This window comes from Carya illinoinensis, chromosome 16 (assembly GCF_018687715.1).
Source record: "Carya illinoinensis cultivar Pawnee chromosome 16, C.illinoinensisPawnee_v1, whole genome shotgun sequence".
In the NCBI taxonomy this organism is placed as follows: Eukaryota; Viridiplantae; Streptophyta; class Magnoliopsida; order Fagales; family Juglandaceae; genus Carya; species Carya illinoinensis.
In genome coordinates, this window is record NC_056767.1 from 14357864 (window position 1) to 14495000 (window position 137137).

At 38.4% G+C, this 137137-nt stretch overlaps 5 protein-coding genes, 1 long non-coding RNA gene and 1 other non-coding gene across 8 annotated transcripts; 2 read left to right on the plus strand and 5 right to left on the minus strand.

Moving 5' to 3' along the window:
- The first annotated feature begins 48640 nt into the window (after positions 1-48640).
- LOC122299278 (two-component response regulator ORR10-like) lies at positions 48641-51588 on the plus strand. The gene is made up of 5 exons (XM_043109419.1): positions 48641-48996; positions 49277-49389; positions 49539-49616; positions 50961-51028; positions 51157-51588. The coding sequence occupies exons 1-5, from the start codon at positions 48864-48866 to the stop codon at positions 51419-51421; spliced, it is 657 nt and encodes a 218-aa protein (XP_042965353.1). The 5' UTR covers positions 48641-48863; the 3' UTR covers positions 51422-51588.
- A 467-nt stretch (positions 51589-52055) lies between these two features.
- Positions 52056-57355, minus strand: LOC122299277 (protein disulfide-isomerase-like). Its single transcript, XM_043109418.1, has 11 exons — positions 57092-57355; positions 56291-56321; positions 55876-56163; positions 55604-55792; positions 55350-55475; positions 54952-55089; positions 54740-54859; positions 54523-54640; positions 53862-53974; positions 53212-53405; positions 52056-52409 (listed from the first exon to the last, which is right to left on the minus strand). Exons 1-10 carry the CDS (start codon positions 57283-57285, stop codon positions 53217-53219), a joined length of 1506 nt encoding a protein of 501 aa, XP_042965352.1. The 5' UTR covers positions 57286-57355; the 3' UTR covers positions 52056-52409; positions 53212-53216.
- Positions 57356-68309: 10954 nt separating this feature from the next.
- Positions 68310-70877, minus strand: LOC122298685. 2 transcript variants are annotated; one of them, XR_006239509.1, is made up of 4 exons: positions 70739-70877; positions 70514-70610; positions 68808-68877; positions 68310-68628 (listed from the first exon to the last, which is right to left on the minus strand). It is a non-coding gene; the product is annotated as an uncharacterized LOC122298685 (long non-coding RNA). The 2 variants fall into 2 exon arrangements; XR_006239510.1 differs by having other exon boundaries at positions 70712-70828.
- A 7660-nt stretch (positions 70878-78537) lies between these two features.
- On the minus strand, positions 78538-85008 carry LOC122298850. The gene is made up of 3 exons (XM_043108696.1): positions 84700-85008; positions 78677-80839; positions 78538-78633 (listed from the first exon to the last, which is right to left on the minus strand). Exons 1-3 carry the CDS (start codon positions 85006-85008, stop codon positions 78538-78540), a joined length of 2568 nt encoding a protein of 855 aa, XP_042964630.1.
- A 24-nt stretch (positions 85009-85032) lies between these two features.
- On the minus strand, positions 85033-85707 carry LOC122298851. The gene has a single exon (XM_043108697.1). The coding sequence runs from the start codon at positions 85705-85707 to the stop codon at positions 85033-85035; it is 675 nt and encodes a 224-aa protein (XP_042964631.1).
- A 10295-nt stretch (positions 85708-96002) lies between these two features.
- LOC122298852 lies at positions 96003-96863 on the minus strand. The gene has a single exon (XM_043108698.1). The coding sequence runs from the start codon at positions 96861-96863 to the stop codon at positions 96003-96005; it is 861 nt and encodes a 286-aa protein (XP_042964632.1).
- Positions 96864-121354: 24491 nt separating this feature from the next.
- On the plus strand, positions 121355-121461 carry LOC122299953. The gene has a single exon (XR_006239805.1). It is a non-coding gene; the product is annotated as a small nucleolar RNA R71 (small nucleolar RNA).
- The last annotated feature ends 15676 nt before the right edge of the window (positions 121462-137137 follow it).

The following is a 137137-nucleotide window of genomic DNA, read 5'->3' on the forward strand; positions in this document are numbered from 1 at the left end:
GTCCGGGCAAGTCATTCACAAACACATCGGGGAATTCTTCCACAACTGGAATGTTTGCCAACGACTTCTTCTCAGACGGCGTGGACACCATCTGAACCAAGAATGCATCCGCTCCCCATGCAATCTCTCTTCTTGCTTGAATCGCCGATATAATCATCGGCTTTTCTTTTAATTTACTCCCCGCAAATTCCAGACAATCACCATCTGGAAGCTGAAAGCTAATTATCCGACTTCTGCAATTAATACTAGCAGAATATCGGTATAGCCAATCCATTCCGAGGATGATATCAAAACCCAACAGCTTGAACACCACCAAATCAGCATCCAAGAATCTTCCCTCAAAATTTAACGGGCATCCCAAAGCAACCTTGGAACACCACACCATTTCACCATCGGGTAGAGCCACTACCATAGCCTTCGGCAACGGTTCCGTGACCAAATTACACACCCGTGCAAACGTGAAAGATACAAATGACTGCGACGCACCAGAATCAAACAAAGTACAAGCATAAAACTCATACAAACGGACTCTTCCTGAACCAAACACATCAACCCATGAAATCCAAAAAGCAAAGAATAAACCAAATACACCAAAAATTAAATCCAACTTAAAATTAAATTAATCCATACCTGTGATTACTCCAGCATCATGGGTCGCTGGCGCCTCATCATCCACCTCTCCGGGTGTGACAGCATAAACCCGGGCTTGCACTGTTTGTCTCGGGTTTGTTCTTCCACCGCGTCTACCCTCACGGCTTCCTTGAGCTGCTCTTGGACATTCTCGGGCAAAGTGACTCTGCTGGCCACAATTATAACATCGAGTTCCGCTAGGTTGGCACTCACCCACATGGGCTCTATTACAAACTCCGCAAACAGGCACACGTCCTCCCATGCGAACACTTGAGGATGCTTGCGGTCGAGTCCCGGTCTGCTGAACAAATTTCTGAGGTGAACCCGAGCTGCTTCCTTCACCAGAAAAACTCCGCCTCTTATGCCCTGGAGGGGAGCCCATACTCAGATTGTTTTCTCGTTCCACCAGGGTGGCCACATCCACTAATTCCTGAAAAGTGGATATCCGATGACTGACCACCATACGGCGTATATCAGGGCGCAGTCCCTCCTGAAAACGATCAGCTCGCATCTCCTCTGTGGCGATAAGGTGAGGAGCAAATCGCTCAAGTTCTATGAATCTCCGGGTGTACTGTTCCACTAGCGCGCCCCCTTGGACCAAATCTGAGAACTCTCTCGCCTTTAGCTTCCTTACCGACGCGGGAAAGAAGCGGTCATTAAACTCCTTCTTGAAGCGCTGCCAGGTCACCGCAGCGAAAGATCCCAATTCTGATTCCAGCATCACTCTCTTGGTATCCCACCAATCCGAAGTAGTGCCTTGCAAGAGATAGCTGGCGTAGAGTACCTGCTACACCTCGGTGCATCCACACACCTCAAATGTTCTCTCCAGGTCCTTGATCCACTTTCCAGCTCGAAGCGGATCCTCTTCTCCAGTGAAGTGTGGAGTCCTATGCGCCAAGAAGCGCTCATAGGTGCACCCGGCTTGCACCATGCTGCTAGATCCTCCCGGGTAAGGCCAAGGCCCTCCCTGATATGGCCAAGGACCTCCTGGTTGCGGCCAAAATCCTTCTTGTTGCGGACAAGGCCCTCCTTGTGGCGGCCAGGGACCCCCTTGTTGTGGCCAAGGTCCCCCTGGTTGTGGCCAAGGCCTTGTCTGTTGTGGCCTATAATTTTGCTGCATAAACTCCGTCATCTGCCGTATGGCTTGAGCTATGGAGTCATCTCTTGATGTATTGTCCCGTGGCTCCTGAGTAGATTTCTTTGGCCTTCCCATTTTCCTGCCACCACAACCTTTGACCCCCTTTCAGAAAACAAAAACAAATAAAACTAACAACCAACAAAAACAGAACCAAAGACCAACACCACATCACACCAAAACAAAAGAAACAACTTGCAAAAACATAACTAAATAAATAAAAACAAATAAACAAACTCAAACAAATAAAACAAATAAAACAAATAAAATAACTGTACTTAACATAATTTTCAAAACATAACTCTAAAAGCATTCTGGTACTGCCTATGGGACATGTGGTTTTACCCAGAGCCAAACCGCTCTGATACCACCTGTGGCGCCCCCAAATCCCCACGCACGGACATGGGGAAATCGAGACGTCCGGATGATGACATCACGGGTCACCACCCTAACAACGTGTGCCAAGTGTGTGCAAAAGCAACAAAGTGCACGAGAAAAACGCAGCGAAAAGCAAGTCCATAACTAAGTACCAGAATTTTTTTCTTGTTTAATACAAAGCTATTCAAAACATATATAAATAAATATTACAAAACAGGAATATAATATAATATCAAATACAAAGCATAACATCAGCAACCCGGCGGAGCCGCATCCTCGGGCTCAGCCTCCTCCTCCTCATCCTCGAACTCTGCACCAAAAGCTACGGAACCAAAAATGGTACCGCAGGTAAGTAAAACCCAAACACCACCAGATAAGAACACATAGAACTCAAGCAACATGGATGCAAGAAAAGCCAATGCACAAGTCCCGCAAAACCACATTTTTACCACGCACGCCAAAAAAACCCATTTGGCCCATAAAAACATATCCTCAAAACCAAGCCTCGCCATTATCCCAGATAATGGCCCAAACCACCATTTTCCCAGAAAATGGATCAAAAGCCTCGAAACTAACCTCGCCATTTTCCCAGGAAATGGCCCACATCCGAAAACCATAAAAATGATCCAATTATGCATGCACCATGATCTCCCCTAGGGATCATCCGCACACCCTGGCTCTGTGCCACACTGTAAGTAACGACCACGCATGTGACACCTACACGAGTGATGCCCAGACTCGCGCCCAGCGCGTACCTGACCAGGCCATCCTCTAGTCCCCGCCACTCTAAGGACCACGAAGTCGACACGACAGCATTACCGTATCGTGCGATCCGGTCGTCGCCCTGCGACAACCCAGGGGATGTCACTCAGTTTTATCCACTCCCGAGTGACCAGAGGAGCTCCACCGAGATAATAACCCATCCCGACTTGGGCTCGTGAGACACACGCACCCAAAAACCATTCACGCCAGCAAAACAGGATTTCTCAAATAAAATAAAATACACGTGCATGCACCATGCAAATGCAATTATCAATGCACAAAACAAACAACCAACCATAACACAAAAAATCAAGCAACTCCGTCCTCCATCCATCCGAACCCCGAACTCCTCGGACTCAGTCCGGAATCAGCCAACCAACAACAATAAATAAATTGAATGAGCGATATATATTTAAATCTGAAAATAGGGTTTGGAAAATACTTACAGCGCTATACGGTAATTTTAGAAAACACCCGACGTTGCAAACGGCGGAGAAAAAGCAACGTTACAGTGAAAATTCACTGTAGCCGTGGGTTGTGATATACCCACTTTTGAACGGGGACAAACCAGGGCTTGGAATTGATAGGGAATGGTCTAGGGATGATTGTGAAGCTATTGGAAGTGGTGGTTGGCCGTGGGTGGCGGCGAAAACGCCGGAGAGAGGCCGGATTTCCCAAAAAGGAAAGCTAGCTCGTGGGAGCTGTTCCGGTGGTCGTTGGAGGCCGAAAATAGGTGGGTTAGGACGGCAAGGGACCGGTGATGAAGTGGTGAAGAAATTGTGGCCGGAGGTGGAGCGACGGCGGCGGATCGGAGCAAAACCCGTGCGGGCTTTAAAGGGGTTTTCCGGCAAACGGCCGGCTGGATGGGGGTGGGATTTGGTGGGAAGGTGCGCCGGAGGGAGGGGAGTCGAACGGTGGCGGCGGTGAGCAGCACAGTGGCCGGACGGCGGCAGGTCGAGGGGTTGAAGGGCTCCGGCGTGAGAGAGGAGGAGAGAGAGAGGGACGGGGGTCGACGCGGGAAGGGGAAGAAAAAAAAGAAAAGAAAGAAAAAAGAGAAAAAGAAATGAAAAAGAAAGAAGAAAAAAGAGAAAAAGAAATGAAAAAGAAAGAAGAAAAAAGAGAAAAAGGAAAAAAAAAAAAGGAAAAGAGGTGTAGGGAAAGAAGATGAGGTCTAATCCTCATTCCGAGAAAACAGCACTAAACCGCCGCAACGAGATTAAAAACCGTAAACAAATAAAAGAAAAGAAACACAACATCAAATAAAATAAAAACCAATTTTAAAATGCAATAAATTAAAATAAATAAACTAATATATTAATTAAAATAAAAACAACCATTTCAGCGAAAATACAAGCGAAAGCAGGTCATCACAAAAACCATCATTTTTCCCAAAAATAACCATTTTTCAAACGCATGCCTAAATCTCATTTGGCCCAAAACAAGTCCATTAAAAGAAACAACTGTCATTTTTTCAGAAAATATCCACATGCCATTTATCAAGATCTGCCATTTTCTAGAAAATCATCCACATATCCAATTATCCTATATGCACCATGATTTCTCTTAGGGAACATCCGCACACCCTGGCTCCCTTCATCATCCAACGGGTAACGACGTTACGTGTGACTTCGTAATGAGCAATGCCCAGCTCTGCGCCCAGTACGTTGGTGTCCAAGCATCCTCTAGCCTCCACCAACAAAAGGGCCATGGAGTTAACACAAGAGCGTTACCATCTCGTCCAGTCCCAAACGTAGGGGGCATCACTCAATTTTACACACTCCTAAGTGACCAGAAGAGCTCTACCGAGATAATACCCTATCTCGACTTAGGGTCATGATACTCATGCACCCAAAAATCCTTTCTCAATGCATAAACTCAGTTTTCAATCATGTGACATGAAAATGTATGCAACAGTGTAATGAATATCATGACACAATACTCAACAAATAAAGAATACCCAATTACAACCCAACTCCACAAATATACCCATCTTCCAATGTAACCGAAAACCCACATCCAGCAACAACCACAAAATGTCTCCCAAAACTTCTTGGACCCAAAGCCCGTCACAACCAAACAGATAGCAGAAAATATATTAGCATAAAAATATATTTAAATCTCATTAAATTCTTTGAAAACTTACTTACAATGGCATAAAGAAATATTGGAATATCAAAGGTGATGCCAAAATTGGCAAAACAGTGGTGAAGCAGTGTTTTCAAGTGATGGTCATGGGTTTCAAAATTGAAAAGTTTGAATGGGAGCTAAGGGAGACTTAGGCTAGTCATGTGGGGGCTCATGGTGGCTGGAGTTGACAATTGGTGGCTCATGGTGTCAATTGGTGGAGTTGACAGTGGTGGCTGGTGGAGTTGACAGTGGTGGCTGGAGGCCATGGGTGGTGGCACACGAAGGAGATTGGCCGAGAAAAATGGAGAGAGGTCGTGGGAGAGTGCAGTGGCTAAGAGTCACAATGGGGCATGGATTGGCTAGGGGAGGTCACCGGTGGAAGGGGAAGTTGATGGTGGTGGCGCACAGCGGCACTAGGGGTAGCAACCTGTGTGTGAAACCCATTTATGGGTTTTGTGCGTGCATGCGATAGAGAGGGAGGCTGGGTCCCATGGTTGGGGTTCACTGGTGAAGGGGTAGGTTGTCAATGATGGTGCGGTGGCGCAAGGGTGGAGAGACCCACGTGAGACCCATTTGGGGGAGAGAGAGAGAGAGAGGAGCTGCACATCGGGCTTCTCGTGGATGGGGTCGGATTTGGATATTGCTGGGAAGTGGTCGATGTGAGGTGGTGGCCAATGGCAACCGATGGTGGCCTGGGTAAGCTGAGGGAGAGAATAGGGTATGGGGGAGGGCTGTGCACTGGCTGGAGAGAGAGAGAGAGAGAGAGAGAGAGAGAGAGAGAGAGAGAGAGAGAGAGAGAGAGAGAGAGAGAGAGAGAGGAAAGTGGGGGGAAAGGAAAAGAAAAGAGAAGTGAAAAATAAATCTAGGCCTTTCATCTTGGGGTCATCAGTCTGATCCAATGGTGAGAATTTAACATATTGTTTAACTTAAAAACATAGCAAATTCGTTAAATAAAATAGTAAAACCCAACAATATAAATAATCTGAAATTAAGAGCCAAATAATAAACAGTAATTAATAACAAGAAAAAGTACATTAAAATAAATTAAACAACTTAAACAGTAAAAATGATAAAATACTATAATAATAATTCATTTAAAATAAAGGAATCAATAAAATAATTGGTAAAATAACTAATTAAAAATACAAGAAAATGAGGGATGTCACAACAATAAAGAAGCACTTCGACAATGGATAGTGATGATCAGTCAACAGATCATTCATCAATGGATGACGACAACAATGGAGAAAAGCTCAACTCTGACTTACCCACGAGTTCTAGTAGTTCTGACTTCGAGTATGAGACGTATTCGACCATCATGCTTATTCAATCTATGTGTGATGAAATAGGCATTAATCTTAGAATGCCCCAACACAATATTACCTTGCGTGGCCATCAATATATTTACGAAATTCTAAATGATAACCCAAAAAATTGTAAAGCATTATTTCAATTAGAGGTGAACACAATTTGGGCATTATGATCGACCTTGTGTAGACATGGACTTTTGGCAGATTCTAGATGAGAGGTTAGTGTAGAGGAAGCAGTAGCCATGTTTTGTATTTTGATGGGACATGCACAATGGCAACGCATTTTCGAGGACATGTTTTAGCTTAACAATGAAACCATTAATCACCATGTGTGAGTAGTCATAAATGTGCTATGTGAGCTGGGGAGGCATATTATTAGGCCAACAAACACAAGCGAACCCATCCCTATATTGCAGGCAACCCTCAAAATATGCCTTGGTTTGAGGTAAGCAACACATTTTTGCTCTAGGCACTTTCATGTTATTGATTTGTATACGCATGAAACAAATAAAGGGAAAAAAAGACGTGGCATCAGATGGATGGGAGGGTACAGCTCATGATTCCCATATCTTAATTAATGCGTTGACTCAGCCCAACATTCATTTCCCAACATCAGGTAAACTTCCAACTAGAATAATATTTCTTATTTACAAGATTTTTTTAAAAGGTAGAATGGTGTTTATTACATTGACTGCTTACATTGTTGCTCTGTCTACAAATGTGTACAAGTTTCTATTATATTGTTGATTCAGCATTTCTACTTTCACTTGCCATACTCAAGAGAAAGGTATCATAGAAGTGACTGGCATAATTAGTGTACATTCAATGGGTATCGAGATTATTTTAATTATCAGCATTTCTCACTGCGTAACATTATCGAGCGCACGTTTGGTATGATGAGAAAAAGGGTTCAGAAAAGTTTAATGCATGCATACTCAGTTGGGAAGGAAGGACGTATCATCATGGCCAGTTGTACGCTGCATAATTTCATTAGAATGACAATGCCTCAGGATTGCTTGTTCGTAGACGCAGATAGAATGCATATCTACCATAACCTGTGATGACCCGTTTTTGAGTGTATTTTCGCTGAAATAATTGTTTTTATTTTAATTAATATATTAGCTATTTATTTTAATTTATTTGCGTTTTTTAATGTTGGTTTTTAAATTAATTTATTTTATTTGGTGTTGTGTTTTATTTAGTTGTTTTGCGTTTTTTTTAATCTTTTTGGCGGGTTAGTTTTGCTTTCCGGAATGAGGGTTGGACCTCATCTTTTCCCTACATCTTTTCCCTTTTTCCTCTCTTTTTTCTTTTTCTTTTTCCTTTTTCTTTTTCTCTTTCTTCTTCTTTCTTTTTTTTTTTTTTTTTCCCTCCCTTTCTCTCTCCCCGATCGGCTCCCCCCCTGTGCTCTCTCTCTCTTCCCTCCCTCTCCCGCGTCGTCTCTCTCTCTCCTCCGGCCCAGCGCCGTCCGGCCACCTCCCGACCTCCCACCAGTCCCATTTTCTTCCCCTCCCTCCGGTGCACCTCCCCACCGAAAACCACCCCCAACCGGCCGGCCATTTGGCCGGAAAAAGCTTCCAAAGGGCGCACGGATTTCACTCCGATCCGCCGCCGTCGCTCCACCTCCGGCCACCATTTCTTCACCACTTCATCACCGACCTCTTGCCTTCCTAACCCACCCATTTCCGGCCTCCATCGACCACCGGAGCAGCTCCCACGAGCTTGTTTTCCGATTTGCCATTTTCGGCCATTTCCGGCCATTCCGCCGCCACCCACGGCCGTCCGTCGCTTCCTTTAGCTTCACAACCACCTCTAGACCATTCCCTATCAATCTCGTGTCCTAATTTGTCCCCGTTCAAAAGTGGGTTTTTCGGACCCACGGCCACAGTGAATTTTCACTGTGACGTTGCTGTTTTTCCGCCGTTAGCAACGCCGCGAGCTTTCTAAAAATACCGTATGGCGCTGTAAGTATTTTCCAAACCCTATTTTCAGATTTTAATATATATTGCTCATTCAATTGATTTATTTATTTAATTATTTATTTAATTGTTTGTTGTTGGTTGTTGATTCCGGACTGAGTCCGAGGAGTTTCGGGGGTCGGATGGATTGAGGACGGAGTGTTTGTTTGGTTGGTTGTTATTGGTTGTTTCGATTGGGCCGTGTGGTGTGCGTTGCATTTTATTTGTGTGCGTTGCATATCGCGTGCATGTGCATCATGTTTATCGGCGTTTTGGCGTTTGGGTGCGTGTGTCTCACGAGCCCAAGCCGTGATGGGTTATTATCACGGTGGAGTTCCTCTGGTCACTCGGGAGCGGTCAATACTGAGTGACATCCCCTGAGTAGTCGTCTGGGCGCTGACGAGTTCGGTACTAGAGGATGGGTCTGGCCCGGTACGTGCTGAGCACGAGTCCAGGCATCGCTCTATTCACTGACTCCGGGAGCGGAAATTAGAGGATGGGTCTGGCCCGGTACGTGCTGAGCACGAGTCCAGGCATCGCTCTATTCACCGATCCCGTGGCCCTGCGCGGGCGAGGGCTAGAGGATGGCCCGGCCCGGTACGTGCATGGCACGAGTCTGGGCATCGCTCGTTTAGGTGTCGCACGCGTAGCCGTTCTCTACGGTGTGGCACTGAGCCAGGGTGTGCGGATGATCCCTAGGGGAGATCATGGTGCATACGGAGCGGGTTGTGGTATGGTTTTTCAGTTATGATCCATTTTCTGGGAAAAATGGTGGTTTGGGCCATTATCTGGGATAATGGCGAGGTGTGGCTTTATGGAGGTTGGTGGGCCTTTTGGGTTTTGGCGTGCGTGTTAAAATATATGTGTAGCGGGGCGTGTGTTTGTTTGATCTTGTTTTCTTGTTGTTTGGGTTGTATGTATTTTCATCTGGTAGTGTTTGGGTCATACTTACCTGCGGAACCTTTCTTGGTTCCGTAGCTTTTGGTGCAGGGATCGAGGAAGAGGAGGAGGAGGCTGAGCCCGAGGATGCGGCTCCGCCGGGTTGCTGATGCTGTGCTTTTTATCTGTTTTCAAACTTGTATTTGTGTTTCTTGTAATATTTTATTTAAGTATGTTTTAAACAGTTTGTATTTCATTAAGAAAAATTCTGGTACTTATTTATTGACTTGCTTCTCGCTGCGTTTGTCTTGTGCACTTTGTCGCTCTTGCACACACTTGGCACACGTCGTTAGGATGGTGGTCCGGGTTGTCACCATCCGGACGTCTCGATTTCCCCGTGTTCGGGCGTGGGGATTTGGGGGCGTCACAGGTGGTATCAGAGCGGTTTGGCTCTGGGTAAAACCACATGTCCCGTAGGTAGTACCAGAATGTTTTAAAGTTGTGTTTTAAAAATTATGTTAAGTATAGTTGTTTCCTTTGTTTATTTGTTTGAGCTTGTTTGCTTGTTTTTATTTATTTAGTTATGTTTTAACATGCCGGTTTCTTTTGTTTCTTGATGTGTTGTGTTGTTTTTGTTTATGTTGGTTTTGTGATGGTTTTATCTGTTTTCTTAAAGGAGGGTCAAGTGTGGTGTTGTGACAGGAAATGGGAAGACCAGGAAGACCAAGGAAAAATACTCAGGAACCGCAGGACAATACCTCCAGAGATGACTCCATAGCCGAGGCAATAAGGCAGATGACGGAGTTTATGCAACAGAATATTAGGCCACAACAGACAGGGCCTTGGCCACCACAAGGAGGGCCTTGTCCACCACCCGGAGGGCCTTGTCCGCCACAGGGAGTGTATTGGCCACAACCAGGAGGTCCTTGGCCATATCAGGGAGGGCCTTGGATGTATCCGGGCGGGTCAAGTAGCATGGTGCAAGCCGGATGCACCTATGAGCGCTTCCTAGCGCATCGGACTCCACACTTCACTGGAAATGAGGATCCTCTTCAGGCTGGAAGATGGATCAGAGACCTGGAGAAAACCTTTGAGGTGTGTGGATGTACTGAAGCTCAGCAAGTTCTCTACGCCAGCTATCTTTTGCAGGGTATCGCCTCTGATTGGTGGGATACCAGGAGGGTGATGCTGGAAGCTGAGTTGGGATCTTTCGCTGCAGTGACCTGACAGCGTTTCAAGAAGGAGTTCAATGACCGCTTCTTTCCCGCCTCGGTAAGAAAACAAAAGGCAAGAGAATTCTCTAATTTGATCCAAGGGGGCGCAACAGTGGAACAATACGCCCGGAGGTTCATAGAACTTGAGCAATTCGCTCCTCATCTTGTTGCCACTGAGGAGTTGCGAGCAGAGCGTTTCCAGGAGGGACTACGCCCTGATATACGCCGTTTGGTGGTCAGCCACCGGATATCCACTTTTCAGGAGTTAGTGGATGTGGCCACCCTTATAGAGCGGGAAAATAATCTGGGTATGGGCTCCCCTCCAGGACAAAAGAGGCGGAGTTTTTCTGGTGAAGGAAGTAGCTCGGGTTCGCCCCAGAAGTTTGTTCAGCGGTCCGGGACTCGATCGCAAGCATCCTCAAGTGTTCGCATGGGAGGACGTGTACCTGTATGTGGAATTTGCAATAGAGCTCATGCGGGCGAGTGCTCTTCTGGTGGAGCTCGATGTTTTACTTGTGGCCAGCCGGGCCACTTTTCCCGAGAATGTCCAAGAATGGTTCAAGGGAACCGTGGAGGTAGGCGCGGTGGAAGAACCAACCCGAGACAGTCAGTGCAAGCCCGGGTTTATGCTGTCACACCCGGAGAGGTAGATGATGAGGCACCAGCGACCCATGATGCTGGAGTAATCACAGGTATGGATTAAATTAATTTTAAGTTGGATTTAATTTTTGGTGCATTTGGCTCTTTCTTTGTTTTTTGGATTTCATGGGTTGTGTGTTTGGTTCAGGAAGAGTTCGTTTGTATGAGTTTTATGCTTGTACCTTGTTTGATTCCGGTGCTTCACAATCGTTTGTGTCTTCCACGTTTGCTCGGGTGTGTAACTTGGTCACGGAACCGTTGCCGAAGGCTATGGTAGTGGCCCTACCCGATGGTGAGAGGGTGTGGTGTTCCAAAGTTGCTTCGGGATGCCCGTTAAATTTTGAGGGAAGGTTTTTGGATGCTGATCTGGTAGTGTTCAAGCTGTTGGATTTTGATATCATCCTCGGGATGGATTGGCTATACCGATATTCTGCGACTATTAATTGCAGAAGTCGGACAGTTAGCTTTCAGCTTCCGGAAGGTGATTGTCTGGAATTCGCGGGGAGTAAATTGAAAGAAAAACCGATGATTATATCGGCGATACAGGCAAGAAGAGAAATTGCATGGGGAGCGGATGCATTCTTGGTCCAGATGGTATCCACGCCGTCTGAGAAGAAGTCCTTGGCAGACATTCCAGTTGTGGAAGAGTTCCCCGATGTGTTTGTGGATGATTTGCCCGGACTACCCCCCGTGCGAGAGATGGAGTTTGTTATAGATTTGGAACCTGGAGCGGCTCCTGTGCATAAGGCTCCTTACCGCATGGCACCGGCTGAATTGAAAGAGTTGAAGACTCAGTTGCAAGAATTAGTAGAGAAGGGATTTATTCAGCCTAGTACGTCGCCGTGGGGTGCCCCAGTTTTATTTGTTAAAAAGAAAGATGGAACTCTTCGTATGTGCATTGACTATCGGGAGTTGAACAAGGTGACCATCAAAAATAAATATCCTCTCCCGCGGATAGATGATTTATTTGACCAGCTTCAGGGAGCAACCGTGTTCTCTAAAATTGATCTGAGGTCGGGATACTACCAGCTGAGAATCAGAGAGCAGGATGTGCCTAAAACTGCCTTCAGGTCGAGGTATGGACACTATGAATTTAAGGTGATGCCGTTTGGGCTAGCTAATGCTCCTGCTGCTTTCATGGATTTAATGAATCGGGTGTTCCAACCTTATCTGGATTCTTTTGTGGTGGTATTTATTGATGATATACTGATTTATTCTCGAGATGTTGAAGAGCATGTGTATCATCTTAGTCTGGTACTTGAAAGATTGAGAGAACACCGGCTTTATGCCAAGCTTAGCAAGTGTGAGTTCTGGTTGGAAGAAGTTAAATTTCTCGGGCATGTAATTTCCAGGGGCGGGGTGGCAGTTGATCCTAGTAAAATAGAAGCCATTTTGTCATGGCCACGCCCGACTACAGTACGGGAGATCAGGAGTTTCTTGGGGCTCGCCGGTTATTATCGAAGATTTGTAGAAGGTTTTGCTCGCCTATCCGGACCTCTCACAGCCTTGACTCGGAAGAATACAGAATTTGTATGGTCAGATAAATGTGAGAGAAGCTTCCAGGAATTAAAGAACAGGTTGACGACGGCACCAGTGTTAGCACTCCCTGAACCGCATAAGCCTTTCGTAGTCTTCAGCGATGCGTCCAAGTTTGGGTTGGGTTGTGTCCTTATGCAGGAAGGACGGGTTGTAGCCTATGCATCTCGTCAGCTTAAGGACCATGAAAAGAATTACCCGACGCACGATCTAGAATTGGCTGCGATTGTTTTTGCACTCAAGATCTGGCGGCATTTCTTGTATGGGGAAGCTTGTGAGGTATTTACTGATCATAAGAGTTTGAAGCATTTGTTTTCCCAGAAAAATTTGAATATGAGGCAAAGGCGGTGGCTGGAGCTAATCAGTGACTATCAGTGTGAGATCAAGTACCATCCAGGAAAGGCTAATATAGTTGCTGATGCTTTGAGCCGGAAGTCACATTTGGAAGACGAAGCTGAGCCGTCGAAAGTGGATTCGTTACTTTGTGGGATGAGAAGGCTCCTACTAGAGAGTTCGCAGCAAGTGGAGATTTTATCATCAGTTCTTGATATTCGGGTAACCGATTTTGAAGAATTGAAAGCTCTCCAAAGAAAGGATTCGAAGCTGCTGAACATCAGGAAAAGAGTTCGAAAGTCTCGAGGGCCGTTGCACTATAGCTTGGATAGTGATGGGATTTTACGGTTCCGAGATCGCAGAGTGATTCCAAAGGACTCAGATTTCAAAGAGCGGATCATGGCGGAGGCTCATGCGGCCCCTTATTCTGTTCATCCAGGCAGTACAAAAATGTATCGAGACTTGAAGAAGAATTACTGGTGGGATGGAATGAAGAAGGACATCGCCTTACATGTTGAAAAATGCCACACATGCCGACAGGTAAAGGCCGAACATCAGAGACCTGCAGGTGTGCTCCAACCCCTCCCTATTCCTGAGTGGAAATGGGATGACATCACGATGGACTTTGTTGTGGGTTTGCCGAGAACGCCTAGTGGGAAGAATTCTGTTTGGGTGATTGTGGACCGATTAACGAAGAGTGCTCATTTTCTGCCTGTTAATAACACCGACTCTTTGGGTAAGTTAACCCGTTTGTATGTCAAGGAGATAGTGCGGCTACACGGCATACCAAAGAGTATAGTGTCGGATCGGGACCCGAGGTTCACATCGCAGTTCTGGAAGAGTTTACAGGCAGCTTTGGGTACTAAATTGAAGTTCAGTACTGCCTATCACCCGCAGACAGACGGCCAGTCAGAACGCACCATTCAGACTTTGGAAGACATGCTGCGAGCGTGTGTCATGGAATTCCAAGGGAGTTGGGAAAATCATTTGCCACTCATTGAGTTTGCCTACAATAACAGCTTCCATGCGACCATTCAGATGGCTCCCTACGAAGCTCTTTATGGGAGAAAGTGCAGGTCGCCCTTGTGTTGGGATGAAGTTGGGGAGAGTAGGGTGATTGGACCCGAAATAATTCAAGAGATGCAAAGCCAAGTCCGGATCATCAGAGATAAAATGGCGGCAGCTCAGAGTCGCCAGAAAAGCTACGCTGATACCAGGAGGAGAGAATTGTCATTTGAAGTTGGTGATTGGGTTTATCTTAAAGTCTCTCCCATGAGAAGTGTCAAGCGTTTTGGTAAAAAGAGGAAGCTAGATCCAAGGTATGTCGGCCCTTTTCAGATTCTGGAGAGAGTAGGGTCCGTCGCCTACAGAGTTGCTTTGCCAGATTATTTTGGGGATGTTCATGATGTCTTCCACGTATCATCCCTGAAGAAAAGCTTTGGACAGCAAGAGCCACGCTTCGTCGACCCAGCAAGTATTCAGTTGCAACCGGATCTCACTTATGAAGTTGTTCTGTCGCAGATTTTGGATTGGAAGGAGCAACAATTGAGGTCCAAGACGATACCGTTGGTTAAAGTGGCTTGGGGAGATCCGTTAGCACAAGACTTCTCTTGGGAGCGAGTGGCAGACATGAGAGAGCAGTATCCATATTTGTTTGAATGATGAAGGTATGTTTTTTAATCTTGGTCTCAGTTGGTTCATGTGCGTTTGTGTGGCTTGGTTTAAGTTGGTGGTGATCTTGCAATTTCGAGGACGAAATTGTTTTTAAGGAGGGGAGGATGTGATGACCCGTTTTTGAGTGTATTTTCGCTGAAATAATTGTTTTTATTTTAATTAATATATTAGCTATTTATTTTAATTTATTTGCATTTTTTAATGTTGGTTTTTAAATTAATTTATTTTATTTGGTGTTGTGTTTTATTTAGTTGTTTTGTGTTTTTTTTAATCTTTTTGGCGGGTTAGTTTTGCTTTCCGGAATGAGGGTTGGACCTCATCTTTTCCCTACATCTTTTCCCTTTTTCCTCTCTTTTTTCTTTTTCTTTTTCCTTTTTTTTTCCTCTTTCCTCTTCTTTCTTTTTTTTTTTTTTTTTTTTTTTTTCCCTCCCTTTCTCTCTCCCCGATCGGCTCCCCCCCCGTGCTCTCTCTCTCTTCCCTCCCTCTCCCGCGTCGTCTCTCTCTCTCCTCCGGCCCAGCGCCGTCCGGCCACCTCCCGACCTCCCACTGGTCCCATTTTCTTCCCCTCCCTCCGGTGCACCTCCCCACCGAAAACCACCCCCAACCGGCCGGCCATTTGGCCGGAAAAAGCTTCCAAAGGGCGCACGGATTTCACTCCGATCCGCCGCCGTCGCTCCACCTCCGGCCACCATTTCTTCACCACTTCATCACCGACCTCTTGCCGTCCTAACCCACCCATTTCCGGCCTCCATCGACCACCGGAGCAGCTCCCACGAGCTTGTTTTCCGATTTGCCATTTTCGGCCATTTCCGGCCATTCCGCCGCCACCCACGGCCGTCCGTCGCTTCCTTTAGCTTCATAACCACCTCTAGACCATTCCCTATCAATCTCGTGTCCTAGTTTGTCCCCGTTCAAAAGTGGGTTTTTCGGACCCACGGCCACAGTGAATTTTCACTGTGACGTTGCTGTTTTTCCGCCGTTAGCAACGCCGCGAGCTTTCTAAAAATACCGTATGGCGCTGTAAGTATTTTCCAAACCCTATTTTCAGATTTTAATATATATTTCTCATTCAATTGATTTATTTATTTAATTATTTATTTAATTGTTTGTTGTTGGTTGTTGATTCCGGACTGAGTCCGAGGAGTTTCGGGGGTCTGATGGATTGAGGACGGAGTGTTTGTTTGGTTGGTTGTTATTGGTTGTTTCGATTGGGCCGTGTGGTGTGCGTTGCATTTTATTTGTGTGCGTTGCATATCGCGTGCATGTGCATCATGTTTATCGGCGTTTTGGCGTTTGGGTGCGTGTGTCTCACGAGCCCAAGCCGTGATGGGTTATTATCACGGTGGAGTTCCTCTGGTCACTCGGGAGCGGTCAATACTGAGTAACATCCCCTGAGTAGTCGTCTGGGCGCTGACGAGTTCGGTACTAGAGGATGGGTCTGGCCCGGTACGTGCTGAGCACGAGTCCAGGCATCGCTCTATTCACCGATTCTGAGGCCCTGCGCGATGACGGAGTAGTATTAGAGGATGGGTCTGGCCCGGTACGTGCTGAGCACGAGTCCAGGCATCGCTCTACTCACTGACTCCGGGAGCGGAAATTAGAGGATGGGTCTGGCCCGGTACGTGCTGAGCACGAGTCCAGGCATCGCTCTATTCACCGATCCCGTGGCCCTTCGCTGGCGAGGGCTAGAGGATGGCCCGGCCCGGTACGTGCATGGCACGAGTCTGGGCATCGCTCGTTTAGGTGTCGCACGCGTAGCCGTTCTCTACGGTGTGGCACTGAGCCAGGGTGTGCGGATGATCCCTAGGGGAGATCATGGTGCATACGGAGCGGGTTGTGGTATGGTTTTTCAGTTATGATCCATTTTCTGGGAAAAATGGTGGTTTGGGCCATTATCTGGGATAATGGCGAGGTGTGGCTTTATGGAGGTTGGTGGGCCTTTTGGGTTTTGGCGTGCGTGTTAAAATATATGTGTAGCGGGGCGTGTGTTTGTTTGATCTTGTTTTCTTGTTGTTTGGGTTGTATGTATTTTCATCTGGTAGTGTTTGGGTCATACTTACCTGCGGAACCTTTCTTGGTTCCGTAGCTTTTGGTGCAGGGATCGAGGAAGAGGAGGAGGAGGCTGAGCCCGAGGATGAGGCTCCGCCAGGTTGCTGATGCTGTGCTTTTTATCTGTTTTCAAACTTGTATTTGTGTTTCTTGTAATATTTTATTTAAGTATGTTTTAAACAGTTTGTATTTCATTAAGAAAAATTCTGGTACTTATTTATTGACTTGCTTCTCGCTGCGTTTGTCTTGTGCACTTTGTCGCTCTTGCACACACTTGGCACACGTCGTTAGGATGGTGGTCCGGGTTGTCACCATCCGGACGTCTCGATTTCCCCGTGTTCGGGCGTGGGGATTTGGGGGCGTCACATAACCAGTCGACTAAGGCGGGTGCGAAGGCATCATCATCTCACCAACCAGACAGGACAAGTACATCAACCCAAGCCATGGATGCAATTAAGGATAATATTGCATTATCGATGTGGGCAGTTAGGGGTGAAAATTGAACATTAGCTATTAAAAAATTTATGTAATGGTGTAGTTTGTATTGGAGGTAGATAATTTTATTTGTGGAATATGCACTTCGTAAGATTGCACCTAGGACAATGTATTTGGTATTTTTTGTGACTATTGTTCAATTATGCAATTTGGGGTTTTATTAGGAAATTTGAAACTAATTCATCTGGGGAAAAAATCTACAACACTTTAATACTTATAATTATCTATTACAATAATCAAAATTATTCTAATTTATAATTAGAATAAAGAATGCCAAATTCCTATATATAGAAAAAAAAATAGGTCATAATTAGAATAATATTCTAATTTATAATTGAAAAAAATTTGAATTTCCTATATCTTAGAAAAATAAATAGTTCATAATTAGACTAATATATTTTACAAGATTTTTTTGGTGGGGTGGGGGGGGGGGGGGTATATAGTAATTTCGTCCATTTTGGAATTTAAATAGAATATTTATACATTATTTTTTAATTAATCATCAATATTACTTTTTTATTAATATATTCATTATTATATAATCAATAATTATTAAATCATTTCCAATAATTGGTGAGACCCAAATTCTAAAAAATCAAAACTATCTCATTACATCTCTTTATCCAAACATATATTTTTTTACAAACTATTTTATCTCATCTTATTACTATTCAAAACATCTCATATCATCTTACATGAACTGTGTAACTAAACGAGGCCTAAGTCTGGATGAAGGAAGTCCAAGTCGGAAGTAGTTTATGTATTTTCTAAGTTCAAGTTATGCATTTGAGGAAATGAATAATGTGAGGTTATGTACACATGTAGGTTGTCATCTAATACGTAGATGAATGGACTGCATGATATGAAAATAACATGGAATCTAGGTAAGTATTATGTTCATACTTTTATAGAGTTTTCTAATTATATGAAATGAAAATGAAATGTTTTCTTTATGATACTTTATGAAATGAAATGAAACGATATTTTATGAAATTATGCTACGTATGAATGTTTAAAGATATAAATATGAATGGCCTTCGTTGGCAGCTTCTATTTATGCACCCAAATTAATAAGTTGTACGTATGTGAATGGATGCTATATGTAGTAGCTACTATATTTATTTTAAATGATGAAATGAAACATTAAGATTTATGCTTAATGCATTTAAATAATATTTAAAGTGACGTGATGAGAGTGTATTTTTAAATGATGCTATGAAAGAGATTTTAAAATGAGGCTATGAAATGATTTTAAATGATACCTTGAACTGATGTTTACGATAATGTTCATGCTTATGCTTTCCAAGGATGTTTTAAATGATGATGTTTAAGCATATGCTTTTAAATGATGTTTATGAAATGAATGAACTATTGACTGAAATGAATGAAAAATGAAATGACTGAAAGGACTGAATGAATAAAAGAAAATAAATGTTTTAATGTATAAAAATATGTAACGACTATGACTAAATGAATGGGTGCCAAAGGAAAGGGGAAGATTATAATGTTGAGTAAGTAGTATTGGTAATACATCCAGTACTACCCCTGACTGAAAGGAATTTCCAGCATGTGGTCATGGGCGGAATTCGGGTCCGAAAGATCTTTAACCCCAACACACGGAGCATAATAGTGTGCACCGGTCAGAGAAAAAGTGAAAAGAACGAATGAATGCATGTATGTTTAGTATTTTTATGAATGAATGTACGAGGTATGGGAAGTGTTTTATGAAAGGAAAACCTTTTTTAAAGAAAAAACCAACCTTGTAATGTTTTTAAATGAAATGAATGGTTTACGTAAAGTATGTAGATGAATGTGAATGCATGACTGAAAATCTTTATTAGTATATTTTAACTTTATGAAGTAATGTTTACTAAGTATTCGATTCACTTTAATTTTATGTATGTTCCTCCCCCTCCCAGGGACAGAGTGAAGAAGAAGCAGCAGAGCAAACATGGCCCAAGGGAAGAGTGACTACAACCTAGGCAACTTTTTATGTAATGTATGGAGGCTAATTTTGTAAAAGGGATTTTATTTTAATTTAAGGTTTTCCACTACAACTCTCTTTTAATGCAAAGAGTCAGTTTTAAACTTTAAATATAGAACCTTTCATATCCTCGAAAGGAAATACAAGAAAAGTTTTAAAAGGGTCAGTAATTTCCGTCTCTTTTTCTAAAGACTATTTTCTAAAAGCCCCACAGATGGGTCCTTGAGTGGCATACGAACGAGGTTTATTGACGCTTGAATGTGGTGACTTTGCAGTGAAATCACAAGTTTGAACCATGAGCAATCTCAGTAAACCTCACAGCATTGTGAGTTTTGTCATGTGATGAAAATGGTTTGTAGGTCACATTGGAGGCACGATTTCTTGCAATTAGCAGTAGCAGAAAGAAGATGAAGATGAAGAGAAGATGAAAGTGAAACGACTATAAAGATATTGGAACTGATCCACGAAGGAGATATAGATGTATTTATAGGATGAAAGGACAACTAAATGTGCGGTGTTTGACATCCCATGCATTACGTCAGTGTAATTCCCTAACAACTAGGTAAAGGCATCTAAGCTGGTCCCATTAGGGTTCAATGCTGAGGTCACTGTTTGGGATACTCTAGGGATCTAAGTCTTATCCTCAATTTCTAAACTATTCTCTAACCTATATTGTCTCCACCCTATTGTAAATTCCAGAAATTTACCCACTAATTTCTCTAAGTGTTCTAATTCGAATCCTCTTTTTCTAACTAATCATATAAATAATACTAATTCTAATTTATCAATAATACTAATTCTAATAATACACATAATACTATCTTTATCAACCAAGACAACCAATCACACAATATACTATTCTAATTATCATTTGTAAATAACAAAGGGTTACATGTCATCATTATGTGTATATTCCCAATCTGTGGCAACATGCAGTTGCACTTTTGTAAGGGTGGATGTCTGTGACACTCCAGTATTTGAGCTAGGATTTAAAGACTATCAGGTCACCTTTGAGCCTGAGTAAATATAGGAAACATTGGACTAAAGGCCCATTTGTTCAGTTTGTGTGATTAAGACTTGTCACTTCGTGGATCTAAATTGGCCTACGCATAGTAGTTTTATTATTGTTGATATTTTGCAGAAGTGTTTTGTTAATTTGGGTATTGAAAACAAAGTATTTACAGTGACAATTGATAATGCCAAAACTAATCATATTTATGTAAGAATTCTCAATTATGATTTTCGGTTGAGAAAACTCTAATCTGCTAGGGGTAAATTATTTCATGTGCATTGTTGTGCCCATGTAACAAATTCGTTGGTGCAAGATGGGCTTGGCCAAATTGGAAAAATTATTGATTGTGTCAAATAATGAATCAAGTATTTGGTAGCATCTATGAAAGATTGAGATAATTTAGTGAAATTGCAAAACAGCTGCAATTACCTTCTAGAACTTTGATAGTGGATGTTCCAACTCAATATAATAGCACTTACTTGATGTTAGTGATTGCTATGGAATTTAAGGAAGTATTCTCTAGGTTTCAAGATAGGGATCGGAATTTTCAATGGGTGCCTACTATTGAAGATTGGGTGAAAGTTAAAAATGTTTGTGATATTCAGGAGGTTCTCAATGAAGTGATCAATATTGTATCTAGAAGCGTGTATCTAATTTCTAATTTGTTTCTTCTTGGGGCATGGAGGATGAAAGAAGTATTGGCTATGAAAAGTGTCGATTAAAATGAATATATTCAAGCCATGGAAAAAAAGATGAATGGGAAATTTAAGAAATATTGGGGTGAATGTATATTGTTAATGGAAATAGCTACGGTATTGGATCCTAGATACAAAAATGGTGTTGATAAAGTTTTGTTTTCCCGTAGTTTATCCCAAGTTTGAAGCTTCTCAAAAATATTGAGATTGTTTTTAAAGTTTTGCCTGAGTTATATGATGAGTATGTCCAAGTTAATAATTCAATAACTATGGGCCAAATTGCACAAAAAAATATTAATGTAGGTTCTTTGAGCAGCTTCACCAATGTTGTTGCATGAACTATGCCAAGTGGGCCGTCAATATTCCAATCTTTTGTTAGAAATGTTGATAATTTTGAACCTATTAAGACAGACTTAGATCTATATTTAGAAGAGTTTTTACATATGTTGATTGTGATGACCCACTTTTAAATGTATTTTCGCTGAAATAATTGTTTTTATTTTAATTAATATATCAGTTATTTATTTTAATTTATTTGCGTTTTAAAATTGGTTTTTAATTTAATTTAATTTATTTGAGGTTGTGTTTTATTTCTTTTAGTTGTTTTGTGGTTTTAATCTTTTTCGACGGTTTGTTTCGTTTTCCCGGAGTGAGGATTGGACCTCATTTCTTTTCACATCATTTTCCTTTTTTCTCTTTTTCTTCTTTTCTTTTTCTTTTCTTTTTCTTTTCTTTTCCTTTTCTTCTTTTTCTTTTTTTTCTTTTTCTTTTCCTGCTTCCCGCTCGACCGAACCCCCCCCCCGTGCTCTCTCTCTCTCTCTCCTCCCTCTCCCTCACGCCGGCGTCCCTTCTCTCTACCAGACCGCCGCTGTCCGGCCACCAATCGACCCCCCACCGGTCCCATTCTCTTCCCCTCCCTCCGGTGCACCACCCCACCCAAGCTCACCCCCAACCGGCCGGCCATTTGGCCGGAAAAAGCCCAGCAAAGCCGCACGGTTTTGGCTCCGATCCGCCGCCGTCGCTCCACCTCCGGCCACCATTTCTTCACCACTTCATCACTGACTCCTTGCCGTCCTAACCCACCCATTTTCGGCCTCCAACGACCACCAGAGCAGCTCCTACGAGCTTATTTTCCGATTTGGGTATTTCGGCCATTTTTCGGCGATTCCGCCGCCACCCTCGGCCGTTCATCACTTCCAATAGCTTCACAACCATCCCTAGACCATACCCTATCAATCTCGTGTCCTATTTTGTCCCCGTTCAAAAGTGGGTATTTCACAACCACGGCCACAGTGAATTTTCACTGTGACGTTGCTGTTTTTCCGCCGTTTGCGACGCCGCTTGTTTTCTAAAATTACCGTATAGCGCTGTAAGTATTTTCCAAACCCTATTTTCAGATTTTAATATATATTGCTCATTCAATTATTTACTGTTGTTGGTTGTTGATTCCGGACTGAGTCCGAGGAGTTTCGGGGGTCGGATGGATGGAGGACGGAGTTGCCTGTTTATTTGATTTATGATTGTTGGATTATTTTATTATGCATTGTTATGGCATTACATGGTGCATGCACGTGTGTTTGAGGATTTATGTGAAAAGCCTGTGTTTTGGCGTAAGTGTATTGCGGGTGCGTGTGTATCACGAGCCCAAGCCGGGATGGGTTATTATCTCGGTGGAGCTCCTCTGGTCACTCGGGAGCGGAATAAACTGAGTGATGTCCCCTGAGTTGTCGAGAGCGATGACGGGAGCGGGGCTAGGGGATACTTGGCTACGAACGCGCCGGGCGCGGAATCGGGCATCGCCCTACTCACCAACTCCGTGGCCCTTCGCTGACGAGGGCTAGAGGATGCTTGGCTACGCACGCGTGGGGCGCGGAACTGGGCATCGCTCGTTAGGTGTCACATGCGTGGTGGTACTCTACGGTGTGACACTGGAGCCAGGGTGTGCGGATGACCCCTAGGGGAGGTCATGGTGCATACGGTTAAAATTGGATAATGGTTTATGAGGCCAAATGGGACTTTTGGCGTGGGCCAGATGGACTTCTGGCGAGATATTGGGCCAGATGGACTTCTGGCGAGATATTGGGCCAAAAGAACTTTTGGCGGCCAAATGTGACTTTTGGCGTGTTTTTCGGAAAGGATGTGTTTTTGGGCCAAATGGGTTTTTGGCGTGTGTGGAAAACTTGTGTTTTATGGGCTTTGTGCATTGGGCATGGTTCATGCATCTTGTTTGAGTTTTATGTGTTTTTATCTGGTAGTGTTTGGGTTTACTTACCTGCGGTACCATTCGTGGTTCCGTAGCTTTTGGTGCAGAGTTAGAGGACGAAGAGGAGGAGGCTGAACCCGAGGATGCGGCTCCGCCGGGTTGCTGATGCTATCTTTTATATTTGTTAAAACTGTATTTGTGTTTTGTAATATTTTATTTATGTATGTTTTAAACAGCTTGTGTTACATTAAGAAAGAATTCTGGTACTTAGTTATGACTTTCGTTATCCGCTGCGTGTTTCTTTGTACACATCCGTTGCCTTGCACACACTCGGCACCCGTCGATGGGATGGTGACCCGGGTTGTCACCATCCGGACGTCTCAATTTCCCCGTGTTCGGGCGTGGGGATTTGGAGGCGTCACATTGATGCTTTACAATGGTGGAAAGTCAACAATCTCAAATGCAAAATTTTGTCTAAGATGGCACGAGACATATTAGCAGTTGCTATAAACACAGTAGCTTCAGAGTCTACATTTGGTGCTGGTAGTTGAGTTGTCAATCCATATTGGGCATCATTTTCAGTTTTATTAAGTTATAGGTTAAGCACATGAGATTTGATTGGTTTTAATAAGTGTTTCTGCAAACTTTCTTTTAGATTTAAGTATTTTTAATAAAAATTGACCTTATTTATTTATGGAATATTTTGTGTCTAGTTCTTTGTTAAAAAGAAAAAAAAAAAAGTTAAAGTCAAGCTAAGTAGCACTCATGTTCTCCGAAATTTCTAAAAATGAATTTGTTCTTAACCGTGGGGAATGGAGAATTACGCACTAAAACACTAAGAGCTACATTCCCATCATTTTTATTTAAATCTTACAAATTAAATCATACAATGTAAATAATATGTGATATAAAAGCTTTCTAAGAGCATTACTCATTGGCCAAGTGTGTGCAGCATCCCACTGGCTTACTTTGTTGTCAGTTGTGCTTGGACCTTGGGAGGTCTTTTAAAGGGCTGGCCCATGGAGAGGGCCTTGACGTGGGGCTGTTTTTGAATAGATTTTTTTATTATTATTTTTGTTTATTGGGCTTGGCTTTTATATAGTTGTATCAGGTCTTTAATGACTTTGTGAGGGGCTGGCCCCCTGGGTTGGAACTGTTTTGGAAAGAGACATGGTCTGGCTTTATGGCAATTGTACTAGACCTTTCGGTAACTTTGTAAGGTCCTGGCCCATGGCAATTTTCTGTGCTCGTAGGGACATATACTTTTCTTTCCTTCCTTGGTATTGATATGAACGATTTGAGTAAGATTCTTGTGTACAGATTTGACAGGTTGAGGTGGCATATTTCCTTCTCGTTTAAAATGATTAATATGTCAAATAATAGGGAATCAAGCACGTGCCTTGCACATGCACGCTACTCTAGCATTTTAGATGGGGGAATCCAAAAATATTGCCGAGGTGTTACTTTATAGACACTGCCTTGAAACTAATAATTTTAAGAGAATATTTTAGCTACAAAAAAATTATATAAAAATAAATTTATAAATTGATGTGGTTTAATGTGGTGTATCAGATTGTAAAGTTATTTTTATTATAAAATAGATCTAATAAATTCTATAAATTCACATCAATGTATAGATTTATTTTATATATTTTCATTATGTATGTACCAGTTCTCATAATTCTATTCCAAGACTCTATTTACAGTGGTGTAGACTAGAGGCTAAAATAGACATTTGACCAAATTTGAAATACTCTGCAATGTGCATAGTTTCAGCTTGTTGGTGGGGCCATATAATAATAATAATAATAATAATAAGATATTGTCTTTTTTAATTCCGAATTTTATATTAAAAAAAATTACAAATTCTACTTTAATTATATAGTATAAGAAAACTACTTATTTACTACTAGTTATTTCTCACAAAAACGACTATTTTCTATGAAAATGAGTCCATTCTCGTCATAGATAATCATTTTTTTTTTAATATTTTATCATAAATACTCATTTTTCTTGTATTGAATTTCTTGTTTATAAAGGTTGCAGTTGCATGCAGTTGTGGAAGAACTGATGGAATTAGCGAGTTCTAATTGCCTCTCTTCTTGCACCTCCAAGGAGAAAACTTGGTAATGGGTGGCAGTGTGTCAATTAACAATATTTGCATTATATGCTGCCTTTGTTGATATTCCCAATTCCCTAAAGCTATGCACAAGCACATGTAGGAATTAATTTGACTATAATTGAGTAATTCATCCCGTAGACATTTAAACTTCTCTTGCTATATATATATGTTGGCAAAGACAATACTTCTAGCAATCTCCTTTGAAACAAAGTTAGCATTGAAGATGATTCCGATGCATTATATGATAAGGGATTTGTATCGTATATGTATAAGTTGAGGAATTGTAGTACCCTTCACAAAACCAAGTTTATGTTTGGCTTTTGACGCCAATTGCATTGATGTAGATGGGGTATGGTGGTTCTCTCCGGTAAAGACTTGAGAGATTGACACAGAACTTGGTGAGTCACTAGTAAGTAAGAAAAAAGTAGTTTCAATCAAAATCTCCTTGTCTGTTGAAATGCTAGATGATCATGAAGAAGCCATGGCAATGGACTTCAAGGTATTCTCTCTAATACCATAAATTAGATGAAGAAATGTAGGTTATTTCTTGTATCATATTTAAGGTATTGAGATTATTTTTATCTAATTTAGACATCAGGATTTCACTAGATATCCCATGCCACTCTCTTAATTTGTTATAGGTCATCCATATTGTTAGTAGTGTGAAATACATCCTTAACACATATAATGACCTACTTTTAGCTGCTAGCTGCACGTCACTTAAAATTTTAAAAAACAAAAAAATTCGAAGTTATTTAACCCAAACTTTGATACCTCTGGTGGTGAGAGTCAGAATTTTTCGAACATTATGAGTTTTCACGCATGATTTCTTGGACAAACATGACAATCATGGATGACCAAACTAAAAGCAATTGAGGAAAGAAAATGGACAGTACAAATAAAAATCTTATTGGGTAGTAAAATGTGTTACTTTTTCCTCTCTTTTTTTACTTTATTTGGACGTTCTTCCTTTTCTGGTTCATTGTACAGAGTTGTTCCACACCTCATCGTGCAAATTACTTTCATGGTCCCACTTATTAAGATAAGCTTTGATCAACATTCAACACAGTCACTTAGGTTCTATATGTTCTGTAAGGAAAATTTTATATATCACATTACTTTCTATCTTATTTTTATTACACTAAACAAAGCGTGACATATTTATTACTATTAAATAATAATTTATTAAATATTTTTTTATCATCTAATAATATAAATATATCACATTTTACTTAGTAAAATAGAAATAAGATGAGAATATAGTCTATAATATTACTCTGTCTTAATATTTTTTACTCAAAATTAAGAAAATGGCAATATAAATAGAATAGATTAGCTCAAGACTTTGGCTAAGATCAGACAAAAATAGGGAAAAAAAAAAAAAAAGAGTTATGTGGCCTACTTATACTAATTTTTACATATTTTTACGTATAAAATAATTAAAAAGAAAAGTAACGTAACTAATTACATTAATATAATATATAAGATACATAAAAATGATGGTAAATAAAATTAGAAAAAAAAAAAAAAAAAACTAGAAAGCAAAGAGAATACCATTTGATTGTGAAAACTCGGACCGAACAATCTCTATAAAATCTTACTTTTGTTGAAAAAAGTAAAGCTGTTTTTGTTGGCAATCTCTTGTTCAGCTTAGTGCATGTACGCGTTGATACGTATTTAACTAATCTAGACGTGCAAGAAAAGTGGGTCCCACTCAGTAGGAGCCAACATATTCTTGAATGATTGTTAGGTCAATGAAGAATCATTTTTGAGATTTTAGGAGATCTTGCTTCTGGGTCCCTCTTCAAATTAACAATGTTATGAGAAATTGCCTTGTAGGGGTCTATCCAAGATTCCAAGCCATCTCTTTTGGTCCACAGAAAGACTTTTGAATTGTAGGGCTATAGACTTTTATTCGGTTTGAGTCCTTCAAGAGTTACCGTCGGGGCTCCTGCCGGTTAAAATTAATTTCTTTTTAATTCTTTTATATCATTTTTTAATATTTTAAAAAATAAAAAATTAACAATAATATTAAACAACAATTTATTAATCATTAATAAAAAAATTACTAGAAGCATGAGCTCCTAAGGGATCCCTAACTTCATTCATTTGATTTTGTTAGAGTTACAGGAAGTTCAAAAAATTATAGCCTACCCTTTGAGCATCCGGGGAACACATTTTTTTTTTTAATAAATAGACTATCACAATACGTAATGGACATTATCATGCATATCACATGTTTAATGAAAGTTGTCGTTTTTATAAAGGAGTTGAAAGAAGTCTTTTCAAGAAGAAAATTGTGTCAATATTTTATATATAAATTTTATATTAAATTTTTTTTACGTATTTTTTGTACACTCTATTATTATAATTGACTACATTATTTTTTAATATAAAATAATTATTTTAATCAGTCAAATCAATAGAGTGAATATACACAAAATAATCAAAATAAAAGAAAAATTTGAGAGAAAAGGCCATAATTTAAAGATAAAAGCTATATTTAGTATTTACTTCCTCCTCTTCTCATTCTCGCTAAGAGGAGTGGGAGGTTGAGAGTTTGTATTAAACTTCTATTAGGGTAATGCATGGTAAACCGAAGAAGTATACCGATAAGACCTTTTATTTTTTTTAAATTTCTTTTTAGTATTTAGTATATTAATGGTGATGAATATATCGCATCTTATTTAATAAGATAAAATTAAGATAAAAGTGTAGTGTATAATATTAAAAAAAATTTATTTACAATTTTTAAGTAAAAATTACATGTACATACTTTTTTATTAAATCAGAAAAATATCATTTTAGAAAGAATATTTTTATAATTTAAAAAGTTTTACTATTAAATATTTAATATACCGAGGAAGATATACACGAACATTCACCCTAAATTCTCTTTCAAGGTACATTTTTAGATGTGTACCCAACGAATTGACAATTATTTTTGGTAAGTTATTAAAGCAGTTTGGATCTTCCTTGTTTTGCACACAAAGCAAACATAAAAATAAAGAACAATGCTAGTCCCATCGTGGGGCTATTGTTGGATTTTTATTTTTTTTTTAAACTTCGTTATTAAGAAAGTGTATTTTAATAATATTATAAATTATAAAAAAAATACATATAAAAAAATACTACAATTTATACTAACGGGAGCCCCTAACGGTGGGAGTACTAGCACCACCTAAAAATAAAAACTCCTCGAGATATTTTTGTTTTTACCTATTAAATCCATAAATCTTAAGACATCCATGGATGTGGTGTAATGGGATCCATATAATTTGTCGAAGTTTCCAAAATTATAAACGTAAGCCCATCAAAAACAAAAATGTTGCATTTTGTGAGAACCACGCCCCATCGGCAGAAGGAACCCCATGCATACAAGACTAAGGTTCTGTTTGGATACAAAGTTTCATATCCTAACCACTCATTGTGAAACTTTAAAGATGGTTTCAGATTGTGTTTTCACATAACGACAAACTCTTCAGCTCACAGTCAGTTTTTTTCCTTTTTCAAAGGAAAGGAAAAATGGATGCAATTTTTTCAGCAAAAAGGAGAAAACATAGGTCTTCATATTTTCAAACCCTTTCCCCTCACTCATCTTTATCTACACAGCTCGTTCCCAAACTTGGCATTTCCATGCGTGCCTCATAGTCCATCCAAGGCCAATCCGATAGAAAATTTTTCGACCTGACATTTCCTTATAACTTGACATGTATGTAATTTTATTCTCAGTGTAAGGGTCTACTTTAATTATTGAAATTTATTTGCATTTGATAAGTACATTTTGAATCTTTCTTGTTTTGGAATCCTTCTCATCTAATTATAATGATATATTAAAATAAAAATTTCAATTTGTTAGAATTACGGCCTTCTATAAATTTTGTAAATGCCAAGAATAATTGATTAATATAAATTCAGTAATTTCATTTTTGAAAGATAACATTCATATCATAAATCAAAGCATAGAAACAATTATGTCATGTTCAATACAATGCATAATTTCTAAAGGGCTCTCTTCAATCTATACAGCTTCATCATCGAGCAATCAGATTGCAATGTCTAGGAGCAAACTAGATTTTTTGTTGAGTTGGATGCTTGAAAACATACTTGAGATCTTCAACAATCTGGCCATACCATGAGCGATTCTCCTTTGTGCTTAAAATATTTTCAACAATCTGGCTATACCATGAGATAAAAGCTACATCCCAATTGGCTTTTACCTAATCCCCTTCTGGTCTGCTCCATTGAGCCAATCTCTTGCTAACATTATGATCCACACAAGCAGCCTTGTCTTGAATCTGAGCCTGTTGGAAAGCTTCCAATTCCAATTTTGTCTTCTACCACAGCTTCAATGGACTATCAAAAGATCATCAAAAACCCATTTGTTTCTTCTTAGCTAGATCCATCTGAAAACACAAGTAGTCAATTCTAATTCAAACCCTGTTAGTCAAGCTATTAAATCCTCCCAAGTGACAATAAAATCTGATTCAAGGCACTTAGCCTTCTATACAAAGCTTGTAGAATTAGACTAAACATCTCTAGCAGCCCAACATGACCACAAAACATGGTTACTTGTTTCACTCTATTGGTTACATATAGGACAAGCCTCATTATCAGAAATCTCTCTTTTGAACAAGTTGTTTTTGGTTATGAGTGTCTCACTAACAGCTCTCTACAAGAATACTTTAACAACATGAGGAATTTGTAAGGCCCGTATATGTTTCCATGATTGATAAAACTGTTGATGGTTAGAGCACCCTCCCAGAACTCATAAATACTTTGATATTGTAAGTGATAGGCAATCATCACACAATAAAGACCATTTTTAGTATGACCCCAATACATTTTATCCTCTGACCTCCTCCTACTTACAATCAAAGTTTTAATCAAAACAGCTTCTTCAATTGAAAAAAATCTCATCAATCAAATTTTCATTCCATGAAACCCTGTCTAGCAACAGTTTGTTCACTGTATCCTCCCTCTTCAAACATTTTATAGGAGTTTGTACCATATGAGTGTTAGGAGTTGGTAGTCATTTTTCAAACCAAATTCTGATTTTCTATTCATTTCCAACCCTCCACCTCATTCCATTTTTTACCAACTCAGCAGCACCCCTAATACTTCTCCATATCAATGAAGGAGCCCTACCAAATTTCTCACTCAAATTATCCTCATTTTTATAACATTTCCTCCTTCATTATTCTAGCCACAAGAGAATGAGGATTGGTAAGGAGTCTCTAATTCTGTTTAGCGAGCAATGCCTGATTAAAACATACCATATCCCTAAACCCTATACCCCCTTTGTCCGTTGGTAGGCCAACCTTCTTCCACTATTTCCATTGAACTCTATTCTGGTTTGACATGTGACCCCACCAAAATCTGGCCAACAATTGAGATATTTCTGTACATAATCTTTTAGGCAACTTGAAGACACTCATAGTATAAGTGGGAAAAGCTTGCAGAACAGATCTGATCAGGACTTCCTTCCCTGCCTGGGAGAGAAATTTATTATGCCAAGTACCAATTTTGTCATGTACCTTCTTTTTGATACTACAAAAGGCTTTATATTTAGATCTATCCACCAACGAGTGTAAACCTAGATATTTGTCAGCATCATTAAAAATTCTCTCCCTAATGACCTCAGCTAAACCATCCTTAACCTCCCTCTTAGTGTTTGAATTGAAAAACAAAGAGGTTTTTTTTGAAGTTTAATTTCTGGCTAGAAGCTCTTTTATAAGCATTCAATAACCTCTCCAAAGCCCTACATAGGGCCAGTTCAGCCTTACAAAAGATCAAGAATCATAAGCAAACAATAGATGATTAATGATTATTCCACCCTTGCTAACCTCAACCCCTTTAAGGATCCCACTTGTCTCAGCTCTATATAATAATGATGATAATCCTTTAGTGCACAACAAAAATAGGTAAGGGGAAAGAGGATCCCTTTATTAATTCAGTAATTTTAATTATGTCATTTGAAGATTTTTTTAGTGGGTAATTTATTAATTACTATTACTTATAAATATATTTATAAATAAAACTCAATTACTACAACTACTATGCAATGATTGGTGGGACCCACAACTATCAAAATCATCTCATCTCAACTCAACTATTTTATGACTACTACTCACAAATCATCTCAACTCATCTCATTTTAACTCACTATCCAAACAGGGCCTAAGAGATTCGTCATCTCAGGTGCAAAAAGGAGAAAGCAATGTTCTAAGTTCTATTCCAGTAATTATTCCAGTTTAAGTACTAGCACGGAATATTTTGGTACCGGTGCACTCTAGTGTACCTTTTCGGGATTAACTATATATTATATATAAATATTTATATGTATATAGAAACTAACAACTAATAGATTATATGTGTGTATCATGTATATGCGTGTGTGTGTGTGTATATATATTGAAGAATTGAAGATTTATATAATGAAGATACGTTGAGAAAATCACAGACTTGAGTTGAGACACAAAAACAAAGAAAACAATAAAATTTGAGAAATTATTAAAAATAATGATATTTAAAAAAAAAGAACGATGAGATCACATATTTAAATTTTCAAAAAAATTAAAATTATAAAAATACATTTTATATTCTAGAATCAATTATATACTATCTAAATTTAAAATTTATAAAAATACCATCCAAGAACAAGAAATTTTTTTTTTTAAAAAAAAGAAGGAATAGGGCCCGGAATGGCTGAAACAAACTGAAACAGGCCCTAATTTGGAGCGAAACGGAATGAGCAGGTATAGTGTACCAGATACTAGAACAGAACGAAAAATTCTAGCCGAAATAGCTGAAACGGAATAGAACTTAAAACTATGGGAGAAAGCCCTGCTAATCCGTCCAAGCGAGTAAAACCCTAGGCAAACAAAGACCCAAGCAAGCACAACCCTAAGCGGGAAAAGATTCAGGAAGAGAGTAATGAATGAATGGAGTAAATGTCAACTTGGGCAATCAAAGGGTTAGGTGAGCAAAGGGCATGCGAAATTGACATTGGGCAAATAAAGGTTAGGTGGGCGATAGGCAAGGCAAGCAAGTTTGGGAGTGAACGAGGGTGTTTGGGCGAGCAAGCAAGCAAGTTGGAGTTAGAAGGATGTGTATCATGAGCAAGACATATAAGAGAATGCAGGATATCAAGATACGTTCATTGCCCCAAAATCCGTACTAGGATGCAAAGTACATAAGGGAGTATATCATCGCTAGAAGGAGACTCATGAGTGCTCAAAAAATAAACGGGTGCCCTCATGAGGAATTCATACCCAAATGACAACGCTTTTTATGGAAGGCACGTGTAAGATAGGAGAGTCACAGATTCATGCACAAGACCATGCACAAGGGCATCTGAACGCGTGCAATTGGAGTTTGAAAAATGTATATTATGTGATGGTTTGGGCATTGGATGCTTGGTAACTTTATAGTGAACTACATTTACTTCATTTGCTCAGGGGGTGGCACCTTGGTATGTGTGATCTTCCTTATATTTACTTTGTAGCCCTACTATAGTATAACTCCTCGAAATCGTAGATTTTGATATAGATATAAGTCACGATGAGTGTTACAAGGAAGGAGAACTAGTGCAACCTGAGAAATAGTATGGGGGCTAGTTCTTGTTTAAGATATTGACTTTCTATAAAATTATCGGTGGTTATTTTATGTTGGACGATGAAAAGTTTTCAATCTGTATCAGTTTTAGTGGCAACAACAATTGATGTGAGTTATAGATGTCATTTGGATGAATTAAGTATATTTCTCTAGTACTCTTATTGCTAGTTTCTAAGAAGTATCTTAACCTTTTTTCCACTGTATTTATTTTATACATATATTTGAGCATACAGGCATACAATGTTCCACGGAACGCAAGGGGTGTTTGCTCATGTGGCGTGCATCCCGACATCACTGACTTTCGCCAAATTCCAACTAGAGGTTGGGAGAGGCACACATTTCATCTTCACATTAGCTGATAGGTTGAAAAATAATAATTATAAAAGTATATTTGAAAAGGAAAAAGTTATTTAAAACGAACAAAAGTTCATTTAAAAGGAAAATACTATGGAAAAACAAAACAAAATTATAATTTTAAAGTCTAATAGGAAATGGAAAATACTTGCAAGTTTCTTAAAACTCAAGATCAATGATGGGAAATCAGGATTGATTATACAATTAAACCTTTTCGTATTGTTTTTTTTTTTCTATTTTATATATAGGGAGAAAAATTATTGAGAAATTTGTAGTTTTTGGAGGAGAATAAAATGGGAAAATTTAATGGTATAGGAATTGTGAGATTCGTAAGACAATAATGAAACCCAGAAGGTCTATGGTCTGCCACTGTATCCTTTTAAAAATCTTATTTATTTTATATATCCATCAGTACTTATGAATAAGTTTTAGCTCGTGAGAATCTCAGATATTGGCACAAATATCCAATAAGGTATAAGAGCATCCACATCTAATTCTCTAAATTATCAAAATTTCTAAATTCTAAGAAATCAACTTAACTTTTTAATAAAACTACATCTCCATCCCATTCTCTATTTTAAAGAAAAGGTTTGGAATGTGAATAGTGGCTCTCTATATTTGGCGAGCTACTATTCATCCTCTAAATTTATTTTTATATATATTTTAGAGGGAGTAGTTAACAATATAGAAATAAAGTAGTAAAAATAATAATAAAGAAATAATAGAAAAAGATTATTTTAATATAATAGAAAAAAGATAATAAATGAGATGTAGGAAGTTTTTTAAAGATAAGTAAAATTTAAACAAAACTTATAGGAAGTATGATTTTTAGTTAAAATTTAAAAAAAAAAATTATAGGAAACGGGATGAAAATGCTAGAACAAAATGAATAGGTATTTTCATGTTAGATATATGTATTTTCAATCGATACCATGAAAATTAAAATATGCACTAGACTGATTTATCCAAGTATCAAGTTAAAATCTATATATATATAAAATAAAAATAAAAACAAAGATGACAAAGATTTTGATCATGAATTGAAACTTTTGAAGAACTTTGCACATGAAAACCTTTGTTGTTTGCGTAAATAAGTGGGTTAGCAGGGAGCTTTTTGAAATTAATTCTAGACTTAAAACCTTTGCTCAATACATTGTAAATAATTATCAAACCCATAAATTTATAGTTAAAGTCTCCAAAGCTTGCTGGCCCATAAACTCTTCATTGTGGTATAAAAACTTTGAACTGTTCCAACTTAACCTCGGGTTCAAGATAAACTTTAAGTGTGCTAGCCCTGCATTCTAATGAGATCTTATACAGAAAGATTTTATCATGTCATTTTGACCCAAGAGCTGTTAACTTTCACGAACCTTGGAAGGAAAGACTACATTAAGACATCAATCAAAATTTCGTACACGCAACAAGCATAGGGTCGATCGGGGTTCAGCATAAAATCACATTTTACGTACTCACTATACTTAAAATCGACGTTCATCCAAAACTCAACAAATTCAAGACATAAATATATCACAGCATTTATTGTTCATGTGTATTAAACTCGATCTGAGATCATTCCTTCAGACTGTGTATTGTTCACGTGTTAGAAAACTTATAAAACAGAGTCTCATTTCGTCAACCACCCACTGCTCGCCTACGTAAGTTACCAACTTCTGTTCTTCACCTTAAACATAGCTACCGTATGCATATAAACATAAATCCAGCTTTTACTCCCCATGAAATTCACAGATTATATAGCACTAAGTTTCAAGCCTAACTAAAATCTTCCATTACCGAGCAGCAGAAATTACATTGAAAGAAAGAGTTGTTGATCTTACCTAAGTGATGATCTCAGTCCCGAAATGACTTTTCCTTGATGAAAACACTAGCTGGTCTCTCTTTATTTCTTTCGCTTTCTATTTCTCTATCTGGTTTTGAAAAGTTCTCGGATGTGGAGTTGAGTGAGTATGGCGCGTTGTCAATAAAGTTGTGAGATGCCAAAATATTCAGTGTGGTGTCGTCGTGTATTGTATCCAGCGGCGGAGCCACGTGGCCCCACAGAAATTTGAAAATATATATATATGTTAATGTTTTTGATTTAATAAAATAATATTAATTTACCATATATTAGCCATTCCTCTAAAAATTATTTTGATCTTCCATAAAATTTAATCTGATATAAAAATGAAATAAATAAAATACATCTCGTATAAGTTAAATAAAATACATATTTTTATTATAAATAAAAATTTTAACTATAACATGTAGTATTTTTAACCTCTCTCTATTTTCCAAAGTATTTCAATCTCAAAGTTATAGCTTACGCCAATCTACCATTTACAGATTGCCATTTCCTTCGCACACAGCATAACACATCATATTTTACATCTCGTCCTTCACATTTTGTTTTTTCCATTTTCTAACATCAAAATGAAAAAAAGAAAAAAATGTTTTACTTGCTCTACTATGAGGCGCGACGAACCCATTTCCAGTTTCCTGATCTCCAGAAATCTTCTTGCCTCCTCACATCACCGCATGGGCCAAGGGCAAAGGGATAACTGCTGAAGTCAAGTGACCTACACAACCACAGGTAAGCATCTTGCGTGATCGCGATTCGCATCTCTCTCTCTATCTCTCTTGCTCTCACTCTCGTTCTCCCAAAAGGTTCGACCCCTTCTGTTTTTGTGAAGCTTCTTGAAATGAGAAACGGGCTCATCACTAGTTACTTATTTAGGCCTCACTCACAAGATTATTTATTTATTTGTTTAGTAGATTAATGCTTTTAAGATTTTTTCTACTTAGACATTTAGTATACGATGTTGACTAATGATTTTTTTTTTATTTATATTTAGTATACTCAATATTTTATTTTTATTGTAAATCTTCCTATTAAATCATTATATATCGTAAAAAATTTGTCTAAAAATATAACAATATTTTATGTATATTATTCTAGTTTTATTTGACCCCCTAGAGTAAATTCTTGACTCCGCCACTGATTGTATCGTGCGATGTGTCAATCCATGCAACATTTTGCTCATGTAAGAGCTACATTGTGCGTGATAGCTTAAGGACATTTGAACCCCCCGAATCCTTATTAAATTGCTTGTCATGTTGTACCCACCTAATTAATGTGTTGCTCGCCCAACATGCATGTTGCTCACTTAACATATTGCTTGCTCAAAATGTTGCTCGCCTCTTTTTGCTTGTCTCTTGCCCGCCTATCATCCTTCAGTACCCAATACTTGCTTGCTTTCTATCTTTGCCATCCATGTATATATATTGCTCACCCACAACTGTGCTTGCCGGATGCTTTTCGTCGGACAAACTTGCTCGCTCACGTCTTGCTTGCTTTGCTAGCCCAAATCATAAATCCATCTTTTTCTTAACTTTTCTCTTAAGAAAATATTAAGTAAGGTCGTGTCTCTCACAATATTACAATATATTATGAAAATATATAAAAATACTTTTAATATTTTAATAATAATTTGCCTGGAGGGCCCATTTGGCGTTTAAGCCCAATGGAAAAAGGCTCTCTATTGACTGATCTAAAATAAAGAGTATAAGCCCAGCAGATATCAACACACAACATGCCACCTTACATGGGAAGATAGAAATTTCATGCATGCCCGTGGTTGTTTTGGTTATTTAGTAATGATCTAAATTGATAAACACTACGCAAGATAGGCATCATATGGAGGTGATCCTATATAGTGCTAATCTAGTTTTAACTGGAAATCTATATATACCAAGTAATCCTTGACAGTGATCTATCTCTATCTCTCTCTCTCTCTCTCTCTCTCTCTCTGAATTCTGAATTATTTGATAGTACACTTAACTGACTTAAACATCGGAGTGTTTTTAGACGTATCACTCTGGAATCTTCTTACATCATACAGGTGAACGGCTACACTCGTGGTGGCAGGACACGTCCTTAACAATGGCACCGTCTATGGGATCTAGATCTCTGCTCGTTACAAATGAACATGGTTCTCACATGCTGACCTAACCCATTCCCTAGCAAACTGAGAGACAGATACATTGCTGATAGCCATAGAAGCAAAACTAGCAGTGATTGAAGAAAAGTTAAAGAAGGCATTAGAGGCCATGGAGATTCTAAAGAAAGAAAATGATGACTTGCGTTAAAAGAGTGTCAAGTCTGACGACACCACGTGCCCAGTCATAATGATCAAGTCTGACGACACCACGTGCCCAGTCATAATGAGCAGGGTGAGGGTGAAGTGTAATGCAATGCAGAATCAAGCCAGGAATGGCAGAGAGGAGAAAGATGCATCACGAGTTGAAAAGTCTAGCAAGAAAGTATAAGTAGATGGAAAGGAAGATGGGGGATCCTTTTCAACAGAATGCTTGCTGAACCAAATTGATCTACCATACAACAAGCAGATTATGGTAGTGCCACTCCCGCCAAAGTTCTTGGTGCCTCAAATAGACATGTATGATGGGTCTAAAGATCCAGTGGACCATTTGGAGAACTTCAAAACCCACATCACACTACATGGTTTTCAAGGAGAGATTGTCTGTCGAGCTTTTTCTTTGACCCTAAAGGGGACAGAAAGAGGGTGGTTCGAGACCCTTAAGCCAAGGTCAATAAACAATTTCGAAAGCTGGTTAAACAATTCCTCACCTAATTTATGCCTAGCAAAAGGCGCCGGTGCCTAGCCGCCTATCTGCTATTAGTCAAAAAAAGGAGGATGAAAACTTGAAGCCTTATCTTACCTGCTGCAACAAAGAAAGGTTAACAACAAACGATCAGGATGAAAAGATTACCATCGCTGCCCTCTTAGGTGAAATATGGCCATGAAGTCTCTTCATGGAAGAACTGGCCAGAAAGACTCCATCAACCCTCAGAGAGTTCATGGACAGGGCGGATGATTTTGTTAATGTTGAGGACACATTACAAGCATTGGTGGATCTGGAAGGAGAGCAACAAAGTTGAGCAAAGAAGTGGATAGGTTGATAGGAAGCATGGATTGAATTGACAAGAAAGAAGGAAAGAAAAGAGGCCAGACCACAATCCCATGCTGATACATAGCAATTTGAGTGTGTGGGAAGAAAAGAAGGATAGCGAGGAATGGCATCAAGTTAAGACAAGCAGTCACTACCGCAAGTATCACCAGACACAATCGTACTGGACTGAAGATTGCACAACCATGAAGAAGAGAGTGGCGAAACTAGCAAGAACAGGGGGTTAGAGCGAACGGTTGCAGATTACTCAAAACCCAGGAGGCGCCAAGAGTATGGGCGGGGTACCAGAAGAAGCAGCAGTCTTAAGCAGCGGCGTTAACAATAGGCTGATGGACACAAAGATAATAGGGAATGGGCAACTCCAAAAGCCAATAGGAATAGGGTGCCCATAGGAGAAATTCGAACAATAGCAAGGGGCTTTGTTGGAGGAGGCGTTTCCACATTTAGCCGAAAGGCTTATGCATGAAGGGCAATATATGAAAAGGTATATGTGACAGATAGGGCCTCTAAGCATCAAAAGCTTAGTAACCAGATGACAATATCCTTCGAGGAGGAGGATCGAGAATGAGTGATGTATCAACACGATGATGATTTGGTAGTTACCCTGATAATAGCCAACTATACAACTAAGCAGGTACTAATTGACAATGGAAGCTCTGCAGATATACTATTTTGGAAAGCATTCATCAAGACGGGTATCAATGCCAATAAACTAAGGCCTTCCCTAAAGCCACTAATTTTAGGAGATACAATACATCCCGTCGGGGCTATTACCCTCTTGGTAACCATTGGGACTAGTACACAGATGACAACCACCATGACCAATTTCTTGGTTGTAAAAACTCCATCCTCCTACAATGCCATATTGAGGAGACCAACGCTCAACCATCTTAAGGCAATACCATCCACATACCACTTCAAGATGAAGTTTCCGACCGATGGCAGGGTGGGTGAGTCACGAGGTGAATAATCTCTAGCGTGATAATGTTATATCCATGAATTAAGGTATGGCCGAAAGGAAGTTTGTGTTGTTACAAAACAAAGCGAAACACTAGTACCACCCCTTCCACCGCCTTTGCCAGTGACTTTAGAAAAGGGCGTTGAGGTCAGGGACAAGCAGAGTCGACAACATACCAAAGCAAACAAACCAATATAACTCGTGACGTTGTATTCAAACCTCCCCAAAACTACCACACGTATTGGGACCCAAGTCCCACCAGAGAATAAAGAAGCCCTGAAGTAGCTATTAATAGAGCACTAGGATGTGTTTGCGTGGAGTCATGAAGAGATGCTTGGCATGGATAACAAAATCATTGAACACCGCTTGTGCATAGATCCCATGCACAAGACAGTGCACCAGAAAAGAAGGTTGTTCAGCGTAGAGAAGTATGCTGCCATTAATGAAGAAGTAAAAAGACTAGTCACTGCTGGGTTCATCAAGGAAGCTCATTATTTGAAATGATTATCCAACATTGTCTTAGTAAAAAAGACAAATGGAAAGTGGAGAATGTACGTGGACTTCACTGACCTGAATAAAGCTTGTCCAAATGACAGTTTCCCTTTACTACGCATCGATGTTATTGTGAATGCAATAACATGACACCTTATGCTGAGTTTCATGAACACCTACTCAGGTTACAACCATATCTAAATGCACACAGCAGATGAGGAGAAAACTTTGTTCATAATAGATCACAGGTTGTATTGCACCAGATTATGCCATTTGGATTGAAGAATGTAGGAGCAACCTACCAAAAGTTGGTTAATCACATGTTTAAGGAGCAGATTGGGAAGTCTATTAAGGCATCTCTAGAGAACATAGAGGCCATACTCTACATGAAGCCACCAAGAAATCTGAATGACACTAAGAAGTTGGCAAGTAGGGTAGCCGCCCTGAGTAGATTCATAACCAAGCTAACAGAAAAATGCCTCCCTTTTTCCAACTAATGCACAAGATGCACCCCTAGAACGAAGAATGTGATGAGACATTTGAGAAGTTGAAGCAACACCTAGCCAACTCGCCACTCCACTCCTAAAGCAATCAGGGAAAGACGATGTACTTTGTGCATACCTTGCAGTTTCCCCACAAGCGGTGTCCGTCGTCCCAGTAAAGGAGAAGCGGACCGCCCAACCTCTTGTGTATTACGTAAGTCGAGCTCTCATAGAAGCAAAAGTGAGGTACCCTCGAGTTGAGATGTTAACCTTTGCCCTGGTAATGGAGGTCAGAAAACTCCACCCATACTTTCAAGCCCACATGGTAAGGGTGCTTACAGAGAGCCCGTTAGCAAAAATCCTAAGAAAACCTGACAGCTCAAGAAGATTGGTAGGGTGGTCGATTGAACTAAGTGAGTTTGATTTAGAATACATGCCAAGGATGGCGGTAAAGGGACAAGCATTGGTAGATTTTGTGGCAAAGTTCTCAGATTTTCCCCAAGAAGACACAGTAGCCCCAACAGGAAAGCCATAGGTACTCTTCCTATATGGCGCATCCTACCAGGTGGTGGAGTCTTGCGAATGCATTTGCTGAGCCCCGACAGCAAAGGGCGATACTATATGGAAACGTACATTTAAAGTAACTAATAATGAAGCCAAATATGAAGCATACGTGGCAAGGCTTTCTATAGCTGCCAAGATAAGGGCAACTGAGATAGAGGCAAAATTAGACTCACAAGTAGTGGTAAATCAAGTGTTGGGCCTATATGATATAAAGGGAGAGGAGTTGAAGAAATATTTATGAGTCTAGGAGGCACGCAATATTTTCTCGTATTTTAGTATATATTAGATACCAAGGGCAAATAACGAAGTAGCGGATAAGTTGGCATGTATAGTATCAGGAATGGAGGAGGTGCCTCTCCCATGGCAAATTGAAAGGAGAAACGTCGAGGTCTTAGCCATTGGGAGAGAAGTGAGTGTCCTAGGCTCCAGTATCCCAATGTGGGCGAACGGTGTGGTCAAGTATCTAGATAAGGGAAAGTTACCAGAAGGAAAGGAGGAGGCAAGGAAGATAAGGAGAAAGGTGGTGGGCGGAGGCAGAGCCACTGGCGATAGTGACAATCAAGACCATGACAAAGTTTTTATGGAAAAACGTTATTTGCATATTCAAAATCCCGCAAAGCATAGTGAAGACAATGGATGCCAGTTCAACTCTGACCATTACAGAGAATGGTGTACGGAGTTAAAGATCAAGGTGAAGTACTTCTCACCAAGTCACCAGGAAGCAAACGGGCAAGCAGAGGCAACAAATAAGACAGTACTCTCAATTCGGAAGAAGAGAGTCATGAAGAAAAAGGGAGAGTGGGCAGACGAGCTACGAGGGGTACTTTAGGCATAGAGAACATCAATAAAAACTTCAATAGGGGAATCCCCATTTACATTGGGGTATGGGTGCAAGGTAGTTCCCCCAGTCGAAGTAGGGCTTCCAAGTTACCGAACGAGCTACTTCTTGGCCACCCAAAATGACAAGAAGAGGGAGGAGTACCTCGATTTATTGGAGGAAGAAAGAGAAATAGCGGAAGCCAAAGCGTTGCAAGAAAAAGCTAAGGCCAAACGATACTTCAACAAAAGAGTAAGAACCAAGACTTTTAAGGTAGGATATCTAGTCTTGAAGAAAAGCAGGGTGACTACCCAAGATGAAAGAAAAATGGGGCCTTGATGGGAAGGGCCTTACTTGGTGGTAGCAAACAATAGACTTGGGTCATACCGTTTGAAAGATAGCCAGGGCAAGGAATTGTCACACTCATGGAACGCAAAGCACTGAAGGAAATTTTATGAGTAGCATTTATATTGATTTCATTTACATTGCTTTCGTTTCTTTCATGTTGACATTATTATATTTACATTCATGTTTGCGGTAACATTTGCATCCGCTTATCACTACTTCAATCCTGTCACGTTCTGTTTCATTGGTTATTTCCTGGTAAAAATAAGTACACCCAAGGCGGGCATTTGTACAAATCCTGGAGAGCACGGAATGAAAAGGGGGGCGGAGCTCATTAGACCATGCCACATTTAAATATCTATAACAAGCCTTAGCAGCTTACAGTGCCATGAAAAAGAGGCGCAGAGGTTGCTAGACCACACCACCTTTAAACACCTATGACAAGCCTTAAAAACTTGAGGTGACATGAAAAGGGGCGTGGAGATCGCTAAACCACGCCACCCTTAAACACCTATGACAAGCATTAGCAGCTTGCACGGAAGTTATTAGACCACGCCATCCTTAGACACATATGGGAAGCCTTAGCAACTTATGGTGCCATAAAAAGGGGCGCGGAAGTCATTAGACCACACCACCCTTAAACACCTATGGCAAACCTTAGCAGCTTGCGATGCTATGAAAAATGACTTGTGGTCATTAGACAACACCACCCTTAGACACCTATGACAAGTCTTAGTAGCTTGCGGTGCCATGAAAATGAGTAGAGAGATCATTAGACCACACCACCCTTAAACACCTATAGCAAGCCTTGGCAGCTTATAGTGTCATGAAAAGGGGCGCGTGGTCTAATAGACACCTATGACAAGTCTTAGCAGCTTGCGGTGCCATGAAAAGGGGCACAAAGGTTATTAGACCACGCCACCGTTAAACACTTATGGAAAGCTTTAGCAACTTACGATGCCATAAAAAGGGGCACGAAGGTCATTAGGCCACACCACCCTTAGAAACCTATTATAAGCCTTAGCAGCTTACAGTTTCATGAAAATGGGCATGGAGGTCATTAGACCACGCCACCTTTAAACACATATAGTAAGCCTTAACAGCTTCTGGTGCCATGAAAAGGAGCGTAGAGGTCATTACGTGGAGGTCATTAGACCACGCCACCCTTAGACACCCGTGACAAGTCTTAGCAGCTTGTGGTAACATGAAAAGTGGCGTGAAGGTCATTAAACCACACCACCCTTAAACACTTATGAGAAGCTTCAGCGGTTTACAAGATCGAAGGCCAAAGGCATGCAACGCAAGTAAAACAGAAGGGCAAAGCTTAGAGGCAAGCAGTAGAAAGCTAACAAAGATTCGTCATTCCAAGCCTTAAAGTAAACTAAAGGTTATTATTACAAAAGGCGTCATATAAAAGATGAACAGATATAAGGCTTCTATAAGAAAAAGTTACAAAAGTAAGGAATTAAGAAGTTAGGGGGTGTCATGGCCAGCAGGAAGTAGCAGCGGAGGGACGCCTGCAAAAGTATTAGTCATCTCATCCTGCCCAAAGGTGTCAACTCGACGGTGGGTAGCGACCTCTAAAAAAAAAAAACCACGATCTAGAGCTGCGGGGTCAGTACCAGTGTCAGTCACAAGGAGGGACCTGAGCCTTAAAATAGCAGCACCATAACCGTAAGCAAAGGCACGATCGCTGGTAGCAAGGGTGAGGGCTAACTGGCCACACAAGCGTGCAATATCTACCTGGGCAAAAGCTAGCTCATTCTTTTTTTCAGTCAACTATTGGTCCTTGGCAAGAAAGGCCTCAGTTGACTTCATGAGCTCCTCATCTGAGTTTTTACAACTATCCTTGTACTACTCGTGGTGCTTAAGGAGTTCTACCAAGGCCCTCCTGCGCCTTAGAAAGGTCGAGGGTGGTAAGGCGATTCTTCTCCACAACAATTGCCAACTCTTGTGCCAACCCCTAACTGCATTTTTGTGAACGAGTTAGCTCTTCGCGGGTCGAGTCTAACTCCCTGGAATGGGTGAGAAGCTCGGCGTTGAGGTGAGCCAATTTAGACTCAAAGTCCTTCCAAGCGTCATAAAGCTGGGACTACACAAAATCCCTCTCTGACTAAAGAAACCTTAATGCAAAGTTGTCCTTGGTCTTCACCTCTTGGGCATAGCGTGCAGCATCACGAAGCTCAAAGACTTCGTTCCCAAAAATCTCCAAGTCAACATGTAAGGAATGAGAGTAGCCCTCTGACTGCTCTAGCAGTATCCCCAACTCCATCTTCTTCTCAGCCAGGATTTCCAGCTCCGTCCTATCCTTCCTCTTATTTGTCGAAGGCGAGCTTGGCAACATAGCACAACCTTTGACATTCTCGAATCTCTTCTTCTAGGCAGGCCCTGTCCACCATAATCCACGTTTCCAGGCCTTTAATGCCCTACAAAAAACAAAAATAAAATACTCAAGTTAGAACTACAAGTAAGCACGTAAAGAACGAAATCAAGTCACATAATGACAATACCTCAGAAAGCCAGTTCTTTATACAGCTAACCATCTGGGCGGTGGCTTCATCTTGGATATTGGCGAAAGATGAGGAAGCACTGCCACTAGCCTCCCCGCCAAAGATCTCATCGGGGCTAGGAACACCCCTTGGTAAAGAAATATTTTCGAGCCTTAGGGTTGAGTCCACGACTCCCTCTGGGGGACCTCCGGGGCTTGTAGATGGGAGGGAGGCCCTGGTATAGGCCAAGTCAGCTTCAATTATCAAGCCGCGCTAGCCTTCCAAAAAGAGGGATTCAATGTCTCCACGGAAAGATTGAGTGAAAAGAGAAGGAATGGAGAGGCATTCACCACTGACACTCAACGAAGGGGTATTGCCCCTAGAGATAGTGACTGGCGAGGTCTCTGGGTGGGGATTGTTGGCCTCCACCTCTTCGCCAACTTCCTCGTGGCGAGGGGGCATGCCCCCAATACAGCTGCCCAGGTTTTCAGCCCCATCGCCCAGGTTTCTTGTGTGGGCAGGAGTATTGTCCGCCCCACCAATTGGGGAAGCACTTGTCAATTCCCTATGCACACTCCTAGTAGTGCAAGGCACAAGGCTAGGCTTTCTGTCACAAGTGGGTAAATTCCTTTGCCCATGATAGAGTCCAAGTTAAGAGTAGCGAAAACCTCAGCATCCAACTCACATTCCCCCACCAGGTCTTCAAATATGAGGAACTCAAATATAGGACTAGACGCCAGCGTGGGCACGCTTGTTGAGGGGTGTCAAGCTGGAAGATGGCGGCAAGGTCTGAGAGGGCTAAGGTAGGCAAACCTTCAGCATCTCTCTAGGCCAGGGGAATGCAACTGTGCAGAGGAACCACCAGGCATAGGGAGCAAAGCAGTAACTGGCGGGGTAGATTCTTGGACACAGTCGCCCTCAGTGGGCGTAAGAACTAGGGGTGTAAATTTTAAATGGAAAACCAGACCCAACCGGTGGAATCAGACATATTTTGGACTGGTCCTATCTGGAACTGGTTTCTAAAATGCTAAAATCGGCCAGAACCGATTTGGTTCCAGTTTCATATTTTTAGGACCAGACCGGACCAGACCAGACCAGCTCACTATAATATATATTTAAATTAATTTTTTTAATATTATATATAATATTTTTATATTATATATAAGACAATGTTATTATATTTTATAACATAGAACTTTAATCTTAAACATGAAAATTTACTTGATCATATGCAGTTTTTAATAGCATAATTGTTTTACATAGCAGATTTTTGTAAATAGTAACAGATTTTTAATAAAATTGATTTTTTTAAATAGTTTTTTTATAAACATATTTTTTATGAAGAATTTATATTTTATTAAAACCGGACCAGAAATCAATAACATTGGAGGTACCAATTTAAGAGGGCAATCGATTTTGAAAAATGCAAAACCAGTACATATCGATTTGGTCCTAAATTTTATCCAAAATTGGACCGAACTGGATCCGTTACACCCCTAGTCGAAACCTTTTTCTGTTTTGGGGCAAGGGGAGAGGCATCCTCGGAGCGAACCCTCTTCCTTAGTTTTTGCTCCTCTTTTTCTTTCTTCCTTGTTTCTTTTTTTCCTTTTTCTTTCTTCTCTTTCTTTTCTTTCTTGCTTCTCTTCTCTTTCTTCTCTTCACCTTCTTTCTTCTCAATCCGTTTCTTCTTTTTTTTTTTTTTTTTGCTTTTCTTGCACGGCTTGACCATCCTTCTTGTCTTTCTTTAAGGGTTTCTCTAGCATAGAAGGGGGAATTGTAGCTAAAATCAAGAATGAACACCCTTGAACATGAAAACAATTGGGGGACATCAAGAAGCGATCAATGTGGACAAGTGTCAGCAAGAAATCAATCCAGAGGTGGTCGAGGTGAGCCTCAACCTAGGAACGGACAGTTTCAGTTTGGGCCAGCTCCTGAATTGACAAGAGCTCTATGCTCGCCCACAAACTCTTCTTGTCAGGAAGGACGCCCCAGTTCACCTTAACTAGAAAATCTCTTTGGATGGTTTCAAGGGTGGGAAACTCTCACCCTTGGTTAGTGATAAAGAAAAACCTGCTCGTCCAATTTTTGGAGTTAGAATCCCAAGTTCCAAACCGAGCCAAAGCCTGCCTTTTATCTTTCTTATAGAAACTAATGACATTGCCCTTAGTGGTTGGCCTCGCATTGTAGAAGGACAGAAACTTTCAAGCAATTAGGTCGGGATAAAGATACCCAAGGGGCTCCAAGACTATGCGAAAAAATACTTAGGCGCAAAAATAAGCCCTCAATGCAAATGGATGGAGTTGAGCAAGAGCCAAACTGAGTAAATCCAAGATGTCGCAAAGAGGGCAACAGAAAGGGAGTCTTAATCCATGTGCTAGTAGGGACATGGTCAGGGTGACTTTGCTTGCAAAACCCTCATCGTCGCAACACCCAAATGGGGAAACATCCAACACTGTCGATTCACGGATACAAAATTCTTCCCGAATCGCTAGAAAATCCCTTTGTCGGTTGAACGCCACCCATATCAGTCAAAGATTGGGATATCTGATGCATGCGAAGGTTTTGCAAAACTGCCACGCTTTCAGCCATGGGAATTGGCAGTGAAGAATAGCAAGAAAGTGAGGAAGAAGCAATGGGCAAGTAAAAAGAAACGAAGAACAGAGAGAAAGCGCAGGCAAGAAAGGCACAAGGAGAGAAAGTGAGCAAAGGGAAGAGTAGAGGGGCTTGAGAGAAAGGTATTTGAAAGGGGCGAATACAAAAAGCCGACAGTCGTAAGCATCATGACTCGACACAGGAGCAAAAAGTTAACCGTCACACAAAAACCCTTACTGTCACCACGTCAGTGGTAAATCATGAATGCCCTTTGATTCTTGAAAATGTAAAACAGCTCAAAAGGAAAATGTGAAGGGACAGTGGGGTTAGTTAGTGGTTTGTAGATGGGCTAGGGGCTACTTAAAAGGTCCACGCCAGCTTAAAAAAAAAATGTGTGTGTGAAGTTTGTCAACATAAATTCCCAACGCCTTGGAGCGAAGGGAATCACCGAGGTGGCTAGAAGGCCCATTTGGTGCTTAAGCCCGATGGAAAAGGCTTTCTGTTGACCGACCTAAAATAAAGAGTCCAAACCCACCGCAGTTGAACACACTACATGCCACCTTACATGGGAAGATAGGAATTTCATGCTTGCCCGTGGTTGTTTCAATTATTTAGTAATGATCTAAATTGATAAACACTGCGGAAGATAAGCATCATGTTGAGGTGATCCTATATAATGCTAAGTTAGTTTTAACTGGAAAAATATATATATCAAATAATTTTTGATAGTAATCTATCTCTATCTCTATTTCTGAATTCTAAATTATTTGATAGTATACTTGACTAACTTAAGCATCGGAATGTTTTCAGGCGTATCACATCGGAATCTTCTTACATCGTATAGGTGAACGACTACTCTGATGATGGTGGGACACGTCCTTAACATCACCCCCAATGATAAATTTTTGAATCCGCCACTTTGATTTGAATCATTTTCTACTGTGGAGATACCGCAACATGCATGAAGAGGTCCAAAAGCTTTTTAGTGAGTTTTCATTTTTCTAAATAAATTGGTAGCATAGTTGAGTAGCTTTTTCTCAGACGATTTTTTTTTTTTTTTTTACCACCCTATAATCTCTAGGTTGTTTTAATATAGAGAAATGATAGTTATAACAGTGAGTTTGTAAGTGTTATACAATCATTTTAAAAAAAATGAATAAATATTTCAGGATCTACATTAAAAAAAATTAATTAATTTTTTAATAATCAAATTCCTTTTCAAAAAAAACTACATGAAATTTATGTGTACTTTATATTCTTTAATACAACAATTAACTATTTGTTTGAAAAGGATAAAAAACATTACAATTAATTAGAATATTTAAAAGATGATACCTATGCTACCAATATTTTATTATCGATATGTTGCCGGCTACCTGTTATGTCACGTGTCACATCCTTCCATCCTAAACATTGCGGTGGGATTAGATCTGTTCGTTGGAACAAAGCAACATGCAAATCGAATGTGACTTTATTTAAATTAAAAGAAAATCAGGAAAGGGAAAGAAAAGAAAAATAAAGAAAAGAAATTAAAAAGAAAAGGGAGAAAAAATACCATCTAAATAATAAATTCTTAATTAGTAAAAACACCTTTTTGCAAATTCTAATCCAAATTACACAGTTCATGACACCCTAAAAATATCAATTCCTTTCTATTATCTTCATGAACAATGGGACCCAGAGTTTCCTTTGCAATCAAACAAAATCCAAAAAAAGAAAAAGAAAGGAAGAAAGAGAGTCAGACAGGTTAATGAGTGGTGGTTGTAGAGAATCTAGCGAGAGATCTCAGCATGAAAAGCACACTACTTAGGCACGCCAGCCAGACATACGTACACCATCTGCTATCTTGCAAAGAACTCCAGCTTCATTACTTGTTGCCCTCTCCTACCTAAAATCGTTCACAAAACAACACACTTCCCATTCCATTCCCCCATATATAGATCGATCTCCATATATATCCATATATATATATATATATAAACATTAACTGGGATTCTCTCAAGACCCCTGAGTTTCAATATTCTCAACCAAATTAATGGAGTACTTGCACTCAGATATAGCAGATACCCAACAAAGGGAAAAGCAGCATTTCCATGTTCTTGCAGTTGACGATAGTCTCATTGAGAGGAAGCTCTTGGAGAGGCTCCTCAGAGAATCCTCATGCAAAGGTAAAACTTGGATGGAATTCTTCTTAATATATTAAATAATTCAGAGCCTATTTCTTTTGATGTAATGATATTCAGCATTGCTTGTTATTTGTTAATTAATTGGGGGCTGGCCTTATTATGCATCCTAAACTCGATAATTTGGGTTTCTATTTTGGGATCCCCGAGATGGTAGGTTTCCATAAATATCATGTTATATATCCAATATTTATCGATGAAATATTGCATCAAGACCTTCAAATAGAACTATTCAATATATTTATTGTTATAACGATTGTTGCAGTAACTTGTGTGGATTCTGGGGACAAAGCTCTTGAATATCTGGGCCTGCTTGATAGCCAAGAGATTGACAGATCTACAGCTTCATCCTCTTTTCCCCAACCCTCAACACAAGAGGTCAGGATCTTGATCTTTCTTCTAAGCACCCATGGAAGAAAGAAGATAATCAAAAGTGATAATGAAGTATTTAAAGCTTTTTCCCATATTCTTTTAAAGAAATAATTCGAAGTACTAATAAGAAATAGTTGTGTGAACAAATATTGCAGGGGTTGAAAGTAAACTTGATCATGACGGATTACTCAATGCCAGGGATGAGCGGCTATGATTTACTTAAGAGAGTCAAGGTGATAATTAAATCACCATCATCACTAATATTCTCTCATGATTGATATAAAATACATATATTACGTGCATTGTTTGGAATAGTATGTACAGATACGACAATAGTTACTGATACTAGAAGGGGAAAGAAGGGGGAAAAAAGTGTTATAGTAAAGGAAATGTCCATCTACAGAAGAAGCCTTCAAGAATTCATGCTTAGAGCTATGAACGTACGCTTTTAAAGGGTAAATTTCTGAAGGAAATATTTTACAGATAGATTAACATAGTTTAATGTGTATATATATATAAATGAAAAAGAAAAGAAAAGAAAAGAAAGAAAGAAAAATTGGCCAAAGTACTTTCTAATTAAGAATTTCGTGGGAGTATGATCTTAATATTTGAATTAGGGTCTTAGGTGAGGTTTATAAGATAGTGAGTTGAGATGAGATGAGTTGAGATAAAAGTTAAAAGTTAATAAAATATTGTTAGAATATTATTATTATTTTAAAATTTGAAAAAAATGAATTATTTATTATATTTTGTATAAGAATTTGAAAAGGTTATAAAGATGAATTGAGATCATGAGATGAGTTGAAATTATCTTTATATCTAAACCTAGCATTAAAGTTTGGTATTTTGGAAACATGACTTCAATAATAATATATAACAGTAAAAACTGTAATAAGCAATCAATTTCTTGATTTGGATTTCCTAAATTTTGTATTCAAACTTTAAGATCTAAAATATGAGATATAAACATATAAGGTTTTTTCTTTTTCTTTTTTTTTTCTTTTTTTTATGTTCTCCATTTGGAGAGGAACTGTGTGCCATCAGGCTCTTGGCATAAACACATAATGTTGGTCATATATTTATGCTCGAGTGAATTTTTAAACATTTTTAATTAAAATTATAGAATATTTTATGTGTATATATATATGCTTATATTTCTCGCTTTAAGGGCATGTTTTGATGCTTAGAATATCTCATAATTTTGTGAATAATAATAAAATAGTTTAAGTGAAGATATTTTATTGAATTTTAAAAACTAAGAGAAAAAAGCTTATATTATTGTTTGATTATAAAATAAAAAATTTGTTTGACTATAAATTTTATATTATTTTTGTTTTTCAATTTTTAAAAATTGTATTAAGTTTTACGTTTGAGTAATAATTAGGTAATGAATAAATAAAAAAAGTTTAAAATTTGTAATTAAAAAACATTTTGAATTTTAATGATGTTTGAAAACAAAAGTATAAAAAATTTTGAAAATTTTGAGATAGTTTCATGTTTGACGAACATGCCCCCAAGTCTTAGAATTTAGATAGATCTTGGTACAAAGTGCTTATTAGGTCTGTTTCTTTACGCAGGGGTCTTCGTGGAAAGATATACCAGTAGTAGTGATGTCATCAGAGAATGTACCGTCTAGAATAAGCATGTAAGTTTCTCACCCTTTTCCTTCATTTTCCTTTATATAAAATTATTTCAATATATATATATATATAAACACTTCAGGATTTCTGACTGAATATGAAAATGCATGCGCATGGAATGAGTTGAGTGTAGGTGTATGGAAGAAGGGGCAGAGGAGTTCCTTCTGAAGCCTGTTCAATTATCAGACTTGAAGAAACAGCTTCAGCCTCACCTTCTGAAACTTCCAGTCCATCCTAAGATAGACATTACCACCACTTCCAACGACAACGGCAATGACCGCATGATCATCGACATCACGATGAACAACAATCAAAACGTAGTAGTGAGCAAAAGGAAAACAATGACTCCAGAGCCACTAGAGAGAAGACCTCAGATGAAGGGACTGGCTGTTATATAATTAACTGGGTATACCATTATAGTTGCAGTTGGGTGCATATACATACGATTGGGGTATAAGATTTGCTACTGCTCTTTTAGCCAGATTTCTATTTCCTTGCACTAAGGTTTTGGAACAACTCTGTTACAAAACAAAGAAATAAAAAGTTTAACAGCATTGTTTTTGAATTTTTTTTCCAAGAGAGACATCCTCAAACTAATAAGACTTAATATGATGCATTAGGTTATAAAACTAGTTTTATTATAAGCTAGATCCAAAATATTATATGAAATTATGTTAATTTATAAATTTACTTTTGTGTGATCTCTTCATAACTATAACAGTTCTTTTTCCAAAAAAGCTTCTACCGACGCCATTTTTCAAATATTCTTAATTTTTTTGTTTTCTTTTTTTGTCGGACACCTCTCCAAGGCAGGCCTCTTTGGATCCACCTCTACAAAATAATCCCAGTCCTGTGTATTGCACTCTCGAAAATTTCCCAACATAGAATTGGTTAAATTGCTGACTTTTCACCCGGGAGTATGATTCCAAAAGCTAGTTTGCACCAAAGAGGTGGTGAACCATTTTTCAGGACATAATTCCAGGACATTTCGACCATTTTATTTTGCTAAGCATGAAACAAAATAAAAATAAATTGGCATGCAACTTTTTTCCTGCATAAAACTCCGGCACCATTGCCATGTGAGCATATAAATATATATCCTCTCTAATTTAATTTTCTGGAAAGAGAGTCTATGGCCACAAAACTGTTACATAAACTACTACTATCCAGAAACTACCAGAGCTACTACACATTCCAAAAGATACCTCTCATTTTATTCATGGAAACAGAAACTGTTAAAAGTAACAAGAACGGAGAACGGCCGAAGGAAGGAGATCAGGCATTGTTAATCTTGCTACTGTTCTGGGTATAAGAGCAGCTACTAAACACCAGATGTACACAAAACTGTACATGTCTGTCTCCTCTACATCGAAAAGTGTGTACCCACTGCACAAGAGGAATCATCATTTAAGGCTCATTTGGACATTCGGAGAATCTTAAAATTCTTAAAATTTTGTATATAGTAGTACAAATGATTTATGAATAATAATGAAATAATTTAAATTAAGATATTTTATTAGATTTTAATAAATGAGAGAACAATTTGAATAAAAAATTTATAAATTTAAGAAATTATTTAATTATATATATTTTTTAAAATTTTTGTTTTGCAGTTTGAAAAAATTGTACTGATTTGAGTTTTATTTTGAAATTTATAAAAAATATAATCATTAGATAATGATTAGATGAAATAGTTAAAGATTTGAAATTGAAAAATATTTTATATTTGAATAATATTTATGAAGGAAATTGAGAAAAGTTTTGATAATTTCTCATCTTATCTCAGTACCAAATGTACTCCAACATACGCAAGAGGGTTTTGCAAGTGTCTGAGTGCATGTGTGTATGGCTCTGTTGTGTGCTTTTGAGATGAAAAGAAAAAACTTCAATTGGTGAGGAGGTATATGGTAAACTTGTCCACTTGCAGCTGATGGGGACATTGATCAGCCCGGATAACACATCTTATCTCTCTAAATTCTAAAATTTGAAAGCAAATATGCATTTCTATTGCCACAAAAGGACCGAATTATTCTTTACCTTCCTTTTTTTTTTTTTTTTAAATATAAACTAGTAGTAAATCTATGCAATATGTAAGAATATCTGAAAAAAATCAATATCGTTCAGACCAAGCTACTTCTTCCGATCAATTGAAAATTAGAAGAGAGTCAACAGGCACAGCCATATTTACCTTGTTTAGAGCTCATCTTTTGACGGTTCATGTGGGGCAGTTTTGTCCCGATTCTTTTCAATGAAATCTATGATCGCTTCTTTGGTCCTCTCACCATCATACTCCAATAGCTTGCCACTTGCTGACCTAAAGTACATGGTTGGGTAACCTTTCACATCGAATTTATCACTCGGGACATCATTTGCGGTTGCATCCTAGAAAGAGAAAGCAAATGTACTAAGAAAATATTATATGATACAAGATGTTATAAGATATATTATATGATAAACAATATTATCAGCCAATTAAATAAATTAGGCCGACAAATTGGAGACAGATAAGAGTTCCTCGACTAAATGGTATGCAAATCTGAATGCAGAACACCCAAAATCCCATGACAGCAGATAAATTAGGTCATGCCTCATCCATGCATATATAATGAAAACAAAAATAGATTTAATGACCAGAGTACTTTGTGGCAAGAGGCGCGTCTTTCTTTTTTCTTCTCTTTTTTTTTTTTATAGGTAATCGAAGATATTTATATAGATAAAAGGCGTAGCTTATTTTGCTTCCCGGACAGATATAAACTTCAAATTAAGAAGACAATAACTGAGAGTTGACAAAGATATAAATAGCTATTTATAAAAACTAAACGAGGCAAAAGATCTTACAAGTTTCGCAATAACAACGTCAGCGTCATTTTGAAATGAGATGGCCACTTCATCCAAGATCGGAGCCAATTTTTTGCAGTGTCCACACCAAGGAGCATAAAACTCTAGGAGAACTGTAAATTGAATACATAATGTGAATCTATAATCATAGGATAACCAGAAGCATGAAACAATATCAAGCATTAAAAAAGGTACTGAACACCAACTGTTAATAAAACATTAATAATTTGTTTCAGTTCCTAGACCCTTTCTTCATATTAATTCTTCAAACTCACCTGTCATGACTCTTGCCACAAAATAACCAACGGGTATAAGTTATGTGAATATCATAAGATCTTAATCCCAATAATTCTCACAAAGGAAGAAATGGTAGGAAGATCTGTAAGACCAAATTGAATTGTCTCACATGATCTACACTTTCTATTTATCGGTAAGTTTATTGATAGAAGTCTCACATGATCTAATTCAATTATCTGCAGTAGCAATCTTAATCTATTAAATCTTTTTTGATAGGTAATCTTAATCTATTAAATTGAAATAGAATAATACTCAAAAAAGGTACTAAAGGACAGGGAATGCTTGGCAATGCCTTCCATTATTTTAGACATTTTAGCCTACCATTACATGACACGAAAAGAAGTAAAAAAATTATTCTTCTCACCATTCTTTCCAGAATTGAAGACTACATCCTGGAGGCTGTCCGCAACAACCACTTTCACAGGCTCGTTGTTAGCTTCAGGAATAGGTTCAGACTTCCTATATGGTTGGACATTGCCATCCTGGAATCAAAAGTCCATCAATTAAGCAACTTTGACTCACTTAACATCCAAAAGTAGCTGACAGAACAAATGCAATAAATGAAGAAAGTAAAGAATCACCTTGTAGTCCTTCACCCAGGGTGCAATATGATCAGCCTCCAAGTTTGGTTTCAGATATTTCTCTCCTTCAGCCTTCTGAATGACAAGTAGTGGAACTTGCTCTTCTTTAAGTCCAAAATACTGATCATACAATCAAAACATTTACCATGTCAGAGAAAAATACAGAGCAAAGAAGAAGCAAAACCGGAGAAGCACACTGAAAAGATACCGACCTGGAAGGCACCTTGGCTAGCTTCAAGATCTCCAATAAGAAAGCTTATCCCTTCTCCTTTAGATTGCTCAGCAACTTCACGATATTTTGATTTGATAGAATCAGCAGTTTCACTGCTGAAGTTCAAGAACAACATAGCCTACCAATTTCAAAATCTTTAATTAGAAGATAATCAATTAAACAGAAAAGGATGCATAGAATGGACAGCCAAGATAAAGACTGTCCCATTGAAATATAAGCTAGAAAGCATTATGAGAATTCCAATTTAATAAGCAAACTGAAAAGAGGAGAGGACTTTCAACAAATCTTCAAACACATCCATGATACTAAATGCTGGAAATTATTCGAGCTTTTAGAATGAGCAAAACCGATTAGAAGACAAATTTCACAATGAATTACCTTGGCATTCGGACTGTTAAAGAACTTGATAACAAAGGGATGATTGTTTGGATCGTTATTAAAGACAGTCACAGTAGGCAAGCTAGACTCTTCAACAAACTTCTCTAAAGCATCCACATGGAAATCCTGCATGCATGTAACTTCTGTAAGATAGCTATTGTATACATTAGAATAAATCAGCATAAAAACTCCTAACTGAAAGAGCAAATAGATGATAAATATATCTGTTCTGAAACTTCTCAAATCAATGATACCTGGAAATCAACAAAACGTTCATCAAATGGCTTCAAGATCCTAACTATGGGCCCTGTCACTGATGATTCCCCACGTGGAAGAAGCTTGGCATCCAAAGTATGCCCAAACTCGTAGTCTGAGCGCAGCTTTTCAGCAAGAGACGTGAAGTTCTCAAACTCCTCCCCAGAAAATTTTGGGAATACCCCAACCTGTAAGATATGAAAAAGTACTTTCAGACGCCAAGCTTTACAGGAAAGAATGAACTGGAAAACAAATAGTATTAGGTGCATACAATGAATATCTTCTTGTCATCAATAAGACTACTAGCATCTTCCACAGATTTAATCACAACGGATGCAGGACCACTTTGTTTCTTCAGATAATCAACGATACCATCTGCATCACGTGGACCTTTGTACTCTTGAACATTCTTTCCTCCATTTCTCAGAATCTTAATTGTGGGGAAACCTTTGACCTCGAAATCAGAAGCCAGATCTTTATTTTCTCCTTCATTGGCATCTACTTTTGCTAGAATGACTGGGGGGTCATGAACGCTCAATACAGATGCAGCTTTCTCGTACTACAAATGAATGGGAAGTTATTATCAGCTAACTGAAAAAATATAAGGTTTCTGTTTCTCCTGAATAACTACCCACAGTGTGGAGTAGAATCCTATGAAAGCACTAGAAAATAGAAATTCTTGTTACCTCTGGAGCAAGCTTCTTACAGTGGCCACACCTGGAAGGGAGATGATAACGGATAAATATTAGAAGTATAGAATGAAAGGCAAGATTATCAACTTTCAACTCGGAAAAAAAAAATTACTTTTTTACAGAAGAAGCTAATTCTTATGTTTGAACCTATTGTGCATATGCAACAAATTCATAAATGTTAAAAGCGGTTCGATATCACAATAGATTTTTCTTTTTTCTTTTTCGTTCAAATATAAAGGGACATTTTTCTGGAGGCAAGAAAAGACATTTTTTCAGATTAACATATATATAACATCCTTTGGAAACCTAATCACCTATTTGAGCGAAATGTGACGAAGAAGAAAAAAAACAGTAGCCTATAACTAGTTTCGATATTTATCTTCAATTTTTTTTTTTAATAAGTAAGAAAAAATATTATCTTCAAATCAAATGTCTTAACCCAATTTAGAAGTTAATTGAAAAAAGTGAGATCAAGAGAGCGCCCACACTACATGCAGGAGAAGTAATCAACTCATGCTCTTGAATTCCCACAATCAACAAGTGAATTCGAACCCTAAAAGCAGATTAAACGTAGAATTTTTATTCGATTAATGAAAAAAAAAAATTATAATAAATAGATCAGCACTACAAATCTAGATTAAAAAAAAAATGTAAATAAAGGAAAATAAAACGGAGAGAGATATTTTGAGAATTTAATCAACGCAGACAAACATAATTCAGCAGACTAAAACATGTAGCACAGATCGGACAAACCAAACGGAACCAATTACGGTGAGAGGAGAAGAAGGTGGATACCAAGGGGCGTAGAACTCGACGACGATGAAGTCGTGCTTGCTTACAGTGTCGGAGAAGTTGGAGTGGTCCAAGGTGAGCACGAACTCCTTCGATTCCGATTCCGATCCCGATTCCTCGGCACAGATATTCGTAAAGGAAGACGCGAAGAGAGACAGAGCCAGCACTAAAAAGTAAATCGAAGCCCTAGACGCCATTGCCAAACCCTGCGTGTTTGTTCTCGTGACTTTTTTTCCCGTTCCCTCTGATATGACTGCCGAGAGTTCCGCGTATATAAAAGATGTTTGGAGTGGCTGAGGTGAGTAGAGAGGCAGCGCCACAAACGTTGGTTGTACCATGACACGTGCGCGACTCCGAGATAATCTCATTTCTCGTACTCGCTAGAGATTTGGGTGTGGATCCTACTCGCTCTACCTATGGTTGATCTATGACGTGGCGTAAAACCATTGGGTCGGGCTCGTCACACAGATGTTATCTTAGTAAGTTCTAAATCGGCAAGTACATCTCAATTTTTAATGTATTTACTGTTTTTTTGACTTTGGCTCTGGCGGGTCTCTCACGGGGATTTCTTGTTGATGTTTTCCATAAGTTGATAACGATTTTATTAATAAACATTTATCAATAAATATTAAATACCAAAGCTTTTAAATTCGAGTAATACCTTTTTTTGAGCGCACTTTTAATGAATTAATTAAAGTTAAAAGAACACTTTTAATAAATATAAAATAAATTATCTATTTATTTATTATATAGTAATGAATAATAAATAACTAAAAAAATAATTTTTTTAATTATTAATTTATTTTATTTTATCATATTTTACTATTCTACTTATTATATGTTAATTAGTAATCATATTCTAATTAAATTATGGGTTAAAAAATTATATTTTTTAATTTTTATTTAATATTAATAACCACAAATGTCTGATTAAATTCATCTAAAATTCTGTATAAATATTTTAATTACAAATCAAGCAATATCATCGTTATGCTTGCAAGAAATATTCTCAATGTATAATTTCTCTGTAATTGGAACTCCTCCATTAAAACCAGTCTGTACACCACCACAATTTCTGTCAATCCTACATTAACTATTGTTCATATATATTAAATTCATACAAATTATGAGTTTCCCTTGGTTAAGCAAACAAGTAAGCCATAAATCCATTTCTTCATGGTGGATTTGATTGCTTTTTTCTCACATATTTTAAGTTAAAGAAAATGTATGTGCTTCATTGGATAAATAAAAGTTATATATTTCTGAGAAAAGTCTAGTTGCAAGCACACTTGTGCACTAATATGTACACTAATTTATTGTGATTGGTCAAAAAGTAAATTTTATTAAAAACAGTGTTAATTTAAATTTTAAGTATGAAAGAATCAGTATTGGTACGCAGATTAGTACGCGACTATACTTATATATAGCAAAACTCATATTTCTGGTGTGGAAGAACTTGATTTAAAGAAATGAAGAGACATGAATTATGAATTAGAAATCTATATTTTTTTTTTAAGATTTTATTTTATTTTTTTGCTGATAAGGTGGTAAAAGAAACTCCAGTACCTCTTGAAGCATTTCACAGAAGGCATGGTAATGGAGTTGATCTGAATCACATAAAGTTCCATCCACACCAAATAGTACTGCTTGAAGAGGGGAAAGTGCAGCAAGAGAACTTTTGCTGCAGGTTTCACAAAATAAAGGCAATGAGGCAAAGTACTTTAACCAATTGAAATTAAAAAAAAAAAAAAAATGTGGTTCTTTAAAGTTTCAGAGAATATTTGAAAGAGTAGCACAGCAAGAGGTCAATTCATCCCTTAAATTAAGGGAGATGCATCCCTTAATTTTGGAGGATATTTGTCATATACCCAACCAAAGGTTCCTCATCTCATGGTTGACATAAAAGCCAAGAGATGAGTTGGGCAATTGTTATGTTAAACTCGAGTCATTTCTCCTGAATTATCAGAAATACACTTACAAGAAATTTCTTACCGAGGGTCTACGCATCTCTAAAATTAGTTGAGACGTTGGTTTCCGAATATTCGATGTTAATAAAAAAAATTATTTTATAAAAGAACAAAATAAGATGTCACTGAAAACACAACGAAAGTACCAACAAAAAAGCTAGCAACTGAGAATTGTGTTATGTGCATTGCTGATCGACAGGCATATATCATAACAACAATTAATGCTCTTTATGATTTGGAGAGTACTAATCTATAATATGAGAAGTAGTACTTTATGGACAGAATCAAAGGAGATGGCATGAACCTTTTTAGGAGAACTCAAACAATTACTCCATCTCCAAAGCTAGCCCATGATTTCAACAAGTCTAACCTTTTGACAGTACCAAAATGTATGCTACAGAAAACAAAAAGCGTAATGGCTATTAAATATAAGGGAATAAATGTAAATGAAATATGCATTGCAAAACAAAAAGAAAAAAAAAACAGAGAGAGAGAGAGAGAGAGAGAGAGAGAGAGAGAGAGAGAGAGAGAGAGAGAGAGAGACATGTACAGATTATAATTTTAATTGCTGCCACTTTCATAGAAAGATCAGTACATTCCCCCCAAATATCATTCTATTCAAATATTAAATACATTTTACAAATAACTCAGCTAATGGTAAGCTTGATCATTTTAAGTCAGATGGTCAATAGACAAATCATCCACAAGAAAGTAGACATAATAACAAACAGCTTCATCCACAATATGTTTCCACAACAACATCCATAAAATACATCATTGTATTTCCACAAAATATATTTACATCTTACATCCACAAAATACACTAAAGGAATTTGCATTTCCACAAAAATACATCGTTGTATTTCCACAAAATACACTGAAGGCCTTTGCATTTCCACAAAAATACATCATTGTATTTCCACAGAATACATCCACATCTTACATCCACAAAATACACTAAAGGACTTTGCATTTCCACAAAATACATCCACAAAATCAGCACGAAAGAGTCTATTATGTAACTGTTGCCCAATTACATAGTGGCTGTCTAATCACATGTATTTTAGCATATGTGACTAGACAGCCACTAAAATCAATACAAAAGAGTTTATTACATTCATGTGCATTTACGACAAAATAGAAAGAGTAATGTGAAACCACATGAGTTACTTTCCTCCAAAAGGTATGGATGGGGATGTAGATGTGGATGTAGATCTATTCTTTATTTCCTCGTAAACTTCCTTCCGAAGAGTTCGAAAATAGTCTTGCTACATTTCTTCCATGCCAGAAAGACTAATTCCATTATCTTTATATCAATCTTCTTTTTCTTATGTGCAGCACAAAATACACATAATCAAAAAGAAAATATGTTCGGTTATAAACCAAAAGCCACCCAGATGTAAATGAAGATTAGGATTTGGAGAATAGGAATGCAAGAGATGGCGAGGTGCATAGAAATTTACAGATTTAGTGGGGAACCACAAAATATATGAAGAAAGAGAGTACCTGAGAGTTCGAAGAACCAAATCGGCAAGAGAAAGGGGGGTTTTTGGTTGTTGCCAACAAGAGTTGGAGTGCGGTGGTCCTCTTGCCGATGAGACTTTGAGTGGTGGTGCGGTGGAGTTGTCTCTGGTCGAAGAATGAAGCCGATATATGGAAAAGGAAGAACTTTCTAGTTTTTTGAGAAGGAAGTCGAAGAAGGCAGTTGTGAGAAAGAAGAAAGAGAAATAAATCATAAAATATGTATTTGATGTATGTACAATGACTTCCAAGTTTAGATATTTTGGAAGTTACTATTGCTAAAGTCTAAATATTTAGACTTTAGCTAATCCAATGTGATGTTATTTAAGGATCTATTAGCTATGAGATGGATTTAGCATTTAGCTAATCCAATGAGCGTGCTCTTATGGCATCCGAATCAGCTTGGCTAAAACTCCTCAAAAGTTAAAATATGAAGAAAAAATCTTGGCATTAGCCACTATTTGGCAACAGCCAAAGTATACTTTACATGACTTAAGATGATTTTTCCTTTTTCTCGCTGTTGCACATTCTCATTCCCTCTCCCTTGTTTCACTTCATTTGAAATTCGCCCATCCTCTCTCCCACCCCGTGTAGCATACATCCTTTCCCCCCACCCTTGTCGCTCAGCCCATCCTCTCCCACACCCCTTACCCCCACGTCACTCATTCTCTCCCCCATCCCTAGTGTCGCCCATTCTCTCCCCCATCCCTAGCATCGCCCATCCCCTACCCTAGTTGCCCTGTCGCCATCAACCCCCCTATGCTCAGCACCCCCATTGTTGTCAACCCTTGTGACACCCCCAAATTCTGTTTAGGATATTACGAACATTTAAAGCGTCAAGACATGTAACATAAGGTTACATGCCCCCGTTCATAACATATAAGATACAGCGTTCCTAACATGTATTTAACATTATACAATATTCACAGTAGATAATTTTTACTTTCTTTAGCAATACTATGCAACAAACTGAAAATATCCAAAATGCTTAAAACATACTTCATACATAAAGACATATTGAACAATTAAGATCACAACACTAGTCCAAAATAGCCATGATCCAAAAGAGTATTGGAGGTGCAACTCTATAGTATAAGTAGTAATTTAAGTTAACTACTATATTAACATTGACGTTGCACCGTTGTTCAATTGACTGTGTCCAGTTGGTCAAATCCTGATTCCCCTTCAAGTCTTGTAACAAGATCTACCATTCGAGGGAATAGTAGTTGGGACTATTACAATGATATTTGATTACAAATCTTAGCAAGTTAACAGAAAACCTCCACACAGGTTGTTGATGCATGCATAACAGTAAAAACATGAATGAATAATCAAATTCATAAGTAATTATAACATAACTTGACGTACAACATAGCATACATAACATAACTTAAATTGAAACGTGAACTGAATTTGACTTACTTAAACTAAACTAAACTTAAACTGAGACTTGACTTGACATGAATTTGATATGAAACTTGACTTAACATGAACTTGATCTAAGACTTAACTTAACATGAACCTGGAATCTTATTTCTTTAACTTCTTAAACTCAACTTCTCGGGTGCTACATGGGTCCCCTAGAGACATGTGTTATTGTCGATTACCGCATCACAACACATGTATCTAGACCAGCTGTAAGTGCGTTAATACATACTCTATAGTCGGTGTGGCCTTATGTATTTTATGTGCCAAATTGCTATGTCTAATATAGTGTATGCGTTACAATTATTGTGACCCCATACTTCATGTTTCACAGTTGTTGTGGCTCCATGAATTGTTGAAATGAAATGTGGCTCCATCAACGTTAGTGCATGGCACGCTCCGGTGATTAGCTAGTTAGATCCTCGCCCGCTACCCATTGACAATATTTCGTTAACTCAGAAAATTTCACCTATTTAAACACTCCAACATGAATAAATGGGTTTCACTAGAATATTACCACATCCTAACACTTAGAGTTGTGATTGACATGAGTAACTTGACTTGACTGCTCTTGAAATACACAAACTGTACTCGAGATGAAACATGACTGGAATTCAAAATGACAAAAGCCCTGATGTAACAGAACATGAATTGAACATAACTCGAAAGATATGACTAACTTAAGATAGAAACATTTCGTAATATGACATAAATATATAATAGACAACATATTTAACATGACATACTTACAACATTGAATATTGCATGACTTGACATCATGTAATAGATGACATACTTAACATGACATACTTGTAATGTATAACAATAAGTGATAGAATATCTTGTGTAACAGTTGAATAACTCGTGACAGAATAAATTTTATGTAATAGAAAAATATGTAATAACTTGGCATGGCATGGCATGGCATATATGATAACATACATACATACATACATATACTGTAATTTCTTTACTTATCACACATACACAGTAAACTACTAGTAAATTAAAAGTTAACTTACATCGATCTTCATGTTTTCTATGTAATTTCAAGTACGATCATGAAGAACTGAAAATAGTGATTTATAAAAGTTAGAAATTAATCACTAACAACTAGAAATATACTAACTTAAAGCAAAATTACCATTTTACCCTCTACATGTGGGAAAATGACAATTTTACCTCTAACTTAAAGATTTTGCATCCTAACTCCAAAAATCACCAAAATTTATATACATCATGTAAATTTTATCCTAAACTCAAATATCAAATAAGAAAAATTTAATACTAAACAAAACCATAAAAACTCTATAGGGGCCAAAACTTGCATAGGCTTTTTCCTTAATTTTTGTTGCATTTTTTTCAATTTCAAAACTCATTATCAAACAAAATTTTTGCAACAAAGATCTTTCTATCATAAGTTTAAAAATATAATTAAAACACCCAATAAAATATGCTAATCATTAACACCAAACTTTTAGAAAAATTATCCAAATTTGTTAACTAAAAAGGCAAACCCTTGAATCATTTCAAAACATCTCTAATAACTTCAAAAAATCCAACCCTTACTTCTAAAATGTTCATAAAATATTCTTAAGAACAAACATGTTTTGAGTCATGAACAAAAGTAATCAAAATCACTCAAACTATACTTGAACTTTTTGGTTTCTCTCTAAGTTCAAAAACAGATTTTTGTTTCTAACTTATTTTTATCAATCCTTTGATCCATGACTTATAAAGATGTGATTTTCAAACCAAAACATCACATGGTTTAAAAATGTGTCCTAAAATATATCTAAGCTTCTAATTCAAGATCACATGGTTAAAAATTAACCAAAATATAAATTTAGCCAAGAACATCCACACTTTGGCCTATCCGAATATCTCTTTGCATAAAATTTCATATCTTTAAAACTAACATTAAATATCTTCAAAATAATATTCTTAAATGTATATAAAAAGCTTAAAATCTTCCAATAAAATTATCAAAGCCATTGGAATAGGTTTAAACCACCAAAGATTTAAACTTTCTCAAAATAGAAATTGTTTTTCTCTCTCCCAGTTTCTAAGTTTTAAGATCTAAAACTCTTTCATCAAAACCTTTAATCATGCAAAAAATCCTTAACCAATAATAATATACACATGTTAACAATACTCCATAAAAATTCTAGACCAAGATCTATCCATTAGTTTGGTCAAAAACCCCAAAATATAACATAGTTTATCTCCTAGAATGACCTTTCTGGGGTTTAAGCAACATTTGATTGACCAAATTATTTTCAAATAGAACAAATCAGATATTTACATAAACTAGACTAAAAAGGAATAACTTTTATGAAGGAAAAGTTGTGATAAAACACTTACATAAGTTTTAACATGGGTATGCAAAAGAACTCTTAAAAGCTGTCTAAGAGAATCGTTGAATTTCTCTCTAAGGAATGTGGGAACAAGTGGTGGGATGATTATGAAATGAGCTGAAAGACTTCTTGGATAAGTGAGAGATGAAGAGAGAGCTGAGAGTGAGCTTGATTGTTGCTCTTGATAACCCAAAAAAGGGAACAAAACTATCCCAAGATATTTTCTCATGGTGAAGTATTGAGTTGAAAGAGTGAGATGGCCTATTTAGCTTATCCCTTCTAAAACATTTTAGTCCTCTTTTTGAAATATTTGGTCAGCCAAGTGAGGGTGAAAACTTGAGCCAAAAATCAATGTTAATGAGGCCAAATTTGTGGGCCTTAATTGGTCTAAACCGAATGGGCCTCAATTTGGGGTTTTAAGAGGGTTTAGGTTGTTATCAAGTCCAAATCCAATTTCTCTTAGTCCAATCAAATATCCAAAGTTAAAAAAAGTTAGACAATGATGCTCTAACATAAATTTAAAAGATTAATAGTATATGAAAGTAATTTAATCATACGATTCAACACAATACTAGAAACCGATTAAGTTAGGATTTTGAAGTCAACTTTAGGATTTGGATAAAACCATTTGGGATTTTAGTTGTAACCATACTTTTGAGCTCTCAATTGGATTCCAACCATATAGGGTTTTACTAGAGTATAAATTCTTTTTGGTTTGGCACAATTTGATTGGTCAGATGAATATGGTTCTTGCTTAGGTGGCATGATCTTACACCTTGATTCATTTAAATCCATCAATGTTTCTTATAGTACTAAGTGTCTAATACTATTCATCATGTGTGGTTAAGATATGTCAAGTATCCAAATAAAACTTCTCTAACCTAATTCAAACATTTCACTTTAAGATTTTGAAAATATTACACTTAGTGCGCTTATCGAAGTTACTATTCATTTAAAAAAGAAATGAATAATAAACTTAGTACTGAAAATTACTAAATATTTATATAAACATACAGTGAAAATCGTTTACCAAAATTTGACCCCGAAGTGCCCTTAAAAATAAATTCATAGTTTCGAACAAGCATTTCGTCTGAAAATATGAAAATGAGTTATTGCAACATAAATTTCTAAATAATTAACTGAGTCTAATAGCATAGACCATAACACATTCTAACATTTATAATTACCTCAAATAATTGAAATCGCATTTCTGACACTATAATGAGTAATAACACTGTCTATGTTGACAGATTAAAATTTATGCGATTGGTCGGTTCGTGAAAACTTAAGAAATTTTCATGAGTTTCCTAAAGCCTATAAAAATTCTACCATTGAATTTCTAGTGAGCTGTTATCACTCTCCCTCTGCCCCCTCTGCCCATCCTCTGATTGCGCTGTTTGAAAAGGCTTATTTATGCTGAAGAGATCTACGGCCACAGGCTAAGGTATTTATTCATCTTCATCTTCATTAAATTGCTTTAAGCTAATCTGCTTTCACTATTACCACCATTGTTTGAGAATCACATATACATTTAGCCTCCTAGTCGCCCCTATCTCGCCCATCCTCTGCCCTAGTTGTCCCTGTTACCACCAATGTTTGTCTAGTGATAGATAGATAATAAATACTAGTGTTTCATTTACAAAGTTTGCCCTGTGGAAGTCAGTTGAGAATTGATTTTATATACTTTGTAATGCAAGTACGCAGTGGAATTTTGCATGAATTGGATTAAGCTTCTAGTCATGTTCAGATGATGAATAGAAACCTTATTCGATGTCAACACCATCTAGGTTGGTATTCAAATCGTTTTGTCAAAGGCATTTGTATCTAAAAATTGTGGGTAGTGTTTGAAGTTTTTTTTTTTTTTTTTTTTTTTTTTCATAAATTGCATGCAATTTGAAGCTATTTGGTCTAATTCAAGCAAGTTGCATCATAGGCCTGGAAGACTCTCATTACTTATCTAGGTCATCTTTGGATGCCATACCAGTGCATCCAAGTTTGTTGGATTAAACTTGGGCTTTAGTGTGGTTAGTATTATTGACCCAATGCATCACAAGTCAAACATTGGGTGAACAATACTAACCACAAAGGATTGATGAAGATTTTGTAATTATAATATTGTATACTGCCTTTTTAGTAATCTTTGGTGTAACTGGGTCTATGAAATTCATGCATATAAATTGACCAAGTATTTCATGAATTTTCAAGTCATTCAATTTACAGCTTTGACTCTTGTACCAATTATTGAACTCTAAAGAGTCCAAGTTAATTGAGTTGAAATTCAATTAATGTTACTACGCCAAATTAAAGGAAAGTACAATGTTGGAATGAATTGAAATTTGTTAATGGTATGACTAGGGGTATGGTGATAAATTGATAACTTGTGTATGATTATAAAATTGAAACCATTTTGGATCATGCCCACAATTTATTCAGCTACTGTCTAAGGTAAGAGGCAAGTTTCTCATTCTTCAAGTAGCAACCTAAAAAAAAAAAAAAAAAACCAGCAAGTTGGAAAGAATGAAACTTTCTTTTTTCGGAGAAAGGGGGGGAGGATAATTTTATGTACTTGTTTCTAGGGTGCCCACCAAATATGCCCCCCAAAGTGCCCTCTAGTGTGTTAAGATTTTTTTGTTCTTCTAATGTTAAGAAGTGCATGACACAAATTCACTAGCGGTAACTATTTTAAATGATTGGTTGTTATTCGTAGTGGTAGATTTTATGGGTATATGTCTTAAATAATTATTTTATTATGTGAATCTGATCTAGTTTCACTATAATATTGTGAAATTGTTTTTCCTCTTTAGGTACTTGTTTTGGTTTTAGATAATGGGCACATTTTTCTTTATGATGCAATCAATGGAGCTAATATGGTGGATTGTTCATCATTTTCTTACAAATGTTTGAATTAGATTTTATTGGTTAGATGAATTACTATTTTAAGTGTCATTTTAAGTGTCTATGGCGTTGTGTGTGAGTAATGTTGTGATTTATTTTGTGAAAGAACTGGAATATGATCCAAGATAGTAGGAGAGCTTGGCCTATTCTTATTTTGCACGGTATGATTTATTGTTTTAATTAAATGTTCATACTATGTGTAGGGAGCAGCGATGAGGTGTTACTTTTTCATTTGGACAGATATACTTTACTTGTTAGAAGAGAATATTCGTACAAAAGAGATAAAGTTTGGAAGATATGAGATGATATATTGTTGCACGAGCATAAAATTCGTAAAAGGGAAGATAAAGTACTAGAGAGAGAGAGAGAGAGAACTCTACAAAATGAAAAGAAAAAAATATTGTATTTGTACTGAGTTGTCACATTTGTAATAGTTTTTGCTTGGTTAAGATAAATTGTATGTAAACAGCACGTTGTATAGAGTATATCATTTTTTAATGGATCAATTGTTATGGTACTCTCCTCTGTTTTGGTTATGATGTTCAAAAGGGTATATGTAGATTCATTAAATTAACCTTTGTAATAAAAAGTTGTGTAATGAAAACAACAGTGAAAAGTTTTGATTGATTTACAGACCATAGCAAACAGTTGAGTTGCTTATCTTCAGTCATTCGTCAGGGTACATGAACATTCTTCTACAGGCCTCCTTTCAATCACACAACTCATGTTGGAAGACCACTGCGGCTTCATGTCTCATTAGTGAAAACAAATGTGAAATCGCTCTTTTTATAATTGACTGAATCTTATTAGTTTTGCTTGCAATTGCTCTTTTTACAATTGACTGAACTTTAGTCTCACAAGCCAATTTTCATAATTTTCCATTATTCTAAACGTCATCATTCGAAGGTTAGAATACATGCACATCTTAGAATTTTAAGCCATCAATCTTAAATTACCCAAAGATATAATTATCACCTCTTACATCTATATGACGATTCCGTTTGTTGCCAAAAATGGCACCTAGTAGTGATACTTCCTGCTATTACAAAAAACCAATTGATATAGAACTATAATCAACTTAAATTACTTACTGATCTTTAGGTTGGTTGCATAAAAAAGAGTTCAAAGTCCTCCCAACAATCTTCAGAGGTCATTGATGGTTTATACATGATTAAAAAATAAGGTGGCTGTTTTCCCTAATCACTGACGAAAAGGTGGCCTTCAACTTTCCAGCAATATGCGGCAGCATCTTGATGTTGTCTTTGGTTGACTGATCAACACAGGACTCCAATTCATGCAGGCCACTGAGTTTCTTTTGGAGCTTAGCTGCCTCAAACTTGTATTGGCAAGCCATCAGCGACCTATTCAACCTTTCCTACAACCGAAGTACCAAAGTTTCAACATTCTATTTTGGCATGGAGTAATTTAGCTACAATAGGAGAAACATAGACAAGCCAACGATATAAATGAAAAGAAAAAGAAATTGGAGCCGCACATCTAAAGAAAGAAGAAAGGTGCACAAAGTTATAGAAATTGATATTTAACGTATGATACCATTGTATCCGGCATTTTCTCAAAGATTATTGAATTTACAAGGTCCTGCCCAATCCAGCGACAAGCCATCCTACAATTACCATGAGCCATTAGTCTAAGAAGAAAAGCTAACCAATTGTAGCAAAGCCAAAAGTAAAATCCACATCATGTCTGGGTTGTGTGTGATGAACAGTGGCGGATCTATAGCAAAACTCTTCCTCTATATTTCTATTAAAAAATCAAGTTGGCTAGCAAAAGCAAAGACACATAATGATAAACAATTTTTTTTTTTTTTTTAACTAAGCCGTTATATGGCCTACACTTAATTAAAGAAGAAGAACCATAACATGAATTGATTAATCTAGCTGCTAGGGAAAAACAAGAAAAATGGAGGCTTCAGCTTATCCAATGAAAAAATCTATTCGAAGTTAAAATTTTTTTTAATACACTCAACAAACAGATCATGTAGAAATCTTAACTCAAATTAGGTATATTTAAAAATATTGTTTTAGCCAACAGAATGATGCTAATAGCCTATTCATATATTGGAAGGTCTGATAGTCTTAGGGCACATGTACAAATACAATCCAAGCAAACACACATTGGTGATTTTTCTATCTCTCAATCAAGACGACTTGGAAAGAAAAACCTGTAATGGTAAATTGAAATAGTGGTACAATTGATCTTGACGTACCATGAAATTGAAAAAGACAGTTTTTGGATATCCACTTCAAATCACCAACACCAACTTTCAAAAAGCATTCGACTTTTATATTATTATTATAACAAAGCTGGTAGAACCTATTCAGGAGCGGTTTTTAGCATAAGAAATATCCACTAACAATTCAAATAACTCTATTGCATATAGGTTATGGTATGGCATCTGTCAATACTGCTCTGCTGCATGCTGCTCTTCTTATCATAAGCAAAACAAAGTAAACAACACACATTTAGGGGAAATATGTATAAAGCATATATAGCATTTTTTTTTTTTTAATGAGCAAGTTGTGTTATGCATGGGGATTTTGTATACATGACATTATGTTAGACAAAAAAAAAGTTTTAAACAGCACCGAAGTTTAAATTATTTTGATTTAAAAAGTAGTCAAAGAATTACACGCTTGTTATGAAATCAAATAAAATAAAAGTTCTAAAACGCAAGCCCAAAATGGCTACTGCAGCTTCTGAACTCTACATACTGGAAATCAAAGAGTGACTCACTATAAAAACATGACTGGAACTGTAAGTTCCTAGTAAAGGATGAAAACGGAGAACTTTAAATGAATTTTTATTTTATTTTTTAATTTCTCAATGATATCTCTCATTGATATTACAGAGAACAACATGACATTGGTTGCTCATTGATATTTCTCAATGAAGACCGTGTAAATCCCCAATCTATCACTCCACAACACAACACAAGCGCAAATGCATAAAAAAACAAATGCACCAGAAAACCCACGAAAATAGAGAGAGAGAGAGAGAGAGAGAGAGAGAGAGAGAGAGAGAGAGAGGTACTACAGAGCGAGGGAGGAGCTGGGTGCTAAACGCTAGTTTTTATAGATGATAATGGATAATTTCTCTTTTTTTAAAAAAATATGTCTATCTCGTTATATTTTCCACCGATAAACGAGCAACCAAGCATAGGGTAATCTCTTAATTTTCAATCCTAATCAAGGCATTAGGGTTATAGTAGCAACGAGCAAAGGAATAGGAAGAAGGGTAACCTTCAATGTGTTGCTATCGGCGGGATTGAGAGGAGCAGAGAGCATTTTCACGCACACACCGTCCTCTTTCACTTGTACAGGCGGCAACTCCATCACTCTGCAATCGAAATACAAACCCAAACAAAATAAAAACAAAAACTTAGAAACCAAAAAAAATTAAAAATAAAAATTAAAGAATTAAAGAACAAATCTAGGTACCAAGCAGTTAGGGCTGGGAGTAAGGACCTGGTGACATAATCTGGTGGACCGTGGTGATCATAGACAACGATGTTAAGAAATCTAATTTCCAAAGTAAAAATATTCTGTTGTATTGTATTTTATTTTATTTTTATTTTTATCACCAAAGAAACATAGTTTTATTCATCAAAAACATCAATTACATCAAAGCATCATGCCTAATGATTTGAGAAACAAACTCAGGAAAAGAATGCCACCAAATCACAAGATCATCTATATGCCATGAATGTCTCACTACAGGAAATTGCCCCATTTCCGGCGGGTCCAATAGCCGGAAAAAACACATGCTTTAGCGGCTATTAATTATTAGCCGCTATTTCTAGTCGCCACCGAGTAGACTCTATTAAAGAGCCAAGTAAAACAATTTCCGGCTACTTTGATAATTGCCAGAAAAAGATATTATTTCTGACAATAATAATAGCCGCAAAATCAATATAATTTTGTCGCAATAAGTTTTGTCAATATCCATTATCCATAGCCAAAAATACTTTCCGGCTATATTTTTAGACGGAAATATCTATTAGCGGCTACATTTTTTTAAGCCGCAAATATATATTGGCTAAATTTTAGTCGCCAATTTTTTTCCCGGCTATATTTTTGTAGACGGAAATTATTATTTGCAACTACTTTTTTAGCCGGAAATAGTGTTGGCTTCTTGGCTGGACATTTTTCCGGCTATATATTTTTTGCCGGAAATAAGTATTTGCAGCTAATTTTGTAGCCGGAAATATTGAAGCTTTGCTGTTGCCAAATTAATTCCGGCTGAATATTGTCGCCGGAAATGTTTGGAAGCAGTCCCTGTTTTGTACATTCATACGTTGTTTTTCCCTGAATTCTTGCTTGTTAATAAACAAAGCAAGTTAATAAACCAAAAAAATCCAATATATAGAGAAATTCAATTTTTGCCAGCACACATCATTCATATAACCTCAAAGTACATATTTGAAACTTAACCACTGCACTGCCACTGTTTTAAGTTTTACATAAAACCATCCAACATATCACAATGTAACAAAAATTTACAAGTGAAAGTTTTTCTATATCGGTTTAGCTAGCTTTTCCATCAATCCTTGACAGCTTATGAAATGTTTTTGCTCTATTTTTTGATATCTTGGTTCAATCCTGTGAGAAACAAGAACAAAAAATAGGTCATGAGCTTTTAGAGATGTCATCAAACACAAGCTAGCTAGCATGCACAACCAGATAGAATGCAAAATGCAATAAATCAAAGTATTCAACAATGTTTTTATTTTTCTCGTAAATGTTTTCTATACCAACTATGCATGCAGATTTTTTAATTAGATTTTTTAACGATGTAGCAATAAATTTCCCCATGCATAGTTGGTATAGAACTCCATGTCAAGATAATAAAGAAGTAAATTGGCAGGGATGGCAGCACATCTAAGTATATATTTGTTTCACTTGTTCTGCATATGGTATAATTGTTTTTGGTTGTAATCCCACTAATGAGCCCATTTGCTCTCACCCTCTAAACATTTAACATATGGAACCCAAAAAGATAGTAGTATAATGTATTTCTAGGACACAGGAATAAAAACCCAAAGCAATAATCGATAGATGACCTTGCAAAAAAACAAAAAATCACAACAAGTGTCTAAACCTAACTCAGTAGAACAGTTTGAGGCTTTCACTAAATATCCCAAGCATGAAACAGTGCGCATCCACCTATACCTATCATCCCAAAACAATAACAATTGCATTCATGCATGCCTTTATCATGGGAGTTTTTTTTTAACAATGTAGCAACAAATTTCTATAATGCAGGAAATTCTCCATATAACACTAGGACTTTTGATCTTTCTATTTCTACAAGTAATGTCATTGATATTAAGAAATGATTAATATCAATGACAAACACCATAGTCACGAAAACATCTGAGTCTTATAGAAATTGTTTTATGATTTATGAGATGGTCATTTCCAACAATACCAATACCTCAATTTCCCTAATTCATTAAAGAAAAACTTAAACACCTAATTGTGCTACTCAAGATTACAAGTATCATTTTTCCACATTTAATATCAACATTAATTATAATCAAAAGACAATCTGTTCAAGTTTTCACTTGAATTAACCCATATATACAATGAAGACAATTAATTATAATTTGTTCAGAACTAACACCCACACATATAAATAAAACTATATCTAATCCAATCCAGCTTTACATCTTTCTTTATCACCAGAAAGTCTGTATGCAAAGCAATCTGGACTCACCTACAGCATCCATCAGTTCAAGAAACTTTACCAACAAAACAAGAGAAAAATAAAATCTTTTCAATTAAGCATCTATCTCTCTTTCAACCAATTAGTGAATGCACGAACAAGTCAATCTTCATAAACAAGTAGACAGTAGCCACGTACTTACTTTACTCTAATAAGCTACGTACTTTGTTCCTCTATAAGTAAAGAGGAGTGAGAGAGGGAGAGAAACCTTAGGCTGGCATAATCAAAGAGCTTGCCAGTAGCCCTGAAGATGTATAAGCGCTATTTCAGCCTCGCAGAGAGTTGAGAGCTCCAGAGCCTTTTTAATATGCACTTCCTCCTCTTAGAGAAAGTCACCTGCCGTGCTGTGGTGTTGTCGATCCTCTTCATCTGAATTTTCTTTCTCATCATCGAATCTATAAACCATCGTTCGACGCTTCATTGATAAAACCAAATAGTCAGTCTATAATAGTATTCGACAGAAATTTTAAGCTCTTAACAAGGAAATTTTAACAGAAAGATACAAAGTGATACAAAAAAAGCATGAGATACGAAATAGGCCTCATATATACTTCAAAGGTTTCCAGATGGTTTAGGAGAAATCAAAACTGCAGTAGCCCCAAAGAGGGATGATTTTCTTTCTTAAACTATTCAATCGATTTCAATCATAACATGCAAATAAAATGCAATGCTAATCGTTAAGAATTCCAATTAGATAATAAAAAAGCCTATGGGTGTAGGACATTACCTTGTTGTAGCAGTTTGACATCCAATGACCAATAACTTCTATGTGAGTAGTTGGTGGCTAGAGAAACGTACAATGGCATAAGCTTCAAAATATCCACAAAACCTAACCTTACACTACCTACCCCACACCAGTAGATCCTAAACAAAATATTAACTAAGTAGGAGGCATTTTGTGAAAAGTATATTACTTTCACCTTCATCTCCTTATCAAAATTCACAAAAAATGGATCATGGCCAAATATTAACTATGCAGGTCCCTGAGTCTCTCTATGAGACTCTCCCTGCGTCTGCCGCTCTGACTCATATCTCTCCATGAACTTGTCGTATTCAACTTGTCTCTCCATTAGCATCATGACATTCGCTCGTAAGTCATCAAGCTGGCCCTTATAATCTGAAGCAGCTTTCTCAAACCTTTCTGCACGTTCAGTTAATTCTGCTATTTGGGCATCAGCTGCTTCTCTAGATGACTCTGGAATAACCATCTCGCTAAGCCCCCTTACATACCCTGACCTTTGGCCCAAAACTTCCTTAAAGATTGTTGCTGCAGCCTCATTAGTCCTCTTCTCCGGCTCCAGCTCTGACATCTTTGCAGCCATCTCCAACTATTAACCATTGAAAAAATCACATATGTTAGTAAGGAATATGTACTTAGACAACACCATATAATAATTTGGCAATTGAACCCATATTAATTTAGGCTTTTACTTTAACACTCACAAAAAAAGCATGAGATACGAAATAGGCCTCATATATACTTCAAAGGTTTCCAGATGGTTTAGGAGAAATCAAAACTGCAGTAGCCCCAAAGAGGGATGATTTTCTTTCTTAAACTATTCAATCGATTTCAATCATAACATGCAAATAAAATGCAATGCTAATCGTTAAGAATTCCAATTAGATAATAAAAAAGCCTATGGGTGTAGGACATTACCTTGTTGTAGCAGTTTGACATCCAATGACCAATAACTTCTATGTGAGTAGTTGGTGGCTAGAGAAACGTACAATGGCATAAGCTTCAAAATATCCACAAAACCTAACCTTACACTACCTACCCCACACCAGTAGATCCTAAACAAAATATTAACTAAGTAGGAGGCATTTTGTGAAAAGTATATTACTTTCACCTTCATCTCCTTATCAAAATTCACAAAAAATGGATCATGGCCAAATATTAACTATGCAGGTCCCTGAGTCTCTCTATGAGACTCTCCCTGCGTCTGCCGCTCTGACTCATATCTCTCCATGAACTTGTCGTATTCAACTTGTCTCTCCATTAGCATCATGACATTCGCTCGTAAGTCATCAAGCTGGCCCTTATAATCTGAAGCAGCTTTCTCAAACCTTTCTGCACGTTCAGTTAATTCTGCTATTTGGGCATCAGCTGCTTCTCTAGATGACTCTGGAATAACCATCTCGCTAAGCCCCCTTACATACCCTGACCTTTGGCCCAAAACTTCCTTAAAGATTGTTGCTGCAGCCTCATTAGTCCTCTTCTCCGGCTCCAGCTCTGACATCTTTGCAGCCATCTCCAACTATTAACCATTGAAAAAATCACATATGTTAGTAAGGAATATGTACTTAGACAACACCATATAATAATTTGGCAATTGAACCCATATTAATTTAGGCTTTTACTTTAACACTCACATATTTCTCTTCAGCAATTGGAGTCACAAATTTGTTCTTTTTCTTTGACCACCTCACTTCTTTAAAAAAATCGACCAAATTCTCCTCATTCCCAGACTGCCAATACAAGCAAATTAAATTCAACTTACACTTAAACTATATTCCAATAAGGTCTCATTGATGTGCATCTTGCATATCGAGCTTAATTGACTTACCCTCATCTCCATTAGGCGTACAAAGGACCTTCGTCCAGCCGTGTGATTGTTTTCTTGCTTCTCTCTATTACCTTTATTCCGTTCAGACATTCGCTGCACTCACACGAATTATGATATACATGAAAGCAATCACACGTGTCAAGCTTAACATGTATCAAACAGTGCGTAAAAAATATTCTTCACAAAGCAACGTTAATTCAATGTTTGACTTCCAACTTACCTTATACTCCTCGCTTGCATATCGAGCGCATAACTTCACCCAGATGGTTGGTGTCACCAACGGTGGCACATTCGCAAGTGCTTGTTCATTACTCTCATATTTCTTGTAGGTTCTATGTAAATCATAACGAATATGATTAAACCGCTTCCGAAGTGTCTTCGTAACCGTATCACGGTGATTCTTCTTGGTCCAATCGAGGATGAAGTCAGCCTAGGGACAAACACCAAACATATTAATTATAATTAGTGCTTGAACTTAATATTAATTACGTTGGGATTTCCTCATACTCTATTTGAAAATGTATGAAATTTCAAATCAAGCTAACCTGAACGCGTGTTACCAATTCTTCCTTCTCATTAGCTGGAACAGCATGCCAGCTAGCATGACTCAAGTCCATATGGTGCTTGACCAACCATGTAACCCTTGTAGTAAAATGAGTAGCATTTTCACAACAAGGTGCAGTCTCACCATCCTTAATTCTCAAGGGTATCTTTCCATGCTTTCGTAACTTCTCAAACTCTGTGCTTTTTGCTGCTCCTCGGCCACGCTTCTGGCTTGGTGGTACTAATGTTGTCAATTGACATGTTAGCATCATATATCTCGTGTAACAATCATATTAAGCAACCACTAACATACTATGTAAAACAACACCTCAGAAAAATAGAAATATACCATCCGAGTTTGCACTCTGTGAATCAACTGCTGGCATGTCATTGGGTTCTGTGCTTGGGACGCAATCAGGTGGCTCAGTTGAGTCATCTGAGCTTGAGAATGCATCATCTTGGGCAGTAAGGGCAGGAATGGGTACTGTATCCTGAACTTCTTCTCTTCTTTGAGATCTACCTCGCCCTCGACCACCCCTCACTCCACGTGATCGACCTCTACCTCTTCCAGTGACCGGCATATCCAAGGCGAAGGCAACCAATAGAGTATCCCTGCAATCACACTAAGTATATACAACCATACCAATAAACAAGTGTCAAATTATGGGCATAAAGGGGGGTGGGGATTCTTCAGTTGTTATTTGAACTTAATATACGAATAAACTTTGTCAAATTCTTTGAAAAATAACAAACTAATATATTGTCAAGCACAACACACAAAATTGATACTAAAGGCATAAAAGTCTTCTATTCAATAGAAATACATAAAGGGTGCAACACATCCATTCAATGGAATAACTGCTATTCTTGAAGTATCACTTGAAGAATCAAGGGCATTCAAACATCAATACAATAAGATATTGCCACGCTGCAATCAACCTGGTAATAACTCCTGCATTAGATAAGAAACGATGGAAAAGACAAGAGCATTATTAGTGGCGAAATGATATCAGATTGAAGTAAACACAATGGGTTATGTGGAATCACGAGGTTATTACCAGCACACAATTCGCTAGTTCATCTCATCCTCCGTTGAGATACTATCTTCTTCTATGCTACCCTCTAGTTCGGCGCTGTGATCTGAATTGTCTTCGCTAGTTTCGTCATTGATAAAACCTTGCTCAAAGTGGTCCCAATTAGACCTTTGCATTACCAATGTGTCAACATCAACCTGCTCCGGTTCAACATTCGGCCTGTGCATGTCTATTTGCAGTGGGATGTCATCAGCATGGACACTCACGTAAGCATCACCAGAATTATCCTCTTGGTATGCATCAACGTCACTAGAATCAGATTCGTCATCTTCAATAAGGGATGATCGTGGAAGGTCATAGACATTTCTGTGTATGACCTTTTGGACTACATACCATTCCCCACGGATGCTGCGATTTTTTAGGTAAAATACCTGTGATGCTTGGGACGCCAAAACAAATGGATCATCCTTATAAGCTGTCCGCGACATATTCACACTAGTAAGATGTGGTTCCATACGTATCCCTCGTTTGGAATCAGAGATGTCAAACCATTCACATTTGAATAAGTAAACACGACGCCAACCCATGTAACAGAATTCCAATATGTCTATTAGTCTACCAAAGAACTCAAGTTTTTCAGATCCTGGTTGTTCACTAATGACCATGACACCGGAGTTTTGGGTGCGACGATGTTCTTCCCCTTTTTTTGTGTGAAATCTTATACCGTTGGTTATGCAACCAGAATAGGACGCACCCCAAGGGTCAGGACCACATGCTAAGGCATATAGATCATCCGAAACTTCTTCGGGATTATCAGCACGCCTAGCTTGAATCTATCACAAGTTCAAATAAGGAATTAAATAAAGTATAAACAATACATGTTTTCGCATTAAACAAACATATGTGGCCAAAGAAAATAAGGCTGAACTTCCAAACGAGTTTGCATACTTGTGACTTGAACCAGTCTGGAAATTTTGCAGCATGCATACTATCGGCATTATTGGGATACTCTTCACTCACTTGCATGTAGTGCTCACTAGACAAAAGCCCATCCAATGGTTAATAAGTATATGTAGGGTATGCAACATAAATTAGTATATTGAGAATGGAAAGAGTCTAAGTTGGTAACTAGTTTGGTTACTTACTTTAGGTATTCTCCAATCTCTGTGCAGTTATTAAGAACATACCATCTGGCTTTTATAAAAGCATCATCGTCTAATTGGTGACGTGATGCAAAAGCCATGGGTCGCACCTTCGTGGAAAAAACAGATAGTCCCTCTCGTACACCCTCTTCTCCTTCGTCGACGTTACGTTCAGGAGGATTGAATCTAGTTTCAACATCATGGAGGTACATGGAACAAAAATTCAAGCATTCAACATGGATATAGGCCTCAGCTATTGAACCTTCTGGGTAGGCCTTATTCTTAACATATCTCTTGAATTTTCCGAGATATCTCTCGAAAGGATACATCCACCTATATTGAACTGGCCCTGCAAGCAGAGCCTCACGTGGCAAGTGATAGGCTAAGTGCACCATTATGTCGAAAAAGGTAGGCGGAAAAATCATCTCAAGCTTGCAAAGAATAACGACGATATCAGTCTGAAGCCACTCTAAGACTTCCTTCTTACATGTTCTAGCACACAATTCTTTGAACAAAGTGCTTAGCTTAGTTAGTGCCAACCGTACATCTTGGCGTAAGTATCCAGAAATTGCAACAGGAAGTAATCTTTGCATGAAAATATGGCAATCATGACTTTTCATCCCCGAGATTTTGCAGTCACTTACACTAACACATCTGGCAATGTTTGAAGCGAAGCCATCCGGGAATTTCACACCATGCAACCAATTACAAAAACCAGTCCGCTCAGCTTCATACAACGTATAACATGCTTGTGGCATACTAATGCATTGTCCATCCTGAATAAGGTGTAACTCCTCTCTTATATTGAGAGTGGAAAGGTCACGACGTGCATTAGGATGATCTTTAGTTTTGCCAGAGATATTCATCAAAGTTCCTAAGATGTTGTCACATATGTTCTTCTCAATGTGCATTACATCTAGATTATGTCTAATCTTTATAGTTGACCAATATGGCAATTGAAAGAAGATACTTTTCTTGGTCCAATTGAACTCCTCTGTGGTACGCTTTCTTTTCTTTATGGATTTGCCAAAATTTGCATCAGGAATATTTTGGAGTTGAATGAGTACATCTTCTCCTGAATAAATTGTAGGTGGGTCACGATGCTCTGCACTGCCATTAAAAATAGTCTTTTTCTTTCTCCAGATGTGGCCCGGTGGCAAGAATCGGCGATGACCCATGTAACAATGCTTTCGGCTATATGTCAACCACATCGAATCTGTTTCTTCCTTGCACGATGGACATGCCATCTTCCCCTTAGTACTCCACCCGGAGAGGTTTCCATAAGCAGGAAAGTCGTTGATTGTCCATAGCAATGCTGCATGCAATCTGAAAGTCTCTTTGGCCTTTGCATCATATGTATCAACACCATTATCCCATAGATCAATCAATTCATCTATCAAAGGTTGAAGATAAACATCGATTTCATTTCCTGGTGATCTTGGTCCAGGAATCAAGAGTGAAGTGATAAAAAATGGATCCTTCATGCACAACCACGGAGGTAAGTTGTAAGGGACAAGAATCACTGGCCATACGCTATAAGGCTTAGCCAAATTATTAAATGGGTTGAAACCATCGCTAGCTAAACCAAGCCTGACATTTCTTGGATCTTCTGCGAACCAAGCATGCTTTTGATCAAATGTCGTCCACACCTCAGAGTCAGCAGGATGACTTAGAATATCTTGCTGCATGACACGCTGATCCTTGTGCCACCTCATATCAACTGATGTTTTTTGTGACATAAACAATCTCTGCAATCTTGGCTTCAACGGAAAATGTCTTAAAACCTTTTGAGGAATTCGCCTCTTCTTAGTGTTGCTGAATTTCCACCTTGAAAGTTTACATTTCGGGCATTCATCTTTATCCACATTTTCCCTCCAATAAAGAATGCAGTCATTCGGACAAACATGTATCTTGGTGTAAGTAAAGCCCAGCCCTTTTTCCAAGTTACGTGATTCTTGATATGAGTTTGGCAAAAGGGCATTGGGAAAAGCCGACTTCAACAAGTGTAAAAGCATGTCGAAAGACTTTACACTCCAACCACCAAGTGTTTTAATGTGCAGCAACTTGACAGTGAATGATAGTTTAGAATACTTTGTACAACCTTCATAAAGAGGACGCCGGGAATCAGCCAACAGCTGGTCAAAAGTCCGAGATGAAAAGGTATCGACCGATGTGGAACCCGCAGCATGGAATGAATCGCTTATGGGAACATCAGGAAATCCGGCAGCCCGAATATCTTGTAACATAACATCAACATCATCAATGAATTCATCCTCTTCATCAGGATCAATGACATTATCATCATCACTTATGATTAAATCTTCTTCTTCACCATGAAAAATCCACGTCGTGTAATTCTTGTCAATACCTTTAATAAACAAGTGTCTCTCTACCTGGGTTATTGGTAGGAAGTAATTATTTGAACATCTGACACATGGGCAACGAATTTCCTCACTTGTAGCATAAGTTTGGGCCAAGGTAAGGAACTCCTTCACTCCTTTAGCATATTCCCTAGATCCAAATCTATCAGTGATTTGCATCCAACTCTTGTCCATCTAGAAATAAGTAGAGGTGCAAGAGTTGTTTAATAAGGAATAAATGCAGCACGGTTTTTTGTGACTGTTGGATTCTGATCAGAGTAAACTTCATTTCAAAAAAATCCAACATGGCAAGTAGTATTGTTGAAACATATTACTGAGAAAGGGAAATAAAATATTAATCTGAATATATAGTAAGTTGGTCCATGTGCATACATAAAATATTAGATAAATGGGTTTTCCATGCATGAATATATAGTCAAGATTCAATTACTTTATCTAGTGCCAGCAGTCACTTTTTACAAGATGATTTTGAGAAGACTAAATTAAACAGCATATGATTTTCAGAAAGGATGCCCAAATGATTTACAAAGTCCAATTTAGAAGAAGATTATATAAATTCAAAGCAGAAAATTATGTTTAATTGATAATAATAAAACCATATTCACACCAGAAATTACACTTTTTGTGACCAAAAGTGTGTATTAAAGGAGAACAAAATCAACTGTATAATCAGGGATATAAGAAATGGAAGATGGTTGAAGAGACTAAAGACTTCCACAAGCAGAAAAGAACAAAAGGATCTGAACTTCATGGCAAAAATAATATCTAGATAAAAGGCTTAAAAGCTAAACTCATTTTTATTTAGTAGTTGAATAAGTATAAGCTGATACCCATTCAAAATATTATTATTATTATTAGTCCATATTATTCCTGACTGCACATAGAACAAATTCAGTAGAATTAGGTGAATTTGCCTGGCTAGTGTCCCCATGGAATTATTCCAATATCTAGTTTACCATACTTTTCTTGATAAAAGAAATAAAAAGACCTCCGGCTCAGTCCACCACTTCTCTTTTTCATATACAATATTGGATAATTCAACTGATCAAATCAATCTCAAAGTGGTGAGAAACTTGGGTAGTGTGGTAAACAATAGGACAAGCACCCACATGATGACATGCATATGCGCGCGTAGATTGATGGGCGTGACAAATGCATGTGCAGCTTAATCGTATGATACAATATATGACGATCCAACAATGGCATATATAAATTTGGGTATCTCATGACCATATATTTTTCTGTCCATAAATAAATAAAAATCTAAAAACAGAACATATATGTGGTAGAAAGGTTCCAGAATTAATTATAAGAACGTAGACATGATGATCCTTTCAAATTTTTATCCTATTGGAAGTTAGTGACTTGTAATTTCAGAAAAAGAAACAAAGATCATGTGGGACAAGATAGGATTGAGATTAGTGTACTCTTGCCTACAACTTTAGGGTTTTATCAGTCAAAAGCAGATTTCTAGGGGATATTAGCTAGGCTTATGTACTTCAATTCAAATCATAGTCTCTAATGTCAACTATTATTAATGTCTAATTAATTTATTACTTCAATAAAATCATAGGCTGCATTACTGACTCACCGAATACATTCAAATCTGAAAACAGAACATATATGTGGTAGAAAGGCTCCAGAATTAATTATAAGGCCATAGACATGATGATCCGATCGAACTTTGATCCTCTTGGAAGTTAGTGACTCCTCATTTCAGTAAAAGAAACAAAGATCATGTGGGACAAGATAGGATTGAGATTAGAGTACCCTTGCCTATAACTTTAGGGTTTTATAAGTCAAAAGCAGATTTCTAGCTATGGGATATTAATAGATAGCTAGGCTGTATTTACTTCAATATATATATAAAATCATAGTTTCTAATGTCAACTATTAATGTCTAATTAATATATTTTTCCTTTATAGCTATAAATTTGGTTTGTTGGTATTTCTTTATGAGGAGGCAATTTGTAATCTATAAAGATGTTTGGTTCTGGCCAATTTATTTTCTGTATTAAATGCTTAAATTCTAGCGTTAGATGAGATTATCCTGTAAGTTTTTATTTTTTTTGTTCACATCTTCCTTTGTACCTCAATAGAAAATAATAGAATATAGTCGTCGTGTTTGTATATCTATATTTGAAGTAGCATGCCTCCAGTTTCCGAACTCTACAAGTTATATTATTAACTATCAATCTGGACTATATTCATGCTACTTTGAATTTAAGTTTTTATTATCATTAATTATATTAATTGATGACACATATTTTTGTATATGCACGTTAGATGCACACTCTATCTCTCCCTCCCTCTCTCTCTCTCTCATTAATAGTTTACAATCGTTTCAAACAATGCTATTGAACTTCTACAGACTTCCACAAAGATCAAATAGTTCTTTTTCTAAACACATTTAACAAGATTCAATCCTATCAGAATGGAAGTGTAAAATCCTACCTTACTTGACATGATTATTATAAAATGTTGGTAGACTCTGTTTGAATATCTTCACTTCCAGTTCCTTTTTCTAGTTTTAGTATTGACTTTAAGTTTGACTCAACTATGGAGGTCTGGTGGAGTAATTTATTTATTTATTTTATAAGTAAAAATCAGTAATATATTTATTATTTATTAGATAAGCCATCATTTTTTGTTTTGTTTTGGATAGGCTTCTGGGAAGTTCCACTTAGCTCTCCAATTCATGATTTATACACCATGGAGAAGTTCATTTTTTTTAGCTTTTGAAGCCCCATCTTCTTTTAAAATTGGATTGCAAAACTTACACATGCAGTCTTTATGGTATCTATTTTGATGGATATAAGGCATGATACATGGTAGTTGCAATTATTGCCCCATGGTAATCAACTATCACCTAGCAAAAATAAATCAAGTTTCTAGTTCCAATTTTCTGTGTCTAGCTTTCCATCACTTCACAAGAGAGAAAATTAAGTTTTGTCCTGTAACTATCCAAGGAAAGCTCAAGTTACATATGAATTTATAATTCAAAAGAACTAATCAATGTGAGCATTGGAGTCCCTTAAAATGATTATAAACTACAAAACTTATCACTCAGCAACAATGTGGATCCCATTTACCACTCCTTCTTTTCATTATAAACCGCAAGTATTTTTTTTTTCAAACTTTTACCTCCCCGAAATGGCAGCAACAATTACAGAGTTTTTGTATATGCATTTACATGTGTATTTGTAGGAATGAAGCACCATAGTTGCAGGAAAATCGTGCTTAAGCAGAACCAGTAGCCAAAAATTTCATCTTTTTCCATTTTTTCCCCTTTTATAAGCAAACTATACAATCCATAAGTGTAAATCACGAGAGGTACATTTTAAAATCAAAGACCACAATGTCAAACAACTAAACTAGATACATCTATCAACCCCAAAATTACAAGCGATACGACCGATTGTTTTCGTTCAGAAACGAATCAGTTACAGAGAGAGACACAGAGAGATAGAGAGCGAGAGAGAGTGATGGAGCATAAAAGAAACTCACCGGCGAGAAGACGGCGACGAGACGACGGCGCGATGACGGTGGCGAGACGACGGCGAGAAGACTGCGCCGCTACCGAGAACCAAAACCCCCGTGTAGAGAGAGAGAGAGAGAGAGAGAGAGAGAGAGAGAGAGAGAGAGAGAGAGAGAGAGAGAGAGAGAGAGAGAGAGAGAGAGAGAGAGAGAGAGAGAATGTCTGAATCGTGGGAAAATTATGGGCGCGAGGGGTAAAGTGTAGAAACTCTATTAAGGCGACTTTTAAGTCGCCTTAATAATACAAAAAGTCGCCTTAACAAATTGATAATAACGGCGGACACTTGTTATGACAATATTGCTTTACAGGAATGGGTTTTTTCCGGCAATATTATTTCCGGCGAACAAAAATAGCCGGAAATAAGTGTTTTTTGCGGCTACTTTTATTATTGACACTAAAATTTTACCAAAGTTTAAAAATGGGCTTTTTGCGACCATAATTCTATCGCCGGAAATAAAAATAGTCGCAAATAGTCATTTTTCTTGTAGTGTCTAACTAAACAATGAGCCACAGCATTGGCCATCCGACGCCTATGCTTAATAGAAACTTTAGGAAACCTTTGCAATAGCCTCCTAATCTCAAAGACCAAATTCCCCCATATAAACATAGATTCCTGATCAGTAGTAAGTCCTTGTACCACCAAAAGGGAATCCAGTTCCACCTCGAGCTCAGCAATTTCCAAAGACAAACAAATTTGAAGGCGTCTTAACACTGCCAAAAATTCAATCTCCATCGGATCTATTACTTCATGTTCTGGTTTACTTGCTATGAAGATCACCTGACCACCCTCATCTCGTAGAACCATTCCTACCCCCGAGCTGCACTGGTCCTAAAAGATAGCACCATTAGTGTTAAGTTTGAAGGCCCTTGCCTGTGGAGGAGTCCAATTGCACACAGGCTTGAATCCCTTTCTCTGCTCTGCTATAGCTAATTTCTGTTCTTGCTGAAGTGAAAAAGCATGATCCATAACTTGCTGAGGAGACAATCTTTGCTGCTCAAAAAGTAGTTTATTCCTTCTGTGCCATAACCCCCATGTGTAGAGAACCATTTGTTCCATCTCCCTTACCTTGTTACTTAATGCCAGCTGAAGTATAATCTGGACAAAATCGAATAAGCCTGAAACATTCTGCAGAAAACTTAACTTATCCAACAATGCATCTTTGAAGGTCACACAATTAAGCAAAGCATGATTTGTATCTTCTTCTTCCTGTCTACACCATGGACACATTACATCTGTTACCACCTTTTTAAATAGCAAATTCTTCAAAGAAGGTAAACCCTCTTTACACACCCTCCATACAAATATTTTCACTCGAGTAGGAACCTGCATTTTCCATATTTTCCTCCACATTGTTGTTTGGTCTTCTCGAGATGATACCTCTCCTTCTTGATTACTTGCAGCATCAGTCAGGAACAGTCTATATGCACTCCTGACACTAAACTGACCATTCTTCTCATGTTTCCATACCAACTCATCAGGCCTACTAATAGAGGTTAACACCATATGCAACACTTCTTCAGCTTCCCTTGGAGGTAAACATCTTCTAACCTTTTCCACATCCCAACTTCTAGTTTTGTCATCAATTAACTTAGAAAATTTCCAATTTAATTGGGATTGAGTAATGGAATCCGAGACTGGCACCAGTTTATGGTTTGGTAACCAATAGTCAGACCATATATTAATGGCCTTACCATCTCCAACCTCCACTTACAACCTTTCAGAAGATAATGCTTAGCTTCCCATATACCCCTCCACACAAAAGAAGGGTTTGCTCCTAGTTTGGCCTCTTTGAAACTTGTTGAATGAAAATATCTTGCTTTATAGAATTGATGCAGCAGCAGACTCTCTTCTTTAAGGATACGCCAACTCTGCTTTGCAAGAAGGGCCAAATTAAAGGTCCTTAAACCCTTAAAACCCATCCCTCCATGCAACTTGGACTTACACATCTTCCTCCAACTAACCCAGCTGATTTTATTTTCCTCTTTTCTTTGCCCCCACCAAAATCTAGCTATCAAACTCTCCAACTTAGAACACAAAGAGGTAGGCAATTTAAAGCAACTCATGGTGTAAGTTGGAATTGAGAGGGTTACTGCCTTTATGAGTACCTCTTTACCCCATTGAGATAACAGTTCCTTCCACCCTTGTAATTTAGTCCACACCTTATTTTGCAGCCCAGAGAAAGCTTGATGTTTCCCTCTACCCACCATTGGAGGCAATCCCAAATACTTATCATAATTTTACTGCTGTTGAACACCCCAAAACTGCATAATCTCAGCTTTAGTAGTAGATGATACATTCTTGCTAAAAACCATAGAAGTTTTGTCTTTGTTCACCATTTGTCCTGAAGCTTTTTCATAAACCTCCAATAAATGAAGAATGTTTCTATTTGTTTGTGCTGTGGCCCTGCAAAATAACACACTGTCATCTGCAAACATGAGATGATTAATCTTTGGAGCACCTCTGCAAACACAGATCCCTTCCACTACATCTTTAACATCATCTTGCTAAAGAAGGGAAATAAGACCTTCAGTACAGAGAATAAAGAGGTAAGGGGATATGGGATCCCCTTGCCTTAACCCTCTTGAAGGATAAATTGGGCCTTTAGGTTCTCCATTCACCAAAATAGAGAATGAAACAGATTTTACACAAAGCATCAGTAAACTAGTCCATTTAGCACCAAAACCCATAGTTTCCATAACTGTTTCCAAGAAATCCCATTCTATTCGATCATAGGCCTTACTCATGTCAAGCTTTAGAGACATGTAACCTTTCCTTCCTTGCCTTTTCCTTCGAAGAAAATGCACTAACTCATAGGCAATTAACACATTATCTGAGATTAATCTTCCAAGGACAAATGCATATTGAGAGCCAGAAATCAACTGAGGCAGAATAGTCTTCAACCTGTTTGCAAGAACCTTTGACACCAACTTATAGATAACATTGCAAAGGCTGATTGGCCTAAAATCAGAGACCAACTCAGCCTTTTTCTTTTTTGGAATCAGTGTCACATAAGTATGGTTTAATAGTGAGGGAAAACTACCAGTATTAAGCACATCTAAAACAGCTCGAGTAACATCTTTACCCACAATAGACCAATATTTTTGGTAAAATAATGGAGCCATACCATCAGGACCAGGTGCTTTTGTTGGATTCATTTCCTTCAAAGCTACTTCAACTTCAGCTGCCACAAACTCCATTTCCAGTTGTTGTTTCATGTCTTCTGTAACTCGACCCTTTAGAGCCTCTAAAAACTGCATACTGCCTCTATGTGTTGAGGATGTAAAAAGCTTCTTGAAATAGTTCAGTATAACTTCATCTCTCTCTTAATCCACTTTCCAAATACCCATGTCATCCTTTATACCTTTTATCATATTCTTTGCTTTTCTTTGTGAGGCTTTATGATGGAAAAAACTTGTATTTTTATCACCCTCAGTCAGCCATAGAGCCCTTGACCTTTGTCTCCACATAATCTCCTGCCTTTCCAACCAATTCTGAACATCCATTCAAGCTTTCTTTAAATCATTTGTTCTATGACCCTTTGGATCAGAGGCCTCAAGTCTTTTTAAACCTACCTTTGCCTGTCTTAGCTTTTTCTGCACATTACCAAAGCTATCCTTGTTCCACTTTGCAAGATGTTCACCACATTGCTGAATCTATTTTAGGACACCCTCCATAGTTCTATCCCCATTAATATTAACCCAAGCCTTCTCAATGAGCGGTTTGCAGCCTTTATCCTCCACCCACATGGCCTCAAAGCGAAATAACTTTTGTCCTCTCCTCTGAGCTCTATCATTTTGTCCTCTCCTCTGATCAGAGTATGCCACACTTCCATGACTGACATTTGCCATAGGATATAAATTCTTCCATGTAAGATTAGCAAGTCCTCGATCGAGTCTTTCACTGATGCTGTGTTGAGGTTCCCTTTTATTGCACCATGTAAAAGGATTACCAATATATCCTAGATCCAGTAAACCACATTCATCAAGTAAGTCACGAAACTCCTGTATCTGTCTATCAGTTCTTGCTCTACCACCAACCTTTTCATTAACACTTAGCACTTCATTGAAGTCTCCCATCAAAAGCCATCCTTGATCACAAGGAATTTGAATGGATCTAAGTAAATTCCACGTCTCATGTCTCCTACTAGCTTCAGGCTAGCCATACACCCCAGTAAAATACCAAGGAGCATAGTCAGTTGAAGAGTCCTGAATACTAGCATGGATATGATTCTTAGAGTAATGCTTAATGTCCAAATTTACATCATTCCTCCATAATAAGGCAAGACCACCACTCCTCCCCTCACTACTAACTGCCAAACAATTATCATACCCCAGCTTGTATTTAATTTTCTCCATTTCCTTAACTTGTAACCTGGTCTCTTGTAAAAACAAGACCTTGGGACCTTCCTCCCTGACTAGATCAGAGAGAGATCGAACTCCACGTTGGTTCCCAAGCCCACGGGAGTTCCAACTAAGGAGAATCATTGGGGCCGGCAGGGCTGTGTAACAGCCTCTGCCGATATGAACATATCCTCACCAACCTGCTCAACCATGCTTTCTCCTACCTTCCCTTTCCCTCTTACATCCATCTCAGCCAGTTTTACTTTCTTTTTTCCTTCATGCACTAAATTTGTATAAACTGCATTATCACCATTATCAACCTGCCGTTTCTTACATGTACTAGTGTTTTTTGACAAATTACTCGTACCTGTGTCTCTAGCACGTTGTTTCCAATTTGATCAAGGGGATCTTCTCTGAGGTTGTTTTATCACAGCATGCAACTGGGCTTGACTTCCTATAGAAACACGGGCTTGTGAGGCCTCGACTGTCACCTGGCCCACCATGGGAGACTCCACATGTATCACATTCAAATTACCGTTACTTTCACCTTTCGAGATCTGCATAACTGAAATTCTAGATTCACGTTGAGTCATCTGATTCTGATCCCCTCCCGCAAAATCACCTTCAGTCATCAAGCCTCCTGCCACCTCATTAAAATTCTTTACCCCGCAACCAACAGGTCCTGAATATTCGCCACCCAGATCAAACGGTTCCGAAAATGTAGCACCGTTACGATTCAAATTAACTGCAGCTTTGTCACCCTCCTTCATCCCCACCGACTATCCTTCCTCCGATGAGCTACTCTTCCCAGACATAGTACTTCCTAGTCGAGAACTATATGGAAACCTACGAACTCCTCCATCCGTACGAAGCCAGCTACCAAACTGTTTGGTATCACTTGTTTTTCCAGTAGCAGTCTTGCACTGCATCTCGTCGTGGATAATCCTTCCACAATCAAGGCAGAACCGTGGCAACTTTTCATAAGTGATGGGGACCCATGTTTGAATCCCTTGCAGTTTAATTGTACGACCTCTTGCCAGAGGCTTTGTCAAATCCAAAAGGATTTTTACTCTAAGAAACAACCCCCACCCCACATCATCCACATCCACCTCCACCTCTTCCACCTCCCTAATCAAGCTCCCTATCCTTACCCCACACTCCTTAGACATCCCTGCTAGTGGCAAATTGTGAAACTGCATCCACATTGCAGCCTTATCAAACTACATTTGGCCCAAGGGAATATACCCATCAAACACATTCATGACAAATATGTTGCCATCAAATAGCCATGGACACCCACTCTCCACTCGGTTCTTATCAGCATGAGTTGCAAAGGTAATCTCAAAGATATTACGTCCCACTTCTGTGAAAATTGCTGGTTTACTGAGCCTCCACACCTTTGCCATAGTATTTTCAACTACGTTCTTCCCTATCACCCTCTCCGACCATATCTTACCAATCAAACTACGTTCACCCTTCCCCTGCACTTCCGAACTACCTTCCCCCTCAATCTCTATGGCCTCCCCTTCTTCTTCATTCAACTGAAAGTTACACCACATCTCCTGAAGTTTCTCCATCGCACAGACTCAACCTACGGTGAATAACCCTCGCAGACACCACCACTCAAACACCACCTCTATTTCCTAGAGAGAAAATAGAGAGGAGACTCTATGTAAGTAACATAATTTAATATTAATATAATATATAATTATGAGATCGTCAAGACTGAGTTCTATTGTATTGTATTAAAAATGTGATTACAGAAGCTTTATATACATAGCTATAAAGTTGTTCCCAAACCCACATTAAGCAAAATACAATAATAGTAAGTTAACTGCCTTTCTATGTACATGTGTAGAAACAGGAGACTAGCAAAACTTCTATTTTGTATAACTTATTACTCTTCCTCAAGATGGATTATATATATTTACTAGTCTCATCTTGCCAATGAGATGATTAAATTGATACAAACCAAGAGCTTTGGTCAAAATGTCTGCTATTTGGTTATTAGACTTTACATGAATCAGCTTGATAACCCCATCTTGTAGCTTTTCCCTTACAAGGTGACAATCCAACTCAATATGTTTGGTTCGTTCATGATAAACTGGATTAGATGAAATGTGAATCGCAACTTGACTGTCACAATATATCACAGAGTTGCTTAAGAATTATTGACACCACAATCTGACAACAAATTTTTTTAACCAAATCACTTCACATACAGCTGCTGCCATTGCCTTATATTCTGATTCTGCTGAAGATCTGGAAATGGTGTGTTGTTTCTTTGATTTCCAGCTAACCAAATTATCATCCAAGAATACAGTATAACCAGTAACAGACCTCCTAGTGCCAGGGCATGCTGCCTAATCTGAGTCTATATAGATTTTCAGTTGAAGATCAGTCGAAGCAGCATAGAAAAACAGACCCAAACCAATTGTGTTTTTGACATATTGAACTACTCTGTGAGCTGCTGCCATATGTGGTTTTCGAGGCTTATGCATAAATTGACTTAGCTTTTGCATAGAGAAAGTAATATCTAGCCTTGTAATCTTCAAATAGATCAATCTACCAATTAATCTTCTGTATTGAAAAGGATCTTCCAATTCATCACCATCACTGGAATTAAGAACCAAATTTTGTTCCATTGGAGAATTTGTTGGTTTACAACTTAGTAGACCACAATCCTCAAGAATTTCTAGAGAATACTTCCTCTGCCAAAGATGTATCCATTTAAAAGATCTAGTAGCCTCTAGACCCAAAAGATACTTCAAAGGGCCTGAGTCTTTCAACTTAAAGTGCTCATTCAAATATGCTTTTAAAGAAGCCACAGAAGCAATATCATTGATGGCTATTAAAATGTCATCAACATAGACTAAAAGCATGATAATTGAGCTTCCTTCAACCTTAGAAAAAATGGAATAATCTGATTTCAATTGAATAAAACCAATGGCTATCAAAGTGGAAGAAAACTTGGCAAACGACTGTCTTGAAGCTTGTTTTAAGCCATATAATGACTTTTTAAGTTTACAAACCAGCTTAGACTCCCCTTTGCTGTCAAAACTAGGAGGCAAAGACATATAAACCTCTTTATGTAGGTCACCATTCAAGAAAGTATTATTCACATCCATTTGAATAATGTTCCAATTTTTTACAGCACCAATTGATAGAAAAAGCCTAATTGTGGTAAGCTTAGCTACTGGACTGAAGGTCTCATGGTAATCAAAACCCTCCAATTGAGTATAACCCTTAGCTACCAATCAAGCTTTACATCTCTCAACACTGCCATTTGAGTTAAACTTCAGTTTATACACCCACTTACAACCAAGAGGGTGTTTTCCAGCAGGTAAAGGAACTAAATCCCATGTATGATTTTCCTCTATGGTTGATATTTCTAATTGCATGGCAGTTCTCCACTTAGGATAGGAAATAGCTTGAGAAAAAGTTTTGGGTTCAAAGAAGGTGGAGGTGGCAAGAACAAAATACTTATGGGAATGAGACAATCTGTCATAGGTCAAGAACTTACTAAGAGGATTAGAAGTGATTTGAGAAGAAGACCCAGCAGCTTAGTGATGAGAGGGATGAGAAGATTGCAAGGCAGCCTGTTGACAATGATAAGACTAAAGGTATGAAGGAGGATGTCTTTCTCTAGTTGATCTTCGAGGAGGACCAAGCTAAGTAGGTAGTGAAGGGACTGAAATAACAGTTTGAGGTTCAAGAATGGGAATAAAATCAGAAGTAGAAGGTGAAATGTGAAGGTTAGAGTTTGGAGCATAAAGTGGAAGTGAATGAGTGTTTTGAGGTTGAGACGGAAATGGTGTTGAGAAAGACGTTTTGAAAGGAAACACATCTTCATGAAATATTACATCCCTAGAAATGTAGCATGTCTGAGTTCCTATGTTCAACAATTTATAACCCTTAACACCAAAGGGATATCCTAGAAAAACAGATTTGATAGCTCTTGGTGAAAACTTTGATTGATTATGAGAAAGTATGGAGCCAAAATGTGACGCCCCCAAATCCCACGTATGGACACGTGGAAATCGAGACGTCGGGATGATGACAACACGGGTCACCACCCTATCGACAAGTGCCAAGTGTGTGTACATGCAACAAGTGTGCAAATAAAAACACGCAGTGGATAACAAAAGTCTTATAACTAAGTACCATAATTTTTCTTTGTTTATTACAAACCCGATTAAAACATACATAATAAAATATTACAAGCCTCAAATATTGTTTCAAAACCAAACTACAAGGCATAAAACTCCAAATCAATACTTCGGCGGAGCCGCCTCCTCGAGCTCAGCCTCCTCCTCTTCCTCGACCTTTGCATCAAAATCTAAGGTACCAAAATTGTACCGCAAGTAAGTAAAGATCCAAACGCCACAAGATAAAAACATATTAAACTCAACAATATGCATGAAAGAATGCTAAATGCACATATCCCATAAATCCACATTTTCCACGCACGCCAAAAATTCCATTTTGGCCCAAAACATTTCCTTTAAACATAACCTTGCCATTATCCCTGATAATGGCCCAAAAACCAAACCATCAGAGCACTATAGGCAGAAATCACATGCGGGACTCTACCACCATCCCTGCTCACCACCGTCCCTACGCGTGCACCGTAGGCGGGAATCACAGGCAGGATTCTACCACCGTCCCTACGCATGCACCGTAGGCGGGAATCACAGGCGGGATTCTACCACCGTCCCTGCTTACCACCGTCCCTACGCGTGCACTGTAGGCAGGAATCACAGGCGAGATTCTACCACTGTCCCTACTTACCACCATCCCTACACGTGCCTCCGACTCAAACCAGTCAATCCAATCGTTCACATAAACCAAAAATCTTTCTCGCTTGAAAGCCCAGTTTTCAAGTTCCAACCCATGTACATACATGCAATGCACACCTCAAGACACAATTCATCCAACAATAACAAAATCAACAATAACCAAACACTCCGTCGTCAAATCCATCCGACCTCTGACTCCTCGGACTTAGTCCGGAATTAACCAACCAGTCAATAAATTTATTGAAAAAGCGATAATATATTTAAATCTAAAATAGAGTTTGGAAAATACTTACAGCGCTATAAGGTATTTTTTGAAGGATCACGACGTTGCAAACGGCGGAGAAAAAGCAACGTAACGGTGTAAAATACACTGTGGCCGTGGGTTATAAAATACCCACTTTCGAACGGGGACAAACCAAGACTTGAAATTGATAGGGAATGGTCTAGAGATGTTTATGAAGCTAATGAAAGTGAGTTTTGGTCGTGGGTGGCTGTGGAAGTGAAAAAATGGCAAATCAGAGTTGAGCTCGTGGGAGCTGCTCTGGCAACGGATCGGGGCCAGAAATGGGTGGTTTAGGACAGCAAGAGGTAGGTGATGAAGTGGTGAAAAGATGGTGGCAGGAGGTGGAGCAACAAAAACCGGAAATGCACAAAAACCGTGCGGCTTAGATGGGCTCTCGGCGGCAAACGGCGGCTTGGATGGAGGTGAGATTTGGTGGGGAGGTTCACCGACCGGAGGGGGAAGTTTCTGGGTGGGTGGTGCAGGCCACGTCGCCGGCGAGCAGCAGTTCTAGGCTGAAGAAGCAACCAGCGACAGAGAGAGGGAGAAAAAGTGCAGCACGTTGGAGAAGAACGGGGAAGAAAGAAAGAAAAGAAGAAAAAAAGAAAAGAAGGAAAAGAAAAAGAAAAGGAAAAGAGAAAAAGAAAAAGAGAAAAGAAAAAGAAAAGATGAGGGAAAAGAAATGAGGTCCAATCCTCACCCTTGGAGTCCAAAAATTGATTCGACGAAAACAATTTTAAAAACTATAAAACGACTAAATTAATTTAAACAACACATCACGTTAAAATATAATAAAGCACTAATAAAAACTAAGAACTAAATTTTAAATCCAAAAACAAACTAAATTAAATTACACAACAATTTAAATTCAAAACGATAATTAATATAAAGAAAGGTCCACAAGACAAATATCACAACTAAATAAATCCAATTAAAATACAATAATTTAAAATAAATGAATGAATATATTAAATAAATTAAAATACTCCTTCAATGAAAATACACCTAAAAAGGGGATGTCACACAAAACACAAGCATCCAAACACTTTAAGATTTGAATAAAAAGGAACTTTATTATGTAAAAGCTCAAAAGGACTTTTATTGGGAAGAAGGGGACTTGGAATTCTATTAATGAGATAGACAGTTGTAAGTACACTGTCTTCCCAATAACAGCTAGGAATTTTGGCATGAAAAAGGAGTGACCTTGCCACATTGAGAATATGTTGGTGTTTACGCTCCACAACTGAATTTTGTTGTGAGGTGGCAATACAACTCAATTGGGGAAGGACCCCTTTAGAAGCAAAAAATGACTTGAGAGTAAATTCAAGTCCACTATCAGACCTGAGGGCTTTGATGCGAGCAGAAAATTGAGTTTCTATGTGAACAAAGAAGAACTATAGAAAAGAACTAGTCTCAGACTTAGATTTCATTAGGTATATCCAGGTAGCTCTAGAAAAATCATCTACTATGGAAAGGAAATACCTAAATCCATCTTTTGTAGGAATTGACATTAGACTCCATATATCACAGTGCACTAAATTAAAAGAAGCAGTAGATTTATTAGTGCTAATGGGAAAAGGTAAGCGTTTTTGTTTAGCAATAGGAAAAGTGGTACATGAATCAAACTTAGAAGACAAATGGGAAATGTGTTTATTCAAAAGTTGTAATCGAGAAAAACATGGATGTCATAATCTAAAATACCACAAGGCTACATTAGATTGGACAGAAACACAAGTAGAAGAAGAATTGTCATTATGTATAGTAGGGAAAGTGGATGTCAACTTGTAGAGGCCATCGTGCAATTCACCCATCCCAATCATCTTCCAAGTGACTAGGTCCTGCAAGAAACATTTGTCAGCTTTGAGAATTAGACAATAGTTTAAGAATTGTGTGAGTTTGCTAACAGAAATGAGATTGAATGAAAAAGTGGGGACACAGAGCACATTGGTTAAGGTGAGGGTGGGACTCATAATAATGTCACCAATGTGTGTAACATTAGCATAAGTACCATTTGGTAATTAAACTGAATATGACATAGCAGTAGGTGGGGTAGTGTATAAACTGGAAGAATGTACCATGTGGTCTGAAGCTCCACTATCGATTATCCAAGAGGATGATCCAATAAAAGGTGCAGCAAAACAAAAAGAAGTAAGGTTACTTGAGAAATTAGGAACCAAAGCCATATTGGCTGAAGGAGTGACGACAGGGGTGGGTTGGAGTAAAGCCAGCAATTGTTGATATTGACCCACAGTGATAGGCAAAGTTGTGGATGAATTATCAGTAACCATAGAGGACCGTTGAACAGAATTAATAGATCCAGCTTTAGACTTATCCCTAAACTTATAGTTAGGAGGATATCCATGCAATTTAAAACATTTGTCAACAATGTCCAGCAAGTCCACAATGACTACAAAGAAGTCTGCTACGTGCATTTCCTTTAAAATTCTTAAAGGAATTCTCAGATTTAGCAGCCAAAGCAACAGATTCAACAGAGGCAAAAGAAGAATTAGGATGACTAACAAGTCGCTGCCTCTCTTCTTGTATAACAAGAGAAAATGCCTTGTTAATAGAAGGTAAAGGATCCATCATCAAGATTTGATCTCTCACATTATCAAAAACATCATTGAGCCCCATGAGAAAAGTCATAACATAGGTCTGGTGTTGATTTTGAGTAAAAATCTTTGAAGAATTGCATGTGCAACCATGACAATGATAGACAGGTAAGGGTTGACAATTCAAAAGTTCATCCCATAGTACCTTTAAATCTGTGAAATATGTGCTAACATCATTATTCTCTTGGCGTAATGCAGTAATAGCAGTTTGCAATTCAAATATCCGAGGTCCGTTACCTTGTGAAAAATGTTCTTTCAGCTCAAGCCACATTGCACGAGAGGAATCAACATAGATTACACTTTGAGCAATCTTCGAAGTCAAGGAATTAAGTAACCAAGACAACACAATGGTGTCACATTTACTCCAAGAAGGAAACAGAGCAGCAACCTTGTCTAGAATAGGAAGGGATCCATCAATAAATCCAAGTTTATTCTGCGTCTTCAATGATAAGAACATGGAACGGGACCACAAATGGTAATTATTGTTGCTTAATTTTTCACTCACTAAGAGAACTCCAAGATGATTAGCATTTGTGAGGAAATATGGATTTTGTGGATCAAACTCAACATTATTGATGGAAATATTGGAAATATTGGAATTTCTGGAACTATTATCAATATCAGCCATGATCGAAAGAGAAAAATTGATCGAAAGGAGAAAGATGATCGAAAGAGGAAAGCTTAACGAAAGAGGAAATTAGAAAGAAACCCTAATTTCTTCTGATACCATGTTAAGAAATCTAATTTCCAGAGTAAAACCATTTTGTTGTATTGTATTAAAAATGTGATTACAGAAGCTTTATATACAAAGCTATAAAGCTGTTCCCAAAGCCAAATTAAGCAAAATACAATAATAGTAAGTTAACTGCCTTTCTATGTACACATGTAAAAACAGGAGACTAGAAAAACTTAAATATTGTAAAACTTATTAAACGGCCTTGGATGGAGGTAACATGGTGGCCGAGAAAGCTCGCACTCTTATTACAGCGCAGGCCCACGGAACAATGTGGGCCATGATTCTCCACTCACAGGTTTCAGCCACTAATCGCAACATGCTAGCAACAATGCTTGGCACATGAGGAGGGGCGACGGCGACTCAGGGTGCTGGCAGAGGATGGGCGACAACTACACAGGTGCTGGGGTGACACAAGAAGTGTAAATTCAAGGGGCAACAGAGGAGGAACGAGCGGTGACACCAGGTGGAGCTGGAGGAAAGTGATGCGGGCGAGGGAGGAGGGGTTTCAACGGCTGGGGGGGAAGCAAAATTCAAATGCAATGCACATTTGGTTAAAAAAAAAATTAAAGAGCAACCATGTGTGCATTGCTATAGTGGCTGCTCTATAGCAAAACTTAAATATTAATTTTGTGGTCTTTAAACCCACTACATTGGACTGAGTAAATTAGAAGAGTTGAAGCTTTTAACTACATTAAGTCCATCCCTTTCTTCATATAAGGCAAGGTATTGTTCATCACCAAATCATTATTTTATTCTAAAACCACATCTCCTCAATTGAAATAAATTATTTCCCTCATGAATCTATTCTTCCCAAAACCCTTTTCACTTTCTCTCCGTTTCTCCCTCGCCAAACACCCTCTTCATTTCTTCTCCCCGTTTCTCTCTTTCCTTCTCGTTCTTATTGGTTATCTCTTTGGCCCGACACTCCCTCTCTCCCCTTCTCTCCATTTTTTTCCTAAGGTTGTCGAAGTTGGGAATCCGGTACAAGGAGAAGGAGCACTAGATTTGCAAGATAAAATCCATTTTAATCAATTGGCCTTATACTTAGGGTTCTATTGTGCTTCACATAAGGTAATCAACTCCCCTTCTCTCGTTTTCTACGATTTGTAATTTTATTGTTTGGTTTTGACTTTCGTGTGATGACCCGCTTTTGAGTGTATTTTCACTGAAGTGTTGTTTTTATTTTAATTAATGTATCAGTTATTTATTTTAATTTATTTGCGTTTTAAAATTAGTTTTTAATTTATTTGATGTTGTGTTTTATTTCTTTAAGTTGTTTTGTGGTTTTTAATCTTTTTGGCGGTTTAGTTTTGTTTTCCCGGAGTGAGGATTGGACCTCACTTCCTTTCACATCTTTTTCCTTTTTTCTTTTTCCCTTTTTCTTTTTTTTTTTCTCTTTTTCTTTTTCCTTCTTCTTTTCTTTTTCCTTTCTTTTTCTTTTTTTTCTTCTTTTTCTTTTTCTTTTCTCTCTCCCCGCGTCCGAACCCCCCCCGATCGGCTCTCTCTCTCTCTCCTCCCTCTCCCTCACGCCGATACCTTCTCTGTACCGGCCCGCCGCCGTCCGGCCACCACTCGACTCGCCACCGGTCCCATTTTCTTCCCCTCCCTCCGGCGCACCACCCCTCCAAAGCCCACCCCCAACCGGCCGGCCGTTTGGCCGGAAAAGCTCTCCAAAGCCTCCACGGATTTTGCTCTGATCCGCCGCCGTCGCTCCACCTCCGGCCACCACTTCTTCACCGACTCCTTGCCGTCCTAACCCACCCATTTCCGGCCTCCAACGACCACCGGAACAGCTCCTACGAGCTTAGTTTCCGATTTGCACTTTCCGGCCATTTCCGGTGATTCCGCCGCCACCCACGGCCGTTCATCACTTCCAATAGCTTCACAACCATCCCCAGACCATTCCCTATCAATTTCGTGTCCTAGTTTGTCCCCGTTCAAAAGTGGGTTTTTCAAACCCACGGCCGCAGTGAATTTTCACTGTGATGTTGCTTTTCCGCCGCCGTTTGCAACGCCGCTTGTTTTCTAAAATTTCCATATAGCACTGTAAGTATTTTCCAAACCCTATTTCAGATTTAAATATATATCGCTCATTCAATTTATTTATTGTTGTTGGTTGTTGATTCCGGACTGAGTCCGAGGAGTTTCGGGGGTCGGATGGATGGAGGACGGAGTTGTTTGTTTAATTGTTTTATGTTGTTTGATTATTTTATTATGCATTGTTATGGCATTTCATGGTGCATGCACGTGTGTTTGTGGAATTGTGTGAAAAGCCTGTGTATTGGCGTGAGTGGTTTACGGGTGCGTGTGTATCACGACCCCAAGCCGGGATGGGGTATTATCCCGGTGGAGCTCCTCTGGTCACTCGGGAGCGGAATAAACTGAGTGATGTCCCCTGAGTTGTCGCTAGATGACGGGAGCGGGGGCTAGGGGTTGCTTAGCTACGAACGCGCCGGGCGCGGAACCGGGCATCGCCCTACGCACCGACTCTGTGGCCCTTCGCTGGTGAGGGCTAGAGGATGCTTGGCTACGCACGCGCGGGGCGCGGAACTGGGCATCGCTTGTTAGGTGTCACACGCGCGGTGGTACTCTGTGGTGTGGCACTGGAGCCAGGGTGTGCGGATGACCCCTAGGGGAGGTCATGGTGCACGCGGTTAAAATTGGATAATGGTTTGAGAGGCCAAATGGGACTTTTGGCGTGGTATTGGGCCAAATGGACTTTTGGCGAGATATTGGGCCAAATGTGACTTTTGGCGTGTTAGTTAGAAAGGTTGTGTGTTTTTGGGCCAAATGAGTTTTTTGGCGTGTGTGGAAAACTGGTATTTTATGGGTTTTGTGCATTGGGCATGTTTCATGCATCTTGTTTGAGTTTTATGTGTTTTTATCTGGTAGTGTTTGGGTTTTACTTACCTGCGGTACCATTCTTGGTTCCGTAGTTTTTGGTGCAGAGTTAGAGGACGAAGAGGAGGAGGCTGAGCCCGAGGATGCGGCTCCGCCGGGTTGCTGATGCTATGTTTTATATTTGTTTAAAACTGTATTTGTGTTTTGTAATATTTTATCTATGTACGTTTTAAACAGCTTGTATTACGTTAAGAAAAATTCTGGTACTTAGTTATGACTTTCGTTATCCGCTGCGTGTTCTTTCGTGCACATTTATTGCCTTTGCACACACTTGGCACCCGTCGTTAGGATGGTGACCCGGGTTGTCACCATCCGGACGTCTCGATTTCCCCGTGTTCGGGCGTGGGGATTTGGGTGCGTCACATTTCGCTTGATTTTTGGTGGTCTGCATCATGTTTGGTTTCGTTGAGAGTCAAGTTGATGCTTAATCTATCTTGTATGGAGGAGCTTAAAACTTTTGTTTTCAATACCCTTTTTATTTGTGCATCTTCTCTAGATTTTAATGGGCTAAGGTTCATGATTTTGTTGCTGCCTTTTCTTATTTCTTGTTAGGTGATTCTCTTGTATACTGTCATATGTTTTGCATTTCAATCTATATTTTAAAATTCAGCAAAATAAGTACCAAGGACTCTAGTTTTGCCGATGAGTTCAAAATGCTTCGACATTTCCTATATGCAGGCTCGTTTGCAAACTCATCCATGACAGTCTTTGAGAATTCCAGATGTTCCAACCCTTCATCTTCCAAATATATCTTCACACATTCCATAGATAGATGGCAATATTTGTACTGATGTTAAAAGATATAACTAATTAATAATTCCCGCTTCATATATTTCTAGGATATAGAGATGTTAATTTACGATGTAGCCTCCTTTTAACTTTATGAGACTAGTTGTAATTTATTCAAATTAATATGAATACAAGCATATGAATAAGAAACCCAGAGTTAGATAATCAGTTTGGCAGGGAAATGGATTATAAAGCCATTTGAATTTTGAAAAATAATATTTGTTGTAGTGGAGTGCACAAGTGCTGTTCAATCCTTTTGAAAAAAGTGAGTAAATAAGGAATTTATATGAAAAAATAAATTTTTAATAATAAATCTCATTCTTTTTCAAAACAATTACATGACGATTATACACTTCACGATTATATGTTGCATTACTCTTGAATTTTAAACATAAAAATTGACATGAAAGGGAATACAGGGAAAGTAAAAAAAATCTGCTAGCTTAAGCTAGTTTGGATCTTGTAAACAAACAGTACTTACTAGTTTTATGCCTCTAGTTGGAACTCATTTGCTAAAGAATGTTATGAAGGAAGTAAAGTGAAAAAGAAACAGGATACAGATCATGTATATATATATATATAAGTGGTAGGAAGGAGGTATTACAGATCATGTATATATGTAAGTGTTCATAACAACTCAATGATAAAAACCATTATGGAGAATTGTCTGATTTATTAAAACAGAATACACACACACACACACACACACACATATATATGTCTTCTATATATAAAAAAGTGTCTATAAAACGGAATATTGTTGTTTTAACGGAAAATCTTGTTTTTCTGTTAAAGTTAACGCTGTTTGTCTACATTCGTCCGTGTACTATGAATTAAACTTCATTAAATACTGCATTTTGATTGATAATTTCAAAAAAATAATTTAAAATTTGCAAAAAAAAAAAAAAACAGTGCCACATTAAGAATAAGTTCAAGCTGGGTAGGGATACGCCCCCATTGTGGCTATTTATTATGTTTGTGTCCATTTGTATTCTATTATAATAAGTTAAAATTTGCAAAATAAACAATGCCACATTATAATACGTTCAGGATAGGTAGGGATATACAATTGTCTTTTTTCTATACATTATAATAGCAAAACATTATAATAAGTTATAATTTGAGAAAAACACAGTTCCATTTGCTCTACTTTTTCCCCTTGTGTCTTTGTGCCAACAACTGAATTTGTGAATATTATCCATGCATTGGAATGGAACCTGCAAACAGAAAGAGAAAATATATTATATATTAGATAATATATTATATTGCATGTTAGAGTAAAGACAATATACATTAGAAATTACAAATTCTATTATATTTATAAAAGTCTAACCATTAATTAGAAAAATTGTGCAATCAAAACAAAAACATGAAGAGGCAACCGAATGGCCAAGCGGTGCAGTAGTCAAATTTAAAGTTCGAACACCAAGAGACATCTTTCATAGGAACCCAAGAGGCATTGAATTATGTTTAAGAATTGCTTTCAGTTTTTACTATGCTCTGTGTCTCTCAAATCAAGTATCTCTCAAATCAAGTGTGGCCAGGCAGTGCAGTGGTGCTAAGGATTCAAGGAAGATTTAAAAGGTGAGTCTAACTACCTTTTGTGTGTTTCTAGTATATATAGTCTATCTAAGCATTACATATGTTTGTTCATATTTTTAAGAAATGAAGTAACTGATACATAAAACCTAGAAATTCATAAAACTTCTCAGAAAACTTATAAGAAAACTCAAATGAGGAAACTTATTCATCAATCCACATATTCAGTTTATCTTCTATTTCTTTCAGTTTCTTCTATGCTATCTCTCTCAAGTCAAGTGTGGCCAAGCAGTGTAGTGGTGCTAAGGTTTGAAGGAAGATTGAAATGGTGAGTCTAACTACATTTTGTGTTTATAGTATATATAGCCTATCTATGCATTACACATGTTTGTTCATATTTCTAAGAAATGAAGCACCTAATACCATAAAACTTAGAGATTCATAAAAGTTAATAAAAAAACTTATAAAAAAAAAACTCAAAAACAAATAAAACCTAATCCCTATAGTCAAACAATAATAAGAAGAAAAATATAGCAAAATTAATTAGAAAATCAACCCCAAACACAAAAAAATAAATAAATAAAATAAAACGAAATGAAACAAAAAAACACAAAAAATACCTGGAGAAAAGGGTCATTGTATAGTGATGGACTGTACCCAAACAAAGCAACAAGTTTCAAAAAGACGAAGAAGAAGAAGAAAACACCAAGATACATCTTTCATAGGAAACTACAGCAAACAAAACACTACACAAATCTACAGTGAGAAAAAAAAATCAGTAAAACAATTACTAACTAAATACACAAGAAAAAATAGATCCTGGAACTTCTCGGATCTAGACAAAAAAGATCTGCTAAAATAGCAAAAAAAAAAAAAAAAAAAGGTGTTTTTCTTTTCAAAACTTAAAGCTAAAAGTCGTAGATCTGAAAAAAAAAATTACTAACAATATACATAAGAAAAAATAGATCTTGAACTTCTTTGATCTAGACAAAAACGTCTAGATCTGTTGAAGTTGCAAAGAAAAAAAATTTTGTATTCAAAACTTAAAGCTAAAAATTGTAAATCTAAAGAATACATAAGAAAAATAAGATCTACGCAAGTACATCCATAGACCATACCCATGAAAAGAAACATGCCAAAATGAAAAAAAAAATATTAAAAAATCCACTTAGGTATAGAGAGTGAGAGGTAGTGCACATCTATGACGGAGGAGAGGGAGAAGGAAGGTGGTGCGGTTTGGGATACGAAGAAAAACAAACACTAACCCACAAACCAAAAAATAAAAACCAACTGAAAATCCACCCTACAAACATACCCATAGCAAGCCACAGTGTAAAAGATTAACAAGAAAATCAAACAAAAAAAAAAAAAATCAAGGCAAACAAAGTTGAACCTAGATCTTTAGTATACGACATAGATCAACAATAAAACAAGAAAAAAAAAAAAGACGAAAAAAATGGTAATAAATTTTTTTTTTTCAAAACTTAAAAACTAAAAATCGTAGATCCAAAAAAAATTACTAACAATATACACAAGAAAAAATAGATCTTGAAACTTCTCGGATCTGGACAACAACGTCTAGATCTGTTAAAGTTGCAAAGAAAAAAAACTTTTCCAAAACCTAAACCTAAAAATCGTAGATCTAAAGAATACACAAGAAAAATAAGATCTAAGTAACAAACAAACACTAACCCACAAAACAAAAAATAAAAACCAACCGAAGATCCATCCTACAAACCATACGCACGACAAGCTACAGTGTAAAAGATGAACAAGAAAATAAAACAAAAAAAATCAAGATCTTCAGTATTCGACATAAATAAAAGAAAAAAACAACAATAAAAAATGGTAATAAAAAAATTCACCCAGATTGCATAGGGAGAGTGTGATGCTCCCAAATCCCCACGCACGAACACGGGGAAATCGAGACGTCCGGATGGTGACAACCCGGGTCACCACCCTAACGACGGGTGCCAAGTGTGTGCAAAGGCAACATATGTGCACAAAGAAACACGCAGCGGATAACGAAAGTCATACAACTAAGTACCAGAATTTTTCTTAACGTAATACAAGCTGTTCAAAATATACATAAAATATTACAAAACACTAACATAGCTTTAAACCAAAACAAAGCATAACATCAGCAACCCGGCGGAGCCGCATCCTCGGGCTCAGCCTCCTCCTCCTCATCCTCAAAACCTGCACCAAAAGCTACGGAATCAAAAATGGTACCGCAGGTAAGTAAAACCCAAACACTACCAGATAAAAAGACATAGAACTCAAACAAAATGCATGAAGCATGCCCAATGCACAAATCCCAAAAACATAATTTTCCACACACGCCAAAAATTCCATTTGGCCCAAAAACACATCTTTTTCAAAAATCATGCCAAAAGTCACATTTGGCCTCGATAACCGTCTCAAACCAAAAACCATTTTATCCGTATGCGCCATGACCTCCCCTAGGGGTCATCCGCACACCCTGGCTCTAGTGCCACACCGCAAAGTACCACCACGCATGTGACACCTAACGAGCGATGCCCAGTTCCACGCCCCGCGTGTTCGTAGCCAAGCATCCTCTAACCCTCACCAGCGAAGGACCACGGAGTCGGTGTGTAGGGCGATGCCCGGTTCTACGCCCGACGCGTTCGTAGCCAAGCATCCCCTAGCCCCCACTCCCGTTGTCGCCCAGCGACAACCCAGGGGACATCACTCAGTTTATTCTGCTCCCGAGTGACCAGAAGAGCTCCACCGAGATAATACCCCATCCCGGCTTGGGGTCGTGATACACACGCACCCGTAAGTCCACTTACGCCAATAAACAGGCTTTTCTCAATTAAAGAAAAACACACGTGCATGCACCATGTAAATGCAATATCGATGCGCAAAAATAACCAACCAACATAAATCAATAAAACAAGCAACTCCGTCCTCCATCCATCCGACCCCCGAACTCCTCGGACTCAGTCCGGAATCAACCAACCAGCAGCAATAAATTATTGAATGAGCAATATATATTTAAAACTGAAAATATGGTTTGGAAAAATACTTACAGTGCTATACGGTAATTTTAGAAAACACCCGGCGTTGCAAACGGCGGAGAAAAAGCAACGTTAAAGTGAAAAATCACTGTGGCCGTGGGTTGTGAAATACCCACTTTAGAACGGGGACAAACCAGGGCTTGGGATTGATAGGGAATGGTCTAGGGATGATTGTGAAGCTATTGGAAGTGGTGGGTGGCCGTGGGTGGCGGCGAAAACGTCGGAGAGAGGCCGGATTTCCCAAAAAGGAAAGCTAGCTCGTGGGAGTTGTTCCGGTGGTCGTTGGAGGCCGAAAATAGGTGGGTTAGGACGGCAAGGGACTGGTGATAAAGTGGTGAAGAAATGGTGGCCGGAGGTGGAGCGACGGCGGCGGATCGGAGCAAAACCCGTGCAGACTTTAAAGGGGTTTTCCGGCCAAACAGCCGGCCGGATAGGGGTGGGAATTGGTGGGGAGGTGCGTCGGAGGGAGGGGAGTTGAACGGTGGCGGCGGTGAGCCGCACGGTGGCCGGACGGCGGCAGGTCGAGGGGTTTAAGCGGCTCCGGCGTAAGGGGAGGAGAGAGAGAGTCGAGACGCATGCGGGAAGAAGAAGAGAAAAGAAAGAAGAAAAGAAAAAAAAGAAAAAGAAAGAAGAAGAAAAAAGAAAAAAGAAGAAAAAGAGAAAAAGGAAAAAAAGGAAAAGAGGTGTAGGAAAAGAAGATGAGGTCTAATCCTCATTCCGAGAAAACAAAAAACTAAACCGCCGCAACGAGATTAAAAGCCGTAAACAACTAAAAGAAATAAAATACATCATCAAATAAATTAAAAACAAATTTTAAAACGCAATAAATTAAAATAAATAAACTAATATATTAACTAAAATAAAAACAACCATTTCAATGAAAATACACGCGAAAGCGGGTCATCACATCCTCCCCCCCTTAAAAACAAATTTCGTCCTCGAAATTTGCAAGATCAACCACCAACTTAAGAAGCCACATAAAAACACACAAACCATCTGTGACCAAGATTAGGATACATACCTTCATCCTTCAAACAAGTACGGGTACTGCTCCCTCATGCCTGCTGCTCGCTCCCAAGAGAAGTCTTGTGCTAACGGATCTCCCCAAGCCACTTTAACCAAAGGTATCACCTTGGACCTCAACTGTTGCTCCTTCCAATCCATGATCTGCGACGGAACAACTTCATAAGTGAGATCCGGTTGCAACTGAATACCCTCTGGGTCGACGAAGCGTGGCTCTTGCTGTCCAAAGCTCTTCTTCAGAGATGATACATGGAAGACATCATGAATATCCCTAAAATATCCTGGCAAAGCAACTCTATAGGCGACGGACCCTAACTTCTCCAGAATCTGAAAAGGGCCGACATACCTCGGATTCAACTTCCTCTTCTTACCAAAACGCTTAACACCTCTCATGGGAGAGACTTTAAGGTAAACCCAATCACCAACTTCAAAAGATAACTCTCTCCTTCTGGTATCAACGTAACTTTTCTGGCGACTCTGAGCTGCCGCCATTTTATCTCTGATGATCCACACTTGGCTTTGCATTTCTTGAATTATTTCGGGTCCAATTATCCTACTCTCCCCGACTTCATCCCAACACAAGGGCGACCTGCACTTTCTCCCATAAAGAGCTTCATAGGGAGTCATCTGAATGGTCGCATGGAAGCTGTTATTATATGCAAACTCGATGAGCGGCAAATGGTTTTCCCAACTCCCTTGAAATTCCATGACACATGCTCGCAACATGTCTTCAAGGGTCTGAATGGTGCGCTTTGACTGGCCGTCTGTCTGCGGGTGATATGCAGTACTGAACTTCAACTTAGTACCCAAAGCTGCCTGCAAACTCTTCCAGAACTGCGACGTGAACCTCGGGTCTCGATCCGACACTATACTCTTTGGTATGCCGTGTAGCCGCACTATCTCCTTGACATACAAGCAGGTCAACTTCCCCAAAGAGTCGGTGTTATTAACAGGCAGAAAATGAGCACTCTTCGTTAACCGGTCAACAATCACCCAAACAGAATTTTTCCCACTAGGCGTTCTCGGCAAACCCACTACAAAGTCCATCGTGATGTCATCCCATTTCCACTCAGGAATAGGGAGGGGTTGGAGCATACCTGCGGGTCTTTGATGCTCGGCCTTCACTTGACGGCATGTGTGGCATTTCTCAACATACAAGGTAATATCCTTCTTCATTCCATCCCACCAGTAATTTTTCTTCAAGTCCCGATACATCTTTGTACTGCCGGGATGAACTGAATAAGGGGCCGCATGAGCTTCTGCCATGATTCGTTCTTTAAATTCTGAGTCTTTAGGGACCACTCTGCAATCTCGGAATCGAAGTACCCCATCGTTATCCATGCTATAATGCAACGGCCCTCGAGATTTTCTGACTCTTTTCCTGATGTTCAGCAGCTTCGGATCCTTCCTTTGGAGAGTCTTCAATTCTTCAAAATCGGTCACCCGAATATCCAGAACTGAAGATAAAATCTCTTCTTGCTGCGAACTCTCAATAAGGAGCCTTCTCATCCCACAAAGCAACGAATCCAAATCTGACGGCTCGGCTTCATCTTCTAAGTGTGACTTCCGGCTCAAAGCATCAACAACTATATTAGCCTTCCCCGGATGGTACTTGATCTCACACTGATAGTCACTGATTAGCTCTAGCCATCGCCTCTGCCTCATATTCAGATTTTTCTGGGAAAACAAATGCTTCAAGCTCTTGTGATCAGTAAATACCTCACAAGCTTCCCCATACAAGAAGTGCCGCCAGATCTTGAGAGCAAAAACAATCGCAGCCAATTCTAGATCGTGCGTCGGATAATTCTTCTCATGGTCCTTTAGCTGACGAGATGCATAGGCTACAACCCGTCCTTCCTGCATAAGGACACAACCCAAACCAAACTTAGACGCATCACTGAAGACTACGAAAGGCTTATGCGGTTCTGGGAGCGCTAACACTGGTGCCGTCGTCAACCTGTTCCTTAATTCTTGGAAGCTTCTCTCACACTTATCTGACCAAACAAATTCTGTATTCTTCCGAGTCAAAGCTGTGAGAGGTCCGGATAGGCGAGCAAATCCCTCTACAAATCTTCAGTAGTATCCGGCCAGCCCCAAGAAACTCCGGATCTCGCACACTGTAGTCGGGCGCTGCCATGACAAAATGGCTTCCACCTTACTAGGATCAACAGCCACTCCGTCTCGGGAAATTACATGCCCAAGAAATTTAACTTCTTCTAACCAGAATTCACACTTGCTGAGCTTGGCGTACAATTGGTGTTCTCTCAATTTCCCAAGTACCAGACGAAGATGATACACATGCTCTTCAACATCTCGGGAATAAATCAGAATATCATCGATGAATACTACCACAAATGAATCCAGATAAGGTCGAAATACTCGATTCATTAAATCCATGAAAGCAGCAGGGGCATTAGCTAACCCAAACGGCATCACCTTAAATTCATAATGCCCATACCTCGACCTGAAGGCAGTTTTAGGCACATCCTTGTCTCTGATCCTCAGCTGGTAGTATCCCAACCTCAGATCAATTTTAGAGAACACGGCTGCTCCTTGAAGCTGATCAAATAAATCATCTATCCGCAGGAGTGGATATTTATTTTTGATGGTCACCTTATTCAATTCCCGATAATCTATGCACATACGGAGGGTTCCATCTTTCTTTTTAACAAACAAAACTGGTGCACCCCACGGTGAAGTACTAGGCTGAATAAATCCCTTCTCTACCAGCTCTTGCAACTGAGTCTTCAACTCTTTTAATTCAGTCGGTGCCATGCGATAAGGAGCTTTATGCACAGGAGCCACTCCAGGTTCCAAGTCTATAACAAATTCCATTTCCCGCACAGGGGGTAGTCCGGGCAAGTCGTCCACAAACACATCGGGGAATTCTTCCACAATTGGAATGTCTGCCAAAGACTTCTCCTTGGACGGCGTGGACACCATCTGAACCAAGAATGCATCCGCTCCCCATGCAATCTCTCTTCTTGCTTGAATCGCCGATATAATTATCGGCTTTTCTTTTAACTTACTCCCTGCAAATTCTAGACAATCACCATCTGGAAGTCGAAAGCTAATTATCTGACTTCTGCAATTAATACTCGCAGAATATCAGTATAGCCAATCCATCCCGAGTAAGATATCAAAACCCAACAGCTTAAACACCACCAAATCAGCATCCAAGAACCTTCCCTCAAAATTTAACGGGCATCCCAAAGCAACCTTGGAACACCACACCATTTCACCATCGGGTAGAGCCACTACCATAGACTTCGGCAACGGTTCCGTAACCAAATTACACACCTGCGCAAACGTGGAAGATACAAATGACTGCGACGCACCGGAATCAAATAAAGTGCAAGCATAAAACTCATACAAACGAACTCTTCCTGAACCAACACATCAACCCATGAAATCCAAAAAAAGCAAAGAAGAAACCAATACACCAAAAATTAAATCCAACTTAAAAATTAATTAATCCATACCTGTAATTACTCCAGCATCATGGGTCGTTGGCGCCTCATCATCCACCTCTCCGGGTGTGACAGCATAAACCTGGGCTTGCACTGCTTGTCTCGGGTTGGTTCTTCCACCGTGTCTACCTCCACGGCTTCCTTGAACTCTGACGGGGCAATCCCGAGCAATATGTCCCACTTGGCCGCACCGGTAACACTGGGGTCCACTACTCATCCGACACTCGCCCTCATGAGCTCTATTACATGCTCCACAAATAGGTACCTGTCCTCCCATACGAACACCTAAAGACGTTTGAGGTCGAGTTCCGATCCGCTGAACAAATTTCTGGGGCGAACCCGAGCTACTTCCTTCACCAGAAAAACTCCGCCTCTTATGCCCTGGAGGGGAGTCCACACTCAGATTATTTTCCCGCTCCACAAGGGTGGCCACATCCACTAATTCTTGAAAAGTGGATATACGATGGCTGACCACCACACGGCGTATATCATGACGTAGTCCCTCCTGAAAACGATCAGCTCGCATCTCCTCTGTGGCGATAAGGTGGGGAGCAAATCGCCCAAGTTCTATGAATCTCCAGGCGTACTGTTCCACTGTTGCGCCCCCTTGGACCAGATTTGAGAACTCTCTTGCCTTTTGCTTCCTTACCGCTTCGGGAAAGAAGCGGTCATTAAACTCCTTCTTGAAGCGCTGCTAGGTCACAGCAGCGAAAGACCCCAATTCTGATTCCAGCATCACCCTCTTGGTATCCCACCAATCAGACGCCGTGCCTTGCAAGAGATAGCTGGAGTAGAGTACCTGTTGCGCCTCGGTGCAACCACAAACTTCAAATCTTCTTTCCAGATCTTTGATCCATTTTCCAGCTTGAAGTGGATCTTCTTCTCCAGTGAAGTGTGGAGTCCTATGCGCCAAGAAGCGCTCATTGGTGCATCCGGCTTGCACCATGCTACTAGACCCTCTCGGGTACATCCAAGGCCCTCCCTGATGTGGCCAAGGACCTCCCGGTTGTGGCCAAAACCCTCCTTGCTGTGGACAAGGCCCTCCTTGTTGTGGCCAGGGACCCCCTTGTGGTGGCCAAGGTCCTCCTTGTGGCCAAGGCCCTGTCTGTTGTGGCCTAATATTCTGCTGCATAAACTCCGTCATCTGCCGTATTGCTTCGGCTATGGAGTCATCCCTTGAGGTATTGTCCCGTGGCTCCTGAGTAGATTTCCTTGGTCTCCCCATTTTTTTTTCCTGTCACCACAACCTTTGACCCCCTTTTAGAAAACAAAAACAAATAAAACCAACAACAAACAAAAACAGAACCACAGACCAACACCACATCACAGAAAACAAAAAAAACAAACTTGCAAAAACATAACCAAATAAATAAAAACAAACAAACAAGCTCAAACAAATAAAACAAATAAACAAATCAAATAACTTTACTTAACATAATTTTCAAAACACAACTTTAAAAGCATTCTGGTACTGCCTACGGGACATGTGGTTTTACCCAGAGCCAAACCACTCTGATACCACCTGTGATGCCCCCAAATCCCCACGCACGAACACAGGGAAATCGAGACGTTCGGATGGTGACAACTCGGGTCACCACCCTAACGACGGGTGCCAAGTGTGTGCAAAGGCAACATATGTGCACGAAGAAACACGCAGCGGATAACGAAAGTCATACAACTAAGTACCAGAATTTTTCTTAACGCAATACAAGCTGTTCAAAACATACATAAAATATTACAAAACACTAACATAGCTTTAAACCAAAACAAAGCATAACATCAGCAACCCGGCGGAGCCGCATCCTCAGGCTCAGCCTCCTCCTCCTCATTCTCAAAACCTGCACCAAAAGCTACGGAACTAAAAATGGTACCGCAGGTAAGTAAAACCCAAACACTACCAGATAAAAAGACATAGAACTCAAACAAAATGCATGAAGCATGCCCAATGCACAAATCCCAAAAACATAATTTTCCACACACGCCAAAAATCTCATTTGGCCCAAAAACACATCTTTTCCAAAAACCACGCCAAAAGTCACATTTGGCCTCGATAACTGTCTCAAACCAAAAACCATTTTATCCGTATGCGCCATGACCTCCCCTAGGGGCCATCCACACACCCTGGCTCCAGTGCCACACCGCAGAGTACCACCACGCATGTGACACCTAACGAGCGATACCCAATTCCACGCCCCGTGTGTTCGTAGCCAAGCATCCTCTAGCCCTCACCAGCGAAGGGCCGCAGAGTCGGTGCGTAGGGCGATGCCCGGTTCCGCACCCGGCGCGTTCGTAGCCAAGCATCCCCTAGCCCCCGCTCCCGTTGTCGCCCAGCGACAACCCAGGGGACCTCACTCAGTTTATTCCGCTCCCGAGTGACCAAAGGAGCTCCACCGAGATAATACCCTATCCCGGCTTGGGGTCGTGATACACACGAACCCGTAAGTCCACTTATGCCAATAAACAGGCTTTTCTTAATTAAACAAAAACACACGTGCATGCACCATGTAAATGCAATATCGATGCGCAAAAATAACCAACCAACATAAATCAATAAAACAAGCAACTCCGTCCTCCATCCATCCGACCCCCGAACTCCTCGGACTCAGTCCGGAATCAACCAACCAGTAGCAATAAATTATTGAATGAGCAATATATATTTAACTCTGAAAATAGGGTTTGGAAAAATACTTACAGCGCTATACGGTAATTTTAGAAAACACCCGGCGTTGCAAACGGCGGAGAAAAAGCAACGTTACAGTCAAAAATTACTGTGGCCGTGGGTTGTGAAATACCCACTTTTGAATGGGGACAAACCAGGGCTTGGGATTGATAGGGAATGGTCTAGGGATGATTGTGAAGCTATTGGAAGTGGTGGGTGGTCGTGGGTGGCGGCAAAAACGCCGGAGAGAGGCCGGATTTCCCAAAAAGGAAAGCTAGCTCGTGGGAGCTGTTCCGGTGGTCGTTGGAGGCCGAAAATAGGTGGGTTAGGACGGCAAGGGACCGGTGATGAAGTGGTGAAGAAATGGTGGCCGGAGGTGGAGCGACGGCGGCAGATCGGAGCAAAACCCGTGCAGACTTTAAAGGGGTTTTCCGGCCAAACGGCCGGCCGGATGGGGGTGGGAATTGGTGGGGAGGTGCGCCGGAGGGAGGGGAGTCGAACGGTGGCGGCAGTGAGCCGCACGGTGGCCGGACAGGGGCAGGTCGAGGGGTTTAAGCGGCTCCGGCGTAAGGGGAGGAGAGAGAGAGTCGAGACGCACGCAGGAAGAAGAAGAGAAAAGAAAGAAGAAAAGAAAAAAAAAAGAAAAAGAAAGAAGAAGAAAAAAGAAAAAAGAAGAAAAAGAGAAAAAGGAAAAAGAAAAAGGAAAAAAAGGAAAAGAGGTGTAGGAAAAGAAAATGAGGTCTAATCCTCATTCCGGGAAAACAAAAAACTAAACCGCCGCAGCGAGATTAAAAACCGTAAACAACTAAAAGAAATAAAACACATCATCAAATAAATTAAAAACAAATTTTAAAACGCAATAAATTAAAATAAATAAACTAATATATTAACTAAAATAAAAACAACCATTTCAGTGAAAATACACGCGAAAGCGGGTCATCACACAGAGAGAGAGAGAGAGAGAGAGAGAGAGAGAGAGAGGGAGAGAGAGAGAGAGAGAGGAGGAGAGGATATCAAAGACATGGTGTTGGGAGAGGGAGAGAGAGAGAGAGAGCCAATTTATGTTAGAGAAAAAGTTTATATTTATGTGAAAGGGAGAATGTTACGTTTGGCGATATCATGAGAGAAATCAAGATGCAATCTCGTTTGGGGATAAGGACATGCCTCACCTGCACCCCTCTCATCAACAAGCAGAACTGACAACTCTGCACTCCAGCCCTCACATCAACCAATCATACATCTTCTCATCTTGACAGAGTTACACCAACACACTGTAGAACAAATCAATTGTGTATAAGCCAACCAACGACAAGCAAATTCGGTCCTCAAATAACCGAGTAAACCACACTGAGGAATATATCATCTGGAGCATTTCCAAGGTTGGGATGCATTGGGACCCTAAAAAATTGGGACATTTCCATGGTCGAGATATTTAAGTGTTGGGAAAAGGATAGCCAAGTGTTTATGAATTAGAAGACATGATCAATCGGAGATCTCTTTGATTTATATTTAAAATAAAGTATTTATATTAATATTTTTTTTTATATAATCTATAGCTAATGATATGAATGAGGTCATGTGTATACACGACAGAGGTGAAGATATTATTTATTTATATTTATTAATGCTTGAAATATTGGGCCTTGATCTATATATATATTATAATTTTAACTCCGAAGTGCAAGGTCATTTGTATCCTTTGGAACTTGGAAGGAAAGACGTTTTTAAGGTCTCATTTGGATGTTGAATTGAGTTGAGATAAATTGAATTCTTTATAAATAGTAGTGAGTTAAGATGATGGAGTAATCAGTTTTGTTGAGACCACCTAAGATGAATTTAGATGTGTTTAGATGTTAAAATGAGTTTAAATATATTTATGAAAAGTTGAAAAATGGTGTGCATTGATTACGCCCAAAAAATAATTTGGTAGTTGTAGCACAGTTTTGGGGTGTCAATTCCACAGGGAGACAAATTAAAAGAATAGTAAAAGGAACAAATAAACTAAAAAAAGATATTAAATAAGTAATGGAGAACAAAGATTAATTTTAAATGTAAATTAAAGTGAAGCAAAGTGATTAACGAAAAAAATATTCAAATTTAACGAACAATAGAGCGTCGGAAATCTATTGTACAAATCTGGTATTTTAATTATTCTTAATTCATTAGATAACTCAATTGGGAACTCAATTCTCAAAATTCCCAATCGAAAGGTATAGATTTATAAACCAAAATTAACCAAATGTAACCTTTCAAAAAATCATTCACCACTTTTAAAATACGTAAATTATTATCCCTATTGAGAAAATCCAATGATGATAATATACTCAGGGATCAATATTGCAGCAAAGAACTAAATCAATATAGATAAATAATTGGTCCAAACATAATCAAAAAACTAATCCATTCAATAGAAAAAGCATGGGTGAATCCATAAATAGAATAAATTCTATGATTATTCGAAGAAGAAAACATCAATGATAAATTAAGAATGATAAAACAAAAGCTTTTTAGTAATTGAAGATCAAATACATAAATTAAAAATATCATCTAATGTGCTAGTTCATCCCTAGCCCTACTTGAGAATTTAGTTACCCATAAATATACTGGACAACAAAAATCTTCAAAGAAAACTGAAGCGAACGGTGGCCATGGAAGTGATTTTCCCCCCTCTTCAAATATGCCTCTTGTGCCTCTTCTTCGCTTTGTTTCGTGCTAATGATATACTTATATAGGGTAGGAAAGAAACCCTAATGTCCTCTTAATTTCAACATAAAAAAATCACTTGAATTTTAGGACTCATATTGATAGCCACATACGCCCTTCAAGAGTTTGAATTTGGAAATCTTTATTAGAGAGAAAGTTATAACCCTTTAAGATAGCTTTCTAATGCATTAAGAATTGCATCTGTAACGCCCCCAAATCCCCATGCACGGACACGGGAAATCGAGACGTCCGGATGATGACATCACAGGTCATCATCCTATCGACGAGTGTCAAGTGTGTGTAAAAGTAACAAATGTGCAAAAAGAAATACGCAGCAGATAACGAAAGTCGTGACTAAGTACCAGAATTTTTCTTGTTTAATACAAAGTTGTTCAAAACATACATAAATAAATATTACAAAACACGAATATAGTTTTGAACCAAAAAAACAAAACATAAACTTCAGCACCCCGGCGGAGCTGCATCCTCGGACTCAGCCTCCTCCTCCTCATCCTCGATCTCTGCACCAAAATCTACGGTACCAAAAATGGTACTGCAGGTAAGTAAAATCCAAACACCACTAAATAAAAACATATAAAAACTCAAACAATATGCATGAGAGGATGCCAATGCTCAAAACCCATAAAATCATATTTTTCCACACACGCCAAAAATCCCATTTGGCCCAAAAATAAATCCTTTCCAAATATCACGCCAAAAGTCACAGTTGGCCCATATCAAACTCAAACCGTTAACCAATTAATCTGTATGCACCATGACCTCCCCTAGGGGTCATCTGCACACCTTGGCTCCAGTGCCACACCGCAGGTAACGACAACGCATGTGACACCTAAACGAGCAATGCCCAGTTTCACGCCTCGCGCGTTCGTAGCCAAGCATCCTCTAGCCCTCGCCAGCGAAGGGCCACGGAGTCGGTGTGTAGAGCGATGCCCGGTTCCGCGCCCGGCGCGTTCGTAGCCAAGCATCCCCTAGCCCCCGCTCCCGTCTTCGCCCAGCGACAACTCAGGGGACGTCACTCAGTTTATTACTCTCCCGAGTGACCAGAGGAGCTCCACCGGAATAATACCCCATCCCGGCTTGGGGTCGTGATACACACGCACACGAAAATCCACTTACATCAATAAAACATGATTTTCTCAAATTAAATAAAACGCACGTGCTTGCACCATGTAAATGCAATTTCAATGCACAAACAATCAACCAACCATAAATCAATAAATCAAGCAACTCCGTCTTCCATCCATCCGACCCCCGAACTCCTCGGACTCAGTCCAGAATCAGCCAACCAACAACAAATATATATTGAATGAGCAAAATATATTTAAATCTAAAAGTAGGGTTTGGAAAATACTTACAACGCTATATGATATTTTTTGAAAGCTCGCGGCGTTGCAAACAACGGAGAAAAAGCAACGTAACAGTGTAATTTTACATTGTGGCCGTGGGTAATAAATTACCCACTTTCGAACGGGGATGAATCAAGGCATGAAATTGATAGGGAATGGTCTTGAGATATTTATGAAGCTAAGGGAAATGAGTTTTGACCGTGGGTGGCGGTGGAAATGGCGGAGGAAGCGGAAAAATCCCAAATCGGAGTTAAGCTCGTGGGAGCTGCTCCGGCAACGGATCGAGGCCGGAAATGGGTGGGTTAGGTCAGCAAGAGGTAGGGGAAGAAGCTGTGAAGAGATGGTGGCCGGAGGTGGTGCGACGGCGCTGGAAACGGTGAAAAACTGTGTGGCTTGGAGGAGCTCGTGGTGGCTAACGGTGGCTCGGATGGAGGTAAAACTTGGTGGGGATGTTCACCGGTGAGAGGGGAAGAAAACTGGGTGGGTGGTGTAGGCCACGCCGCCTGCGAGCGGCAGTTCTGGGCTGCGAAAGCAACCTGCGACAGGGGAAAAAACAGAGCAGATGTCGTGACTTCCAGGGGCTCGTGGCGGCTAACGACTGGTCCGATGGTTCTGAAAATTGGTGGGGATGATCTTTGGTGGAAGGGGAAGAGAATGGTGGTGGTGGTGCACTAAACGGTGGCCGGACGGCAGAGAACTGGGCGGTCAAAGGGGTGGCGACGGGAAGGAGAAAAGAGAAGGAGAGCTACGCGGGGAGAGAGAAAACGGGAAGAAAAGGAAGAAGAAAAAGAAAGAAAAGAAAGAAAAGAAGAAAAAGAAAAGGAAAAAGGGAAAAAGAAAAAGAGAAAATAAAAGAAATGAGGTCCAATCCTCACACCGGAAACCAAAAACCGATCCGCCAAAAACGATATTAAAAACCGTAAAACGACTAAAATAAATTAAACACAACATCAAATAAATTAAAACCAATTTAAAATACATTAATTTAAAATAAATAAACCAATATATTAATTAAATTAAAAACAACCTTTCAGTGAAAACACACGTAAAAGCAAGTCTTCACAGCATCAATCCAAAATGTAAGTAAAAAGTTACAATCAAAAGATTAAAAGTATATCCAGACTGTCTCCTAGCGAATTTCAGACTTGGACTTCTTGTAGTTTCATCTTGTGATTTTTTTTTCTTTTTCTTTTCTTCCAAATTGCTCTCAAAACCCCATGAATGTCCTCTTTTGAATTTGATTGGGCTTGACTTGCTCTTTTATAAACTCTGAAATTAAACATAAAAAACTGATTAGAAGTATCCCAATATAAATAGAAACTCAATTTAAGAATATACATTAATTCCTATGATTTCTATTCACATTTTAGCATTTTAATCCAATAATATGGTATTTAGAGTGCACTTTCGCACACTCATCACACCCCCCAACTTACTCATTGATAGTCCCTAGCAATTTTCATGTCAAAACAACGAAAAAGACCAAAGAAAATCACACACAAAGTCCACTAAGTCACACTTTCTAGATTCACATATCAAAACAATCTAAGATATCCAATAACCCATCAAGATCAATCCACCTATAGCAATTCACAGAGTGTGTGTGTGTTCTCTAAGCCATAACCATCTTACCACTAACCTTGACACATGCAACATCATGAACATCTCAAGCAAAATGTTCAACTCTATAACTTACAGGTATAATAGTGTTTCATGTAAGGGCTCTCTCTATGGATTTGACAATAAGTGTACACACACTCCCATGGAAAATTAGGCAATTATGTACAAGCAACAAGCACACATTGATCTTATGATAAGAATACTAACAAATGAGACTTTCACCAGTCTTTCCAACAGCTTACTTAGGATCAGAATGGTCAACATAAAAGGTTATAACGTGGCTTGGGTTCGGGGCTATATGAAAAAAAGGATGAAAAGGGATTCAAAAACTTCCAAGTACATACAAAGGAAATTTTATTAAATATCTCAATAGACCACACTTCTCACTTGATGTACTTTCCAACTTTTCAGATCATCAAATAATAATGCTTTTCCTTCTTCTTCCTCTTCTCTTTTTTTTTCAACAATTTGATGGACAAACACATGCCACTTTGGCATTCTTGCCATTTCTACCAACCTTCCCCCCCCCCCCCCCCCCCCCGAGCTCACTCAATTGAACACTTTGCAACTTGTACTCTTCTCTTTTTTTTTAATTGAAAATGATAAAATAAAAGAAAGAAAATAAAAATTCCACACCTACTATACACTTGGAAGTAAAAAAGGGTAGAAAAAAATAATGTATAGGTTATACTCCAATGTGGAGAGGTATGGATGATATGGGCATATGAAAAGAAAAAGCTACATGTGTTTATTAGCTCAAAGTTGGCTACTAGGGGTCTATGATGGAAAGGGTTAGCTTGAAAGACTCAAACGTTAATCCTAAATTGACCTTCATCATATCCCTAGTATATCCACCATCTTACCACAAACCAGGCAATAATATTCTCAAAAGAAGTGCCCAATTTAATAGATCAATAAACGCTTATCACAATTTACTGCATTTGTATGCTCTCAATCCTCTCCAAACTCACATGAATACTTAAGCAAAAGAGTTCTCTAGCTACATGTGTCAAACCACCATCTTACCACAAAGCTTGGATGAGTGAATTAAGGATTCTGTGGATGCTTCAGCAAAAATGATTATAGTGGATTTGGTGAATTCACGAAGATGACAATGAATGAAAATGAGTACACATGTGAAAATGATGCACGCGTGATGCAAATTAAACAAAAATTTACACATGAAAATATTCCACAAAGTTCCAACAAATATTTTAAATACTGAATTTACACCACTACCCCCAACTTAAATGAAACATTTTTCTCGATATTGAAGAATCAAAATTGAATGGAAAGTAACTAAAAATGGTAAAATACACCTGATAAGTGATGTGGATAGCTTGCTAAGTACCAAAGATGGTAACTTGAACTGACAGAATAAAACTAACCTACAAACAAAGACAAAGAAAACAACAACAAACAAAAAGAAAAGAAAGAAAATAAGAGAAAATAAAAATAAAACAAAGCAAAACAAAATAAATAAAGAAAAACATACCTGGGTGGTGTGGTCAAGGTTGATAGACTAGATCCACAAGTGAATTGTCTTCCACTTTCAGAACTTGCCTATCAATTAATACTTTAAGGCATTGACCATTTATTTTAAATATCTGACCATCCTTACGATCCTCTATTTCTACCGCCCCGTTTTTAAAAATATTTTTTACTACAAAGGGGCCAGTCCACCTAAACCGAAATTTTCCTTAGTACTTGTGAAATCCAAAATCATATAAGTATACTTGGTCATTAGGCTCAAACCCCTTCCTAAGAATATTTTTATCATGAAACGCTTTCATTTTAACCTTATAGACTTTAGACTTAGGCAAAAGTTTCAATTTAACTCTTGGTGCTTTCATACTTATAGGAATCTGTTTTCCACCTTTCTTAGGCAACTCCTCAAATTTCTGTTACCAAGCCTATGTGCCATAATCTTGAGTTTCATAAAAAAAAAAGCACAAATATCAATAACATCAGATGAATCACTAATAGTATCAAAGTCAGAATTCACATGGGAATATTCAAGGGGATTAAAATTATGAGTTGTGTGAACTCCCTTGTCTATGAGTACGTCAATCATGTACGTTTAGTGGCACTCGTCATCTGTTGGCTATCTCTCAATATGGAAAATGTTGACCTCCATGGTCATGTTTTCAAAAGATAGCTTCATCAACCTATTCCTACAATTTATAAGTGCATTAGCCGTAGCAAGGAAATGTCTACCTAATATGAGAGGAACCTTAGAGTTAGACTCAACAACTGATTGAGTGTCCAGAATTAAGAAATCAACAGGATAAAAAAACTTGTCAATTTGGATCAAAATATCCTCAAGTATTTCTCTCGGTTTCTTAACTAAACGATCAGCCAACTGAAACACAATAAAAGTAGGCTTAATTTCACCCAAACCAAGCTGCAAATAAATGGAATAAGGCATCAAATTAACACTAGCTCCTAAATCTAGCAAGATTTGTCCAAACTCATGATTCCCAATACTACATGCAATCATTGGACAATCAGGATCCTTGTACTTAGAAGGAATTTGCTGCTCAATTAGAGCACTAACTTACTCTGTCAAAAATGTTATCTTCTCAACATGGTGCTTCCTCTTAACTGTACACAAATCTTTAAGAACTTTTGCATAAGTGGTAACTTGTTTAATAACATGCAAAAAAGGAAGTTCAATCTTTACCTGCCTGAGGTTCTCCAAGATTTCATTACTAGAATCCAAAGTTCGCATACCAGATTTTAAAGTTTGAGGAAATGGTACCTTAACTGGACACTTGATTACCTCAGCTTCCTTGGGGAACTCGGTACTATCATTGCTTTGTTCCTCTTCAACATCCTCTGGCTTATCAATTGTTAGGATTTATAAGGACTTGCCACTTCTTGTCACAATGGCATTGACCTTTTTCAAAGTCAAGTGTGCATGATTAGCCTAAAGACTCTGCGATTAGCCACGTGTGTTGGCTTTAAGTCTTTATTCTTCAACACCTCTAGCTCCCTAGTGAGTATCTCAACCTTAGCCTTTAGGTTATCCTCTTCCCTGAGATGGTAAATTCCACCACCATTTAGGTTTCCTGTAAGTCGTGACCTATTTGTGCTCTCAGTAGCACTAGGTCCAGTCCAAGTGTGAGCTTTTTCAGTAAGCTCATTGAGGTATTCTATGGCCTCATCAGAATCTTTTTATAAGAACTCACTATTATACATCATCTCCACAAATTGACGCTCTCTAGGTGTAAGTCCCTCAAAAAAATAGCTCACTAAGCGCTAATTCTCATACTCATGGTAAGGACACATACTCAATAGCTCCTTAAATCTCTCCCAAAATTGATACAAAGTCTCACTGTCCTTTTGTGCAAAGGTGGAGATTTACCTTTTAAAGCATTGGCCTTATATTGGGGAAAGTATTTATTAAAGAAGACCTGAGTCATCTCATTCCATGACCCAATAGATCGTGGTCTCAATGAGTATAGCCAACTCTTAACTCTATCCTTCAAAAAGAAAGGAAATAACTTAAGTCTCACAATGTCATCAGTTGCATTTTGACTATGAAAAGTCGCAACTACTTTCTCAAACTCCCTAATGTGCACATATGGGTTTTCGTTTTCCAAGCCATGAAAAGTAAGGAGTAACTGCTGGAAACATGATGCATGATGGTGTGGCTATGTGTGTAGGGTGGAGGTAATCCTGAAAGGTCCTAGTGGGTTGATCTCCATGTTCACTTATTTCCTCAGAATTAAAAAAATTATCAAACAAATGATCAGAAAAATTAGGCTCTGACTCTAACTCTAACAAAGGTCTACAAACAAACCGACCCAATGCGTCTCTATACCTATACATGCAAGGTAGAGAAAAACGCAACACTTAAAAAAAAAAAAAAAACCAAAACAAAACCAAAACTATAAATAGAAAAATAAAATAAAATAAAGATGCAGCAAGCTAAAAGAGGGAACGAAGTTACTGCTTTACAAACTGTTGAAAACAAAAACTATCTAACAATAAATAGAAAAATAAAATAAAATAAAGATGCAGCAAGCTAAAAGAGGAAACGAAGTTACTGCTTTACAAACTGTTGAAAACAAAAACTATCTAACAATTCTTCTACCATCTCTCCGACAACGGTGCCAAAATTTGATTTTTATTAAATTTAGAGAATACACCAAAAGTTGGAAGGGGGAGGTCAAAATCTTCTTCCCCACTGACAAGCTGCCCACTGATCAAAATCATATTTTATTATTGAACTAACGTCTTTGTTGGACTTTTATTAAACTTATCGTAGACAATTTTGATAAAATTATGGATGTTATAAATATGTATTGGATTATATAATATTTTAAATTAATGTTTTTATCTTCTCCACTATACCTTAAATTATTAAGTAAAATCAATCTTTTTTATAAAATATGTTATTTGTACAAATAACTATTTCATAAAACTAGGTAAATGTGCTTTGCACGTTGCTCCCACCTAGTATATATATATATATAACCATGCAGGATATATTAATGTCCCCACCAGTGAGAAGCCCCTAATGATGACACTAACTTCTCTTTACCATCTGGCGCCACTATTTTCTGCAAAGAGTTGCTGCATAGCATGCCTAAGTAATAGCTCTGACCCCAAATTACACAGTACAACATGTGTAGTTATGTTACTAAGCATGCTTGAGTCATTAAAATTATGATATGCTTTATTGGATCCAGTTTTAATAAAACAAGCACAACATATATAATGACTTTTACTATAATTATATTGTAATTTGTACGAGCTTTGTTATCCCAACAGAAAAGTAGCCAGTGGTGGGTAGTTATGATAGTGAAGTGTTTTTGCAAAATCTTTGGGTACTGCTATTGTGTATTAGTTGAATGTTGGGTATTGCTATTGGGTACTGCTATTGTGTATTTGCTGAATTTTGGTGGAAATGTTGCTGAATGTGTATTTAAAAAAATTAGATAAAAAATTGCTGAATGTTGGTGCAAATATATTGTGTATTTGTTGAATGTTGGTGGAAATGTTGTTGAATGTATATTTAAAAAAAAAATCATATCAATGGTTGCTGAATGTTGGTGCAAATATATTGTGTATTTGTAAAATATTAACTAAAATTAAAAAAATTATTATAAAAATATAGAATATTATATTATTGTTTTGGCTTTAAGATAACTAGTCCAATGTGAATCTATATCTCTATTGGTTTGGACTTTAGTCAAAAGCTCTAGTTTTAGTTAAAATTTAAATTTGACAACGCTATTGCCAATACTCTTAGCAAAATTTGATGTGATATCTCGTTTTTACGTGTATTTTCACAGAATGATTATTTTAATTTAATTAAAATATTGGTTCTTTTATTTTAAATTATTGTATTTAATTGGATTTACTTAGTTGTGAAATTTATTTTGTAGAGTTTTATTAATATTAATTATTGTTTTGAATTTAAATTGCTGTGTAATTTATTTTAGTTTGTTTTTGGATTTAAATTTATGTTGTTAGTATTTACTATTTATTTATTATATTTTAACTTGATGTGGTGTTTAAAATTATTTTACTATTCGATGTTATAATTGTGGCCAGCAGGGACACTTTGCTCGTGAGTGTCCTAGTCCAGTTCAAGGAAGCAGTGAAGGTCGACCTGGTGGAAGAACTAATCAGAGGCAAACAGTGCAAGCTCGGGTATATGCTGTTACACCCGGAGAGGTTGATGATGAGGCACCAGCAACCCACGATACTGGAGTGATTACAGGTATAGATCTAATTTTATTTTGGATGTGATATTTGGTGTGATTTGGTTTCTTCTTGTTTTAGATTTCATTGGTAAATGTGATTGGTTCAGAAAGAGTCCATTTATATGAATTTTATGCTTGCACTTTGTTTGATTCGGGTGCATCTCAGTTTTTTGTGTCTTCTACTTTCGCATAGATATGCAATCTAGTTACGGGACCCTTGCCAAAATCATTAGTAGTAACTCTCCCAAATGGTGAAGTGGTGTGGTGTTCCAAAGTTGCGTTGGGCTGTCCTTTGAATTTTGGTGGAAGGTTTCTTGATACAGATTTGGTTGTATTAGAGCAGTTGGGATTTGATATTATCCTTGAAATGGATTGGCTATATCGATATTCTGTTAGTATTAATTGTAGAAGTCGAGTAATTAGCTTTCAACTTCCGGATGGTGACTATTTGGAATTTGTGGGAAGTAAACTAATAGAAAGGCCAGTAGTTATATCGGCAATTCAAGTGAAAAGAGAGATTGTTTGTGGAGCAGATGCCTTTTTATCCAAATGGTGTCTACGCCATCTGAGAAGAAGTCTTTAGTAGATATCCCAGTTGTGGAAGAATTTCCTGACGTGTTTGTGGATGATTTGCCTAGGTTACCCCCGGTTTGTGAGTTGGAGTTTGTTATTGACTTAGAACCTGGAGCGACTTCTATGCATAAAGCCCCTTATCGTATGGCACCAACTGAATTAAAAGAGTTGAAAGTTCAGTTGCAAGAATTGGTAGATAAGGGGTTTATTCAACCAAGTACTTCGCCATGGGGTGCGCCAGTGTTGTTTGTTAAGAAGAAAGATGGTACTCTCAGAATATGCATTGATTATCGAGAATTCAATAAGGTAACCATCAAGAATAAGTATCCTCTCCCACGGATCGACGATTTGTTTGATCAGCTTCAAGGAGCAGCTATATTCTCGAAAATTGATTTGAGATCAGGATACTACTAGCTGTGGATAAGAGACAAGGATATACTCAAAACTACTTTTAGATCGAGATGTGGTCATTATGAGTTTAAAGTGATGCCTTTTGGGTTAGCTAATGCCCCTGCAGCTTTTATGGATTTGATGAATCGGGTATTTTGACCTTATTTGGATTCCTTTATGGTGGTTTTCATCAATGATATTTTAATTTATTTTTGAGATTTTGAAGAACTTGCTTATCATCTTCGTTTAGTACTTGGGAGGTTAAGAGAACACCAGTTGTATGCAAAACTCAACAAATGTGAATTTTGGTTGGAAGAAGTTAAGGTTCTGCTTGGCCTTAAGGAATTTTTATCTCAAACATAAAATTATCATCTCATCATTACAACTTTCTCAAATCCCCATACAAAATATAATAAACAATTTAACTTTTTCTTAATTTTTTCAAATCCCAATACAATAATAATATTAAAATATAATATTTTAATATTTAATCTTAAAACTCAAAATTCTCATCTGAGAATTCTCAGTGGCCAAGCAAAACCTAAATTTCTTGGACATGCAATTTCCAGAGACGGGGTGGCCGTTGATCCTAGCAAGGTAGAAGCTATTTTGTCATGGCAGCGTCCAATGACAATGCGTGAGATTCGGAGTTTCTTAGGACTTGCCGGATATTATCGAAGATTTATGGACGGATTTTCTTGATTATCTGGACCTCTCACTACTTTGACTAGAAAGAATGCGGAGTTTATTTGGTCAGATAAGTGCGAGAGAAATTTCCGAGAATTGAATAAGAGATTGACAACTACACCAGTTTTGGCACTTCCAAAACTGCACAAGCCATTTGTAGTTTTCAACGATGCGTCAAAATTTGAATTGGGATGTGTTCTCATGCAGGAGGGTTGGGTGGTTGCTTATGCATCTTGTCAGCTGAAAGATCATGAGAAGAATTATCTGAAGCATGATTTAGAATTGGCCGCGATCGTGTTTGCTCTTAAGATCTGGCGGCACTATTTGTATGGAGAAGTTTGTGAAGTATACACCGATGATAAGAGTTTGAAGCACTTGTTTTCTCAGAAAAATCTCAACATGAGGTAGAGGCGATGGTTAGAATTAATCAGTGATTACCAGTGCGAGATTAAGTATCATCCAGGGAAGGCAAATATAGTTGCAGATGCTTTGAGTCGAAAGTCACACTTGGAAGATGAAGTTGAATCCTCAGGATTGGATTCACTACTTTGCGGGATGAGAAGACTTCTTATCAAAATTTCACAACAAGAGGAAGTGTTATCTTCAATTCTTAATATTCGAGTAGTTGACTTTGAGGAATTGAAAACTCTTCAAAGGAATGACCCGAAGCTATTAGATATTAGAAAAAGAGTCAAAAAATCTAGAGGGTCATTGCATTATAGTATGGATAAGGATGGAATTCTTCGGTTTTGAGATCGTAGGGTAATCCCTAAAGATTCAGAATTCAAGGAGCGAATCTTGGCAGAAGCTCATTCGGCCCCCTATTCAGTTCATCCTGGTTCCGAGATGGAATTCTTCGGTTCTGAGATCGTAGGGTAATCCCTAAAGATTCAGAATTCAAGGAGCGAATCTTGGCAGAAGCTCATGCAGCCCCCTATTCAGTTCATCTTGGTAGTACGAAAATGTATCGAGATTTGAAGAAAAATTATTGGTGGGAAGGGATGAAGAAGGATACCGCCTTGTATATTGAGAGATGTGACACATGTCGTAAAGTCAAAGTCGAACATCAAAGACCCACTGGTATGCTCTAACCCCTCCCTATTCCTGAGTGGAAATGGGAGGACATTACGATGGAGTTTGTAGTGGGCTTTCCGAGGACTCCTAGTGGAAAGAACTCGGTGTGGGTGATTGTTGACCTGTTAACTAAGAGTGCTCATTTCTTGCGTATTAATAATACTGATTCCTTGGGAAAGTTGACTCACTTGTACGTAAAAGAGATAGTGCGGTTACCCGGGATACCCAAGAGTATTGTATCAGATCGGGACCCAAGGTTCACATCTCATTTTTGGAACAGTTTACAGGCAGCTCTAGGTACTAAGTTGAAGTTTAGTACTGCCTACCATCCTCAAATGGACGGTCAATCAGAGCGCACTATTCAGACCCCTGAAGATATGTTGCGAGCATGTGTTATGGAATTTCAAGGAAGTTGGGAAAATCATTTGCTGCTCATAGAATTTGCTTATAATAATAGCTTCCATGCGCCCATCCAGATGGCTCCTTGTGAAGCTCTTTATGGGAGGAAGTGTAGATCGCCATTGTGTTGGGATGAAGTCGGGGAGAATAAAATAATTGGGCCCGAATTAATTCAAGAAATGCAAAGTCAAGTTTGGATTATAAGGGATAAAATGGCGGCAGCTTAGAGTCGTCAGAAAAGCTACACAGATACAAGGATGAGAGAATTATCTTTTGAGGAAGGTGATTGGGTTTATCTCAAAGCCTCTCCCATGAAAAGAGTTAATCGTTTTGGTAAAAGGAGGAAACTGGATCCGAGATATGTTTGCCCTTTTCAAATTTTGGAGAAAGTAGGGCCCGTCGCTTATAGAATTGCATTGCCAGAATATTTTGGGGAAATTCACGATATCTTCCATGTATCGTCCTTGAAGAAGAGTTTTGGACAACAAGAGCCTTGCTTTATCAACCCAGAGCGTATTCAGCTGCAACTGGATCTTACTTATGAGGTTGTTCCTTCGCAGATTATGAATTGGAAAGAGCAACAGTTGAGATCCAAGACGATACCTCTGGTAAAGGTGGCATGGGAAGATCCGTTAGCTCAAGATTTCTCTTGGGAGAGAGAAGCAGACATGAGAGAGCAATACCCGTATTTGTTTGAGTAAATGGCGGTACTTTCTTAAACTTGGTCTCAGTGGAATCTTGTGGTTTGCTTTAAAGTTAGTGGTTGTTCTAACAAATTTCGAGGACAAAATTTATTTTAAGGGGGGAGGAAGTGATACCCCGTTTTTACATGTATTTTCACTGAATGAGTATTTTAATTTAATTAAAATATTGGTTCTTTTATTTTAAATTATCGTATTTAATTGGATTTACTTAGTTCTGAAATTTATTTTGTAGAGTTTTATTAATATTAATTATTGTTTTGAATTTAAATTGATGTGTGTTGCTAGTATTTACTATTTATTTATTATATTTTAACTTGTTGTGGTGTTTAAATTATTTTATTCGTTTTATAGCTTTTAAAGGTGTTTTCGTCGGATCTGTTTCTGGACTCCAGAAGTGAGGACTGGACCTCATTTCTTTTCCCCATCTTTTCTTTTTCTCTTTTTCTTTTTCTCCTTTCTTTTTTCTTTCTCTTTTTCTTTCTTTTTCTTCTTTTTCTCCTCCGGTTCTCTCCCTCCTGTGCCCGTCTCTCTCCCTCTTCATTTTTGCCGTTTTCTTGAGCCGCCGTTTGCCGGCGCCGTGGCCTACACCATCCATCCAGTTCTCTTCCCCTCTGGCCGGCGCACCTCCCCACCAAACTCCAACCCCTCCCGTGCCGCCGTGGTCTCATCCAAGCTGCACGGTTTTTCTCCCATTCTGCCGCTGTCGTTCCACCTCCAGCCACTATCTCTTCACCACATCATCACTGACCTATTGCTGTCCTAAACCACCTATTTCCAGTTCCGATCCGTTGCCGAAGCAGCCCCCACGAGCTCATCTTCGTTTTGGCCATTTTTCTCTTCCACTGCCATTTCCTCCACCACCCACGGCCAACTCTCACTTCCACTAGCTTCATAAACACCTCTAAGCTATTCCCTATCAATCTCAAGTCTTGGTTTGTCTCCATTCAAAAGTGAGTATTTTACAACCCACGGCCACAGTGTATTTTACACTGTTACGTTACTTTTTCTTCGCCGTTTGCAACCTCTTGATACTTTGAAAATTATTATATAGCACTGTAAGTATTTTCCAAACTCTATTTTAGATTTAAATATATTATTGCTTTTACAATAAATTTATTGACTGGTTGGTTATTCTGGACTGAGTCCGAGGAGTCGGGAGTCGGATGGATTTGAGAACGGAGTTGTTTGGTTATTTTTGATGTTGAGATTTGTTGGATAAATTGTGTCTTGAGGCGTGCATTTCATGGTGCATACATGTGCATGTGTTAAATTGAGAAAAACTGGTTTTATCTGTGTAAATGGATTTTCGGGTGCGTGTGTATCACAACCCCAAGCTGGGATGGGGTATTATCTCGATGGAACTCCTCTAGTCACTCAGGAGTGGATAATACTGAGTGACATCCCCTGGGTTCTCACTAGGCGACGAACAGATCGCACGATATGATAACGTTGTCGTGTCGACTCCGTGGTCCCTAGGCTGGCGGGGACTAGAGGATGGCCTGGTCCAGGTACGCGCTGGGCACGAGACTGGGCATCGCTCGTTTATATGTCACATGCACAGTCGTTACCTGCGGTATAGCACAGGAGCCAAAGTGTGCAGATGATCCCTATGGGAGATCATGGTGCATGCATTAAATTGGAACGGGTTTTGAGTACTGGATATGGGCCATTTTCTGGAAAAATGGCGAGGTTTTGTTTGAGGTTATTGTGATCTATTTTATGGGAAAATGGTGGTTTTCTTAGTTTAGGCCATTATCTAGGATAATGGCAAGGACTTGTTTTAAAGGAAATGTTTTGGGCCAATATGAGATTTTGGCGTGCATGGAAAAAATGTAGATTTATAGGACAAGTGCATTTGACATTTTTTCATGCATATTGTTGAGTTTAATATACTTTTATCTTGTGGCATTTAGATTATTACTTACCTATAGCACCATTTTGGTACCGTAGATTTTGATGCAGATGTTGAGGAAGAGGAGGAGGCTGATCCCGAGGAGGCTGATCCCGAGGAGGCGGCTCCGCCTGAGTTTTGATTTGGAGTTTTTATGTTAAAAATTATCTCTCCTAGTTTTTATGTCTTGTAATTTTGGCTTTGAAACAATATTTGAAACTTGTAATATTCTACTATGTGTCTTTAAACGAGTTTGTATTTAAACAAAAATTCTGGTACTTAGTTATAAGACTTTCATTATCCGCTGCGTGTTTTTATTGTACACTTGTTGCATGTACACACACTTGGCACTTGGCGATGGGATGTGTGACCCGTGTTGTCATCATCCCGACGCCTCAATTTCCACGTGTCTGTACGCGGGAGTTGGGGGCATCACAGCTGGTATCAGAGCGGTCTGGCTCTGGGTAAAACCACATATCCCATAGGTGCAGTACCAGAAAGTTTTTAAAATTGTGATTCGAAATTTATTTTATTTAAAGTTGTTATTTGAATTGTTTTATTTAATTTGAATTTATTTGAGTTAGTTTGATTTTAATTATTTATTTACTTATGTTATTGTATGCTATTTTATTTTCTTGTTATTTCGTATTGGTTTTATTTTATTTATTTTATTCGATATTTAAATGGGGTCAAAGGTTGTGTTGTGGCAGGAAGATGGTAAGACCAATGAGGCCTACTGAAGAGCCACATGATGATTTGCCGAGAGACGATGCCATAGCTCAAGCATTAAGACAAATGACTGGATTTCTGCAGCAAAATTTTAGGCCACAACAAGGAGAGCCTAGTAGAGCGGTGCAAGCTGGATGCACCTATGAGCGCTTTCTAGCACATAGAACCCCATCTTTCACGGGAGAAAAGGATACACTTTGGGCAGGAAAGTGGATTAAAGATTTAGAAAAGACATTTGAAGTCTGTGGTTGCACTGAGGCGCAACAAGTGCTTTATGCCAGTTCTTTATTACAAGGTATTGCTTTTGAATGGTGGGAGACAAAAAGAGAAATGTTAGAGTCAGAATTGGGGTCCTTTGCCACTGTGTCCTGGCAACGCTTCAAGAAAGAATTTAATGATCGTTTCTTTTCGGCTTTTGTGAGAAGGCAAAAAGCAAGAGAATTTACAAACTGGGTCCAAGGAAGTATGACAGTGGAGATTAATTTGAGCGTGGGCTCCCCTCCAGGACATAAGATGTGGAGTTTTACTAGCAAAGGAAGTAGTTCTATTTCGCCTCAGAAGTTTGTTCAACGGATCAGGACTCGACCACAAGCAACCTCAGGAGTGCGTATGGGAGGACGGGTGCTAGTTTGCGGAAGGTGTAATAGAGCACATGTGGGTGAGTGCCCTTTGGGTTGGGCTTGATGCTATAATTGTGTCCAGCAAGGACACTTCGCTCGTGAGTCTCCTAGTCCAGTTCAAAGAAGTCGTGGAGGTCAACGTGGTGGAAGAACTAATCAGAGGCAAACAGTGCAAGCTCGGTTATATGTTGTTACACCCGGAGAGGTTGATGATGAGGCACCAGCGACCCACGATGCTAGAGTGATTACAGGTATGGATCTAATTTTATTTTGGATGTGATATTTGGTGTGATTTGGTTTCTTCTTGTTTTGGATTTCATTGGTAAATGTGATTGGTTCAGGAAAAGTCCATTTGTATAAATTTTATGCTTCCACTTTGTTTGATTCGGGTGCATCTCAATTGTTTGCGTCTTCTACTTTTGCATGGATATGCAATCTGGTTACGGGACCCTTGCCAAAATCATTAATAGTAACTCTCCCAAATGGTGAAGTGGTGTGGTGTTCCAAAGTTTCGTTGGGCTGTCTTTTGAATTTTGGTGGAAGGTTTCTTGATGTAGATTTGATTGTATTCAAGCTGTTGGGATTTGATATTATCCTTAGAATGGATTGGCTATATCGATATTCTGCGAGTATTAATTGTAGAAGTCGAGTAATTAGCTTTCAACTCCCGGATGGTGACTATTTGGAATTTGTGGGAAGTAAACTAATAGAAAGGCCAATAGTTATATCGGCAATTCAAGTGAAAAGAGAGATTACTTGTGGAGCAGATGCCTTTTTAGTCCAAATGATGTCTACGCCATTTGAGAAGAAGTCTTTAGTAGATATCCCAGTCGTGGAAGAATTTCCTGACGCATTTGTTGATGATTTTCCTGGATTACCCCCTATTCGTGAGTTGGAGTTTGTTATTGACTTGGAACCTGGAGCGGCTCTTGTGCATAAAGCCCCTTACCATATGACACCAGCTGAATTAAAAGAGTTGAAGGCTCAGTTGCAAGAACTGGTAGATAAGGGGTTTATTCAGCCAAATACTTCGCCATGGGTGTGCCAGTGTTTTTTGTTAAGAAGAAAGATGGTACTCTCAGAATGTGCATTGATTATCGAGAACTCAATAAGGTAACCATCAAGAATAAGTATATCCTTTCCCACGGATCGACGATTTGTTTGATCAGCTTCAAGGAGTAGTTGTATTCTCGAAGATTGATTTGAGATCAGGATACTACTAGCTGCGGATAAGAGACAAGGATATACCCAAAACTGCTTTTTGATCGAGATATGGGTATTATGAGTTTAAAGTGATGTCTTTTGGGTTAGCCAATGCCCCTGCAACTTTTATGGATTTGATGAATTGGGTATTTTAACCTTATTTGGATTCCTTTCTGGTGGTTTTCATCGATGATATTTTAATTTATTCTTGAGATTTTGAAGAACATGCTTATCATCTTCGTTTAGTACTTGGGAAGTTAAGAGAACACCAGTTGTATGCAAAGCTCAACAAATGTGAATTTTGGTTGGAAGAAGTTAAATTTCTTGGACATGTAATTTTTCAAGAAGAGGTGGCCGGTGATCCTAGCAAGGTAGAAGCTATTTTGTCATGGAAGTGTTGACCGTGGCAAAACTGCAAGAATATGCAAATTTAATAAAGCAAGAAAGCAATAAAACCAATGATTTAATTACTATTTAGGTTCATACAAGTCTTTCGATCTCTATACTTACCTATGCTGAAATATTCAAGATCTACCCTATGATTCCCTCTTTCGATAGCAAATCACAAGATAAAAAAATTCATCTAATCAATGGCCAGTTAATTAGAAGCAATAAACTCAGAATAAATTAGATAAACAAAGAGAGAATTGCATTAAATTAGCGTAGACAATCAAGCATAGCTCGGAAATAGGTTACATCGTTTTCCTAGAATGAAGAAAATTTAGCTCATGCTAGAAATGGAATTCAACATAAACGAATTCACCATAATTGTTCTGAGAAGATTGGAAGAAAAATAAACACTAAAAAATCCTCCTTGCAGCCGCAACTCGTCTTCAAAAGCTCAAGGGAACAATTCAACGCTTTTCTCCCATCCGTGCTCGTGTATGATACCAAAGTACGTGCAATAATTGGAATTCCCTCTCCAAAACAAATGATTTGAATCCTTCTAGCTATGTTTTTCTGTCCCAAAAAGTGTTCTCCAGTCAAAAGTCGCGGCCCTAGAGTGAAAAATTCCTTTTATATGATGTGACGGCGGAAAATCTTAAATCTGTCAAAATACGATGTTCGCTCGAGCGGAGTGTCGAGCGCGCATCGAGCGTTCGACTCTGCCTGATTTTGCTCGAGCGTCCTATCGAGCGCACATCGAGCGTTCGACTCTGCCTGATTTCGCTCGAGCGGCCAATGTCTCCGCTCGAGCTATCTTTGTTTCTCAGCAACCCGCTCAAGCTCCCTGTCGAGCGGCAGTCGAGCGTTTGAATCTGCCTGAATTCGCTCGAGCAGCCAAAAGTCTCTGCTCGAGCGAACTTGTAAAATCTGCAATATGAAATTTTGCAAGTCATCAAATACCCCCAAACTTACAACTTTGTTTGTCCTCAAACAAAAAGAAAAGCAAATGATAGTTTAGGCAATATCGACTCGACCCGAAAGAGAAGTATCATCACTCACCAAGCTTTTATGAATTTAGATTTCACCTCTAGTATCTTACTCTTTTAACATCAAAGATGGCAGGAAAATCAATCAAAAATTTTGCAATTTGTCAAGCAAGAGTTAGGCGTTTACTTCAACCTAAAGCTAAGACCTTGAGTGTGTGTGTGACATAGTCAATTTAACCTCAAACCACCTGTAAACTCAGATAAAAGTAGAACAACCAAAATCAGAAGAATTCTCTTAAAACTTAACCCCATAAGTCCAATTTTCAGAAATCCTCTCCACTAATATAGTCAACACCAAAATCAGAGATCAAAAGATCTTTAATAAGGTTGTAATGATAGGCCACAGGGTGAGGGTTAAGAAAGAACTGGATATGGAAAATCAAAGCAAACTGGAAAAATATTTAGTGAAAAGAACACTAAAAGAGATACCCACATGATTCAAATCATAGCTCTTTCTTGGTAATATACTCATACTTGTGGCATTATTATTGCTGTAATCACTGAAGCAATACCAATAATTCCTTTAACACAATCTGAGGTAATTCACACTCCGCTTAGCGACTTCTTTTTCTTTTTCTTTCTCTTTTCTTCTTCTTCTTCTTCTTCTTCTTCTTCTTCTTTTCTTTTTTTTTTTTCAGTCACTTCCTTTCTTCTTCTTTTTCTTCTTCTTCTTTGATCAAACAAAGCAAACATAATATGGTTCATCATGAAACCAATTTTTCTCTTTTAAATGTAACTCTCCACCAAAGTATTTTCTCAAACTATTAAAGGTAGATTCATTGTTTTTCAGGCTTAGAGCTGGCATGGTTTATGTAGTTCCAAGAATAAATAAAGGCTTATGAAAGCTCAAGGGGGTTGACTATGGAAACACACCATGTAATGATTGCATGACATTTAGGACGGCTGGGAAAGCTTTTTGGTTATGCCAAAGAAATGCCTAGATCATTTATCTAATATTTGGTCTCAACTAGGATTTCGCCTCAAGGACTCATCAACGGATTCTAGAGCAAAGCAAAATCGAACCTCCCTCTTTCAATTAATTCAACTTCTTCTCTTCATAAGCAAAATGGAATAAGAGAAAAACGACTATGTGTTCAATTGTGTTCAAGGTCAAAGATTTAAACCAAAGTACCCACAAAACTTCACTTGACATAAAAGAAATTTTTGAAAATTTTTCTCAAAACCATCTTCAATCACAAATTTCAGAGTCATAGAGAATTCAATCTTACTCCAATGCATGCTTGGTAAGAGAATCAAACAACCCATCAACAACCCAAGACTTAGAAAATAAGAGGATCAAATGATTATAGGAGTTTACACCCCCAAACTTAAACTAAACAATGTCCTCATTGTAATGCAAAAGTAAAAAGGATTGAAGAAATAAAGGAACTTCCCTGGTTCCATGGTGAATCTTCCGTGGATTAGAATTTTTCAGCTCTTTATTCATGCTAAATAACCCTGCATCAAAAACCAATTTATTAAAACTTGAATAAATAAAGATAATAAAATAAATGAAATAATGAAAGATAGATCTATGAGTTGCCTCCCATAAGCGCTTGTTTTAAAGTCTACAGCCGGACTTTTCAATCATCATCAATTAGGATCTCCAAGAGGAATAAATGCATAGTTCCTCTCTATTTGCTCTCCATAGTAGTGCTTCAATCTCTGACCATTAACTCTGAAAATATTCCCTATCTTGTCCTTCAAATCTACTGCTCCAAAAGAGAAAACTTCATGAATTGTATATGGACCCGTCCATCTTGATTTCAACTTTCCTGGAAAGAGTTTGAGTCATGAATTGAAGAGTAAAACTTGTTATCCTGGAGCAAACTCTCGCCTAAGAATCTGTTTGTCATGCCACTTCTTCGTCTTTTCTTTATAGATCTTTGCATTTTCATATGCATCATTTCGGAACTCTTCCATCTCATTCAATTGAAGAAGTCGCTTTTCACCTGCTGCCTTCAAATTAAAATTAAACTTTTTTACAGCCCAATAAGCTCTATGCTCCAACTCCACAGGAAGATGACATGCCTTTTCCAAATACTAATCGGTATGGAGACAACCCGATAGGTGTTTTAAAGGCTGTACGGTATGCCCACAAAGCATCATCAAGCTTCTTCGCCCAATCCTTTCTATTGATTTTGACCGTCTTCTCAAGGATGTTCTTGATCTCTCTATTTGAAATTTCAGCTTGACCATTAGTTTGAGGATGGTAAGCAAGTTCTATCTTGTGCTTCACACCATATTTAGAAAGAAGATTCTCAAACAACTTGTTGCAAAAGTGAGTCCCTTCATCACTAATAATAGCTCGTGGAGTGCCAAATCTTGTGAATATGTTCTTGTGCAGAAATTTGAGCACTACCTTTGCATCATTTGTTGTTGTAGCAATTGCTTCCACCCATTTTGACACATAGTCAACTGCTAATAAGATATAAGTAAAACCAAAAGAAGGAGGAAAAGGCCCCATAAAATCTATTCCCCAAACATCAAACAACTCAACTTCTAAGATACCTTTCAGTGGTAACTCATGACGCCTTGAAATATTTCCCGTACGTTGGCACCGGTCACAAGTTTTCACCAAAGTATAACTATCACGAAAAATAGAAGGCCAATAGAACCCACTTTGAAGTACCTTAGCTGCTGTACGGGTGGCTCCAAAGTGTCCTCCATATGATGATGAATGGCAATGATGGAGGATGTCTTGCATCTCTTCTTCTGGCACACATCTTCTAATGATTTGATCAGGGCATCTTTTGAACAACAAAGGCTCATCCCACAGCTAATAATTCACATCATGCAAAAATTTCTTACGTTGATGGTAAGTAAGATCAGGTGGTAAAACTTTACAAGCTAGATAGTTAACAATATCAGCATATCACGGAAGCTTGATCTCACATGCAAACAACTGGTCATCAAGGAATGCCTCTTGGACCACTGAATCTGGTCTTTCTTCCTCTTGCTCTAACCGAGAGAGATGGTCAGCCACTAGATTTTCACTTCCTTTCTTGTCTCGAATCTCCAAGTCAAATTCTTGAAGGAGGATCCAACGAATTAGCCTTGGCTTAGCATCCTTCTTGCCAAACAAATAGCGAAGTGCTGCATGATCAGTGAACACTATCACCTTTGTCCCAATGAGGTAAGACCAAAATTTATCACAAGCAAACACCACAGCAAGCATCTCCTTCTCAGTTGTCGTATAATTCAACTGAGCTTCATTCAATGTCCGGCTTGCATAATAGATGGCTCTAAACAGCTTGTCTCGCCTTTGCCCCAACACTGCTCCAATTGCAAAGTCACTTGCATTGCACATAACTTCAAAAGGTTGACTCCAATCAGGCACAATCACAATTGGTACTGAAATTAGTTTCTCCTTGAGTGCATTGAAGGCCTGCAAACAAACAACATCAAAGTCAAATGCAGAATTTTTCTCAAGAAGATTACATAAAGGTTTAGAGAGTTTAGAAAAATCTTTGATAAATCTTCTATAAAATCCCGCATGTCCCAAAAAACTTCTGATTCCCTTCACATTCTTGGAGGTGGTAGTTTCTCTATGGTTGCAATTTTGGCTCGATCCACCTCAATTCCTTTAGATGACACTCTATGGCCTAGCACGATCCCTTCTTGAACCATGAAA

Coding starts and splice junctions, on each gene's coding strand:
- LOC122299278 (XM_043109419.1), top strand. CDS start 48,864: ATGGAGTACTTGCACTCAGATATAGCAGATACCCAACAAAGGGAAAAG. Junction 48,997..49,276: donor CAGAGAATCCTCATGCAAAG/GTAAAACTTGGA, acceptor CGATTGTTGCAG/TAACTTGTGTGGATTCTGGG. Junction 49,617..50,960: donor ATTTACTTAAGAGAGTCAAG/GTGATAATTAAA, acceptor TTCTTTACGCAG/GGGTCTTCGTGGAAAGATAT.
- LOC122299277 (XM_043109418.1), bottom strand. CDS start 57,285: ATGGCGTCTAGGGCTTCGATTTACTTTTTAGTGCTGGCTCTGTCTCTC. Junction 56,164..56,290: donor GTAAGAAGCTTGCTCCAGAG/GTAACAAGAATT, acceptor ATTCATTTGTAG/TACGAGAAAGCTGCATCTGT. Junction 53,975..54,522: donor CTTCAATTCTGGAAAGAATG/GTGAGAAGAATA, acceptor TTCAATTTACAG/TTCTCCTAGAGTTTTATGCT.
- LOC122298850 (XM_043108696.1), bottom strand. CDS start 85,008: ATGGTTCTACGAGATGAGGGTGGTCAGGTGATCTTCATAGCAAGTAAA. Junction 80,840..84,699: donor ATGCTGTGGCTCATTGTTTA/GTTAGACACTAC, acceptor ACTTATTTCTAG/ATGGACAAGAGTTGGATGCA. Junction 78,634..78,676: donor CTACCTTTTTCGACATAATG/GTGCACTTAGCC, acceptor CTCTGCTTGCAG/GGCCAGTTCAATATAGGTGG.
- LOC122298851 (XM_043108697.1), bottom strand. CDS start 85,707: ATGGTGTTAACCTCTATTAGTAGGCCTGATGAGTTGGTATGGAAACAT.
- LOC122298852 (XM_043108698.1), bottom strand. CDS start 96,863: ATGGCTGATATTGATAATAGTTCCAGAAATTCCAATATTTCCAATATT.